The 144179-nt window shown below is 39.6% G+C and overlaps 8 protein-coding genes, 1 long non-coding RNA gene, 1 other non-coding gene and 2 pseudogenes across 11 annotated transcripts; 3 read left to right on the forward strand and 9 right to left on the reverse strand.

The window, feature by feature from the left end:
- Nucleotides 1-13924: 13924 nt before the first annotated feature.
- Nucleotides 13925-27098, reverse strand: LOC102778663 (uncharacterized). Its single transcript, XM_006782460.3, has 11 exons — nucleotides 26955-27098; nucleotides 19853-20001; nucleotides 19479-19667; nucleotides 18664-18725; nucleotides 18391-18444; nucleotides 18171-18269; nucleotides 17883-18018; nucleotides 17485-17603; nucleotides 15703-15798; nucleotides 15400-15510; nucleotides 13925-14428 (listed from the first exon to the last, which is right to left on the reverse strand). Exons 1-11 carry the CDS (start codon nucleotides 26960-26962, stop codon nucleotides 14363-14365), a joined length of 1089 nt encoding a protein of 362 aa, XP_006782523.2. The 5' UTR covers nucleotides 26963-27098; the 3' UTR covers nucleotides 13925-14362.
- A 2114-nt stretch (nucleotides 27099-29212) lies between these two features.
- LOC148102005 (uncharacterized) lies at nucleotides 29213-31662 on the forward strand (annotated as a pseudogene).
- Nucleotides 31663-37536: 5874 nt separating this feature from the next.
- On the reverse strand, nucleotides 37537-40399 carry LOC102778364 (interferon-induced transmembrane protein 5-like). The gene is made up of 2 exons (XM_006782459.3): nucleotides 40118-40399; nucleotides 37537-38550 (listed from the first exon to the last, which is right to left on the reverse strand). The coding sequence occupies exons 1-2, from the start codon at nucleotides 40322-40324 to the stop codon at nucleotides 38329-38331; spliced, it is 429 nt and encodes a 142-aa protein (XP_006782522.1). The 5' UTR covers nucleotides 40325-40399; the 3' UTR covers nucleotides 37537-38328.
- A 3500-nt stretch (nucleotides 40400-43899) lies between these two features.
- Nucleotides 43900-43971, forward strand: trnam-cau (transfer RNA methionine (anticodon CAU)). The gene has a single exon. It is a non-coding gene; the product is annotated as a tRNA-Met (tRNA).
- A 617-nt stretch (nucleotides 43972-44588) lies between these two features.
- On the reverse strand, nucleotides 44589-46894 carry LOC118455822 (mannose-binding protein C-like). The gene is made up of 5 exons (XM_035915762.2): nucleotides 46820-46894; nucleotides 46379-46568; nucleotides 46162-46215; nucleotides 45323-45388; nucleotides 44589-45069 (listed from the first exon to the last, which is right to left on the reverse strand). Exons 2-5 carry the CDS (start codon nucleotides 46551-46553, stop codon nucleotides 44687-44689), a joined length of 678 nt encoding a protein of 225 aa, XP_035771655.2. The 5' UTR covers nucleotides 46554-46568; nucleotides 46820-46894; the 3' UTR covers nucleotides 44589-44686.
- Nucleotides 46895-48308: 1414 nt separating this feature from the next.
- LOC118455952 (mannose-binding protein C-like) lies at nucleotides 48309-50552 on the reverse strand. 2 transcript variants are annotated; one of them, XM_087844389.1, is made up of 5 exons: nucleotides 50420-50552; nucleotides 49972-50170; nucleotides 49806-49862; nucleotides 49539-49604; nucleotides 48309-49086 (listed from the first exon to the last, which is right to left on the reverse strand). In XM_087844389.1, the coding sequence occupies exons 2-5, from the start codon at nucleotides 50153-50155 to the stop codon at nucleotides 48704-48706; spliced, it is 690 nt and encodes a 229-aa protein (XP_087700515.1). In that variant the 5' UTR covers nucleotides 50156-50170; nucleotides 50420-50552; the 3' UTR covers nucleotides 48309-48703. The 2 variants fall into 2 exon arrangements, with proteins under 2 accessions (XP_087700515.1, XP_087700516.1); XM_087844390.1 differs by lacking the exon at nucleotides 50420-50552 and having other exon boundaries at nucleotides 49972-50336.
- A 4319-nt stretch (nucleotides 50553-54871) lies between these two features.
- Nucleotides 54872-61839, reverse strand: LOC102778075 (mannose-binding protein C-like). The gene is made up of 4 exons (XM_006782458.2): nucleotides 61665-61839; nucleotides 59138-59242; nucleotides 56083-56148; nucleotides 54872-55254 (listed from the first exon to the last, which is right to left on the reverse strand). The coding sequence occupies exons 1-4, from the start codon at nucleotides 61828-61830 to the stop codon at nucleotides 54872-54874; spliced, it is 720 nt and encodes a 239-aa protein (XP_006782521.2). The 5' UTR covers nucleotides 61831-61839.
- Nucleotides 61840-68761: 6922 nt separating this feature from the next.
- LOC102777785 (phospholipase A2 inhibitor subunit B-like) lies at nucleotides 68762-71356 on the reverse strand. The gene is made up of 4 exons (XM_087844391.1): nucleotides 71209-71356; nucleotides 70662-70766; nucleotides 69454-69528; nucleotides 68762-69192 (listed from the first exon to the last, which is right to left on the reverse strand). The coding sequence occupies exons 1-4, from the start codon at nucleotides 71354-71356 to the stop codon at nucleotides 68810-68812; spliced, it is 711 nt and encodes a 236-aa protein (XP_087700517.1). The 3' UTR covers nucleotides 68762-68809.
- A 30062-nt stretch (nucleotides 71357-101418) lies between these two features.
- On the reverse strand, nucleotides 101419-104048 carry LOC148102007 (uncharacterized). Its single transcript, XR_015719344.1, has 3 exons — nucleotides 103960-104048; nucleotides 101938-102022; nucleotides 101419-101443 (listed from the first exon to the last, which is right to left on the reverse strand). It is a non-coding gene; the product is annotated as an uncharacterized LOC148102007 (long non-coding RNA).
- A 12662-nt stretch (nucleotides 104049-116710) lies between these two features.
- Nucleotides 116711-117701, forward strand: LOC148102008 (zinc finger BED domain-containing protein 4-like). The gene is made up of 2 exons (XM_087844607.1): nucleotides 116711-117213; nucleotides 117467-117701. Exons 1-2 carry the CDS (start codon nucleotides 116711-116713, stop codon nucleotides 117699-117701), a joined length of 738 nt encoding a protein of 245 aa, XP_087700733.1.
- A 3517-nt stretch (nucleotides 117702-121218) lies between these two features.
- LOC148102009 (uncharacterized) lies at nucleotides 121219-130333 on the reverse strand (annotated as a pseudogene).
- Nucleotides 130334-135674: 5341 nt separating this feature from the next.
- Nucleotides 135675-136417, reverse strand: LOC148102010 (interferon-induced transmembrane protein 1-like). Its single transcript, XM_087844392.1, has 2 exons — nucleotides 136172-136417; nucleotides 135675-135911 (listed from the first exon to the last, which is right to left on the reverse strand). Exons 1-2 carry the CDS (start codon nucleotides 136394-136396, stop codon nucleotides 135729-135731), a joined length of 408 nt encoding a protein of 135 aa, XP_087700518.1. The 5' UTR covers nucleotides 136397-136417; the 3' UTR covers nucleotides 135675-135728.
- Nucleotides 136418-144179: the final 7762 nt, after the last annotated feature.

Consider the following 144179-nt stretch of genomic DNA (forward strand, 5'->3'; position numbering starts at 1 on the left):
GTGTGCAGATTATTTTTGAAAAAAACTGGTTTGCCTAAATTCACATAAAAAAAATATAAATAAATATAAAGTCTTTTTTCTGATCAACAATCCAAAGGTATAATGATTACAGTAACATGTAACCCAGGGGGAAATACTTTGGAGAAGCTAGATATCCTGTTTGACTGCGCCTAATAACTTCATTCAAGTAATCCAGATATACCTCTTTCTGTTACCTCAAGGCAGCTGTGCTCAGTATGACATCAACTTCTCTTTCTGTTTTCACCCCTCTTGAACTGAAGTTTGCTCCTGACCCCTCTATGGACAGATTTTTTGAGGACAAAGGAACTCTGCTTTCTAGTACAGCCACCTCCCTCCTCCTCCTCTTATTCCTCCTACCTACTCGACTTCTGTTCATTTAAACTCCCCAGGATGCCCCGCCCCCAAGTCATAATCAACAACAAAACCTCCACAATGAATGGAGATCCATGCCAGGCACAGTTATTTTTGTATTGTAACATCCTTCAGAATGATGTGAAAATAAGCACTTTTACCCTGCAGTGTTGCACTGGTTATAAAGTGCATGCTCAGTGTTGGATGGATTCCTGATTTTTTTGTTTAACACTTAAACAAAGTGGTAAAACAAAAAGATACACCATAGTCTTCAACACATAGTGCAAATACATACATAAATAAATATAAGTCATTCAGGCATTTAATAAAATCATGAAACAAGGGACTGGAAAAAAGAAGAAAATAGAGGTCATGTCGGACACATATTGAATCGAGTTAATGGAAGAGATGTGAGCAAATGACCAGACACCCAGGGGGTTCTGGACTTAGGACCATGCATGAATTGATCAGAATTTTTTCTTTTGTTTGTTTAAGATCAAACTGTGATCAATAAATTGTCCAAAAATGGCAAATGCAGCAAAAATGTTAAAATATATGCAAATTGTTATTTTAGAAAAATTTGTCAAAAGGTTAAATAAACACTCAAGCTTCATTTATCTCACGGTTCAGGCTTCACAGGGTTAGTGTATATAACAAAATAGGATATTGTTGGTACTGGCAGATAAAGCATCAATTTGAAACAAAGCACTAAGCACAGCATACGTGCTTTATACAAAGTAAAAAAGTCCAGTTACTTTATTAATGCATGTAGTGTTAAAGCCGGTGCAAATGGGCAGGTTCACTTTAATTATGTCACTTAAATGCTGAAAACTCACTTCAGTCTTCACAAACTGAAGCCTGCAAGTTGACAATAAGACAAGCAACCAGGAGCAAAAGTGAATTGAAATGCTTCAGTTTGGCAGTGATGTCACTGGTGTTTTGACTACCCCGTGCTCCATGCAAATACACACACAACCTCATCCTCCTCTTTCTGGCAGCATCAGCCAGCTGTCTCTCCTGCTGCTTTCAGCTGATGAAGAATAGGGGAGCTGGGAGGACATGAAGGAGGAAGGGTGGGGGTGGGTGGGTAACAGCTGAGCAGATGAAGTAGCCCCTACTGGGTTTGCCGAGGACGGGCTCTTTCCCAGCCACCCCGCAGCCGTGCAGCTGCCGAGGCACCAGCTGTCCTGATGATCGCACCAAACAGACCAGAGACTTCCTCGCTGTCAATGGAGTGGAAGTGCTGTAGTGTCGTCTCACTGTATGGACCAGCTGACACTGTCACCCCCCACAGCTACTCACACCTAAACGATCCCAGACAAAACACACATAGAAATGCACAATATATCCCATTTGACTCACACAGCTGTTCAATTAAAGATTTGTGTTAAACCGAACAGTAAATCTGCACCTTTATGTTACATGACTGTAATCACATATATGGAGTAATTACACCTGGAACAATTACTAGTTATTTCCAAATGTAAAAAATGTAGAATTACAAATAAACTAAGGTGTTCAACAAGCTGGTCAAACATGTCTAACATAACTGCACCTGTTTTGTGTGGCGATAGATATGATAACAAACATGACGTTATAGTTTTATGCTCACCATAAACTAGCAGGCAACTGGATATTTGTTGCATTCACATATGCAAATGTGTTGATAGGTTGCTGTTTTTTCAAAAACAGTATTTGCCCCAAAACATTAACATTCTGTGTCCAGCAGTTTTCTGGAGCTATTTCCTAAAATGTGATTCCTCACTTTAACCTCCTAGGACCTGGCATCCACATATGTGGACATCACATTTTTGGTTGTCTACACCAAAATACAAAATTTTGCTCTACAAAAGCCTGATATCCACTTACGAGGACATTATACTGCCTCTCTTTTATCAAAATTTAAAACGAATATCCTCATATGTGGCTCTCATTTTTCTTGGAAACAAAAATCAGGTTAAAAAAAATCTGGTGATTCTTTGTTTTTACATTCATCGGGTCCCAATCAGCCCAAATATCAAAGAGAAATTAAAAATGCATGCCGTGGAAGAGTTCAGGTCTTAGGAGGTTAAAGCTATTTTCACACTATAGCTTTAAACCTTTCTTAACATCACCGAACTGAGCTGTATGTGACAACAGAAGTGTCCTACACACGTTTTTAATCGGCTAGCTCTTGCGAGACGCTACATCTTAAGAAAACACCAGCAAGTAGAAAAGCACTAAAAACGCATGTGAAGAACTGCACTGATGGTTAAAAGAAAGAGTGTATTAATCAGTGTGGTGGGGAAGAGAAAAAAGCAAGGTAATGTGCGGTTTAATCATACGAGTCATACAATACTGTAGCTACATGTTTGCTACTAGCTGTTTACTGTTAGCATGTCACGTCCACACTTTGGTTTTGTTTTGTGAGTTTTGTTAAGGATCTTTGGGGAGGTTTTTTTGTGCATTTTGTCAGCATTTTTCTTTTTGCTCTTGTTTTACTTAAGTTGCAGTGCATTCTGACCTTTCAGGGCCGCTGTAGAAGTAGGTAACAGGTCAGCTCAGCTCTCACGTGAACCCTTTCACCTGAGCCAAATGGAACAGATCCATGAAGAAATGTTTGTAGGACTAAAGGTTCAGATCGACAGAGACAGCTTTTTTTTCCCAGTAGTCAACAGGTACGTTATTAGCAATGTGGAATTACAATAAAGTTCAGTTTCGTTGCAGGATCTCTGTGAGGTTTAGAAGTGAACACTATGACAACTCAAAAATAAGTGAAACTGTTTCTTTAAAAAAAAGGCACAACTGTAACACAAGTTGAGTGGAAAAAAAATAAAGTACATTTTAATCCTGTGAGTTACTACAAAGGCAAAGTAAAGTGTTAAGCAAACAGTAACTGAGAACATCGATGTTTATATCTTAAGCCCAGAAAAGCAGAAAACTCACAGCTGTTACATAAGTTAAGATCAGCGGTAAAAGGCTGCGTCTGAAACAGCTGAATTAATGAGTGGTTAATAATTAAAAAACTAGTCTGCCAGTGCAGACATTATGAGTTTGATCCCACTGGATCACTTTATTATGGTGCTTGTCCTTGGATTTCCTATTTTAGGACATAATAAAACTGAACACTGGCCAGAGAAAGTACATTATGACTCTAAAAGGAGCTACAGTGCTCCTCAGCCGGGCCTTGGCTATGGGCTAATCTACACGTGTTCCACATAATGAGTCTATTAGCACAGCTGGACAAACAAGCCTTAAGGTTCAGTACAAATACATCAGTGTGCAGACACCTGATCCTCATCTTACTGCCTGATTTATTTTCACTTTTATTCAACTCAGAAAGGCTCTCTCAGTGTTTTATAGCAACTTTAAGAAGACATACTCACTCACTTTAAATGTTTATCTGGCAGCTGTTTGTTCAGGCAAGAAAATTCTTTTTGCGTAATTGTTTTGGTATTTAATATATTATTGTGTCTTATCCACATCACATCTACTGATAATATCAGTCACTCATATTAGTTTTCTTTACCTTGTTGAAACAGCTATTGTTGATTGTCTGTTTCATGTGATTGGAAGGAAGGAGGGAGGACTGTGTGTGTGCATGTGTGTAATACAGAGATGAAGGTCAGTGTGGGGGCCCATATGGAGGGTGGATGGGAAACATGTTTATGGGCGTGAGTACCACAACATACCACATATGGGAGACTATTGGGTTAAAGATGGCGTCACGATGGTCAGCCGACCGCAAACTGAATTCAGTTACAAAATTAGTCTCAAATAACAGTTTAACAAGCTAATTCTGTGAGCCTGTTTGGTGACATACAGAAGCTGAAATCATTATGTCAGCTCATCATCACATGTGTAAAACATGCGCATCAATAGAACAGAACAGTAAAATCATACAAAAAGTGATTTCAGTGACTTTGAACGAGTTATGGATGTTGGTGCAGACAGGCTGGTGTGAGTATTTCAGAAAGTGTTGATCTACTGGGATTTTTTGTACCACATTCAGGATTTATATAATTGTCCAAAAACTGCTCAGCATGTTGAATTAGATGGGCTAGAGCACCAGAAGACCATGCTTAGTGCCAGTCATTTCACATTAGAACAGGAAATAGAGACAACAATTCACATGGGCTCACCTGGAAAAGCTGCTGTGATGAGTCTCAACTTCTGCTGCAACATTTGGATGGCAGGGTCAGACTTTGACATAAATAACAACCAATCATAAATTGTATCACTATTTCAGGCTGCTGGTGATGGTGTATTGGTGTTCTTGGCACATTTTAGATCCTTTGCTTTGTACTAAATGAACACCACAGTCTAAGTATCGTTGCTGACCACCTCCATCCCTTTATGGTTTGAAAGGATGGAAGGAAGGACAGAGGCTGTGGCTTGATGCAATTTCTTTAGTTTTTAGTTCTTTTAATATATATATATTTTCTTTTAAATTTAAGAAGTTTGCATTTGTATGTTTGTGTTAGTGAACAACAACATAATTTTTTTGTGAAGCAGTGAGCACTGGCGCACTAATATAGTTTCCTATGTCTTCATATCCACATTGTAACCGTGTTCTGAAGCGTACTTTGTGGATTATGCCCTACTTCACAAAGATGTGATCATTTCAAACTGGTTTCTTGAACATGCCAGTGAGTATTCAAATGGCCTCCACAGACATCAGATCGCCAATAGTGCACCTTTGGTGTAATGGGACATTTGCATCATAGATATGCAGCTGATAAACCTGCAGCAATTGTCTGATGCTATCATGTCAATATAGAGCAAATTCTCTGAGGAAAGTTTCCAGCACCTTGTTGACTCTATGGCATTAAGAATTAAGGCAGCTTTGAAACACAAAGGTATAACGTGACTGGTGAGTGTATATCATCATAAATAACACATTGAGGTAGTGCAGAATAAGAAACCCTCTGTTACAGCTATTTAACACTCACAAGCTGAAATCACATCTCTAATAAAGAGACCACAAACTGTCCAGCAAACTGATACATTTCTCTAATCCTGCTTTTCAGTGAGTGAGCACAATAAAAAGGGAGCTCAGAAAAGGCTTTGGGGTCCTCAGGGTCAGGTCGTTGTTGGATCAGTTTCCCCCAACCATCACCATGTCAGCTGTAGCAATCCATCACACAAGGCCCAAGCACTGGCCTGGGAGCCCCTAAACCAACAGTGACTGGCCACAGAGAAGGGTGAGCTGCTGTCCCAGGCCCTCCCACCATCACCTGTCACCTGTTATTGTCAGCAGCCCTCTGACTCCTTATAGAAAACAGGGCAGCAGCTGGCCTAATGAAGCAGACTGTGTGATGGGTGGCCTTTGCGAGTGTGTTAAAGGTTGCTTTGCAAGTCCTTTTGCTGTGTCCCAAGGCCTCTTTTGCCAAAGAAAAAAAAAAAACATCTTGCACCAGAACACCTTATCTAAGGGGGAATGAGGTTTGCTGGGCACCAAGAAAATAGCTTTCATTTAGTAGGGAGGGGAATGATCAAAAGCCTTTCATGGTTTGAAATTATCTCATTGTTTGTTTATATAACAGCTTGAGAACGGGTGAGTCATTTGTTCTTTGATTTCCTGTAATTGTCTGGAAATATTATAAGCAGCGAGCAGACCTCTTCAGTTACGGGCTGATCAAAACTCAAGGGAGAGAACCAAATCAAACCAAAACTGAACAAACAGATGGCAATATATAGATTTTAAAAAATTACTTCTCTCCATGGATATATTGACCCACTACCAAATCAATCTGTGAAATCTGTGAAAAGTACAGAGCACCAATGGTAGACCTACCAATTCTGTTATTCTATGGCAAATGCCAATCAGGCTACACGTTGCTGGGCAGTGAGAACAGAGCTCACCAGAGGACATTAGCCACACAGGCCATCCTCATGAAGTCTGTTTCTGATTGTTTTATCAGAGATATTGACACTAGTGGCCTGCTGGAGCTCACTTTGTGGCTCTGGTAGTGGTCATCCTGTTCCTGAGATACCCTTCCCGCTGATGGTTTAAGGACCTCTTTGACCCTGTCCAGCTATCCAAGCCTGTCTCCTGGAATCTCCTGTATGCTCCTGATTTGTGTGCTGAGAGAAACACAAGCCTTCTGGGAATAGCACGCACGAAGGTATCATTTTAGAGGAGCTGGACCTGTGTAACCTCTGTAGGATCCAGGTGTCACCTCATGCTACCAGTAGTGACACTGACCCTAGCCAAATGTCTGTGGCCTCCATCTGTAAAACAATTCCTGTTTTGTGGATTGCCTCACTGCCTAGTGCACCTGTTGTTAATTTTATGAAGACCAAAGCAGCTGAAACTGATTAGAACCCCCCCCCCCCCCCCCACCACTTAACTGACAGATCAGTAACTCAGTTTAATTGTCACGATGCAAAAAAGTGTTCCTTTAATTTTTTGAGCAGTATACTGAACATGGAGCCCACTCCAAATATATTCCCCATGCGTCTTTCATGAGAGGCCACCACTTGATATATATATATAAATAAATAAAAATATCACATATTTATATGGCCTCAAAGTAAAATAAAAAATAAAGTCTGTATATCTCTCTCTAGTTGTTGTTTGCAGATTAGTTGAGATTATGTGTGATTTTCTTTACAACAAAGTATTGATTACTATGATTATTAAGCTCAGAGCAAAAACAATAGGTCACCAGCTGGTTAGCAAATGAAGCACTGAGCTCCCACTGGCAGCTCAGTCAAGACTGCTGCTGATGGTGAGAACTACAGTCAGAGAAGTCAGACTGTGACTATTTGTCGACTTGTGTCATACCTGTCACCTCATAAGAGGACACAGCAGGATACTGTTGAAGGTCTTCAGGGACATCAGTGTATGCAGAGTGAAATCTGCCTCTGTTTCAGATGTGCTTTTTGCACTGTGGGGTGGGGTTGAAGCTGGCATTAGCAACACAAAAGTGACAAAATCTTCACTGCTCACAGGAGCTGACTCTGCCAGCTGAGCAATCTAACTATTTTGGCTATATTACACCAGTTTGAGACAGTGTCTGTGAAAGAATTTGATGAGGCCTAACAGATGGGATTGCTTTTAGATCAGTCTGACAATCTAATACTGGTAAACATGTTCATGAAAAAAATCAAATTCTTACCATTTGCAATATGTATTTTCTTGGTTTAGCAGTAATTATACAGAAAGGATGAATGTCAAAATCACACACAGTTCTCAGTTCTCATCGCCTAAGAAATACAAAAAAAACAACAACTAAAAACAGATTATTCTACATTATTTCTTTGCTGTGTTTATTGATTTTTGAGAGAAAGCATCAGTGCAAACAAACCTAAATGAATTCCTTGTGAAAGCTAAATAATGAAGGTGATAACAGGAAATTAAGGGAAAGTGACAGAGTCAGCATTACCTTAAGTGGAAAACACATGGGGACAACTGTTAGACTTCCATTAGGACCTCACACATAGACAAAAGCAGGTCAGCACCTCAGCTGTGTCTTGACATGTGGGTGTAAGAACCTGGCATCAGGGGTGGCCATATCCAAAGGTGTGCAAACCACAAAGTGATTCAAGAAAAGAGATGATGAGAAGTTTTATTTAAGCATCTCTAATCTTAGCTTGATCAAAAGAGAGACATCCTCTTCTGAGCCATATCCCCAAACATTCTCAGTAATGGGTTTGATTACTGGTGCTATTTTTTTCTTGCTGTTATGTAACAATAAGTAGGTGGGGTAATTTGACTCTGTTCATTGATTTATTGTTTTGTCTTTTCTGTTTTCCTACTAGTGTTTGTACTGAAAGTTAGCTGCAAATCAGAAATCGCAAAGACAGTTTGCTCTAATTGTGTAGAAGTGAGGAACTGTGACTAGGGAGCAATAGTGGAGAGTAAAAGAAAAGAAAGTGATTGCTTTAAATATGTGGTTTCACAATGTACGGTATGTAGTATGTTTACTATAGAAAAAAACAAGGGTAACTACAGCTATTTATGCTTATTTATGTATTTTGCGTTTGTCGTTGGTGTTCTGCGTTTTGGTGATGTGGCTGAGGTTGAACAGGCATGAGGCTGGTTGTTTTGTTATTTTATATGAATTTCCTGTGGTTTGTGCAACTTTTTCATGCTAAACAAGAACATCTGCCAGCAGTTTATTTACACTTTATTTGCACCACGCCAAGGGTGTGTTTCAGAAAGACTGTGAAAGCAGGTTTGTGGTGCTCCATTTAAACTCCTCATTCAATTAGTGACTGGCAAGTCTCATATCAGAGCATACTAACTTGTTAAAATTAATGTCTTTACAAACACGGAAGAAGCTTTTAAAATCAGTCTGCCATCAGTAGACACTGTGGCTTTATTATCAGCTCAGAACAAAATGTATACATCTTTCTCACGTTGTGACTTTGTGGTCTGTGAAGCAGCTGTCAGCATTTTGTGAAATATTTGTTGTAGCAATCACTATTTAGGTAAAAGTAACCTGTGTGAGTGTTCAAACATGTGAAACTCTGGTAAATCATTAGTCAGTTATTATATTGCAGTGACTCATATTGATGTTGGAGATAATGTAAATATATGAGTGAAGATGAGTGTGCTAAAATCATTAAGATTCTAAAACTGGAATAAATTGAGCTTAAAGCGACTGTCATTAAATTTATCAGTGGAGCAGACCTCAGGACATCCTGTGATTGGTTTTGCTTGGTGGTAAAATGTAGAAATCTTGTACACCTTTTGCACAGAGTGGCAACTTTCTCATACTCACATACCAGTTATACATCTTGATCTGAGATAGCTGTATGATAATTACAGATAAATCTGCAGAATCACATTTTCCATTATGCAAACTGGCAAATACATCACCTTTTAAAAAGAAACATGATCAAAAAGAGCACTATAGTACAATAGTAGCAGTAGTAGAAGTAGTAGCACCAGAGATACCAGCAAACTCTTGTTGCACTATTCAGTTACCAGTGCAATAAGAGTTTTTTGGGGAAGGAAATGTTGACTTTTATTTAGATTTATTTCAAACTCTGTAGTTTCTCATGAACGTTATCTAATCTCACTTAATATTTGTGTGTGTGTGTGTGTGTGTGAGTGTGTGTGTGTCTGTGTGCATAGTTTCATTGTTGAAGTGAGAATGCTGGGGCTTGCTTTTTGTGTTTTTTGTATCTGTTTTTATGACTTCAACTCAAGAAATAAAGTATTAAAAAATATATTAAAACATATTTATTAACTCATTTGACATTGGGCCACATATAGCCCAGAGAAACTACATGATAATTTTGTGAAATTACAGAAAAAATTCACAAATAATTTTGTGAAATTGTAAATGATAACAAACACATTTTGGACTGGCTGTAAAGAAAACAGTCATTTCTACAGCAGACAGTGAAAAAACAGGAACTTTTCTGTGATTTCATTGTTTATCCATTGAATGGCAGTTGGAGATGGGGGGTTAACAATCTATCTAATCTAGTTTAAAATCTATGCTGTTCTTCATATTTTCCAAACCTGTCTGATGGGCCAGATTGAAGTATTTGCTTTGTGTTTGACACTACTGCTCTAGATGGTGTTTTTAACATTAAGCAGATCGTGCCAGCAGAGGGAGGGAAGGTGCTTGATGGTGTTTTATGCAAATCATTCCAATATTTCAGCCTCGAGTTCAGTATCCAGCATCTTCTTGGCACTTAAGAAAGTCCGTGGCACCAATCAACACCGAGCTCAAATCCGAATAAGAGAGACAACAGATGGAGACGTATTTGCATTCCCGAGCAGTTGGAGTGAACAACACAACAGATGCTTTGCTTTTATTTTTTCCCGTGTTCGCTCGGACATTTGGAGGTATGGTAGGCAGAGAAGGACAAAGAGCCAAGGCCAAATATCTTGGCTCTGCAGGGACAACAGCTGGGAGAACAGACCAGGAAGTCGTTTCACTTCATTAAAGACTCAGCATGAGAGCAGCAGAGCTTTCCTAGCTCACCCCGTTCTCATGAGCACTCTACTCCTCCTCCCGCCTACTGGCCAATACACACTTGTGCATATGCCTTTCCCCACCACTGATGGTTATAAGTCCAATTAAACATGGCACCTATTCCTAAACCTTTCCCATCAGTGCAATAAACTATCCCCCAAGTCTGTTTCTATTTCTAACGTGGTCATTGAGCTTCTAAGCTCCTCACAGCTGATCCTCTTACAAGTGTGAAAGTGCTCTCTCCCTCTCTTCCATAGCGGAGCTGCTGTTTCACAGGTACAACAACCGATCTGCTATGATGACGAAGTGTTTGTGGGAGTAATCTGAGAGTTTATTACCTCTTTATTTATCTTTTTCCATTTTGCCTCATTTGACTAGTTTCCTGTATGTAACCTTGCACCACCACACACTCATCACCAAGCATGTTTTTAGCAGGTACAAATCCACATCTTTTGGCATCATTGACGTCAATGAGTAATAAACAGTTACTTCATGATTTGCTCGTTCAGTGGGTGACGACTCCCTCCCCAATAGCACTACAAAAGAATACACCTGTTAGAATCTGCTTAATCCTAGCCAGCGGCCCTGCTCTCTCTGTGCTTTCTGGGGCCTGGTCTAATCCACACAAGGGCTCCGGGCCAAGGCCAGGGCAGATTAGACCCCCACCATCAATTTATCCATCCATGAACACACACCTCTGAGTCTGGCCCCTATAGCAAGTGTTTGAATTGGCCTCTTAATCCTTGGACTCAGTGGAGCCTTCCACCCGAGCACACAGCCACCTTCCCCCTCTGCCCAGACTTAATATTTATGCATCTTTTCCATACCCACTCACAAATCTGGCCCAGCCCAGCACTCACCACTATGACCCCACCCAACCACTACCCCACTCTGCCCCCACCTCCTTTCCCACTCTGCCGCCACCTCCTTTCCCTCCCCTGGTGGGTCTGAAAGCCCATTGATTTGTTGATTTCTCCTCTTTTGTCTGCAGTCGGCCGAGTGTTAACGGGACATCCAGAGTCCAGAGCGCAGTGACAGGACTTTTGGCATGGGAGATTAAGGTCCTAATCTGGGCATCTGTCAATGTCCAGTACTGCTTTTTCTTTGCTGTTTGGAGAGGGGCCTTTTCTTGAGTTATTTTCAGTGTTAATTAGCTGTTCAAGCTGAAGACCCCCTGAGAAAAAAGAAAACTCCCCGATTCAAATAGACCATAGAGGCAGTTTACAAATAAAGCCACATGTCTGAAAGCAGTTGGGCAATAAATGAAGTTGATTGATTTCTAATGCTGGTGGTGCACTGTGTTAACAAACACATCTGTAATCCTGTGTGGGCAGTTCATTGTACTTATACCACGATGTAGTACAATAACAGTCCCCAAAAGGTTGGCATTAGGATCACATCTGTGTGTATAACTAAGGTTGTAAGTATAAACTGTGGCAGTGTAGTTTGCAAATCAGTCCCTGGGTTATGTCCTTTATAAGTAGGGATGGGTATCGTTTAGGTTTTATCCGATACCAGTACCAAACCGGTACTTTTGAAACCGTGCCGGTGCTTAAACGGTGCTCGAACTGGTGCTCAAACCGGTGCTTAAAGAATGGAGAACACAAACTTTGTCCAAAAACCTCTCATGTTCAGCTGTTTTTTTGTAAAATGATAACAATGTTAGCCTTTTCTGCAGCTATAGGGCGTATATGGTATCACTCTTGGCTGAAAGCAGTGCTAAAACAATGGAAAAAACACAAACTTTGTCCAAAAACCTCTCATGTTTAGCTGTTTTCCACTTTTTCTTTGGTCATTTTAGCCTTTTTGACCAGGGTGAAGGGAGTATCTGCCATCAAACAAGAAGACAGCCGCATGTAACTACGACGCGGTGTTTGCTAGTTCACTTTATATGCATTAATGTAATAACGTGGTTAGCCTACTCAATGTAAATTACACACAAACAACATTAAGCTACTGACCCAGAGAAGAATGGCTGCTGCTGCCATCATCATCCGTCATCATTTCTGCTACACTGGCAGGGCTAGGGGCCAGGACTCTCCTCTTTGGGTTTTTGGGGGATGTTGCTAACTCCGGGTCCGATAACAGGCAACCCACCCGCAGTAGATGTGCCCGGTGTGAGGTCTCACAGCAAGCTATCAAATACGGTGCATTTCTCGGCTTTTAACACAATGCTATATGTCGCCAGGTGTTTCATCAGATTCGAGGTGCTACATTCTTTGCACAGTATCACCTTAAAGCACTTGTTGCAGGCTGCTGAGTTTGCATCTTTTGCTGTGAAATACAGCCAGACTTTTGACCGCTTCGCCTTGGGCATTTTTAATCTGTAGCTTTGCTCTAAAAGAACGTACGTACCTGGACCCGCCTACTATGCTTGCAAAGGTAAAATGATTGGCTGGAATCCAAAGTGTATGACATCTCAGGGGAAAAAAAAGCACCGAAATGTGCGCTGCTTTTCGGTCTGGTTACTGTTTATGTCAGAACCGGTGCCAGATACCGGTACCCATCCCTATTTATAAGTGATGGAAAAATTGTGTAACAAGGAAATTACCACCAAATTATGTGATATTACATTGAAATTATCTAATGTATGGTAAAAAACAAAACAAAACAAAAAAAAAACATTAGAAAACTATAGGCCACCTACTCCTATATGCCTGCTCATAGGGGGTCATCTGATTGTTGGGGTTTTGTCTGTTTTTTCTGTATCATTATTGGGTCTTTACCTCACATTATAAAGCACCTTGAGACATCTGTTGTTGTGATGTGCAGTTTATATAAATTTGCGATTTACATAAATATAACTGAATTGAATTGAACTGACTATATCAGGGGTCCCCAATCCCAGTCCACGAGGGCCGGTGTCCCTGCAGGTTTTAGATATGTCCTTGATCCATCACAGCTGATTTAAATGGATAAATTAACTTCTCAACATGTCTTGAAGTTCCCCAGAGGCCTGGTAATGAACTAATCATGTGATTCAGGTGTGCTGACCCAATGTGAGATCTAAAACCTGCAGGGACACCGGGCCTCGTGGACTAGGATTGGGGACCCCTGGACTATCAAGTGTCAACTGTCAAGTTATAGCATGAGCAAATAGTGACCCAGGACTTAATGAGTCTATGTCTCCATCTAGTGGTGTGATATCAGATTTTCAAGTCAGTAGAGTTGAATTTGATTCGAAAGTTGAGAGATTATTTTACACAACTCATTCTTTGTGTTAGTGTTTAAGGTTTTTACATGAGCAAAAAACTGGTGGAGAATGTAAACCCAAAGCGTTTGACAGTCCTTTCACAAGATCAAACTGAAAGAAGGACATGGCTGAATTTTGCATGGTTCTAGAATGTAGTAGAGTTTAACTGCAACATAAATCATTGATGACATTTTGTAAAGATGAAATTTTAGGCTTTTTGAAGATCAGATATATTTCTGTGCTAGTTCTAGTGCATTTCATGCATTTATAAACTAAAGTTATGGAGAATTATTTGAACTACCTGTTTAGGCTATGAACCCTGACAGATGGGATTGAGTGAGAGAAGCTTACATCCCCATCTATTGGTAGATCAAGAGGTCGCTAAAGTACGTCTATTAAAAACAGGATTGCATTAATGCATAGAAAAACACACATCACATTCCAAATAGTACGGCATTTATTGATCTGGGAATAAAAGAATTATGTTTTTAAGATGTTCTCACACTAAAAATACAATTTTCACATCAGTAGCAAAGAAGCAGAAAATTGTTATTTTCAATTAGAAGTGAGTATAACACTTGCTGACAGTACTGTTGCTGTGCAGCAACAGTACTGTCTTTCATCAGCAACAAGGAATTATATGTTTAATTGTAGATGATAAAGCATTGTGTCTTTACGTGTGATGAAACCTCACAAGCATCTGCAACAACATCTTTTTTTTTTTAGTAAAGTAAAAAAAAAAATAACAGTACATGTCACATGTATAATCATGAATAAAACATTACTGTTAAAATGTATAAGGTGTATTAACGGAATTGTACTTCAAGTTGAGCATTAGTGGCTGATTTCCACAGCTGAGAATCCTGTTTGGATAAACTTAACCCGAGACGATCTTGTCACATGGCAACAGTGGGTTGACACCAATTTTCTTGGCGCATTCATTCTGCAGGAAAAATACAAAATGCTAATGAAGTTACCATCATGCTTAAAGAGGTTTTAAATAAAGTCAGATTGTATTTAGGTAAAAATACTCTCATTTACTTTCTAGTTAAAAACATAAACTGGTGTTAATGTCAAGCTAAAACAGGACCTCTTCCTGTAGTCTGTGTAGGTTCTCAGTCATCCAGGTTATGGTAGTCTTCAAGCATGTGAGTTGAACTGGATTTGAAAATATTTCACCTTTCATCTGAAAGGCTTCTTGAGTTCTAACAACTGATGGGGAGTTCCCAGTATTTAACCTCTACGTTGGTTAGAAATGTTCTCATTTTGGACAGGGAAGATAGACAGGTTGAGAGGAGTAAAAGAGGCTAAATTTCTCTATCTACCTTGAATCAATGAATACAGTAGCCTGTGGCAATAGCTATCAGTTACCTGCAACACAGGCTTGAAATCCCTTCCCAGGCATTTCATCCCTCACTCACACTTTGGGTGTGTGACCTTGATGACCTGATACTGAACCCCAAGTTACTCTCTGATGCATTCATCTGAATTCAAATGTTAGATAGAAAGCACTTGGGTGTGGGAAAAAGTGCTTGTATAAATGAGTGTGAATGAGAGAATAAGGCATGTTGTATAAATTGCTTTGACTGGGTAGAAAAATGCTATATAAGAACCAGTCCATTTACCAATACCATTTAACATAGCTGATGCAACACTAGAGGTTAAATATCTGGGACTCTATCAGCTTTTCTCTAGAGCAAAATCTGTGAGTGTAACTGAAAACAGAGCAGGAGCTATTTAATTAACACTTTTTTTCCTGGCTCCACCAAAGAAGCAGTCTCACTCAAATCAAATGGAGTATTTCCAGTAAAAGCAACAGGTCTGAAGAAAAGCATTTCATGTTGGGAGCTCTATGTGAAAAAGGACAACCTTTTAGCCACTGCAGTTTAGACTAGCATGAGAACCAGCTTTTACCATGTATTTGACGACGTTGATGTGGTAAGGGATCCCACCCATATCCTCACATTTCTTCATGTTCATCCTCTCTGGATCTCCGGCAGCCAAAACAGGAGTGTTTAGGTCAGCCTGAAGCAGATAAGCCACAAAAAAGGAACAAAGAAAAAAAAGAAAGTATAGAGCAAGAAATTCACTTTTAACCTGCAAATGTTTGTCCCTACTTGATTTCATAAAACAAAGAAACTGTAACTACTGGATATCATCTGCATTTTTGATTAATCTTTTTTAGCATTTAATATTCCATCACTGGGATCAACTCACAGGATTCAGGTTCCTATGGATGGACAGCAGATCTGACATCCTGTCACTGAACCCGGGAGCAAAGTTCTCTGGATTGATTGCCACAAAACACTGACCCTGAAAATACAAAACAGATGACACTGTGAGCTCATCAAACATGAACATCAAACAGAGCCTTGACGTCAGATGACCTATATCAGAGTCACTAGCTGGGCCTCTGTTTTAGATAACAGCAGTCAAACACTTCAGACTTGTGTCATGCTGATTTCTCTTCTGCTGGTACATGACGGCTGACAGTGTTGGGGAGTAACAGAATACATGTACCGCCATTACGTATTTAAAATACAAAATATGAGTAACTGTATTCCGTTACAGTTACCGTTTAAAAAGGTGGTATTTAGAATACAGTTACTTTGCTGAAATAAATGGATTACACTACGGTACTTCCCTGGGTAATAGAGCGCCTTTTTGTTGTTGTTGTGCTAAGCTAATAGGCAGAATGCTACAGGTATAGCTCTAAAGAATGTAGCATCATAGGCAGTGTAGTCCCTGCTGCAGGGAGAATGGACTGCCATACCCGTTATGTGTCTGTGAGCGAGGGAGGGGAAAAAAAGGAAAAGTACGAGCTGTCATCGAGCAAAAACGGGAGCTGGGAGCATGTAAATATAATAATAACCACTGCAGCCAAGAAGAGTGCCTGACGAGCCCAGTTGTAAGTAAGCTATTAAGACTCGACTGTACACCGTGTTCATGTTTTCCTCCAAAAACAACAAGTTCAGTTGGAGCAGCCTTCAACGCCTCTCTCTGTCTCTCGCAAGCAAAGTTGACCCAGACAACAAAGTAAAGCTATTTTTCGGCTACGAGCCCGACACGGAACCCGCCGTATTAGCCAGAGGTCCCTTTTGTCATGACCCTGTGCCTTCTCAGCTGACTCTGTATGGCTACAAGTGTTTCTGTTGTGTTGTGTCTCTCTCTCTCGTCCCACACACTGCACTCTACCAGGGCGTAGTCATGACAACTCCAGCCCCTGGCTCAGACACCTGGAAGCAATTATCTCATCATCACGCCCACTTCTTAAGGCGGCTGCCGAGAATGCTTCTTTGCTGGATTATTGTGTAACACTCGTCAGTGTCATTGCAAGTCTGAGTGTTTCCACGAGTTTCTTTCATGCCGCAACTTACCTGTTCTTCCTCCCTGTGCCAGATTTCTCGTCAGCCTGAGGACCGCTGTTTGGTGAGCTAAAGCCGGAGTCTGAGCTAACCTGAGCATCAGCGAAGGATTGTGTATATAGCCCCGTGTGTCCCTCCCCGTGCCTGTGTTTCCCGTACCCCCTCACCTGTATATATCTGCACCTGGTGTCTGTGTGTAAATAAATTGTGAAACTTTAGAGACGGTCTGCCTCCGAGTCTCTCCTGAGCCTGACACCTTTACTACGGTTCGGAACCGCGGACCTTCAGTAACAGTAATAAATCACAGCAATAGTACATTCATGTAGTTGTAAACAGCATGATAATATATTAAGTAATCCAAAGTATTCAGAATACGTTACTGTCATTGAGTAACATAATGGAATACGTTACAGAATACATTTTGGGGCATGTATTCTGTAATTTGGGTTGAATTATTCTTAATAAAAAGGTGATACAACAATTTCAACTTGTTTCTCAGTCTGTTTCATTTCACAGACAAAACAACTAGATTACTTTTAGCACACTGTGTTACCAGTTTTGTCACAAGTTGCAACATGTTGAAATGGAACCAGTGTGTTTTTTGTATTTCACAACGTGGCAAAACAAAATGTACCAGGTTTGCAACACGGTCTGTTACTTTCCAAGTGCGGATGTATTTGCTGTACTGGGCACCAGCCAAGATGCCACAGAACACCTCCACCATCATTCCCAGACCATAGCCTTTGTACCCTCCTGAAGATAAAAACACAGAAAAACATATGGATGGAATAAATGTATTATACTGATCCTAGCCATCAATGGCATGTAATTCCACCAGTTCTGATAACTGGTTTCCAATTAATCTCCTATATGAGTTTTTCAAATCTGTGTATCTTGGTATAGATGAAGCACAAATCAGCCAGCTAGGGTTGTGGTTCAATTATATAGACTTAAAAAAGCAAGCAAGCAAGCAAACACACATTTCACACATGAAGAATGAAAACATTCTTGACAAGATCTGCTGCTTCTGACCTGTGGCTTCACTGCCACCAACAGGCACCAGTCCTCCTCCAGTCAGCACTCTCTTGGGGTCCGTTGTAATTTTTCCCAGAGGGTCACAGCCCCAGCCCTCAGGAATGGGGTCTCCACGCCGCTCATGAAGCTCCACCTATGCACATTTATATACAGTACAAGAGAAGAATGTTTCCACATTCCACATGTTGTTGTTTCAGTGGTCAATCACTGCTCGCTTGCATTTTATTTGTTAGAAGCTTACATGTGCAATAAACAAATATGCAGCAGTAGAGATGTTGATCTTACCTTTCCAAGGGCTACTGCTGAAGTGGCCATGTCTAAAACAAAGCTGTCTCCATCTTTAGCAGGAGCCGCAACACTGATGGGGTTGGTGCCCAAAGTACACTGCAGAGTTCACAGAGTTTGAATAATGAAGATTTTATGATCAAATTCATAAATATCTTAATTAAAGTGTATTATATTGCATTTACTATGGATTATTTTCTAAAATAGTTAATACATATACCTCTTTAGCACGTGTGGGAACCACCAGTGGTGATGTGTTGGTAAATGACATCCCCTGTGGAGATCAGATTTTTTATTAGAAAGTTAAACAAAAAGCAAAAGCAACTGATCATGCTATGATCTCAGTCATTGACATCTATCATCCTGGAAGGAAATACAAAGTTATACTAAAACATACTAAATCTGGGTCTACAATTGAAAAATGTATTCTTTCTGGGGGAAAAAATAAACTGAAAAAGGGGAAAAAAGATCAACAGACAAACATTTCACTCACAATCATGTTTTCCTTCAGTGCCTGCATTGCATAGTATCCAGCAATGCCATAATGGTTGGAGTCTAAAAAGAAAAAGGTCACATATAAATTTAATGGCTGAACAGCAGTGGTAATGCACTGTCATTGTTTTAGTCGTCAGATTTGAGAACTATCTCTCCACTATAAATAAGTGTTGAAATATAATAATTATATTTAAAAAAAAGAGAGAGAGCACTTCTTCCCCTTAAATGAAAGTTTCTTAAACCTCTAAGAGCTAAATCATCATGGGCCCCAATCCTAATCAAACCCTGTGCAATCTAATTATGTAGGTTTCTTTGTTGTTTTTAATTGTTATCTTAAGTTTTTGGCAATCAGGCAACAAGGAAAACAATAATTCTAATTTACACTCTAAAAACTACTTAAACTATTTTTTTCTCCAAAATGGAAGTTAAGGGTAGGGTTATTATTACCAATAGTGACTTATGACTTCAGAGGGTTAATAAAGTCTAACTGAGTCTTATCACCTCACTGAGTGTTAAACAAACTAAACGGTCAACTAGTTGCTGAACAGGAATCATGCACTTATAAAGGCAGGATTTTGTATAATCAAATACTTTAGTAAATATCTCTGTAAAATGAACAGGTTTCTAAACAGGGCAACAAATGACAGACATATATTGCTTGTTTAGTATAAGACCAGTTGTGTCTAACATAGTGCACTATATTTTGGTTCTTACTGGAAGTAAAATGCAAACAGTTCAATAATAAATGATCTGGAAACCTGTTTAACTGTGTCGCCACTATAACATTTCCTTTAGGGTTCAAATGGGACTCACTGTGTGCCACCACCCAGCCAATGCCGACGTCGCTGGCCTTTTTTATGGCCAGATTCATACAAAAGTTTCCCACCACTGGGCCTAAGAGATTCCTCCCATCCACCAGTGCTGTCGCTTCACTCTCCTTTTCTATCACTGGCTCACCGTCCTTGGCACAGATGCCAGTTTGAATGTCCTTCACATACATGTCTGTTAAAAATATAGTGAGTACACATAAACGACACACAGACTTAAATGTAAAATTACTGCTGATGTCTCCAGCATCAGTGAGGAAAGATGCTTAGTTTTTGTGCAAATAAGACACAATGATATGTATAGTGAGGATCAAACAATGAAGCAACAATGATGAAAACACAGTTTTGAAGGAGGCTGACCCATCCTGTTGAGTCCATGGCTGTAGTGGCCCCTGTGGTCTCCTTCCACCAACACTTCAGCTAGACTGCGAGCATGATGCTGCTTGGTACCCACTGCTGTCATGCACCTCTCAATGAAGTCTGTGACCTCCACCTTGCTGATCAAACATCTGCATGGGCAACGCGATATTTAATAAGCAACATTTGAAAAAGTAGAGTAAAGATGATGATGTGATCATACTGCTTGTTTGGATATTGCATGTACTAAAAACACATTGCACATATTACTTTTTTATCAGTCATATCAAATTCAACGGTCGAAAGTCCAGTTATTTACTCTAACATGAATTGCTGATTTTCCTTTAATTGCAGTTGATCTTACCTAAAAATTTGAATTATATCATATAATTATATGAAATGTATTGCTTTTATTTTGTAAGGTTAAATAACCATCACCATCTTGGTTTTTTGACCTGAGTATATTTGGATGAAAGGGGTGGCTAGCTAATTTTATTAGAATGGTGCAGTGGTACTTCATTTATATAAGTGTATTAAATGCCGTGTCACTTTTGTGCAGTGAAAGACAGACATTTAGAAAGCCACAAAAAGTTCACGCACCACACTCTGCAACTCTTATCAATACTTAACCATAAAAACATTTATTTATTATTTATTTTCACAAGGCTTGGGTGTATCATATTTTTGTACCTGGTTTCTCCATGCACCACCTCCAGTGGCTCATCACCACACTGGAGCATCTGAAAGTGGTTGGGCTTGCCCTGCTGCCTGTTTAATTACAACTAAATGCCAAATAGGACAACATAAAACACACCTAACATCTATTATTGTGTGTATTTTTTACTACAGGTTCATTCATTTTCATTTTATTAGCACCAGAAGTTGTTTATTTGGAAAGCATAGCTAGCATATCTGCTTTGTTCTTTCACTTTTGACATGTGGATATGAATGTGTAACACACATGACTAGGCTGTCAGCATGTGTAGTTGTATTACAATTGTCTCCTTAATGAGCTTAATTAAATGTTTATGTGTAACACATCTGAATCTGTTGAGTTCATTCTGTGTGAGCTGAGCTGATTACATCACACATATTTTGTGTTCACCTTTGAGCCCTGCGTAAATAATTGTTTTGGCTCACTGCATCTAATTAAAAATCAGTGCACATGACCATGACAGTCAGTTAAACTACCACAGGAGTTTTCTGCCTGATGGTCTAGCTCTCATTCAAAGACTGGAATCAAGAACAGGACATAAATAAAGTAAACTGCAAAGCACCCCCATACTCTACACAACAGTTCCATCATGGGGATTTGTTTCCTGCCCTGTGCTAATTCAAATTTCAAAGTCCATTTTTGAAGTGATTGCAAAACCTGTAACCACACTGATGATAGACTTGTGGTAGAGGACTGCCTTCAAGAGAACACCTGAGGAGTATATTGTGAACTTCAACATGGCCTGGCTTTCTTACATTAACTGGCTTGACAAAACCTAAAAGCCCAGTCAGTTGTGATGTGTATCATGATTAGTTGTTATCAGTTGATTATCAAACCTTTCTATGTTTCCTTCCTGTAATAAAACAAGTTTGAACAACTAATGATAAGTTCTGAGTGTTTAATGCTGAAAATGTAATGCTTTTCATCCTGTCGTCATTCTCATCCTCCTTTTTGCTTCTTTCACAATCAATAAAAATAGACATAGAAATAATTTACCCTGAGACTATTTGTGATAAAAAAAAAACAAAAAAACAATTTTGTAAAATTAATTTCCAGCAAGACATTTTCACATTCCAAGAATTACCCAAAAGCAAAAATAAACAATAAAAGTAAGATAAGTTAATGAAAGTTTAAGATAATTGTGTATAATTTCATTATTGTTATTTAATGCATTATTATTATTTTGATGTAAGGAGCAATTTACCATTCTTTATTTTTGGCCAGATTTTGGGCATTGCACTCAAAACTAGAGGCGCATGGACAATTCAAATATTGATAGTATTGATACCAATGCTGGCAAGGGCGTAGATTTGGTTTTGGCATTGACTTTCACTTCTTGTCTGGAAAACCAGACCCACACCCTGCAAGAAACTGTTCCTCTTTTTGCAGAGACAGCAAGAAACTATTCCTCTTTAACAGAGACAATTTTGCAGTTGCCAGCAAACATGATAAATGAGTCTATCTACTGTGTGAGTGTGTGTGTGTCTCGACCTCACGCGAACTTTGTCTTATGAGAAGAGAGGCCAATTCTCATGTGCATAATAACCTACCTGAAACTATATCTGTAATATGTTGAATAAATGTTTTAAATGAATGCCCCTACTAAAAGCTTAATAAAAAGGATATAAATGACTAAAAGATAACAATGAATCATCTGGAATAAAAGGTTAATATGATAACAGTATGCATAAACATTTTAAAGCCATCTTAAAGCTTTCTGTTACATTGTTAAGGCAATGATTATACTGCAGATTATATTGTACTGATAAAATACTTTTGTTCAACCCCACAGTGGGGATGGATGATTCAACCACCGAACCCTGCCCTGTTTCTTTTTTTTCCTTTTCGTCTTTGCTTCTTGATAAATAAAAAAAAGGGAGAAATATACTTGCCTACATATGCTATTCTACATGCTTTTAAACCATTTAAAATTACAATTCATAGTTTTATATGTGAATTATATAATGTTAAGTTAATGTTAAGTTACAATAATCTCGCATGTATAGTATTAACAACATAAAAATAAAAAATTCCTGGAATGATTAGTACATCTATGAGTGACATACATTGAAAGTGTGTGATCATGTATAAGTTGTATAGTTTTAATGTTTTATTTGGGAACAGAATGGTGTTTATGTGTACGTTTGGTGATGGAGTCTTTATTATGAATGAATGATGAATTTTTATGAATTATTATGTCTATTTTTTTATGTTTAAGGACAACAGATGGAAATTAGCCCTTGGCTATAATCTGGTATGTTTACATTCATGTAATTTTTTTTACATTTATGTTCATTAACATGCACTGTCCTAAACAAATACATTAAATTAAATACTGAAGGAAAAACATAAACCAGCTTATTTTATGTTGTTGGTTGCATATAAATGAATACAAAGTTGTTCTAGCTGATCAGCTTTGTCCTGACGACACATTTTTATCCTCATGGGAATGATGGGTTTCAGGATTCCCCCCTCCATGGAGCATGTGGGCTGAATGAGGAAGAAAATTAAGTTAATTGTGTCCTATGACCTTTACCATCACCTAAGGGATAAGGGATTTGGTATTGACATGTTATGCCATGTGAAGTGAAGTGCACAGACCTGCTCTGATTGTTCTAGTGACACTTTTTCTTCTTAGTTTGCCATCTTTGTTTTTATGAAATAGCTGAACTCAAACATTTGGAGCACTTGGTGATCTGTTCTGTTAGGTAGGGTTCACAATAAATGGTTTCATGTCACTAACAGTCCTATTCGTGTTTAAAATGAAACCCAAGAAGGCAAAATAACTTATTTGCATGGCTGTGCCTGGCTTCAAACGTATGAAGCCAGGCACAGCCATGCACAGGCATGCACAGGCACAGCCATGCAATTATGAGGTCTGGGTGTTTTGGAGATGCTTCTCTGTCGAAGCTGAGCTGAAGTCGTGTGTTTTGCCTGCTTGTGTTAAAACCCCGTTGAACATGATGACCATCACAGTCACTCTTCTGAGTAAGACTTTAAAAATAGCACTCAGGTAGAGTTTCTGTCCGCTCCATCACATTGGTTGTTATGATAATGATTATAAGAAAAAGTGGATTTTTTTTGTGGTGATTAAAAAAACAGATTCTGACAATGTCACGGCCAGGGGATCAGCAGGCCGCTGACTAGTAGTTCTCTCGCTCTCTCTCTCTCTCTCTCTCTTGCTCTCTCTCTCGCTCTCTCGCCAGGGCGGAACTCATGGTGGGTTCACGCCCTCGGCCCACGCCCCTCTGAAGAGGAAACACCTGGGCCTCATTAGCGCAGCCAGCATTTAAGCCAGGGAGTGGCTTCTACTCATTGGTGGATCGTTGTGTGTGACTCACGTCAGTGCAGCCCGGCTCTGAGCAAGTTCTCTTTTTCCCTACGCAAAACCTCTGACGTGTATTTCTTTCTGTACATAGATCCCCTGGACCCGACCCTGCATTCCCCGAGCGGATTCCTTTGTGTGAGTGTCTGGAGAGAGTCAGAAGAAGAGCGAGTGTCTTTTCCCTCCCTGGATTTCCCCGGAGCCTTTTTCCCTGTCACTGCTTTGTATATAGCACTACCCCCTCTGCACTGTTTGTAAATACACCTGGTGGAATTGTAATAAATACTGTGCCTCTGAGTCCTGCGTGTGAGTCCTCCAGCGAACCGTGACAGACAAAAATTGAAAGTTACATAAGGACAACCCTACTGCACATGTGCTACTTTTAATCAGCACGAGGATCTGTTTTAGCTTGTATAACAGTCTGACTAATAAAAGAACAATCTCGCATGTATAGTGTTCCTGCCAAGGGCGTAGATTTGGTTTTGGCATTGGTGGGGACGGATGATTCAACCCTGCCATGTTTCTTTTTTTCCCCTTTTTGTCTTTGCTTCTTGATAAACAAGGAGAAATATACTTGCCTACATATGCTATTCTACATGCTTTTAAACCATTTAAAATTACAATTCATAGTTTTACATTTGAATTATATAATGTTAAATTACTATTAAACAAATGACTAAGTATTTTAGAGTTTAGTTTATTTCAGTCATATTTCATATAAATCAGGTATCATACAAACATAAAAATAGCTTCAAATACAGTCATGACAATAAAAGAATATGACTTTAAGGACTTAACAACATTACTTCAGTTATAGTACACCGACATCTATTATATTTTGGCACTAATGGAACACTGAATGACCTGGTGGGTTTTGTCCATAAAACTACTCATCTAAGATTACCACAAAGTAAAAGATCTCTCAGCAAAATTATGCAACAGTTTAGGCACACTGTTGCCCCGATCAAATCAGTGAGCTGGGATTTTTTTTATTCCAAACATGAACTACTGTTACAGCAACAGACATGGACTACTGGTGCCCCACACAACAACTCAATGTCCACTATGTGAAGGAGCCAAACACATGCCTTCTCCTCTCGTTAACTGAGATAAACTGCTGGCATATTGGTTTTACATCTATACTGTCCAGTCTCTCCTGGTGGACATGGCATACAGCAGCATTGTTTAATCTCATTCGAGTCACTGTTAACCTTACCCATCTTTTTAGTCTTCTGAGAGCACTGAAGCTTCTTTTAGCCTCAGTACATGCGTTTTATCCTCAGATTACAATTATTATTATTCTGTGCTTGATGTGCCTCACCTTTGGCCCTGGCTCTTCCCCTCTGACTGCACTAGGACATATTGCCAACTGATAAAATAACACATTGATTCGTGCCATATAAAAAGTGAGACATGTCAATTCAGATTCTTTGTCAAATATACACTAATGAATCAATTTACATCAGCAGCCTAACAATTGTCATGATAATAAATACTAGTTAATCTATAGCACCAAATTATCAGTCAGTCACCTGTGACCTCGCCTCTTCACCTCTGTCTGAGCTACAACATGGCAGAGCTGCCTCTGTCACCTGATAAATAACAGTGAGACATTCCAAATACATGCAGTCACACATGTGCTTCAAATACAGTAATGAACCAACAAGTCATCATCCAATTCTACCTGTGATCTTGTATCACCATTGTTGGTTGGAATATTTGCAAAATCATGACTACCTCATGATATTTTGTCTCAAAAATTAAACCTATGAGTATGTCAGTACCATTAGGATGAAATTATTGTGTCACCAACATTTAACGTTAGACATATAATTTTAACAGCCTCTGTAAACTAATATCCGGGCTTACTCGAGGCTGCTGTTTTCTCTGACAGTTTCAATCAAAATTAGAAATGCTACTGTGGGAGACTGAGATAACTAATAGTGCTGCCTGCTGTGCAGTTCGTTTCCAAAACACGTTATTAATGGGTACATACAATTTTAGACTGATGTAGGCCAAAGCCTAGCATAGCCTGTAACGTTATTATGACGGACACATTTTATGAGTGAACTTGGCTTTAAGTGACTTACAGGTTTCTTTGAAAATTACTTTCTTATATCCAGGTTCTTCCTTTTTGCTGCCATCCTCCTCTCCTCCTCGCAGCGCAGGTTTGCCGCTGCTAAAACTAAACAGAGCTAACACAAACTAAACTCTTTCTGCACCGCTGGGTGAACGAGACACTGACAGATCTTTTTTTTTCTTTCTATCGGGTTAGTTTTTCTTTACTCGAAGAGATCAAATTATTGGTGGGGACATGTCCCTTCCGTCCATGCCAAATCTACGCCCTTGAATGCTGGTATTGGTATTGCTTAGATACTAGCACAATAGTATCAATACAGTGTTTCCATGTTGCCCGCCTGTTAAATAATTATGATATTATCATTATTATTATTAGTAGTAGTAGTATTGGAAATGAAAAATGCCTTTCAGCTTTTCAGTTTCAAAAAACATGAAATGTTCAAAGGCGTGTTTTGTTGTATTAACTAATTATTGTGGAAAGTAAAACTCACAGTAATTTAGGGGTCATTAAAGTGTGTTCAGAATTCGCACATTATTTATGATTCATCAAATGAAGTCGTAGCACACTGCTCTTCCCTACATTAGCTTTATAGGTTAAAAGTATCGGTATTACCAGTAATGGACAAATGCTAATGATTTGGTGGCTCGACACCACAAAATGTAGGATGGCACAGCACTGCTGTAAGCTGACGTTTACGGTTTTTTCTCTAAAATCTAGCAATTACGGAATGTAGTGAGATGGTAGAATATTAATAAAGATGGAGACGATAGAAATACTAAAACACGGTACAGGTAAACGTCTGTACACATAATAAATAATAAGCTACTGCATCACAAAAGCATTTTTTGTCGCAAGTCTAGGGATTATGTTAATCACAATGAAAAAACTCTTGGATGAGTTGCTAACGTGTCTTGGCGCACAGGTTATTAATTCATTGACTGAATCTACAGGTGTCCTTTGACCACACTTCTAACCACGCTCCTACCTGTTCATGCTGACTTTGCTGTCCTTTCACTATGATGGTCTGATGATCCTGGATCAGATGTGTTGGGTTGTTGTGTTGGATGACTTGTCAACTTTCCTCTTCAAGTGCCTCAGTGTTAGGAAACGCCCCATATCGTGTCAACTGGCAATAAAATTTATTTTTCAAGAGAGATCTGGCCAAAGAGGGCAGCAGAGTGGAAACACTTTTTGGCACATCTGGCGCTTTCCGTTTTCCTGCTGTTTTAATCGCGCTCTGCTTTCTGATTTCTGTCTCAAAGACCACCTTGTAAACCTCGCACTTTGCGTCCCTAATACAGAGCTTATACAGACATGTAGGTATACACATAATTTTTCTGCTTGAAAACACCATTGCTGGTAATACACAGGTAAGAATGGACAAGAAAAGCCCTTAAGAGCTGCATCATTTTACCTCAGCAACTCCTTTTACATTTGCGGGAAGACTGAGAAATTTCTCTCTGATGCATTTTTCATAATCTTAATCGAGAGCGGCGGATCACAACTTTGACTACACTGCACCCACCAGGTACCGCTGAAAACTGCTGTCCTGCACCAGTATATGCAACTCCCCAATCACGGGCTTAAAGAAAAAATGTAATCTTTATACAACTTATTTAATAATAAAACAACATATATTACTATTTAACAGGAAATATTGGACATTTCGTTATTTTAAGCAATGCTTTCATACACAGGGTGCTTTTCAAGAGCAAAAGTGCAAAAAAAAAAAATCATTACCTTTTAAATAAATGCATCTTAATGCTGATGGTACATGCAGAAAAAGCATGGAATGAAAATGTTTACTTAAAACCCGTGAATAAAGCTTTATTTATAGTCACGTCCTTTTTATTCAGCCACACAGTTTCTTAGAAAAATGCGATCAGCCTTAGGCCAAGGTGTGATCAGGTCCAGGAAGAGCCCTTATTGGGTGCCAGATATTGCAAAATATTGTCTTTACTTCGCAAGAACAGATGATGTCGGAATCACTTTGACTAATAAGCAGGTTTTGAGAGGTTTTCCCAAACAACAGTGGCTGAAATGGAGCCCCAATATGACAGAGCCTCCACCCTGTCCAGATGGCTGTAGACACTCACTGTTGTACCTCTCCCCTGACTTCCTCCAAACATATCAATGGCAATTTGAACTGAGATGAATTGAACTGAAATTAGCTTCTTTTTTTTCTTTTTTTTTTCTTTGAAGGATATGACTTTTAATCTGCTTTAAATAGTTTTGGATTGTCACATGTTCTTTTGTCCTCCACTTTGTAACAGTTGCTATTGTAATGCAGTGTATCACCACATGGCGGCGCCTCCTGTCTCATGACTGGTGTGTCACCCCCTTTTTGTTCTTCTTCGCACTCCTCCTGTAATGGATGCTCCCGTGTGTACGCGGACTAGTGTGCTCTTTAGTAATGTGTGGTAGAGGTAGCACTTTTATTTTTGATATTGTAAATAAATGAGTACTTTTTGGAAAGTCAGAAGCTGTTGCTCATTCGCTATCCACCTGCACACCTCCGCGGCTGGCTTCATCTCCACCGCACGTTACAACTGGCGCCCGAACTTTTTCCCCTTGGACTTCAGACGATTTTTGTATCCCGCCGAGGATTCTTCTCTTCTAGCACGTGAACTGTCTCGGAAATCCCCCCACTTTTGCGGACGCTCGGACGTTTCCCCCAGCCATGGCCGCAGCCTCAGCTCAGGTGGGACCCGACTAATTTCTGGATACCGCGGTGTGTCGCTGCTCCGTTTGGGAGAAAGAAAAAGAGAGAAGCTGACTCCGCGACGCGAATGGACTCTGTGGATCTGTTATTTGGACGTGCTGTTGGTCTCGTCTTCTAAGGATTAATTCTTCTGTGGAGAGCCTGGACATGAACATTTCTGCTGGCTTTTCATTCCCTTTTCCCTCTGCTGAGACTAGACTGACTGTAGCACATGTAAGTGATAACTTGGCCGACTACAACCGTTGGTGCTGGTCTTCGGCTCAGTATAACGAAACGATTTAAAACTAATCTTGCATTGAGCTCTAGTGTTGCAGACATGCTATTGTAATAACATGGTTCTGATCACTCCAGCCTAATTTCAGTTGTTGGGCGAAATTTTATTTGTGGTTTTTCTAAATTTAATCTTGAATGGCATTTTTGCAGTTTTGTCTTTCTAGTCTGACCTAGCTGACTCTTTTACTGCTATATCAATAACTGCGCTGTGCCCTGGAGCGGCTTATTTTTTTTTTTGAAATCGCAATGGCACACTACCCAGACGACTCTGACTAAGACATGGAACTTACCTCGTTACCTATGTGCCAGATAGTTGAAAATGTGACTCCTAGCCTTAGCCAACAAGTGGTGGAGTTAAGAACTGAGGTGAATAAGCTTAGTTATTGTTTACGTGACTCACTGAACATACAGCAGAGTTTACTAAAGCAGTGGGATCAACTCGCAACAGGGAACTCTCCCCCTCCTGCAGTCCCACAGTCTCCTGTTTTCCCAATGGCCACATCAACACCTCATGTTCCTGCGAGGGACAAAACTGAACCCACCAACAGTACCAATCCGTTCCTGCCCAGCAACCCATTTCAACCTACAAATCCTTTCCTCCCATCTCACTCACTCGAGCTCAGCAGCACTTCCAGAGTGATTGCGGCAGCTTTACATCACGCCAAACTGGAGCCTCCTGTGTATGCTGGGGACGGCAAAGTGCGACCTGAGGACTGGTTAAATGCAGTTGGCACATACAAAGCCTCATTGAACCTAACCAATGGGCAATTGCTAAACGAACTGCCACACTTTCTTGCAAAAGAGCCCAGGAAATGGTTCAAGGCATGGAGCTCCCACATCACATCATGGGCTCAACTCTGTCAACTGTTTAAGACAGTTTTTCTGCCCTCCGACAACCAAGAACGCATCCTGAGAGGAATTTTGGATCGTGTTCAGGCTCAGGACGAACCGCTCCCAACCTTTGTTGCTCACATGTTGAGTGAGTTTGACAGACTGAAGAGTCCTCCACCTGAAAAAGACAGAATCGACCTGATTATTAAACATGCTCTTGAAAAATACAGAGTTGCCCTGTATGGCGCTAATGTCACTTCTGTAATGGACCTGCTGCTACATGCTCATGAGCTTCACTCAGTCCTTGGACCACAAAGACCACAGCCTGCTTTATGTGGCAAAGACAACTATAAGCCTGAACCTTACTGCTTCAAATGCTCTCATCCAGGGTTCACTACACGCACCTGCCCAAACTGTAACACCCAACCTCATTTGCCACAACGAGCCTCAAACGCCGCTATGGTTGGCCCAGTCCAGCCATTGCCGGCACCTGGCCCCTCTGACCCTGGCCATGAAAAGGTGGAATTAAGCAGCACCACATCCCAGCCACAATACAGGCAGTCGGGAAACTACAGGGGGGGGAGGACATTTCACAGAGGCCAACCTTCCCCCAGTTACTAACGGAGCCTCACACGCCCGATTCACTACAGGGTGGACACAGTCTTGGACACTTGGAAGACAATTTTTCACAAGTCCACTGGAATACCCCACTAAGAACGAAAGTGAACTTCAATGCTTCAGCTGTGGATGCTACCCTCGACGCGGGTGCTTCCCTCTCGGCTGTACGAACAGATCTCATTCAAGTAAATGACTCTTACCCTAGAAACACAAGTGAGTGGAATGGTCCTGCAGTTAACCTCGCCAATAATGCTCCCTGTATCCCTGAGGGTGTTATTTGGCTCAATATTGGATTCATGAACAAGAACTTTTACCAGTGTTTTGCAATAATACCAGATTTGTCCTCTCCTTTCATTCTGGGAATGGATTTTATGGCAAGAGCTTCTGTTTCTATTCACATTCCCACTAGAACAGTCTACATTGAGGACATCCCCTGCCTGCTCGCAGACGATGAAGAGGACCTTCAAAATGATTACTCACATTCACCTGGAACACTCATGTCTTTGTACTTGATTCGCTCAGACTTAACAGCCAAACTGTCTGAAGCAAGTCTCTCAGAGAACAACAAGGATGCTTTACTCAATCTGCTCAGCAAGTTTAGCTCCTTGTTTGATGGTCAACTTGGTCGAACGGCTCTCACTGAGCACGCCATAGAGACTGGCAATGCAACACCCGTCAATCTCCCACCCTACCGCACGTCACCTGCTAAGAAACATGTGATTGAAGAACAAGTGCAACAAATGTTGAAGGACAACATCATTGAACCTTCCACAAGCCCTTGGGCAGCTCCTGTAGTCATTGTAAATAGAGCGGCCGCAGAACCAAGGTTTTGTGTGGACTTTCGAGGGCTCAACCAAGTTACCCAAAAAGACTCTTATCCCCTGCCTCGTGTAGATGAGTCTTTGGACTTTCTGGCACGGGGAAAGTTTGTCTCGACATTGGACTTAGCGCGAGGCTATTGGCAGGTTGCTGTAGCAGAGGACTCGAAGCCTAAAACTGCCTTCATCTCTCACTGCGGCCTCTTCCAGTTTCGGGTGCTGCCCTTTGGGCTCTGCAACGCACCTGCAACTTTTCAGAGACTCATGAACTCTGTGCTTGCTGGCCTCATTTACAAAACGTGCGCAGTCTACCTGGATGACATTGTTATCGCCTCACATACCTTTGAACAGCACTTGGTGGATCTTGAGGAGGTGCTGGGCAGACTCCAAGCTGCTGGCTTGTCATCGAAGCTCAAAAAGTGCTAATTCTGCCTCAGTGAATTCACCTTTCTCGGGTACTGCATCACATCATCAGGTGTTAAGCCTGATCCAGACAAAGTAAAGGTGGTTAAGGAGTTTGATACCCCAACCTCGGTCAAACACGTCCGTCAGTTCCTTGGCTTGACTGGCTATTATCGGCGTTTCATTCAGAATTATGCCCGCCATGCCGAACCTCTTCACGCCATCACCAGAAAGGACAATGCTTTCCGCTGGGACGACAGCTGTCAAAGTGCCATGGACACTTTGAAAGACCATGTCACATCAGCCCCGGTCCTGTCATTTCCGGACTTCAACCTTCCCTTTTCCATTCACGCAGATGCGTGTGACATTGGTCTCGGGGCAGCGTTGATGCAAAAGGATGACAAGGGTCGTGAGTATGTTGTGGCTTTTGCTAGTCGCTCCCTTCACAAAGCTGAACTCCCCTACTGCACTTCAGAGAAGGAGTGCCTTGCTGTGATATGGGCTCTGGAACACTTCCGCCCATATGTTGAAGGTGTTCATGTTACCATCTTCACTGACCACAACAGTGTCAGGTGGCTCATGTCTCGTCAAAACCCAACAGGCCGACTCGCCCGCTGGTCACTTCGTTTGCAGGACTTTGATTTCACAATAGTGCACAAACCTAGTGCACAAACCTGGTGCACAAAACAAAGTTCCCGATGCACTGTCATGCAACCCTTTGCCTCTGACCTGTGACAGGCCGACTGATCTTTTACCAGATCATGCTGTCATGGGCAGCCTGGACATTCGTACTCTGCCCCCCGTCATTCTGGCTGACCGTTCACAATTGAGACAGCTGTGGTTAGACGATCATGTCACAGGTCCACTCCTCAGCGACATTGAAGCAGACTCTCTGAACAGCTCGGACAATGCCACCTTGTTACAGTATGTTGTGTATGACTCTCTTTTGTATTACAGAGACCCCAAATCCACTTGTCCTTTGCACCCTTTGAAAGCGCTGAAACTGTTTGCCCCTACTTCCATGAGAGGCACCTTGCTGGACTATTACCACGACCACCCCACAGCAGGTCACTTGGGTGTTTCTAAGACATTGGCTAGACTGCGTTTTAGGTTTTTCTGGCCCAAAATGGCAGCTGATGTGAAACGCTATGTGATTTCATGCTCAGTGTGCCAACTCACCAAGCCAAGTCAGAAAAAAGCAGCCGGTCTTATGGTTCCCATTGTCCCCCAGAAACCCTGGGAGTATGTGGGTGTGGATTTTGTTGGGCCACTTCCCCGCACCCCCACTGGTAATGCTTATTTGATCGTGTTTGTTGACTATTTGACTAAATGGGTTGAAGCCAGCGCTGTCAAAGAAGCTACATCTCAGGTAGCAGCTGGTAAATTCGTCACTGACATTTTTGCTAGACATGGTACACCCACTTACCTGATTTCTGACAGAGGGTCTCCTTTTGTGAGTGAGCTTTTTGAACATGTTGTTTCTGCCTTAGGCTCGGTGCACAGACTCACTACGGTATATCACCCTCAGACAAATGCTACTGAACGCGTCAACCGGACTCTGAAAACTGCAATCCGCGCTTATGTAGGTGATAAGCACACATCATGGGACAGGTTTCTCCCTCAGATTTGCCTTGCTCTGCGTACCGCCCCCCATGACAGTACAGGTATGACTCCTGCCATGATGCTTTATGGTCGTGAGTTAGACACCCCGCTTGACCTTATCACTCAGCCTTCTACAGCAGGTGTTGATGAACCGGGTGTGCCTTACCCTGAGACTCTGAGAGCCTCCCTGCAGGAAGCTGACGACCACGCCAAAGCAGCTCTGGACTATAGCCATGACAGACAAAAACATTACTATGACTTGAGACATTGACATGCCACGTTTCGTGTTGGTGACCTTGTGAGAGTTAAGACGCACCCCAGGTCAGACGCTCAGTCTAACTTTACTGCTAAACTTGCACCACTGTTTGAGGGACCATTGTGTGTATCTCAGAGACTCGGTGATGTTAATTACAGGCTCACTTGGGTGGACTCCGGTGTGGATGCAGGTGTTTATCATGTTGTGAACATGCAACCGTTCCATACCTGGGACTCTCTCACTTCCAAAGAACATTCTGTTTCATCGCCTGCTGGGAGAGAGACCGCAGAGGATCTGAACTCTGACTCTCAGGCCCTCACTGGCCCTCCTGCAGACACTGACATTGACTCTGAGCCACTCCCCTTTGATTTACCGGACATTGACTCTTCTTCTGGTGTGGGAGCTGTTTCAGACAGTCTTTCACCCAGAGCTGTCCAGCACCCAGCTGCTGGTGGACATTACAATCTCAGGCCCAGACGTTGCCCCAGAGTTACGTCTGGCTGGAGCAACAAAAGATGGACTAATGATCTTCACACAACCAGGCTTGATCTGAAGTGAAATGTTTTGGTTAAACCTGTTTGATGCTGCCTTGTTGCATTGCTATTTTGAGTCATGATATGTAGATGTTTCTGTTTGCTCTACTTAATCCAGTTTTATGGCTCTTTAATGCGTTAAGGTTCATTCTTGGCATTTACTTAAAAAAAAAAAAAAAGTGAAAAACTAAGAAAACTGATTTTCCACTGTACATATTCGTCTTATTTTCACCAATTTCATTTTTAAATGGTCTTTTGCCCTGTGTGTGTGCACCAATGTTAGCTGTAACCTCTATGTATAGGGTACTGTTAGGTGTGGTGTGTGCTTTTTCAGCTGTGTACGGCTGAGGACAGCCTTTTTCTCACCAGGGGGGACTATGTAACAGTTGCTATTGTAATGCAGTGTATCACCACATGGCGGCGCCTCCTGTCTCATGACTGGTGTGTCACCCCCTTTTTGTTCTTCTTCGCACTCCTGTAATGGATGCTCCCGTGTGTACGCGGACTAGTGTGCTCTTTAGTAATGTGTGGTAGAGGTAGCACTTTTATTTTTGATATTGTAAATAAATGAGTACTTTTTGGAAAGTCAGAAGCTGTTGCTCATTCGCTATCCACCTGCACACCTCCGCGGCTGGCTTCATCTCCACCGCACGTTACAACTTGTTTAGTTTCCTTAAAACTTTAGATACACTACAATGCAAAGATATGTTACATTTTTGGGATAGTAACTCTTTTCGAATACTATCTTATGCCTGTGAAATTGTGATATTGCTCATATTTTTTCATAAATTCACAAGAAAAGGGAACAAATTATGTGTTTTTCTGACAGGTCGCTGGTAACAAAAGTGCCGGGTATGAGGTCTAGACTGAGAATGAGTGAACCAGCTGAAGTTGAAACAGAATTACAAAACAGAGACAAGAAGAAATGAACTGGGAATCAGTTTGACTTCTGTGTAAATGATGAATTGTAATGACCAGTACTGGACTTTTGAGGATCGTACCGTAGCAACCGTACCGTATTGTAGGAAAATTTTGAAGTCATCGTACTCCAGCGATGGATTCCATAAACCACTCCTGATTGCTGTGACGTTGATACATGTCCTACAGACAATGCTGACATCATTGAAACTATGTGACCCTTTATGAATGACTTGAAGCACATTTTTCTCCACAGTGTCATGTGCAGAAATCATATTCATAATCATATACATCTTGGAGCACATTGTAGAACACCAATTTTGGTTAGACTCAAATAAATGATAAGCCAGAGTGAGACTAAATACGACACAAAAGCACAGCATCTTCATAATTTCTACACCTGGTTAGTACCCTTGTAGCCCGGATGTTGAACCAGAAAATGTTTGCTTCAGGTGGCAATGTAATAATGTATCTTAATGTATGAAAAAGAATAATAATTTTAAGACTATGTGTCAGTTTTTCTCCGTGACAGAAAAAGCTGCTGTTGCAAAGAAATATGTCTGTGTCCTAAATAAAAATATAAATGTGTAAAATTATAGCAAAAAGTTGATAGTAGATATAAACTCTCAACTATTTGATAGTTAATTGGCCAAGACTGTCCGGTAATGATGGGGTTTTTATTAATTCATAGAAAATGTCTTGAAAAAGTGTTTAGTTGTTTATCTTGTTGTAATTTGCGTAAAAGTACTTTTGTTACAGTGCCATAAACCGGTAGCTTTATGGTTTGGTTTTGACATAAAACGCTAACAAACCAATATTGGAAAACTAATGATTCAGTTTAGGTTAGTGTAAATGTTAGAGATTCAAGAAGTTTATTGTCATATACACCACAAAATACATTGGTTACACTGAGCAATGAAATTCGTACTGTGCGAGTTACCTTCACACAACTATAAAAAACAACAACAACTGAAGTTCATTGCTAAGAAGTGTTTCCGTCTCCTGACTGACTTGATAGCACGAGTTTATGCAGTCCTCCTGCACGTCTTTACTCCCACAGGCCTCAGCTGCGACTCGAGAAAGAGTATGGAGAAGTTAGCGCCACCTCCCTATGCAGTGCCGCCTCCTACCCTGTAATTCTCCATGGGTCAGACATCTGTAAGCATTTCTCTCAGACCACAAGAGGAAAATAGAAAGTTGGAAGCTACAGGCTGTGATTTGGGTGTGTATAAATAAAGTTGCTAGCAAAGGAAAAGCTGCTAATATGATGGGAGTCCAGAAGGTGGGAGGTTAGTAGGAGCAGGACACCCAAATCATCAAAGAGTGGAAATGAGTTGCAGGAGGGCAAACAGAGCCTCTGAAGAATTATATGAAAGGGTAGTTTCTGATTTGCTCATGAGGTATTCGTGGGTGTATATTTTACATATGTAAGTACAAGTTTGATTCATTGCATGTGTGGCTAAAAAAAAAACATACATGAAGCACATGAACATGAAAACACTTGGAAGGGTAAGTCATTTTTGGAGGGCTGTTGCAAACATATGTCCTTATAGTCAGGGCTTGATCAGGTGATCCTTAGTTACTGTGCAATAGGCCTAGGCTGCTGAGGGGTGTGTTTAATGTGCTTATACACCACAATCACACAATCATTAGTTGTTATTAATCTCTGGTTCTCTGCCACAGTGTGTCTTTTATCCTGTCTCTTTCCCCTAACCCCCAGCTGGTCAATGCAGATGGCTGCCCCTCCCTGAGCCAGCGTCTGCTGGAGGTTTCTTCCTATTAAAAGGTATTTTTCTTTCCCACTGTCGTCAAGTGCTTGGTCATAGGTCATTTGATTCTTGGGGAGTTATCTTTGTTTTTCTATGGTCTTTACCTAATAATATAAGGCATCCTAAGGTAACCAATGTTGTGATTTGATTCTATGTAAATAAAATGTAATTGAACCATATGGTATACTGCTCTATCTGTATCTACAATCTTCACTCCTTAAAATATAAGCAACGCTAGAACAAATTAAAGAATGTTGTCAGATATATTACCAATTATTGGAACAAGTAATAATTTGTTTAAAACTGGTGTTTTAAGGCTGTTCTAATAAGTCCATCTGCAGTAGAAGAGTAAACTAACAAAAACATGTTGACTCTGAAGTCTCAGAGTGCTAAACAGGGAGCAACACCCATTCAGTCTGTAATAATGCCTGAGCAAAGAGCAGATTGAGTGGAAATGAGCCATGTTGCCCCTTCACTGCAGGCCTCCACATTGGTGCTGACTCCTCTGTAGTGGTCGGCACTGCCTCAAAACTGCAGGGCACATTTGTGCAGCTTCCAGAAATAGGATGTGCTGTATATAATTGGCAAAATAGCAGGCTCACAGCTGCTATGAAAACAACCCTGCTTTTCCCGTTGCCTTAGAACCACCCTACAGGCTTACATATGAGGCCCAAAATGATACCTTTAAAGTTGGGTGTAGGTGCAAAACCGCAATTTAATGGAGCGCCTCTTTGCCTCTATGTTCCTGAAAGACCTGAGATGCATTTGTAGATCTTTAATGAATTGAGCAAAAGTTTTTTTTAAACAAAAGAATAAAAGTTTTGTGCTAACAGTGTTAACAGTAACTGGTTTATTTAACTCATTTATAAGACAGCAAGAGAAATTCAAAATACTTATAAAATCACAGGAATAGTGATAAAAAATAAATGTGTGTCGTGACTAATAACATTTAAAGCCTGGTGAGAGATAAAATATATTTGACTGTCAATGCAAGAAGAATGTTGATTGTCCTTTTGTGAAGTGGTTTCTCATCCTCGTGGTATTCAGACATCAGCTCCACAGCCCCCTGTTCTCTCTGCTATTCCTCTCTCTCCCTCTCTCCCTCTTTCTCTCCCTGACAAAAGATCATTCAAATTCACTCATAAATACAATAAATAACAAAAACGATGCAGAGTAGCTGCTTGCTCAGTCTCTCAACTTGATTCAGCTCCCAGTCTCAATACAATACTAATACTTATTCAGTCTTTGGTCAGCTTCACATCTCTACTGACCAATCCTAGTAAGGCTGACATTAAAATGGGGACATTTTAATATTAGTTTTTCAGATCCCATATGTGAAATTTCTGTTATGGTTTTTCTTAATGTGTTTGTTCTTAATTTTTATTTTTTGTAAGTTTAAGTTTACTTTTCCACATTTTTGAGACCATCTCAAAATGCACTGACATGATTTCCTTTGAGTTAAAATGGTATTTTAACGCTGATTAGGGGGCAGAGAGGTCAGCCCAAGTCCAGACTCCCATTTAGGTTAGGAGTGTAATAAATTCTCATGTCAGCCTTCATATTCTTGATTTAAATCAAATGCCTTCTTCACATATCACTCTTATCTCTTGCCTTCATCTACCAGCTGAAAAGTTTCAGGAAGTTTTGGAGTCCATCTTCTCCAAGGAAGTCGAAAGAGCCCTGAGACGAGCCCAAGTGGACGAGCAGGAGGACAAGCAGGACGATGGCCAGGAGCGGAATGAGAAGGTTCCAGCCGGCTGCCAGGATGTTGTACCATTTGGCCTTGTCCGAACACTCCTGAGCCAGCTGCAGGTTGCCCTGAGTCTTTTGGTCCCTGGCCTGCAAAGATGCAGGAAGACAAATTCATATTAAGACATCTGGTGTAGTCAGTTTTAACTGGTAATTTAAATATGAAGACTCCTCAGCATCAACGTAACTTTGTGCTGAAAATCTGGGTAAATTCCCAGATGATTAAACATGCAACTATTTTGCTGGTAATAACTGAAATGAGTAAAGAAACTGAACAGCCTATTTATATATTGGGTCTGATTATTGGGGGGGGGGGGGGTAATTTCCTAACCCCCCCTGGAAATTACGCCCCTGCTCCTCAGTCTCATAAGACTTGTGGGACATCTAGAGACATTAAAGCTTCATCTGCACTACATAAAAAAGATAATATGAGTTCACTGTAAATAAAGAAGGTAAAACACAGATAATCTTTTTTGTTTATAGACAGCTTGCCCCACAGATCTGGTTCAGTGCTGACCCTGGGCAGACTGAATAGCTTCTAAGTGTATCCATTTATTGTGGAAAGAACCCAGCCAGGGCCTTCCATACAACTCTCTAATTTCCCATGAGTACTTGCCCATTAGAAAGATACCAATTATGCCATTTTTAACTCCCCAGACAAGGAACCAGTGACTGTCTTTAATCTGAGTGCTGAGCCAGTGGCCCTGTGATTCTGAGCTGCACCGTGTGCATGCAGAAAAAAAATTAAATAAAGGGTATACACACCCTTTTGTGGTGAGATTTTCGGGAACTTTTATTTCCAGGTAGTCAAGTTCCAGGTTTCCAAACAAGATTTGAAAATGCAATTTTCCAGGACTTCTTAACTTTTTAAAATGTGTTAAGTTTTTTGTTTTGTTTTATGTTTCTCTGCAGCTCCATTCCTGTGGTAAAGGGCGCTCCTGCTTTCTACTGTGTGAGACATTCGACCAGAGACAATAACAAGTCTGTGTTTAATCAAACTCAAAGATTTTGCAACAGAACTTTTACACAGAGGAAAAGCTAGAAGTTGTTCTGCTTTTTACACATAAAAAAATCTGTAAAAAATAAAGTATAATGTACAGTTTTTAAATGAAGAATGCTTCCATATTCATTTTATAAGAATTTTTTTAACAACACCTTAAAAATGATAGGGTATGCAGGGTTTTTTCCACTCCTTTTACGGTTTATACCCTCACTTACACATGGTTAAAAGAAAACAATTTTCTCCTTTTCCCCATTGGCAAGTATCCTTGCCAACTTTGCACAACTTTTGCTTTTGCTGCCAAGTTTCATTCCAGAAGGCGGAGGCAATTATAGTAACACAATGTTCTTGTTAGCATTAAGCTGTTCAAGACTGACAAAAGTCTTGTGTTACACTGCGTAGAAATTGTTCCCTTTTTTTCATCAAGTGTATCCAAGAGTTCCTGCCTTTGTTGTTTTCAAAATGTTTTAATAAAGAGTTTAAATAACTGGAGACAACAATGAAGGCTACTTTATGTAAAAAAAACCACACATTAATAGAAAGATTTGTTTTAATTGGGACTGAGTTAACAATGTAGACCCTTTTTTGTTCGATGTCTGTAAATTGATTGTAAAACATTTTCAAAAGGAAAGAAAGAAAAAGAGTACAAGGCCTCACCTTGATGGAGTAGATGAGCGCCATGAAACCCAGGCAGCAGAAGTTAACATACAAGGTGTTGCACAGCGACCAGACTAGATAGTCTCGAGGAGGATTCTTGCCAGTGTTCCCCATGTTCACTACGGTGGATCCAACAGGCTTGCGGGCAGATTTACAGTTGGTAAGAGGGGTGCAGTCGGAAGGGAAGTTGTAGGAATGGTTGTCCATTGTTAGCGTTCAGAGAGGGGAATCCTAGCTGTAAGTGGATAGACAACTTTATGAGCTTGTTATCCTTCCAGATGCTTGGTCCTCGTCTTGAGAGTAGTCCCCCGCTCTATGCGAGAGGCTTAAAAAGGCCCATAAAGAGGGAGGTGGCAGGGAGAGCATGCATGGGCCTTTAATGTCCTTTAATGCACTGCAGGTCTGTCATTATGTGGTCAAGCCTGTGAGACTGAAATAGAGATAGAGAGAAGAAGACAGGGAAACAGTTCTCTGAGAGAAAGACCAAATATATAAACTGTAGCTGAGAAAAGTATCCAAACGATAATTTTCCTAGAGATTTGAAGGTGGTGCGTGGTGATTTGGGTGAAGTTAAAGGCCATTTGAATGATGCTGAAAAGCCTTGATATGTCTGATGAAGAGTCTGCCAGAGGTCTCGAGGCAGGCATCTGTATCTTGGTGGGAACAGAGTGGGTTAACAAAACCAACAGGACACATTTCTAAAACATATAAGAACTATTAGTTAAGTTCATTTCATTTGGTTTTCATGTGAACGGTCACCGTTTCTTACATAAAATAAAATAAGTCAATTACCCAACCTGAACATTATTTTTTAAGCTGAAGCCAAACAAATTGTAATATTTGTAACAAATTGTAACAGTTGCATACATTGAAGATCCCACAGTCTACTGTAGCTGGCCGCTGACCAATTTATGCTGGACAATAGGGTTAACCAGGATACGCTTTAGAATCAAGTGCTTGTCCTTTTCATTGTTTTCTTCTTTTTTTTTTGAAAATCATTTTGATATAAACACAAGGATTATATACATTTGAAAGGGAATTAAACAGACTCAACAAACTATGTTTTAAAAGACCAATGAGCCAAGTTTCTTCCTGCCTAACAAATGGGAAAGGACACACAGCAAAGCTGGAAACTGCACATATCAAATAAGTGATATGTGCAGCTCCGGGCGTGCTTGGACACGAACAATATTGCTGAGAAATTTCAATCTGCTTTTAAGCCATTGCATAGCACTGAAACGGCATTGGTTAGAGTTCTTAATGATATTCTTGTAATCACTGATACTGGACGCTCTATGGTCCTAGTTTTACTGGACCTCTCTTCGGCCTTTGATATGGTGGACCATAACATCTTATTATTAAGACTTGAGCACACTGTGGGTATTAGAGGCACTGCCCTCGACTGGTTTAAATCATATCTCGCTGATAGATCCTTATCAGTTAACTTAGGCACCTTCTCCTCTTCCTCCGCTCCGGTCTGTTGTGGTGTGCCTCAAGGATCAGTTTTAGGCCCTATTCTCCTCTCATTGTATTTGCTCCCTCTAGGCGCAATCTTTGAAAAATACAATATCGCCTTCCACTGTTACGCCGATGACATACAGATCTATTTTGAACTTAGTGACGACCTTGCTGTGTCCCTACACTACTTTCAAGAATGCATGCGGGAGGGATTTTATTAGTAGTTGTATCAGTATTTTTTTTAAAAATAGCTCCCTGTTTTGTCGCTCTATATAAGCCAAAGGATAGTGATAGATTCTTGTTGGTAAGAATGCGAGCATGAGGATTGCCATAAAGCAAACTTACCACTGAAATAAATTTCTTGCCCAATTTAAATCTTTCCAATATTTTGAACAAATAGGGCCATTCAGTCTGGTCAAATGCCTTCTCAGCGTCGAGTGCCAAAACTGCCAACTCTTCTTTAGGTCTGGCAGTGGAGTAAATAATGTTGAATAGTCACCTGAGATTAAAAAAAAGAATTTCTCTGGGGTATAAATCCAGTTTTATCAGGGTGTAACTGTGTTAAAAGGGGCTTAATCTACTGGCAAATTTAGACAATAGTTTCCCATCCAGATTTAGCAAGGTGATGGGACGATAAGAACCAACATTCTCAGCATTCCTACCTTTTTTATAAATAACAGTTATAATTGCCTCTGTAAGGGTGGGAGGGAGGACTTTATCTGCTAGAGCTTGAGTGAATGTTTTATGCAGGTATGGGCACAAAATCTCACTAAATTTCTTATAAAATTCGCTGGGGATGCCATCTGGTCCAAGCGCCTTATTAGTTTTACTTGAGGCAATTGCCCTCTTGATCCCCTCTATTGTTATTTCTGAGTTTAAGCATCTGAGTTCATCCTCCCCTAGATTTGGAAAAGTGCAGCTATCCAAGAACTTTTTCATAGAGTCACAATCTATATTTTGTTTAGCATATAAACTTTGATAAAATTGGAAATAGTGATTGTTAATGTCTCTGGGGTCCATTAAAGCCTCAACTGCATTATTTTTAATTTTATGAATTGTACTGTCTTGTCCTTGTTTCCTAAGTTTTCTTACTAGTATTTTATGCGATTTGTCACCAAGCTCAGTATTTCTGCTTGGTGCACAAAAAGGCTTTACTGATTTTTGCTGAGAGTAGATTATTATATTCATATTTTAAAGACAGTATTTTCTTATGTAGCATTGTGGATGGCGTTTGGGCATTCTCTTTATCCAGATCTTTAATTTGTTTGTCCAAGTCAAGGAGCTTAGCCCGGTTTCTCTTCCTTCTGGCTGATTTAAAATAGATAATAGTACCCCTTAAATACTCCCAAAGTGTAGTAGGCTTAGTTTCTGAGTTTTCATTTACCACAAAATAGAGAGATCAGTGTTTCCAAATATTCATGAAAACCCTTCTCACCTAACAGTAGAGGGTTGCTGCGGTCTAGTTGCATTTTGGATGTTTAAGGTTAATGTGACAGGGGAGTGATCAGAGATGACAATATTGTGATATTTTGTGTCAATTTTGTGTCAATGACATGTGGCATTAATTCAAATCAAATGTTGCCATTAAATATGTATAATCAAAATATTACAGTACACACAGGTTATTTAATTTATAAATTATTTCCAATTTTTCAAAAAATTGATTTCAGCAAAACAATAACTGTCATTGTATTGTAGAGCTTATGAAAAAACATTGTTAGAGGCACAATTTCTTCGTTTGATTTCCGAACACCAGTGAAATGATTCTGATGCTATTTAAACATGATAAAAATGAGTCAACTTTGAGCCAATGACACAATGAAAACCGACTTTGATGATAAACACGATGATGCTCTAAGTAGAGAAATGAGTACTGTGAAATGTGAGATGTTATGACCACTATAGTGAGCTGTAAGTTCAAAAGTATTGCTGAATAAAAAAACAAATATAACTTAATGAATTGAATCATCTAGATTTTTAAACGTGTCTCTTTGCTTTTGAATGCTGTTGTTTCAAATGTTGAGACAAAAATGAGCAACAACGCCCTCTGCCGCCTATAACTGTGCTTTACAACAAAGGCGGGAACAACCAAAAAAAGTCCCTCGTGATGTTTTATCTATGTGACCGTGGAGCAGGTAGCAGTTGTTCTCATAGTCTGTTGCAGTAGTGTGATAGGTAGGTTTAAACTGCGTATTATCTACGAAGTATTTCGTTTCAAAATGAGGTGTAAAATGCGTTATCGTCGTCGCTTCAGCGAAAGACAACAGTGGGAGGGGCGTATTCAGAGCTCCAATTAATAGTGTCCTGTGCTACCAATGCAGCGCAGCAGAGTGGCGCAGCGGAAGCGTGCTGGGCCCATAACCCAGAGGTCGATGGATCGAAACCATCCTCTGCTATGTATGTTTTTTCTTTTCTTTTTTTTAAAATTACCTAATCTTACAAGATATGTAACATAATGTTACATTAAATCGTGTAATTACATTCATTTGGAATAAATGTTTATTTTAGTATTAACATCTAATCAAACCACAGTAACTTTAGGCCTATATACAGTTTATATCTACAACACTATCTTTGTTCTGAAATTCTCACTCTCTTTGTTATGTAATTACTTTCTAAAATGTTTAGAGACAAACAAAATTACTATCTGCGTTTAATAAAAAGAGCAGAAAACTATATGGTGCCTTATTAATATCAGTTTACAAAGTCAAACCAATTAATGAAAACAGCAATTAAAGTTGCCTTTTTTCACTTTAGTAAAAGGTAAAAATTAAAAAGTAAAAGTAAAATTGCACACTTCTGCAGTGTTGTTTTTATTGTATAATTTTTATATTTAAAGCATGTACACATTAAGAATACCATCTGGCATTTATATAAAAGAGAGATGAAAAAATATGTTTTGTTAGCAGTAGTAATTTTTTAAAAATCAGATATTATAATACAGGTAAAAGAAAAATAATAAACTGTTAAAAAAAACCCACGCAGGGTAGAATGTAATTTATCATTGTTTAAGAAAGTTATGTGTTAATTCACTTCATGAAAAGTTGAGATAAACATGACATGGGGAAAGAAAATCCCCCAAAGCGAGATTTGCAAGGAACTGTGAACTTTCTATAACTGACAAGTGATGTAAGCGTTCATGGAACATTCTGGTGTAACTTGCCAGATGCCGTTTTCTGACAGCATGGTGCAGCCAGTATCTTGGATGGATTTGTCTGGTTGACCTTCTCCCCACTTGGTAAATGTCAGACGTTGGTTTTTCATATCCACCTCAAAATTTGCCTCTGCCTTTTTGTTGTTGACACTGATCCAAGCTGCCTTGTAAACATCGCCAAACACTTGAGTCAATGCCTTGTTCTCCTCCTCGTTCTGGGGCAAAGCCAACTCTAAGTGTTGTTGGGAGCAGAATTCGACAGCCCTGGAGAAAGAGCCTCTCTCCTTGTTGGACACAAAGTATTTCTGACCAACTCTCCGGACAAAATGATAGTTAATGGCTAGAGAACAGAAAAATGTAATAAAGCAAACTGTTACTCTTAGGCTTTTTTATTTAAAATCAATCTAATGTTGTAGACACATGGAAAACTGTCACACAGAAATATGATGATGAATATGATGACTTATCAATCATGTCTGAAAATTAGACTTAAAGTTGTATTTTTCAGATGTCCTGTGTATTTGACAAAAACAGTTCTTTGTAACTGAGTTGTGTTTGAATTTGAATTAAAAACACATGATTGTGACACTTACCGAGCTCTAGCTTGGCAAGTCTGTCCTTCAAGGCTCTGAGGTCTGGGCAGCTCGTCTCAGTAGCAGCTGGATCAAACAGATCAAGTTAGTGAACTTTACACAGAGGCCACACTTACAGCTGTGCTGTACCTATAAATGGTCATTTAAAGTTTCTTCGTTTTATGCCTCACTTTTAACTACTGATAGATTTTCTTTTCCAAACTTTTATTTATTTATGACATGGAAGGAATTGTTGTTGTTCTTCTGATTTCTGAAATGATTAGATAATCACTCTGTTAAGCTTACTGTATGGGCTCTTTAAACTGTTTCAGGACGTTTTGTTCAGTCATGAGAGTAATATGGAAAAAACAAGTGGTTACCATTTGTAAACTGTTTTTCTAGCTCATCCATCATCGTTGACATGCTGCTAATCAGCATCTAAATTTAGACAGTGATCAAATTACCCCCATGTGAATTATGCTGTGGGCACTTATGATCAACAAATCAGGAGATAACATGAGAAAATACAAAATGCGTGCAGGCATAAATTGTTTTACATACTCCAGCTTTGAGTAAACGTAACCAACCAAAACAACCGAGGCCTTGTGAGAAATTTGTGTGACTACAAATGTTACAGAGAGAACGACAGTCTACAATCAAGCTTCAGTAACTTTACGGACTATAAATACAGTAGACTTATTTCTAATCCTGCGCCTGCCTAATTGTGTCACCATATGCATAGATTTCAAGGCACATCAGGGGACACATAGCCTTTATCTTTAAAAAACATACCAGATAACTAAGGTGTACATGATCTAAAGCAATCATTGCAAAAAAAAGTGTTTAAGTGTAAACTTTACAGCATGTTCCATGAATGCCAGGAAGTCCAGGTAGCCCAGGAAATCCTCGCTCCCCTGCAGAATAGATAAACAGGTAGTGAGCCAGCTAAAGGTGCTTGTGGCTTCAAAATCAAATATATTTGTCTGTCCAAATAAAAAATAAATGACCTAAATTTAGTTCGAAATTACATCCTTTAAAATACTGCTGGAATGAAGTAATAACATCGGTTATTTTGACCTTTATTCCCCGGAAATCCAGGAAAACCATCTTTTCCAGGTGGTCCTATTATCCCAGCAAACCCAGGATATCCTGGATCTCCTTTTTCACCTTTTTGACCAGGAGGACCAGGAGGCTGACTGAAGCTGACAGTGGCCATCAAGCAGATGACGGAGAATAAGAGAAGCAGTCTCATCTTCGTAGTTCAGAACTGAAATTTTGGTTAAATATAGTCTTAAGTTTTCCATATAAAAGCCATGTAGCCCTAACCCTCAAATGGAAGAATGATAAATATTCCAATTATAGACATTCTTTATGCAGAAATTGCTGAATTCAATTAATTTTTTCTAGCTAGCGTGTTGTACTTCTTTATCTTTGTTGTTTTAAAGTGTTTTCAAGAGTTAAAACCATTTGGTAGCACAAAATTTAGTACAATACAGAGATAAACAGGAGAGAACTCACCCCACCAACGAGAAGTGATGTGCTGGGCGTACTGCTTCTTTGCTGCTTCTTTGCTGCAGAAAAAGAACTGAGATATTTGCTAGAAGTAATGTGGGAGGGATTCAGTCCACAGTAAGCAGCTGGAACGTCTCATTAGGGATTGTCCATTAACCTCCCTCCTTTCAAACCAAAAAATGGCCACTGTGTTGTGATACCTTAAAGACTCTATGAATCTAAACATGAGAATACGGATTTGACGTAGTTATGGGTGAATGCAGAAATGATAACATTTGACTTTATGAGGCACAAACAGTTTCTGCCACTTAACATAAAAGGCAACTCCCTGTACAAATCTCAATTTCAAAAAGAGTTGTGCTCATTTTGACCACACAATCATCACTATAAGATTAAAACATGAGTGCATTATTGTTTTAAAGCTCTCTTAAAATTGACAGACTTAAAAAGACAAAGTTCAACATTTAAGATTAATAAATCAGTTGACGCTGAATTGTTTGAAACACATATTTAAAGGAAATTTAACAGCAGTTTAATGTTTAAAATAGTACACTGAGATGTTGCAGAGGTTGTGTGCAATCTAAATATTTCATTATGTTCACTTCTTAGTGAAAAACTACAAACACTGTGAATCAGACTTTTGCAGAATCACCTTTAGCAGCAATAATTTGAACAAAGCATCCTCTGTATGATTTCATCTGGCTCTCTCATAATTATAGAGGAATTTTGGTACATTTGATTAGCAGCATATGGCTGCTACTTGTCCTCTCAACTCCCATGGAAGCATTAGGGATGTGCTTAAAAGACTCTAGGGAAGAAGTCAAAATACAAATAAGCATTGCTATGTTGGGTGTACCTCCTTTTTGCTCATTCCACAGAAAAATAGCTGAGATATTAGGCAGACCTCCATGTAAACAACAGCTGCATACTCTCATATGGGAACTGGGAGTTGGATTAGTATTATAAGTAATATAACAGCACATACCTTTATTTATATAAAGATTTTACAACCTATTTTTTGATCTCTGATATTATTAAGTTATGATGACACCTCAATTTTATTCCTAAGTATGTTAATATTTCTTTCCAGTTTTTCAACCACAAGTACAGTATTGTGTTCGCAAAAAGCAAACACCAATCACCTGAAAAGGCTTTTATGTAGAAATGCACAATATATGATGTTTTTATAGGAAAACACTACATAAGTATTCAAAGCACCCTTTGGAAAAAATTAAACAATATCTTCAAATGGCATTGTCTGGGACTGCATTATAACCATGTGAATAATACTTTAATACCTACTTTCACTAGTTCATGATTAGAATGCCACACTGACAAAATTTGTTTTTATTGCAGTTTAATGTTTAATTCTTTATACATTTATTATTATATTTATAGAATTATGAAGATGGAGACAGAAAAAGGCTTTTGTCTAACATAAAGACACTGACATATAGCAGAAAGCACAATAGTGATGCAAAAGCATTTATTTGAAACCATGAAGAGTTAGCTTAGATGATTTATTGACAATACATCAGTCAAGCATCAGAATAACTGACTTAAACTTAGGTTTGTTAGATAATAGTTATTCCTATTACAATGCATTCATGAACTCATTGCCATTGGGAGTTTCACTTCAGTTGGTCAACTGAGAATCGTTGGTCACATTTTTAATAGTACAAAGTTTTCTTTCTTCTACAAAATGCAGCCCCGATGCTTTACCCATAATTCATAAACAACTGCAAGCTTAGATTTTTTCTTCCATTGGGGTAAATGAGAACATTTCTCTACATGTAATATAAGAAATAAAAATGCAATAAAAATGTTGAGATAAACATGATAGTGGGGGGAAATTGCTAAAAGCAAGATTCGCAAGGAACTGGGATTTTTCTATAACTGACAAGTGATGTAAGCGTTCATGGAACATTCTGGTGTAACTCGCCAGATGCCGTTTTCTGACAGCATGGTGCAGCCAGTATCTTGGATGGATTTGTCTGGTTGACCTTCTCCCCACTTGGTAAAGATGAGACGTTGATTTTTCATATCCACCTCAAATTTCCCCTCTGCCTTTTTGTTGTTGACACTGATCCAAGCTGCCTTGTAATCGTCGCCAAACACTTGAGTCAATGCATTGTTCTCCTCTTCATTCTGGGGCAAAGCCAACTCTATGTGTTGTTGGGAGCAGAATTCGACAGCCCTGGAGAAAGAGCCTCTCTCCTTGTTGGACACAAAGTATTTCTGACCAACTTTCCGGACAAAGTGATAGTTAATGGCTAGAGAACACAAAAATGTCAGGGAACAAACTGTGACTCAGAAATCATTATCAACAAAGGTAAATAAGCAATTAGGAAACAATAAAAAAAGCTTCATCTACATGGTGCATTTGTCATAGTTATATACAAGAAAGGCAAGTAAAATCAAATTTTAAAAACACAGAGCTTGTAGGAACACGATCACACACCATACCCAAAATCTCTGGAGGCTTCTAAATGAATATGCCAATTCATCAGTCATCTTCAAATGTTTTTAGCTTTGATGTTCTGATCAGCTGTTTTTTTTATTGCTGCTAACTGTTAATCAACTAACTTTTTTAATGTTGATCAAGTTGTAACATCAGGCAAAAACACTGGACTTGTTGTAAATTGCAACAACAAATTATTAACGGATGGTCTTTGATAAAGTTTTAAATAAACATAATTAATAATGCCTTGATGATGATACTTACCCAGTTCTAACTCAGCAAGTCTGCTTTTTAAGGTTTCAACATCTGGGCAACTGGATTCAACTGTAGCTGAAATTAAATTGTGAGCGTACAACAGGAATGAAAGGAGCTGATGAGTTTGTGTGGTCTATTTTTGTTTTAAATTACAGAGCATCAACTAATTCACTGTGCAATCTGTCATCAAACTGATCTTGTGCTGTCTGACACAGATTGAGACTAATATCAGTATGCTACATGGGATCTTCTCATCTTATTGTATCTTCTCTTTACCTTCAGTGCACACTGTTTCTCCAGGGTGCCCAGGAAGCCCATCTATTCCTACTCCCCCTGAAAGCAAAGAAACAGACATTAAGCCTTCTCAAGTCAAATTGCATAAATATGTGTCAAAATCAAACGATGATAAGAAGTCATTTAGTGAACTCATAATATTTTTGACCTATTTCACCAGGACGTCCAGGCAGTCCAGGAATTCCAGTTCGCCCACGTGGTCCAGGCACTCCTTGTGTCCCAGAAACTCCTCGATCTCCTTTCTCACCTTTAAGACCAGGTGGACCTGGAAACTGAGTGTAGGTGATGCGGGCCAACAGGCACAAGATACACAAAAAAAGAAGTGGGCTCATCTTCTCAGTGAAGAACTGAAATGATAATTAAAAATATATGTAATGTACGTTTTTCCCAGATTTACCTTGGTTTGACTGATTCAATGTGTAACAAAAATGAAATCTGATCACTCAAAAGAGAGATTGTATTAAATATTCTGATTGTAGCTCCGGGGGATTTTCTAGGTATATGTTTAGAATGTCAAGCAATACTTCAAACAATATGTAACACTCATGATAACATTAAATTTAGTAGAATAAAGCAATAAGCAGGAAAGTACTTACAATATAAATGAAGAGCAGTCTGTTGGGTGTACTGCCTCACTGCTAATGTCCCAACAAAATAACTGAGATATTAGGTAGAACTAATGTAAGAGGGATCGTTCTCTCCAAAGTAAACAACAGCTACAAAATCCCATTTGGGATAGAAAAGAATGTCAGAATGTAGAAGCCTCCCTCTTGTGCTGAAGCACAACCTACTTTCCAGATTAATATTTTTTCAGCACTCTTTATTTCCCCACCACAAATAAAGCATGGTTTAAGACAAAAAACAGTCTTTCTTCAGGTATTTGTGCAGACAAACTTCAGTGTGAAACAAAGTATGGTGACACAGAGCATAGTTTTCATGCAATAAAAATACCACACTCACAAAATGTATGTTTCTGAAACATATAAATACTTGGCTTGGGTCTGTTTTGAACATTTAAAACTTCAAACATGTTGAACTTAGTGTAGCAAAGACATTGACATAGACATATGGGGCCAAGTTGATGATAAAGATTACTAAATGAGCTTCAGATTTCCAGTTTTGGAAACAATGCAACAGTCGTCAACTTGTTGCAAACAATTAACTTAACTGGTTGTTAAGCCTATAGGCTTGTTGTGTTTTAATTGCTCATTTGTTTCATAATTTCTTTATCAGTGCATGAAAAATGTCTACGATAATATGTTTCTAAAGTGAATTGCATCTCCAAGGTGGTCCCTGAGAATTGTTGCACAGACAGCAAATCCAAATCCATGTATAGTAATTATACACAGGGAGACATTATGAATCCAGATAAACAGTAAAATCTTTACTTGTGTCAAAATTTGTGACAGGCACAAGAGGCAGAAAAAAGCAGCTCTTAATGCATCCATTTAACTGTTAGTAATAATTACTGCTTTAATGTAGTTTTGAAAATATCTTTGGTTAAGTAATTGTTTTTGAGACCCCATTAGAGTCAAAATTTTGTTGCTTCTGGAGTCCAAAGGTCTTCTACTTATAGCCTTTTTATGTGTGACCAGACTATTCTTTGACATTCTTTAAAATTACACTTTTGTCTCATTGCATGTTTGCAACACCTTTTAAATTACTGCTAACTTATGGTCACAGCTGGCTATTCTCTTGGGAAGCAGGGTTGCTTCTGATTCCATTGGAATATGTTAATAATGACTTGAGTACGGAATTATATATTGGTTAAAAGTGGCATATGAGAGAAAACATCATCACTAAAATTTAATTTCACTGGCACAGGCATTCATTCCCACTTGCGCAATTAAATTCTTTGAATGTGTCCAACAGTGCTCCAGCTGATTCATGCTGTCACAGTTAGTTCTGATCTCAAAGCTGAATTCTGCTCGCCAAAATCAATCTGATCTAACTACTTGCTAAACAGACCTGTTGAGTCAGGATAAAAATGGCAAAAGGGTGATTTACACAAGCACTCCTATGTGTGGTCTTGTCACTTGGTGTCCGTGCTCTCTGCGGTAGAGTATCACTTCCTAGGGATGGCCAAATTAAGCTTTCTTAAGCATTGAAGTACTGCAAAACGGTTCATTACTCAAAGCTTTTCAACACAGTTATCTTTGGTGACATCTGGTGGCCAAAAGAGCAGCTTGAATCTACAATTTATAATGAACTGCTTCATTATGATTGACCACTTTACAGCTGAACTGACAGCTTCTGTTTGATCATGTGATAGTTCTGTGATAGTTCTGTCTGATAACGGGATTATATGGTGCTTCGGACATGTATTTTTTTTTTATGTTATGTCTATTTTAATAATAAATGTGTATTTAAATCCTCTGTTTACCTCCGTCCGTTGTCATGATCGCCCTCATTCCCCACCATGTGTTCCACACACTTGCTTATGTCACACATTTCTCAGTTTGGTTTTTGTATTGTTTAGTTTAGTTCAGCTGCCTTTTTTGACTTCCTTTTCACCCAAATGAGTCTCCATTTGGGTCTATCCCTGCCTGCTTCACATGGCTATTCACAAGAGTATTTGGTTCCAAATATGTTAGGGTTTAGAATTTCAACTTCAGACATTGTACCTCACAGAATGTTTGACATTATTATGTGACTAAATGTCAATCTGTGAACAACTATTAACATCATCTCCAAGATCCAACTTTAGGAGACATTTTTTCTATCAGTGTGACAAATTACAACAGGACAAATGGGTGATTATTGATTAGTGTGCTGAAAAGTCTGACTGACTGACAGTCTGACAACTTAATTTCCAGTTAGAAAAATGGAGGCTATAGATTTTATTCTGAGTGGATTATAAATCTCCATTGTAATCAGTATCTCCATCTTTATATATTGATGACTGAATGATTAAGTGTTTGTGTTAAAAACAAAAAATAACGAACTAATGGGATTTCAGTATTTGTAAAACTATAAACATCTGCTAATTAGTTTTTTATGAAAGAGGAAATCAATTGGTGTCTCACAGTTAGCTTTCCTGCAATAACAAAAATAATAATATCTCTGCTATAACTGACAAATGCACTCAAGGAAGCATTTCAGTGTAACTTGCCAGGTGCTATTTTCTGACAGCATGGTGCAGCCTGTATCTCCCCATTTGGCAAAGGTCAGAGGTTGGTTTTTCATGTTAACCTCAAAATTCCCCTCTGTCATGTTATTTCTGACATTGATCTAAGCTGCTGTGCAAACATCCCCCACACCCTTTGGTCAATGCGCTGTTCTCCTCCTCACTCTGGGACACAGCCAGCTCAAGTGTTGATGCATGCAGAGTTCTTATTTCTGGACTACAAGGTGAAGGAAACTCTATCCTTGCAAGAGTATTTCTGACCAATTCTTTGGACAAACTTGTAGCTTGTAGCTGAAGAAAAAAGAAATCAAACAATGAACCAAATTTAAGAACAATTTATTAAGCAAATTTATCATTTCTGCGCATTTGTCATTTTTTTTAGACTCACACACACGAACAGACACTTTTTTGTTTCTCGTGTTGATCCAGGCCTTTTTGTAAATATATCCAAAAACTTGATTTAGTATGATGTTCTCTTCCTCATTCTTGTGCAAAGTCAGCTCTGTGACGTGTTTGTAAAAACTGCTTTATTTAATCTTTTTCAGCCCTAACAGTGGACAAAACATATTGTGCGGAAGAAAAGTCACATGACACCTGAAATTACCCTTTTATGTGTCCAAGGGAGCAGCCACATTCACTTATGTTCACATTCACTTACCATTCTTAAAGCTGGGCCACCCTTTGCAGCTATAACAGCCTCAACTATTCCGAGAAGGCTTTCCACTAAATCTTGGAGTGTGTTTACGGAAATTTCTGACCAAGCACATTTGTGAGGTCAGACACTGATTATAGGACAAGAAGGCCTGGCTTGCAGTCTCTGCTCTAATTCGTCACTGAGGTGTTCTCTCAAGCTGAGGTCTAGTTCTTCCACACCGTACCTGCTCATCCATGTCTTTATGGGTCTTGCTTGCACCAAAATGTCTTGGTATAGCGAAACATTTAGAGTTCCTCTCACTGAAACTAAGGGTCCGAGTACATCTCCTAAAAAACGACCTTGCACTGTAATCCCTCCTCCACCAAATTTACACTTTGCACAATGCAGTCAGACAAATGCCATTGTCTTGGCATCTGCCAAACCCAGACTCTCCCACCCATCAGATGGAGAAGCATGATTTGTCACTCTAGAGAAAATGTCTCCACTGCTCTACAGTCCAGTAGCAGCAAGCTTTACACAACAGCATCCGACACTTTGCATTGTGCTTGGTGATGTAAGGATGCGCTGCTCAGCCATGGAAACCCATTCCATGAAGCTCTCTACATACTGATGTTGAGCTAATCTGAAGGCCACATGAAGTTTGGAGGTTTGTAGCAATTGACTCTGAGTTGCTGTCATTGCAAATACTTCTTCTTTGTTACAATACCATTAACAGTTGACTGTGGAATATTTAGTTAGGTAATATTCTATCACAATACCACACTGGAAGTCACTGAGCTCCTGAGAGCAACCCATTCTTTCATAATTGTTTGTATAAGCAGTCTACAGCCTAGGTGTCTGACTTTATACACTCGTTGCCATGGAAGTGATTGATCCAGTGATTTGGATGGGTGAGGAAATACTTTTAGCAATGTAGTGTATTTATGAATATGCTTAGGCAAAAGTAAATATTTTGTAAAACAAAAGCTGAAAAAGTAGTTTTTCTAATGTAAAGACACCCTGCATTAACAGATGATTTAGATGAACTGATGTAAATTAAACATAAAAGGTATCATGTCTGAATAAGGAACATAAGGATCATTTTGATCTTATTTCATTGCTTTGTCACTTTTGGCATTACATAATCGTTAGTTGCCATCACACACAAGAAGGCTGAAACAGAGTTAGATTAAGCATGCAAAGCTGAAAATACACATATACATATAAATGTGGGATTTGTGTTTGTTTGTTTTGGGAGTTTTTTGCAGTTCTTCTCATGAGACATTTCTATAACTGACAAACGATGTGGACATTGAGAGAACATTCATGTGTCACTTGCCAGGAACCGTTTTCTGACAGCATTGTGCAGCCTGTATCCTCAATGGATTTGTCTGGCTGCCCTTCTCCCCAATTTTTAAAGGTCAGAGGTCGATTTTTCATGTCAGTTTTAAACTCCCCCTCAGCTTTTTTATTGTTCACATTGATCCAGGCTTTGGCTCTGAATTTGCCATGAACTTGAGTCAGTGCGTTGTTCTCCTCCGCGTTCTGTGGCAACGCCAGCTCTAAACCACGTTGGTTGCAAAACACTACAGCCTCTGAGAAACTGCCTCTGTGCTTGTTGGAGACAAAGTATTTTTGATCAACTATTTGGACAAAATCATAGTTTACAGCTGAAAAAAAGCACAGAAAAGTAAAATTAGAAAAAAGACATTTACTTGTAGGCAATCTTAAGGATATATTTTCTGGCAAAATAATTGTTGCCTTTTCTAAAGCTTATCTAAAGATTCTTATTTGGTTAAATTTTATTTTACTAATATACCATGAATTGTCTCAAAAAAGAAATTTGGATTTTGAAGTAAAACCTCTAAATATGAGAATTTTATTAATGTTAATCAATAATATGTTCTTTACAGCTACTGCAGTGCCATTGGAAAATTATTTTGTTACTGTTTATCAATATAGTTTTTACAGTGTTGACTTCAGGTTATTGTTGTTGCAAACTGGTGGTATTTTAATAAAATAAAACTAAAAACCAACTATGTAGTCTTTTCTTTATCAACTTAAAGAATGCTGTTTATTATACTATTATTGATTACAATAGTGATGTGACCTCTTAGCTTCATTCAGTGACAGCAAATCTTTGCATTAATCTGAACAAAATAATACAAATAGGCATTAATTTGAGTCCTGACTACAGCTGCTGGTCATCTGCAAGCTACTTTGCAACCCACTACCACACCAGTCCCTTCTGTGGCTGACAACAACATCTTGACTATTGCTACTTATGTCTGGTTTGCCTTAAATTGTAGGTGTAGGGGTGGTCTTAATACTGTTTTCTCCATTGAAGAGTCCTGTGTATGTAATAGTGAGGCCAAACTCCCCAGAACATAGATATACCATCAAATTTAAAATACAGCAGAAAGAAATAACAGCTGTCTGTTATGCTATAAAATATCAGTTATGTATTTGAAACAAATGAATATGGATAAGATACTTACCAAGTTTAAACTTGGCAATTCGCTTCATTAGCTTTTCAGTGTCGCTTTGAAAAGAGCCAATAGGATCTGGACAAAACACATTAGAGTTAACAAAGTGTGTATTTATTCATTTGCATATTTAGTTATCTGTCTTTTTCCACGTCTCTCAAAACTGTAAAATAATTATGAAAACATAAGGGACATCTCACAATACAATGCATCTGGTGGTTATTATTATTATTATTATTATTATTATAATTATTATAATTATTTGTGATGTTCTAGGTTTGGGATGATTTGTGTTCTGGGATTCTGGGTTGGTGCTCCCTCTGTTGGTCCCTGGTGTTAGTGTTTCCTCTGTCTCATCAGGTTAATCAGGTCCAGCTGTGTCTCCCACCTGTGTGTGTGTGATTTCCCAGTGTCCCTCTGTGTGTTTTTATGTTGTGAAAACTTATGTGCTCATGACTGGTCCGTCTGTGTTCGTCTCCCGGAAAACTGTCTGTGAATCCACTGTGTCCTCTCCCTGCTGTCCCCCTTCGTGTTCAGGATTGCCGTTAAATAGTTACGTTTCTCCCAGTTTAGATTACCCTTAGTTCTGTTTTTGTAATGCCCTCTTTGTTTTTGCCTTTTGCAATAAACCTCCCTCACAACTCAGTAAGTGCCTGCATTTGAGTCCTCTTTGTGGGATGTGTGGGAGCTGCAGCCCTGACAGGTTTACCAGACATACTTTGTATTAGATGGGAGCAGGCACGTGCAGAGGGGGGGCTGGAGGGGTTTGAGCACCCGCTCCTTTCCTGATGGGTGCCCAAAGTGCCCTTTTGTTGAGGCAACTTTTAAAAAATTTTATTTATTTATTTATTTATTTTTTTACGTGTGTGGGCGTGCGGAGTCCTGTCTGTGCCCCTCAACAATATTATATACTATTAATCACGGTTTTGCTAAATAAAAGGATCTGGCTTGCATCAGTCACATGATCACATTTAACCAATGATCGCCCTTGACAGCAGAACGCGCTGGTTATGAGCCGGGAACGAGCTCACAAAGAGCATGCACATTTTTTGCAGTCCGGAGCTGTAGGAGAAACACAAATTAACTCAGAGACACAGACTTACTATATTTCTTCCATACAGACTGATGCAACAAAACCAGTAAGTAGGTGTACAGCGTACAGTGTAGTGTATAGCACCCAGGAGTATTAGCTTATTACGTACACGTTGGTAAGTTGTCTTGTGGCAACTGACGAACTGAAACAAATGAGCGTGCTGTGTTTGCAACAGCACGAAGAACATTACCTGTCCTTTTATTAACTGCACAAGTAGTGCTGGTCATAGCTGCTAGCTCACTGTGTAAGGCTGTCATGGGTCTGTAGCTCTGTCACCGTTTTAGGGAACATATTTAGTTTTAAAGTAAGTTACAGGGCTTTTCCTGCATTTCTGGGGGGATTATATTTCACTAAAAAACGATCTAATATGCATGTCCACATAATTATGCATTATTATAATATTTTAAAAAACACACGCTGTATTTTAAAGAACATACATTAAGAAGCAGATTATATTCGATTTAGATTTTAAATAAGACAAAATATGGATTTTACAGAGGTAAAATTATTGTATCTCTACAGTTTAAAAATGTAATAAGCTTTCCCCTGCACAGAGTGGATAGTAAAAGAAATTGAATCATCATAATGACATTATTTCATATTTATTACTTCCCCCTCCTCATTGCTTTATTATTGTAGCTCTAGTAATAAATAATAATGTAAGGATTCTGGATCAGCACAGTGATGCCCATAGTATACACAATATTCTGAAGAAGGTCTAAAATGTCACTGTGTGTGCGTGCATGTGTGTGTTTTATGTATATGGATTTTTTTAAATTATTACTCATGATATAACATTGTCCAGACATGGCTCGTAAGGACATGAGGAGGAAACAGTAGGAGCTGTGTGAGGCTACTAAAGGCAGTGCTATAACATTTTTCTGTCATCATTTTATTATAGATTAAGTGCAACAGTTGTTAGGTGTGGATAATTAGATTATAGTTTATTGCAATAGCAAGTTGTGCCTTGTTCTCAGATAGACAGCAAGTGGAGAGTGATGGAAGGAAGAAGAGAAGCAAAGAGTGATTCACAGGCAGAGCCTAATTTATTTCTCACAGTTTTTGTTGCCTTATGGTTCCAAGCGCTGTTACCAATCTTTGCATTTTGTTATTATCTCATGACACTTGTTTAATCAGCTACCATCTCTCCTATGGACTTTTTAATGTCTACAGTCTCAGATCAACACAGCCCTGCCCTCCAGCACTATCAGCAGCAGGAGCAGCAGCAACCCCTCAACAGCAACATTGTACCCATCAGGTAAAACATCGGCTACGTTTGCTTTGCCTTGTCGCCACCTCACAACAGTGATATAGTATGATGCGATCCCATATTAGATTCTTGATGAATGTGTGTTGTTGTCATTCAGCCTGGTTCAATGTGCCCTTTTTTAACTTTGAGCACCCGCCCCTTTAAAACATCTCTGCACGGCCCTGGATGGGAGTTTGACTTCCCTAATAAGCTAAACCATAGTGAATTGTGATTCAACTCCCAAAACCATTATCCTTTCAGAAACCTAACCAATTAAGTTTAGAGACTAAACCTAGAGAAAAACTGAGAAAGTAAAATTAAAACTAAAACAAAAGAAAGATCAAATATAAGGAGAAAAAATGGTCTCACAATGGAGTCAAGACAAACACCACCAACCTTCTTTGTTTTTAAGATTTTTGGTTTTCACTAGAAACTTAAAAGAGCATATTTTATGGGAATGTAGTTTTCATATGTTGTATATTTAGGGTTAAACTGCTATTAGTTGTTCCCTTATTCACAAGTTGTCAAGACAGTAGGTAGCCCTGCATGTTTTTGCCTTAGATGCCCTCCCTGACACAACCCCAAAGGGTTTTAAGTTTCACAGGATTGAATTCAGATATGACTTGTTAGGTAAATGTATAAACCACAACACCATAGAGCCACTATTAAAGTGTGTGTCTGTGAAGTTCCCTCTGGGATCAATAAAGTTATTCTTATGATCTAACCTCGTCCACACATTATAATAGTTCCAGGTGGGCCAGGCACTCCAGGTGTTCCGGTTGGTCCATAAGGTCCTGAAATTCCACGTAGTCCTCTAGGCCCTCGAGCCCCTAAAGTGAAGATATAAACACATCAAATAAGATGTGAAGTTCATACCAATGTTTCCAGTTTCTGGTTTTCCAGAGAAATTTTTTTACCCTGTTGTTGTTTATAAATGCCGTCCATATAAGGTGGGGAAAATGATCATGTACACAACACAACAATGTGAAAAAATCCATGTTGGAGTCAAATTGTTAAATGTTGCCAATATTGTACTTAAATTTGTAAGTCTTGGTTCAAACTATGTGATCAAAGACATTCCTTTGTTTCTGACCCCCTCCCCAGCCTGTTGAATGGTCGGGGAGGCTATAGATTTTTATTATAGGCACATCCTATGTGAAGGTTCAGCTTTCTTGTTTAGTAAACTTCCTGCCTTTATGACCCTTTTGTGAGCAGGAGGTCACACAAACGCACCCCCAAACACAAACACACATACTCATGCGCACATGAATACACATATACAAGGATTTTTTTCCCCTTAATAATAAACCCCTTTATTAAGAAATTGCATTTTGTATTTACTTGTTTTATCTTTGTCTAATATTCAAATTTGTTTGATGATCGAGAACATTTAAGTGTGACAAACATACAAAAGAAATATGAAATCAGGAACGCAGCAAACACTTTTTCAAACCAGGGCTTACTTTTTCCCAAATATATTGTAGATATATTGATCCAGAAGGGGGGCCAAATTCAAATCCCAACACATCACCACTTACTGTCACGGTCCTGGCTCGGTGACCCAGTGTTTTGTGTTGTTTATTATTAGAAGTCTTTTCTTTTGTCTTATTTAGAGTCTCTAGTCTTTGGTTTCAATGTTATTTAGAGTTCTTAGTCTTTTGCTTTCTGTCTCTGTATTCAATGTTTGCTCTGTCTCCCCTGTCAGCCGTATCCCCTTGTCAAGTTTGCATCTATGCGTTACATGTGTTCCTGCTTTACTTTGACAGTCTGTGTCCTATGTCAGTGTATTCTGTTTTGCTTCCTCCCTGTTTGGTCTGATTAGTTACAGCTGTGTTCGCCTCCTGTTTGCCATTTCCTCATTACCCTCTGTATATAGTGTGTGTTCTCCTTTGCTCCTTACCAGATCCTCTGTTCATTGTCTTGTGTGAATCCCCCCCCACCCAACACTTCTAGGTTTCAGGTTTTTTGTAATGTTTTTGAGGCTTCCCATATTATTATATTTAGCTTCACCCAGTTTAGGTTTTTGTAGCATTTTTATTTCTTCCATTCATTAGTTGTTTTGCAGTCTTTTGTAGAGCCTCTAATAAAGGCTGGCTTTCAGTTTAAAAGTTCTCATGCATCTGTGTCTGTGTTTGGGTCCACATTATCTTATCTCCACGTGGATTGCCTTCCAAACCGTGACACTTAGGGCACTGTCACGATGCTGCTGTTTGGTAGGCTGGGATTGGACCCAAATGCAAGACTCCAGAGACCAAACTCAAAAAGGCAGTTTTACTACTCTACTTTAGTAGTACAAAATACCAAACTAAAGAAATTAAGAAAATCTGACTACAAGGAAACACGGAACAAGAAAGCACCCAATATGACGGGAGGATTGACGATGATGTGACAAAGAACAGAGGCACATTCAGATAATATACACAGGAGGAAATCAGGGCAGTTCGAACACACCTGGGGCACACATGTCAACAGAATCTAACTGAAAGAAACCTACATACATAACATACACAACACAAGTGACTATAGCAATAAACTAGGAAACCAACACTGACATGGAGACTGAGACACACAAACCTGACATAGACAAGGGAAAATTACATGGAGACATCACTGACAGGGTAAACAAGGCAAACTACAGAGACAGGGCACAGAGGGACCAAAGAGACACAGGGACTCAACTGTGGAGAAAGAAGGTGAATAAACATGGAAGCAAGACCGAAAACATACACGGGTCACTAGGGAAGACACACAGATGCTAGACTAAGAAAACCTGGGCTTGAAAACGAACAAAGAACTAAACACATAAATAATTAAAATAGGAAGCACTGGGAAATACTAGACACAAAAGACTAAACAATGTAGAACTATAAAGAAATCACATAAACCTCAAAACAACATTCAACAGTCCAAAATCAAAAAAACACTGGGTCAAATACCCAGAACCATGTGAGGCACAAATATGTTAGACCATGAAGTAATTTCCAGGAAAATCTGTTTGTTTTTTAATTGAAGTATTTGTTGAAGTACTGCTTACCGCAACTTACTGCATTTGGATTTAAAAAAAACAAAAAACAGATTATTGCTTGAAAATGTATTGTGCAGTTTATTTAGGTTTTTTGGTGGAAAAGAATCACACTGATAATGTAAAATTTTTAAAAACCTATAAAAAGTCGTGTACAATACACTTGGCATTATGGGGTTAAAAATAACCCTGCCTGAGAGTGTATTTGGGGGGATGTTTATCACACTCACCAGGTTCTCCTTTCAAGCCTTTCTGTCCTTGTTTTCCAGGTTCTCCATGTGCCCCGGGTTCTCCAGGTGACCCAGGTGGGCCTTCAGGACCAGGAGGACCAAAAAGCTGACTGTAGCCCACAGGAGCCATGAGGCAGAAGGTTATGACAAAAACAAATGGCTTCATCTTCTTTATGCAACTCTGAAATGTGACATGTTGGAAATTATTTTCTAATGAAAATCGTCTTCAATTTTTATGATAATTTAAATAAATGAAATCATAGAAAAATAACAGTTTGTTTGGTTGCAGGTTTTCAGCTGAATAGAAAAAACTGTACTTTTTAGAGACAAATACTCACAGTTTAAATGACGAATGATATGGATGTGATCCTTCTTTGCAGCTTCCAAACAGAAGTGGCAAAGAAAAAAGTCAAAGTCAGATATATAAGACATCCAGCCCAGCTATAATGAGAAACAGGTGAAGAAAACCAGAGTCTGCCTCTGGTGTCATAATCGAGAGTTCACTTACAACCAATGCCTTTTAAAAGCTTTTCCTTCCACTCACAAAAGACAAACCACTGTGATCAGTCAAACGTGAATAATCAAAAGGCCTGCATTCCTAGATCTGAAATATAGCAGGGTTTAGATGAAAGATAAATAGAATCTGATCAGTAATGTTGGTTCAGTATTGGTGAAAGATTTTCTTATTTACAGTTTATGTTAGTGTTCTGATCATAATTCCAATTGACATTTAGTAAATAGGATCAAGCAGTAATTTCACAGTTAGTAGAAAGGATAGCCAGATGCAGATGATGTAATTTTTCTAAACTGAATTTTTATAAATGTAAATTGCAAAGTTATTCAGTTATGTTAGTGTCAAATAGTATTAAAATGAAAATAAAATAGAAACTCACCATTATACGTAAGTAGTTATCGACTAGTTGTGCTGCTTCATGTACAGCTTTAAAACAATTTCAGAACCCAAAGTCAAAAATATCTGACACTCTTTAGAGAGGAAATAAAAACCAGGTGAGTATTTTGTTGGACACAGAAAAGAGGGGGGTGGGGGGTATGAGGCCCAAAGCCTGCCTCTTTTTAGCTAAAACACTCTGAGAAAGACAAATATGTGTATCATAAAACAAATTGTAGTTCAAACTTTACTATTTTATTATATTAAACCACAAAGAACACAGACTTATCTTTGATGAAACATGTATTTTACATAACTGTATAGGTCCAGGTCATGGTAATCTGAGGAGCTTGGAAAGAAAAACCAGAGGACTGTTTTAAATTTCTTGAAGACATTTTGTCTCTCATCCAAGAAGCTTCATTAAGTCTGAGACCAAATGGTGGAGACTCCCAGGATTTTAAGCGCTAGTGGGAGTTTTCCTTCAAGAAGGTTGTTGAGCCATTATTGATCATGTTACTCATCACGTGTGGCAAGGTTTGAAAAAGAGTGTGGGTGATTATTATCAGAGCTTTCAGGTGAAACCACTGTGAGACCTTGCCTCACCCTATCATGTGACTTACTGAGATCAACTGACACAAGATGTGAGTGGGCATTAAGGCACCTGAGAAGGGATCTCAAAACTGGATTATAGGTGATAGACAGTTGGTGTCTGTGATACAAAGGACCCAGAAGTACACACTGTTAACAGGTTGGTTACATTTTATTTGCCACTTTTTAAATAATTCTGATCAGCTTTCAGCTGGCATGTTCATGGTGCAGCCTTTTTCTCTCCTGTCGCAGCTGGTAACTGAAATAGCAGGACTGATCACACCAACCAGTCCCAGCTGGTCTGCCAGCCTTCTGGCACTGCCCACCGGACACACTGCCCTACCAGTCCTCTGCAGCAGAGCTGCAGACCACACCCCTGCCACATACCTCCAGCACCCAACTAAGGCCAGAGAGCCATCCGGGCGACCCTACCACCCACAAGAGGGAGAGGAAATCAGCCATGACCACCTTGAAATGAAAAGACTGGAGAGCGAGATACCACTGGGTGATTCAGTAGATCCCAGTGGGGATTCAAGATGGCGTCTGTGTGTGTGGCTTGCCATCAGCTGTTACCCGTTTTGATTCTACTAACCCTGCTTATATCTGTTTTTCTCAACAATGTCTCTACTCTTTTGGTGTATGATTTCCAATCGCTATTAACCATCCGAGCCACTGTTGATGGGCAGTATCATATGGCCCCAGGAGGTGAGGATTACTGAGTCCCCCCTGTGGTAGAAACCGTACCACTGTTTCTCCGCCGTTATCCACCTAGCCTTCCCCTCAGGAAGAAATCCTGCAGAAGGCGAGGGAAACGGGGTGGAATACTGGTAAAACTCAGAAACTGCATCGCTACTTACACGGCAGCCTCGGACATCAAGTTGTTCATCTCCTGGAATCGGCACCCGTTCCTGATTCCAGGGAGCATTCCAGAGAAGATATCCAGCATTCCAGGGAAAATATCCAGCTTCCACGGTATCCTTCCCCACGTCTTCGCAGGAGTGAAGTGGATTACCAGAATCTTCGCCCTCTGGATCGATCATTCGAGCCCACGGTGAATACTACATTAGCTAAACTGGCCCTGGTTAACGCCAGGTCGTTGGCTAAAAAGTCATCCTGAAATGACTTTTTCACCACTCGCAATTTGGACTTTCTCCTGATGACTGAAACGTGGCTCACCTTGGGTGACTTAAGCTCGTTTTCTGAACTTTCTGCTACTACCTCAATTCACCCCGAACCACAGGCCGGGGCGGCGGATTAGCCACTGTTTATAAAAACTGTTTCAACTGTCGTCAGTTACCAGCAGACGCCTACAGCAGCTTTAAACTGCAGTTATTTGAAATTTGTTTGTCTACTCTTGTGCCATGGGCGCTAGTGTATCGACCTCCGAAATATAATAAGGACTTCATACAAGACTTTTCTGAATTCTTGACAAGAATTTTACCAAGTTATGACAGTATTTTAATTGTGGGGGATTTTAACATTCACATTTGCTGCCCAAACACTCCACTGGCCAATGACTTTTTTAATCTGATAGATTCTTTTAATCTTGTTCAGTCAGTTAACGGCCCAACATGTGAACGTGGTCATACTTTGGATTTGGTCCTATCTTGTGGCCTGTCACGTCTTGACATTGAAATCTGTGACTTAATTTTTTCTGACCACATACCTTTAGTATTTGAGTTTCCTCTCTTAGGTCAGCCCATCAAATCAGATGTGCCTAAATACAGATTTCATATGATTAACTCAAATACTTCAGATCGCTTCTCTTGTTTGTATAAAAATTTAAATCTTGCATTACTTGCAAATAGGCCCACCCATTTAACTATTGACAACCTACTCTCGCTCAATCACTTCTTCTATCTCCCGGTGGGACACATCGTGCAGCATCCTGTCCTTCCATTGTAGTTTCTGTTCTTGCTCCTCTTCTTTCTTGGGTTTCTGCTGCCTGAGGTGCTCACTAAGCACATGATCATCTCTGGTTGCATTTGCAGCTTTCCTAATGGCTCCTCCATGGTTCCTGTTCGCATGTGGGATTCCAAGGTACTCATAGTGATCCTCAGTGTCTAGTGTTGCTTTTGGGTACTGCATTCGTCTCATTTCTGACTCTCTTTCTTCTATTTGTTACCATTCAACTATACTTTTCCAGTCTGAATGACATTCCAATGTCATTACTGTAGATCCTGGTGTTATGGATCAGTAATTATGTCATCCCTTTAAAGGAGGTGAATAATACTTGCTCCATTCAGTCTTGTTAATGATCTGGCTGCAGGGTTCAGGCCTATGAAGAGCGGCAGTGAGGACAGAGCATCTCATTGGTAAATCCTACAGTTTATGGTCATTTGCGCAGTTGGCTTGACATTTGCCTCTAGTGTTGTTTTCACGTCCCCATTGAATTCATTTGGGTCATGTGGATCTTGTACAGTTCTAACCATTCCAGGATGCATGTATAAGGCATTGTGTCATAGACTTTCTTGTATTCGCTTTCATGTCATGCTGAGGCAGGTCATTTGTTGGTTGTTCCATGGGACTGGTCCTTTCTGGGGACATTTTGACTTTTGGTGAGCCATTCTGGATGCATCTCATCTATTAGCTAGTTCATTTGTGCTGTCAGGTGCTCAAGGAGAGCAGTTGTTTACATTCTCACATTACTTAATGTTTACCTGCACTGTCAAGTTGAGAAATCATTGTTGGGAAATCACGGACCTCCTAAACACATCACTGAGCTCAGCTGTGGTACCTGCATGCCTCAAAACCACAAAAATCATCCCAGTGCCAAAGAAGTCCACTGTGTCCTGCCTCAATGACTACCAGCCGGTGGCACTTAAGCCCATCATCACTAAGTGCTTTGAGAGGCTGGTATTGAGGCACATGAAAACTCAGCTTCCACTGAATCTGGACCAAATACAGTTTGCTTATCGCCAACATAACATAACATCATCCACAGATGATGCCATCTCATCTGCTCTTCACCTTTCTCTCTCCCATCTCGACAAAAAGTTGTTTATTATTAAGTTGTTTATTGACTTCAGCTCAGCATTCAACACAGTCATTCCCCAGGAGCTGGTAAAGAAGTTGGATTCACTAGGAATAAACACCTCCCTCTGCAATTGGATCTTGGACTTCCTAACTGACAGGCCCCAGTCTGTCTTCATAGGAAATAAAATCTCCAAAGTCATCAGACTGAGCACAGGATTGCCGTAGGGGTGTGTGCTTAGCCCACTGCTGTTCACCCTGCTAACACATGACTGTACTGCACAGTACAGCTCAAACCACATCATCAAGTTTGCAGATGACACAACAGTGGTGGGTCTTAGCACCAACAACGATGAGTCTGAATACAGAGAGGAGGTACAACACCTGGTAGACTGGTGTCAGAATAACAACCTGTCTCTAAATGTTCAGAAGACTAAAGAGATGGTTGTTAACTTCAGGAAGAGCTCAACGGCCCACACCCCACTGCACATCAACGGATCTGCTGTTGAGACGGTCAACAGTGTGAAGTGTGATCTCCCAACTCTATGACAGACACATCATTCGACGTGCAAACAGCATAGTGAAGGACACTTTCATCCCCTCACATGCACTGTTCTCCCTCCTTCCATCTGGCAGATGGTTTCGCAGCATTAAAACCATAACGACCAGACACTGCAAGAGCTTCTTCCCCCAAGCAGTCAGAGCCCTCAACTCACTACCACAAAAAGGACTGATGTAAACATACACCTCTACAAACACATTACAATAATCATCAAAAGACTCAAAAACAACAAAAACTACCACAAATCCACTACAAACTGGACCTGGGAACAATATGCTTATTTGCACACTCAGTCACATAGTTCTGATCACACACCTACATTATATTATATTTGCACATTTTGTATTTTGCACGTCTTTGTCATGTCTCGTCAATAATATCCTGACAATAACTTGAAACTGGTATTCAATACCTACTGCACATTCCACTTTGTATTGTCCCTGTCCTGTCTTTGTTTATCTTTGTTTATCGTACAGTTAATATTGTATAGTTACCATTATAGTATTGTATAGAATTATATAGTTAGTAATTAGTAACTTTTTTCCCCTTAATTTTTATCAAAACTTAATAATCCATCCATCCATTCGCTTCCGCTTATCCTTTTCAGGGTCGCGGGGGGCGCTGGAGCCTATCCCAGCTGTCACAGGGCGAGAGGCGGGGTACACCCTGGACAGGTCGCCAGTCTGTCGCAGGGCCAACACACAGGGACAGACAACCATTCGCACTCACATTCACACCTAGTGGCAATTTGGATTATCCAATTAACCTATCCCCACAAGCTGCATGTCTTTGGACAGTGGGAGGAAGCCGGAGTACCCGGAGGGAACCCACGCAAACACGGGGAGAACATGCAAACTCCACACAGAAAGACCCCGGCCTGATGGTGGAATTGAACTCAGGACCTTCTTGCTGTGCGGCAACAGTGCTAACCACCGTGACACCATGCTGCCTAAAATAACTTATATCACTTAGATATGCTTTCTTTTAAGGATGTAATGGTTTGATGGTCCTGGTCCATGGAACCAATGAGATCTGGATCAAACAGACACACACATATATACAGATAGATAGAGAGATACACACACACTCATTAACACATGAGCTAGTGGCATAGACCTGACATGCATAAGGTTTTGCAGTTTTAGGAAGGTCACCTAACAATCCTAAATACAATTAACAAAGAACACACAACTCCTTCAAAATAAAACAGGAAACATGAGACAGACATGATAATACAGACTTGATAACATAAGACATGCAGCATGAAACACAAAGGGTGAGGGAAACTTAAATACAGGGAAAGAAAACACAAGGAGTCTAATAACCAAATGAACTTCGCTAATCTAATGAACTTAAACATAAACAACATCCAAAACTAAAACTTAAAACACTGGGTCAACAGACCCAGGAACATGACAGAGTTATTTGAAAGTAAAATGTTACTTACCTTAAAATTTCTTTAACATCTGCCTGCAAATCCATCATCCACATTTAAACATTTTACATGTCTGAGTATTTCTCTCATGATAAAACTGTGGTTATAAAGCATTTATCTAGTGAAACATATGTATGATTTTAATCTTAGTAAGTGCAATGTACAAATTGATACAATCATGCTCAGGTAATGAAGGTGAAATGATTTCATCAAAATGATAATGTACTGCTGCTGCATTCCAGGTTACAAGCTGCTTATTCATTTGGAAGCTGAAAAAATCAATACATTTAAATCTGAAAACAAGCCACAGACTGGCCTCAGACTTTGAGCTGCTAATTCTCATTCCAGCCATGTCACACTCACTAACAAATTTGTTGTTTGATCAAGTCATGCAAATAAAGCAGAGTTGAGATCCTGGGGCCACCGAACCAGAACACCCTCCACGACTTCTCACTCTGCTGGATGAATATAAATATGGCTACTGTATGGTGAATGATTACTAAATACTGCAGGTCTCGAAAGAACTTTTCATTTTACCTAAAAATGTAATAAAAGATTTGAAAGAATGTTTTGACCTGTTTTATAGGAATAGGAAAATTGCGCCAGATAGATGTGTGATTACATATTTGTACTCCATTTGATTTCCCCACACCAGAATCCAAAGAGTTATACTTTACTTCATGTCATCAAAGGTATTTCTATAACTGACAAACAATGTAAGCATTCATAGAGCATTCACTTGTCACTCTCCAAACACCATCTTCTGACAGCGTGGTGCAGCCTGGATCCTGGATGGATTTGTCTGGCTGCCCTTCTGCCCAGCTGGTAAAGGTCAGAGGTCGGTTTTTCATATCAGCTCCAAAGTTTCCCTCTGCTCTTCTATTGCTGACATTAATCCAGACTGTTTTAGGACTGTTTTCAAACACTTCAGTGAGTAAGCTATTCTCTTTATCACTCTGGGGCAAAGCCAGCTCTAATCCTCTCCGGGAGCAGAACTCAACAGCTTGGAAGAAAGAGCCTCTTTCCTTGTTGGACACAAAATATTTTCCATCAACTCCTCGGGCAAAATCGTAGTTTATAACTGAAAAAGAAAGCAGCATAGAAAGAGAAATTGGAATGAATTACTTTTATTTTAAAGAAACCAGCAGAAAAAAGGTTTCGTCTAGTCATTACACACCATGTATCCTCCCATTTAGCTTTATTGCTCAAAATTCAAATTATTATGTTAAATAATAATCTGAAAGATAATTGAAATTTTAAAAGCAAACAAGGAAACCCCCCAGAGTTATTAATGATGGAGTTACTGTAAAACCTATGTCCTGTTGCTGCTGATGACACTTACCCAGCTCTAACTTGGTTATTGTTTCCTTTAGGGCTCTAATGGTTTGAAGGTCCTGGTCTATGTAACCAAAGAGCTCTAGATCAAACAGATAAAATTATCAGTGTTGTAGTCATTTGGGACCAACATTTCTTTGTGTATGTTTAAAATTGCAAACTGTTATTAAATAAGAGCTAGTTTTTCTCTTTTGAGCTTCAAATCTCTAATCATGCACGGCGTCAACACGTTAGCGCGGTTAGCTCATTAGCGCAGTTAGCTCGTTAACGCGTTAGTGCCATCAGCCCCTCACACGGGGCAATCTGCGTTAACTCACTAACAGAGATTTGTCAAGTTAATGCGGTTATGGCGTGAACGCCATTTTACGAGATTAACGCTGACAGCACTAGTAATCAATTAAAATTATAGCTAAGATGCACTTTTTCTCAAATACCACATTTCTGTGTCTTTCACATTCCAAAACACATTACACTAAATATCGTCCTAAACCAAGGATCAGGTACCCCAGCATAAACAGAGTAATATAGTGTATGCAGTGAAGTGCCAAGAGGACTGCTGTGAGTAGTGACACTATATAAAACAAAAATTTGATATTAATAAACCCTACTGATTAAAATGGTAAAAGTAATTTGTATAAATTACATTTAAAATTCTGCATCAAATTTAACAGAGGTTGTTTTTACTTTTGCTCCTGCCAGTCCATTCAATCGTCAGAGTCAGTTACTATCACTGCCATTGATATGCCTAGTGCAAGTCCTACTACACTCATGCTTGCCTCAATAGATTTTTATTTGGCATAGTCCTTGATTTCAGTACTTGTGTTGGTTTTCCCTCAAGTCCAACACCCAGAGACTCTATACTCAAGTGGAAGCAAGGAAATCAAGGACTAGTGAGAACCACTGTCCAGGAGAAGACAAAGATCCATGAGTACATCAAAAACATGGCCACAACCAATTATGTGCTTAGTGAATATCTCAGGCAGAAGAGGAGCAAGAAGAGGAAACATCATGGGAGTACAGCCCCCTGCACGGCATTTACAACAAATAGATACAACGAGTGGTTGGACTGAAAGAAAGAAAGTTACAATGGTTAAGGATACTGAATGCTTCTATGGGAATGTTTCATAGCAAAGAAAGTGGTTGGTGCTGCCCTTGTGTGCAAAAATGAAAAATAAAACTTAATAACTAATGAAACTAATAAAAAATTATTTTCACCTGTTCTGCAGTCAGAATCTTTTCCAGATTTTCCAGGAAATCCAGGTGGTCCACGAGGTCCATGTAATCCAGGATATCCATGTGGTCCATCAACTCCAGTATCTCCTTTAAAGCAGGTATGGAAGTATCAGGTGTAGCCCCATATGTTCAGATATTCACTCATAGCCCAAAGAGGAAAAATTCTCTCACAACGTTAGGAAACTGGTTATACGGAGCTAAAAAGCAGTTAAATACCTTATTATTAATTAATCACTACTCAAATGGGAATTTTAGCTTTACGTCAGCACCAAAAAAAGACCATATTTAATACACTTAACCATATATCTAAGTATAAAGTGTATATAGAAGTATAAATATATTGAGCCTCCACTCTCTGATGTCATAAAATGCTCATTCAGTGTCACTGCCATTCATACTTTGTAGCATAAGCCTCTGTTGATACATCATGAAAACTTATTTGGCTATACAAAAGAATTGTAACAAGCTTTAGATAAAATATAAATAGTATCTGGTCAGTAGTCTTGTGGTTTGTAGGATTATTGCTCACCTTTTTGACCTACTGGTCCTGCTACTCCAGGTGGACCAGCTGGTCCAGGAAGTCCGCTGTCTCCTTTGGGACCACGAGGACCTGGATTCTGACTGTACCCAATTGGAGCCACCAGGAAAAGGATACAAAATTGGAGCCATGCCATCATTGTTTAAATGCAGAGCTTAAAGATAAACAAGAAGGTGTTAAAGGTTTTCAAAGTTATTCAGAGATGTTAATTTGTTAAATGGTATTAACATTAAAATATAATAAAAACTCACCAGTATACAAGCAGTTATCCACTAGCTGGGCTGCTTTGTGTGCTGCTTTCAAACAATTACAGCTCAGAACTCAAAGTCAAAAATATATGAGCCACTCGTTGAAGAGGAAATAAAAACCAGGTGAGTATTTTATTGGAAACAAGGCAGAAAAGAGAAAAAAAACTATGAGGCCCAAAGCCTCCCTCTTTGTAACAAAAAAGGTCTGAGAAAGACTAAAGTGTGTATAGACAAACATCCATTCAAGCAACATCATTTGATAACACTTTATAATAATTACACACTATAAACTAAGTGTTAGTAAGTGCTTTATTTATTACTTATAAAGTATTGCTCCTCCTTATTATGTAATTTATAAAGTTATATTCAGCTCCAAAGTGTCTTGTAATTTGTTTATTTAAGCTGACTTTACATGTGTGAAAGAACAACATCACTCTTATTATTTTGACTAATTCAGGAGCATTTTGGACCTGAACCTGAGTGGGTGCTGAGTTATCTTACTAAAGCTCAGTAACAGACTACAGACCTGAGGAAAGTTGAACTTTAGGAATACACTAAAGTAATTAAAAACATCCCAGAGACATTTTCCTGCTTATTGGCTTAATATAATGGGCATTTTGTTTATAGTGTTTACAACTGTTCGTGAGGGTCTGTGAAACATTTACTTTTGTGATAATCTCATTCATATTTTATTTTAAATGAAGAAGCTTCAGTATTTTAAAGGTAAGATATCCTGTAGCTCCAACTTCTCTTTCTCTCTTAAACCCCTCTTACCATCTTAGACGCTGTTCCAACTTACGTTGCAATCTTCTGCAAATCTCTGGGGGTTGACAGTTACACCTGGCAATAAATATTGGTATGTTTTGTATCTCTTTTTGATTTTTCTGTTGTGAAGATAACCAAGACTTTGTGAGCTTAATTGATTTTCATTAATAAATGCTTTATAAGGTAAACATAATAATCAATTTAGATGAAGTCACACAAAAAGGTTAAATGACTATCAGTAATTGCCTGAATTAACTATGAATTTAAAAAAAAGTACATGAAATAATAATCAAATAAGTTTTTATAAAATTCTCTATTAATAAATTCACAAAAAATGAGCTCATACCTTAATCTTAATAGTGCATGTAAACTTAATAGTATACATGTAAATACTTTGATCACAGTTATATATTATATATGCATGATACATGAACCTATTAATCAAGAATAAACATTTATATCAGTTTTTTATAAAGGAGGAGTAATGCTTTATAATGTTTTATGAATGATGACTGAAACACTTACTAATACCTTACTAATGCTTAATGGTGAGTCTTTATTATATAAGTTATATATTTTAATAATGTATATACTCTTATGGTTTTCTGCACTGATGGCTTTGATAGGATTGAATCACTAAGATTGTGCACTTTCAGATGTCAGATGATCAAAATGTTTTTTTTTTTCAATTAAGCTATTAAACTGTTGCTACTGCCTCAGATTCTATTCAGTTACAATTCATTTGTTGTTTTTTATCAATTCATTGTGCATGTTTTCAGATGTGATCAAATTTTAAAGCGAAACAATGAATAGACATTACTTTTTTGAAACCAGGTCATTTATATTTCTTTGAAATGTATCATGTTCGGATGGTGAGCAGTGGAGCCATAAAGTTGTGCACCGTCCAGACCTCTAGCCACGTTCCTGTCTCTGGCCTGGAAAGATAGAAACATACAAGTATCCACTTTTTTTCTTTTTCTTTTAGCATGTCCTGTTTGGTTCAAAAAGAAAGCAATACAATAAACGCAACACCATTGCAATAACCTATAACGTGTAATGATAATGGATTGGATTTATATAGCGCTTTTCAAGGCACCCAAAGCGCTTTACAATGCCACTATTCATTCACTCTCACATTCACTGACTGACAGAAACGAGGCTGCCATATCGCGCCATCGGCCCCTCGGGCCAACACCAGTTGGAATGTTGTTGCGCAGCACACAAGACCAACAGCACACAATGTGTTTTGAGGAAGCAGCCAAGAAAGATATAGCTTGTGTCTGTGAGCACCCATGTGTACACCTGTGTGGATGAGCGCGCTTGTATTCAAAAGGTTTCACCATCGAGGATGTGGGGGTCCATAGCCCCGTCTCCCAGGGCATGAAGCAGGCATAGAGGAGACCCAAGCCCCAGACATCCAGAGGTCCGCAAAGCGCGAGAGCCCAAGGAGGACCATGAGAGGGGCAGCTTCCTGTCGGAGAGCAGCAGGTGTCAGCACGGCCCCTCCCGAGAACCCTCAATGTCTACATGCATTTAAAATTGAGAGGTGGGTGCCAGCGCCAGAGGTGAGGTTGAATACACAGACCGTCCTCTGGACGCCGTATAGCATGTCCATGGAAACTCAAAACATCAGATGTCAAGCAAAATCCTCTCATAGTCCCCTGAAAATAAGATTCTTGTCTGTTTTCTTTAAATTGCGTAGCTTATATGTACGGTCTCAGTAAAGCTACTTTTGTGCACTGTCCATAACACTCTCTTACACTCAGCCACTTTAATGTCATCTGACAATTTCTGTGTTCCTTTCACTGCAGTTAGTTACACATATTTTCTGGAAATATTAACAAACAACACACTTAAATTGTTGTTTTAAGAACAACAATGCTTCAGATTTATAAAGCCCTTAAGAGAATGATAGTCAGTGAGGTGAGGGACTTGCATGGGTGGCCATTCAAAGACTGGACTCAAAATGAGCTTCTAGGTAAAGAACTCCTTTCAGGGAACCTCACCTACGTTTCTTTTTTGCTATTAGAAGCAGTTTAAAATACAGAAAAAAGAAAACAAACAGGTGTAATTGTGAAACTAAAAAAGTTGTTAAACAAAACTGCAGATCTTGTGATTTCCCTGAGCTTTACAAACTAAAAATTCTGTTAAAATTTCAAACAATGAGCAACATAATTTCCATCCAGGGAATTATTTGATCAGTTTATCAGTGTAGCTTTAAAAATGGCAACATATTACCCACAAAATGCTCATTGCAGCAGCGATACAAAGAGCAGAGACTGAGGTTAGAGCTTATCGCTCTAACAAAAACAAATATCACGAGCTAAAGGAAAAGTGGAAATTTATAGATTTTTAGTCACACTGAAGTGTTTTACTTTGACTTTTTTTTGTAAAATAGTCTTTTAGCTTCTAGTTAGCTTCTGATAGTTTACCAAAATATGATGTATGGAGAAAACACTTACAGTTCTGCTTTTAAAATGACTCATAAGCAACAACAAAAAAAGAAGGTTAGTTCAAAGACTGCTTAAAAGACTTGCACAAGATTATTTGCCGTTAGCAGGTTGTTAATGCTATCCATCAAGTCTAACAGTCTGCAGTCTATGAACTAACCTCGGCTAACGCCAGCTAGCAATATTAGCTTGGTGGCAAGTAGCCTTCAGTAATAGTAACAAACACAGCAATAGTACATCGAAGATACTGAAGTGGCATATAACCCAGGTAGCTGCCACAACTAAAACAAGGTAGATGCAGTAGGCTAACATTAGTTTTTTAAAAATAACTAACTTCCAGATGTTTCTTTAGGTTAGAGGTGGAATCTTTTGACACTGAGAGCAGCTTAGTTGCTGGCAAACAGAGTTTGCATTGCATGGTCAGATTTTGCCCATCCCTTTATTCTTTAAATGTGAAGTGCTGTCGGAATTTCCACGTAAGAAATGCATTCCTGCCCATGCACTGCTGGCTCTGTTGTGCTGGCTCTGGGTCCATTGTGTAACTGACGCTACCAAAATTAACAGGACGCTTACATTAGACCCTCTTATTATGTGTTTTGTTTGGGTTTCCAGCAATACGTTAAATTACCAAAATTAGAGAGAGGGGATAGCCTAACATATGAAACAGGAAATGACCACCATGTAATCAATTTATTTCAACAAAGTAACTGTATTCTAATTATCACCTTTTTAAACTTTTTAAACACTGGACACTATGAGACAAGGTGGAAGCAATACTGAATACAATGAACACAGGACAAGGGACTGTCAAAATAAAACAGGAAAGACACAAATATGGAGATGCAAGCTGAACATTGAGTCTGGGGAAGAAACTGTCATTCTGACTGGGGAGACAGAGAGGGAACATAGAACACGGACACAAGAGTAACTAGATGTGGAACACCGGGAAACCATAGTGACAGAAAACTAAAGACTAGAAACTATAAATATAACGTAAGCAGAAAACAGCTAAGAACCAGAACCATGAATGACACTAAATCAAAGAATATTAATCACACCAGAAAACACATAAACACTGAGTCACAGACCCAGTGTCATGACACAATCTGGGCCCAGGATTCTTAATGTCAAGAGTTTCTATTACATTAGAGCTACAATAGCATCCAAATTCTTATAACAAGCAACATCTGGACACACCTTGAACTTGGGTCTATGGGGTAGTGAAGCTATTAAACTTAACTTGGAGCGCCACCTAGTTTCCTAACAGGCGAAGCACTATTGAGATGAGGACAATAAAATACTGTTAAAACATGACTATAAAAAAACTAACAAATTTTTATGAAAACAATTATGATGTACTTGATTAATTAGTAAACACGTCTGTCACTGTACAGTTTGTTAACAGTTTTTAACATACTGTAAGGGAGGTTGAATTGCAAAAGGTGGAGGTGGAGACAGCTGTCAAGTTGCGACAGTTGGAACTCCAGCCGGCTTCCCTTCCTGCGACTGCCTCCATTCGGCAGGGAGACACACCGTTTGATGTGGGGAAAAACAGTCGTCTGGTTCCGGTGTTCCGTGACAATGAGGTTGACATCTACTTCGAGTCATTTGAGTGAAAAGCCACAGCCTTGCACTGGCCACGGGACTCATGGGCCATTTTGCTACAATGTAAGCTGGCAGGTAAGGCTCAGGAAGTTTGTTCCTCGTTGTCAGCTGAAGACAGCCTGGACTATGACAAGCTAAAAAGTGCTATCCTGCTGGCTTATGAGCTGGTCCCAGAGGCTTATAGGCAGCGTTTCCGGGGATTGAAAAGGGGACAGGGTCAGTCCTATCTTGATTTTGCCAGGGAAAAATGTGTCCTTTTCGATTGGTGGTGTGCGGCCTGCAAAGCTGCTGACCGGGCTTCGATCTGTGAACGAATGCGGACAGAGGAATTTAAGAACTGCATTGCTGAGCGCATAGCAGTATATATTAATGAACAAAAGGTTTCCTCGCTACAGCAGGCTGCGACACTGACTGATGAGTTTGCACTCGTCCATAAAACCAGTGTCAGTAGGTATGACCGACGCGACGCCCCAGTGAAGGCGAACGAGGTGCCAGCTGCACAGTACCCGAAGAGTGAGGTACTTGTGTCTCGTCCCAAGGCAGACCGAAAGTGTTTTTTTCTGTTTTAAGTCTGGCCACTTGATCGCAGATTGTGATGCTTGTAAACAGAAACAGTCAGTCTCAACTTCACGTAAACCAAAAGGGGTGGGGCTGAATAAAACCATGCCTCCTGTCAGTAGGCCCCCCTCACCTGAGACCCCAGATGAATGTTTTAAGCCTTTCATTTTTAAGGGGACAGTTTCGCTGTCTGGTAAGCCCAAGGACAAGTGTGAAGTGACCATTCTGCGTGATACTGGTGGCTCACAGTCCCTCATACTAGCTAGTGTGCTTGAATAGTGACGCTAGCATCATCGTAAGAGGTGTTGGGATGAGTTTTGTGCCAGCTCCCCTCCATCGTATTTGGGTACAGAGTAAGCTGGTGAGTGGTTTCTTTTCAGTGGCTGTGTGGCCTTCTTTCCCGATTAATGGGGTGGATTTTATAATGGGAAATGACATAGTGGGTGGGAAAGTTTATCCTACCCCTGAGGTGACCAACAATCCTGTTGTAGAGCCTGTTTTAGATGCCCTGAGCCAGCATGACCTGACCACTTCATGCAATATACAGTAATGGCCTTTGGCATGAAAAATGCCCCAGCTACCTTTCAACGTTTAATGCAGTTGGTGTTGGAAGATGTGCCCCAGTGCAATGTGTATCTAGATGATGTAGTGCTATACAGACACATGGGCAGATCATATGTCCCTCCTGAGGACAGTGTTTCAGCGGCTATCCAAGGCCTCGTTGACCCTCAATCTGTGTGGGTGGGGTGTTTGCCTGCTCTCTCTGCCTCCTCCTCTCTTGCCACTCCTACCCCCTCTGTCTCTCTCACTCTCCTCTCTCCCCAGGACACAGCTGCTTTTGATTAGCCTCGTTTGCCACCTGGATCCAGTCAGCAATCACCTCTGAGGCTATGTAAGCAGGGGATGAACTGTGAGCGAGGTGTTTTTTTTCCCCTTTGTGGCTCTACACGTTTTTCTGCTAGGTTTTGGACAGGCAGCCTCCTTCGAGTAGTGAGTAGACGGGCTTGTGGGTCCTGAGATTGTCTCCCTGTGGTGAGGAGTAAAGTAAGAAGTGTGGGAAGTGCCTCCCTTATTTGTTTGGTAGTTTTTTTTCTTTTGTTGCTGTTGCTGTGAGTTTTTTTTCTTTGTTTCTTTGGCATTATTGGTAAAACGGCGTTGCCGGCTCTTTAAGATGGGGTTATTTGTAATAAAACCATATTGTTTGTAATAAAACTATATTATTATAGAACAACTCTGTCTGTTTTCCTTTTCATTCTATTTCCGGACCTATTTGTTACTGGTCCCCTTCCTCACACGCCTAGACATGCCCTTTGAAAAGTAGTTGAATCTAGCTCCTGGGGACTTTATAGGATTTGGCAAAACATCCAGAGCACAAAATATGTTTGCATCAAGTAACAGATGGTATACATATTCTTCCAAAAACTGTCAAGAGATTCCACAATGCTTTTTGCACACAAAGGATAAAATAGCAAATCAGTGGCTATGAAGAATATTTGTATAACCACAAACAATATGTTTTTTGTTTTTTTTAGTTCAAATATAATTGACTATTTTTATAAGACCATATTGACTCCTGTGCTCCTGTCATACTGAACGAAACTGTCTTACATGACAGTAATACTGAAAAAGACTATGGTGCTTTCTAAAACCTTTTGTGTGTGCGTGTGTGTGTAATAAACAGATTTGCGTTGTTTTGAAAAACAAACAAACAAACCATCAGCTGAAAACTGGAACTGATGTTACAGACTGTGAGTGAAAAATACTTCGAGAGCATTTTAAATCCTCAGTATTTCATCTTATAAAATTGAATTAAATCTGCTATTAATAAATAATGACGCATTGTGGAGGTAAGCATCAACGACACAGAGCTCTCAGTTCTCACTCCTTCTTTATTCGTCTCCAACATCAACTGAACATATCGCGCCACAAAACACAGGAACACACTTCCTCAACAGTGGGTGTGAGTGGAGCCCTCTAGTGGTCCGCCACACATGCCCCCCCCCCGAACACCCAGCAGAACTAGTCCAGGACCCGGCGCTTAAGTAAACGGCCGGAACGGCTGAACCGGGGGGGTGGGGAACTGACAGAGGGCAACCCAGCCCGGGAGCGAGGCTGGCACTGGCGGTCAGAAAAAGCTGCAGACGACTCGGACTCCGTTGATTTTGGGTCGCTCCTGGGGGAAAAAACAGAATCCATCAGCCCGGTGGCAGGTGGGCGGCCGCGGCGAGGGGCCTGGGCCGGGACCACCTGATCCTCCTGCATAACATGTGCAGGCTTAAGTCTGTCAACAGAGACAACCTCCTGCCGACCGCCAAAGTCCAAAATGAAATGTTTGTTGCCTGGTTTAAGAACCCTGTATGGCCCGTCATATGGTGGACGCAGCGGAGTCCTATGAGCATCGTGCCTGACGAAAACAAAACGAGCAGAGTCCAACGAACTCGGAACAAAAGTGTCAGGCAGGCAGTGGTGCAAAGGACCAGGAACAGGAAATGAGTCTCTTGGGGGGCGAAAAGGCAACAAAGAGTAATCGAAACATGGGGGAGGGCTCTCAGGTAAGAATTCCCCGGGGACCCGGAGAGGCTGGCCGAGGACCAGTTCAGCCGGGGAAACCCCGCTACGCAATCCCAGCAAAACCCACGGAAGACGGTCGACCCAGTCGCCACCTGTTAATGAAGCCCGGAGCGCGGCCTTAAGTGACCGGTGAAACCGTTCGCACATCCCGTTAGCTTGCGGGTGGTATGCTGTGGTGCGGTGGACCTTGACCCCCAGGCCGTCAGCCATAGCAGACCAAAGCTCGGAAACAAACTGGGGGCCCCTGTCCGAGGTAATGTCAGCCGGGGGACAGAAACGTGAAACCCACGTTGACAAAAATGCCCTGGCCACCGTCACCGCTGTCGTGGACGCCAGGGGTACCGCCTCCGGCCACCTGGTCGTGTGGTCCACCACAGTCAAAAGGTGCGTGAAACCCTGTGACTGCGGTAAGGGACCAACCAGGTCCACATGAACGTGATCGAAACGCCTACCCGGGACACGGAAAGGTTCGAGGGGTGCCTGTGTGTGCCGGTGGATTTTCGAGCATTGGCATGGGATACAAACCGCCGCCCATTCTTTCACCGTCTTGCGAAGGCCCGGCCAAACGAACCTGGCGCTGACCAGCTTGACCGAGGCCCGGACGCCGGGATGAGAGAGGGCATGCACCGAGTCAAAAACACGACGACGCCACGAAAGGGGAACCACCGGGCGGGGGCGGCCGGTGGAAACGTCGCAAAGAAGGTGCGGACCGCCGTTCCACACCGGGGTGTCCTCCAGCACGAGGCCCGTTTTTGCTGACTGAAGGGCAAGGACGTCCGGGTCAGCACGTTGCTCGGCGGCCATGGCAGCGTAGTCGACGCCGACATACACCGGAGAAACCAGCACACGTGAGAGACAGTCAGCGACGTGGTTGGACTTACCAGCCACATGCTGAATGTCTGTGGTAAATTCTGAAATGGCCGCCAACTGGCGCTGCTGGCGTGCGCTCCATTACCTTGGACATCGCAAATGTCAAAGGTTTGTGGTCAACGTACGCAGTAAAGTTGCGACCCTTGAGGAAAAAACGAAAATGTCGTGTCGCGAGGTGCAGGGCCAGCAACTCCCTGTCAAAAACACTGTACTTGCGTTCAGCATCCCGGAGCGTACGACTGAAAAAGGCGAGTGGTTGCCAGAGACCAGAAACCCGCTGTTCCAACACCCCACCCACTGCCACGTTGGACGCATCGGTGGTCAACGCGATCTCCGCCGACGGAAATGGGTGGGCCAGCAGGGCGGCGTGGGCCAGCAGGGCGGCGTCAGCCAGCGCAGACTTGGCTGCGGAAAATGCATGGACGCGTTCCGGCAGCCAGTCAACCGGATCTTTGGCTGTTTTACCTTTTAAGGCAGCATAGAGTGGCTGTAGCAGGTGGGCAGCTCTGGGGAGAAAGCGGTTGTAAAAATTTATCATCCCCAAGAACTCCTGCAACGCTTTAACCGACGTGGGACGCGGAAAAGCCGAAACAGCCTGGACTCTGTCGGGCAACGGAACCACACCTTCAGCGGAAATGCGGTGCCCGAGGAAATCCAGAACAGGCAACCCAAACTGGCACTTGGAAGGGTTGATAATCAGGCCGTGCGCTGCCAAATGTTGGAAAACCTGGCGCAGATGGGACTCGTGCTGGCTCGCTGAGCAGCTGGCCACCAATATATCGTCCAGATAAACAAAAACGAACGGCAGCCCACGCAAAACGGAGTCCATCAGCGGCTGAAAGGTCTGGGCGGCACCTTTCAGGCCAAACAGCATGCGCAAAAACTCGAACAAGCCGAAGGGGGTTATGACAGCGGTTTTAGGAACGTCTTCGGCGCGCACGGGAACTTGGTGATACCCCCGCACCAAGTCAATTTTAGAAAAAATCGACGTTCCGGCGAGATTGGCAGAAAAATCCTGAATGTGGGGGATGGGGTAACGGTCATTCTCCGTGGCATTATTTAAACGGTGGAAATCTCCGCATGGCCGCCACCGACCATCCGATTTGGGCACCATGTGAAGCGGAGAGGCCCATGCACTGTTCGAACGCTGTACAATGCCAAGCCGCTCCATGGCTGCAAACTCTTCCCGAGCGACGGACAGTTTCGCGGGGTCGAGGCGGCGTGCGCGCGCGAACACCGGGGGCCCGACCGTGGGAATATAATGCTCAACCCCATGCTTCGTTACCGTGCTAGAGAAATTAGGGACAGACAGCGATGGAAACTCTAAAAGCAAACGCTGAAAAGCATCCCCGGAGGTCACTACATTAGCCCGAATCAGGGGCTCGGCGGCCCGAGTAAAACAGGGTAGCGAAGAAAACGAGAGAGCATCAATTAAACGTCTGTTAGCAACATCGACAAGCAGTCCATGAGCACACAGAAAATCAGCACCTAAAATAGGTACAGAGCTAGCGGCAACAACAAAGTTCCACTGGAAATCCCGGCCATGAAAACAAACAGTCACCAACCTTTCCCCAAACGTTTTGATGGGAGAGCCATTAGCTGCGATGAGCTGCGGCCCACAGTTCGCTGCTAGTCCGTCGGCAGCGGTAGGGGGAAGGAGGCTCTTCTGGGAGCTGGAGTCCACGAGAAAACGTCTCCCGGAGCGCGAGTCCTCTATGAAGAGCAGCCTTTCTGTATTGCCAGCGGTCGCGGCTGCTACGGCGCGCTGGCGGGTCCGTTTCCCTGGGCCGTGAAAGCGCAAGGCGGCAGGCAGCGACGCGCTCTGTCGCCAAAACGCTGACGGTAGAAACAGATGCTCTTTCCGCGGTGCCGGCGTGTAGCAACCCCTGCCGTCAGCAAGGGGGCGGATGCTCCGGGGGAGGCAGGTGGAGGCGTGGAAGGTGCCGCCGGCGAGTCCGTAGCCAGGGCGTGAACGTCGAAAGTGCGGCTAGCCAGGAGAATGCGATCCGCTTCTTCAGCCAGGGAGCGATAATCCTTTGCAGGCAGAAGCGGGGAGTTTGCGAGGACAGCTCTCACGGCGGCCGGTAGTTGGCGGAGGAAGAGGTGGGCGAAGAGGAATCCACCGTCATCCGGCCCGAGCAACGATAGCATGTTCTCCATGAGCTCGAGCGCGGTACCGCCACCCAAGCCTGACAGGTTGAGGAGCTTTTCGGCTCGTTCAGCATCGGAGAGGGCATAGCGCCGAAGAAGCCGCTCTTTGAGGGCGGCGTATTTCCCTTGGGCGGGTGGGTCCCGGAGGAGTGTCATCACGCGACGGGTGGCCAGCGGGTCGAGCGAGGCCACCACATGGTGATACTTTGTGTCGTCAGCGGAGATGCCGCGAAGGGCGAACTGAGCCTCCACGTGTACGAACCATGACGGGGGGTCATGGAGCCAAAAGTCCGGCAGTTTCAGCGCCACAGCGAACGTAGCTGCAACAGGAGGTGGAGGTCCGGCGGCCGCTGATGCATCCATAGCGGAGTCTGCGTTATCTGCGGCCCGTTGCATGCTCGAGTCAGGGGTCACCAATGTGGAGGTAAGCATCAACGACACAGAGCTCTCAGTTCTCACTCCTTCTTTATTCGTCTCCAACATCAACTAAACATATCGCGCCACAAAACACAGGAACACACTTCCTCAACAGTGGGTGTGAGTGGAGCCCTCTAGTGGTCCGCCACAGCATCATTGAAGTGCAAGCTTTTTTTTTTATTTGATGTTTCTGTTCTTGCAGATGTGGAGAGAGACAAAAGGATGCTCCTGTATGTTCATGTTTAATAAATAGGTCAGCATAGGAGGCCAAGAAGAGTCCAGTCTATTGCTCTTATGGTCTAACATTCATAATAAAAGTAACAGTCACTGAACAACCCAGTGACTTTTCTCAGTGTCTCATATAAACCATTTCAGTGTCTCATCTTCAACTGCAGTTCTAAACATTCTTCTGTTCTGTCAGAGCACCAGAGCAAATATCTGAACCAGAGCATTGACTCCAATGACAAATTAACCCTGGCTAAAGACTAGTTTCTTTAGTTCTTTAAATATCTGAACCAGAGCACCGATGTTAATGAACAAACTGATTTCTTTAGTCGCAGTAAAATCATTCATGTGCAAGGATTAGCTACCAAACGTGACTTTCCCCAGCAGGTGACAACTCACCTTAGCTAGCTAACAAGGATGTTAGCTACAGAATAGCTTAAAAACACATTTAACTTACCAAAAAAGTGCAGCGGGGCCTCAGGTCCTTCTGTTGGTTTGTCAGTTTTACAGCTAAAAACCACAGTTTGTGTGGTTTTCAAAAATAAACACTGGACTTCCTCTCAGCTTTGCCATTCTGTTTGCGATTCTTGAACAGAGATGTTTGTCAGTGACTACAGCTGCAAGTCAAAGCTGTTACAATGATGTTGCACTACAATTTTACAGCATTATGGTCATAATTAGAATCAAACTTATGACAAAGGATACGGAAACACCCCTTGCCTAATTGCAACTACAGCAAGAAATTAGCTTCTAGTTATTCCTTCTAACTACACATCAGGCTTTCAGCTAGGTCTGAGTTAGGCCTGTCTCTAAAATAATTATTTTATTTTATTACTTTTATTCTTATGTGTCATTTAAGCTCAAACATCTTTATATTTACCGATTATGTTCCGATCAGTATTGAGCATACTGTGATCAAGAAAATCACATATCAATCATAATTCTGTGTTTAACCCGTACAACATTTAACACTATTTTTCTTGCTCAAAAGTATGATGATGGGTCGGCAAAAACACAGTTCTTATCTTCTCAAACTCAGACACAAATAGAAAGGTCAATAATGGATCACGTCTACTGTCATGTGTTCTTTTTCTCTAGGATAAAGAGAGCTCAGGTTCAGTTCAGTTCAGTGTAACAGATTTATTGTATCAAGCAGTTCAAAGAATAATTCATGTACACGGATCTCATTCTGGTTAGAAAACCACAGTCTACAGCAAACTGCTGTAGCCAACCACCAGAAGAGAGATGCTCCTAACTTAGCGGTGTACACATATTTATAAAAGAGAATGTGCTTCTACCTGATTGGTCGAAAAAGCGTTGCGAAGGGGCCGTGGTTTATACTTTAGCCCCCCTTATTGATGGTCTTCTTCTCTTCCCTCAGTTGCAGCTTTACCTGGGAATGGACACACACACACACATGCACACACTTATCCCTGACCTGTTACCCAGTTTCATGCATCTAAAGTAGCATCTATCTTTGAGAGCTACTGTCTCTTGACCTCGCTTGGGTTACTCCCACATTCTTTTCACTAAGTCTGCACAAACAATCCCCAGTCATGTGAATCTATAACTTTTCTGTTTATTTTATTCTGAGTGCTCAGTAGTAAAATTACCTATTAAAGTGATCTAAAATTAATTACAGTCCTAATACCATTTGCCAGCACAGGTCTTGTAAACCAAACTTTTCTAGTCCTCACACTATGCACACAAAAACTAGAATAGCCTGAATAGAAAATTTCAGTACTCACAGTACATCTCTCTGCTAACATATTCATCAGAATTATATCTAATCCTTACTAGCAGATAGGGAACAGCTCTGTTTTAGCACTCTGTCCATTTTCAACACTTTGTTAACACATAAGGCTGGGTGTCAAGTCCTTTTATTCCCTCAGCTGTGATGCCAAAGGGGAAGGGGAATCAACATACAGATGTGATTCAGGCTTTTCACACATGAACTTAATAAAAACTAAAATTATATTCTATCAGTGTGAAGCTGTAATCATTATATTTGTCTGTATGTACTGTAATGGGTTCCTGCAGTGATAACTTTGATGTGATTGAATCATTAATGTTATGCACGTTCAGATGTCCGATATGAGCAAAATGTTTTCCTTTCTATCACCACAAGTTGTGGCTTTTAAAAAAACAAACAATTTCACTACTTCAGATTTTGTTCATTTACTACACATTTGTATTTTTGATCCATTTTAAAGGTGAAACAATAAGTAAATATTACTCTTTTTCAATAGAGTTTATTTTTATTGGTTTGAAGTTTTGTCTGTCCTAGGGACATTTCTTGGTTTGAGAATCCGATCCAATTAAATTTAGAACTGCTGTAGGATTTTCTGTAGCTGCACACGTGACACATTTTCAATTTATACATTTTCTAATCTGAAAATAAAACTTGTCAATAAAGAAATAGAGAAGATTTCCATTTAAGACTGTTGGAAAATGATTTTTATTTCCAGACAATGTGGTTTAAAAGTTAAAAAGCTGCAAAATATATTTTAAGTAAAAATGCAAATGTGAACTAATCACAGCAGAAGGCAACTCTAAAATGCTTCTAATGTACATATTATCTAAATCTGTCATAGAGCAAAAATATAACTGTCACAAACACAAGGACAGCTAATACTGTGGCGGCAATGTTGAAAGTTTGAGCAGTGGAGCCATAACGTCGTGCACCATCCACATCTCCAGCCATCTTCCTGTCTCTGGCCTGGAAGGATGAAAGCATTTTATACACTTTAAAACTGTAAACCAACACATGCTCAATGCTTGCTGTAAGACACTTATGTCATTTTGTATTTTATGATTTCCTTTGACTATTGTTAGTAAGCCATTTGTTTGGATTGTAGTTTTGCTTGGAGCTGATTGATTTTATGAAAATTATTTTCATTTTGTTAGTTGGTTTACTGGCATTTGATATATATTTTTATCTTGTTATCACTTTATTTATGAGTTTATCTACCTGAGCTTTATGATGTACTATATCACTTAACATAATGTTCTGTTAAATATTTTGATTTTTTTACATATTTACCTCAGTTAATATTGGTATACTCCTATTTCATTTAATTGCACACCTCATTTTTATAGTTTTCACCTTTTATCATATTTTACATCAACATTATATCTCTAGATAGATAGATATTCTTTTGTTATAGGTTGTCTTAATATTCTGGCTTCTGTAACACAGGAATTTCACAAAATGTAAGTTCTAAAAAATTAAAATGTTTCACAATAAACTCACCTTGATGGAATAAATGAGAGCTGCAAGCCCAAAGCAAAAAGGATTTGTGTAGACAAAGGAAAAGAGCGACCAGATGATATAGTCGTTGGGGGGCTCTGTGATGACTGGTTGCCCTCTGGTGATGTTCACAGCAGTGTGCTGGACCACTCCAGGCTGACCAGGGAGTCCGCCATAACCCATGCCCTGCAATGGCACGGCTTCAGTCGGGTAAACTTGAGGATGCATCGTTCAAACTGTTCTCAGCTCAGCTGCAATGTGGAGAGGATAAAAGTGTGAACAAGAACAAGAGAGTCACCACAAGTTGTGGCTTTTAAAGGGGGGACAGGAAGCCCAGGAAAACCTTTATAGTGTGATTCATCACTACAAAAGAAGTGAGATACTAAGAATGCATGAAACTCTCAAATCTAAATATGAACCTGCAAAGACACCACTGCCAGTAATAAAGCCTTTTAAATTAATAGCACTGCCAGTAATAGTTTAAGAAATAACCTTTATTGACTGAATTTGATTTTGTGACTTTTTGGCATTGTGTTTATGAGATGATGAAGCCATCTTTGCTTAATATTAAAACTTGAAGGGGATAAATAAGTTTTCACAGTACTGTACTTGCACTTTCTTTCCCACTGTTACAAATTTTGCTTGAATCATCAGCTTTGTGTAACAGATGGAAGACATGAGGAAATATGTGCATTCAAGCCAAAATAAGAATTGGTGTAATTCTCTACATACTTTCTTTAGCACTTGAAATTAGCAAGAAATTAGATAATGCCATTTCATAATCCAAAGAAAACAACTGAATCAGAATGTTCAAGAAAATAAATGACACTAAGAATGCTGCAAATTGTCACATTTCTAAATGTAAAGCTGCAAAGAAAGCACTGCCAGTTACTAAACCTCTTCTAAAAGCATTGCCAGTCAGAGTTTGAGAAATAACCTTTATGTACTGGATTTAAATGTTATTTTGACATTGTGTTCCTGAGATAATGAAACATAATGAATTTAGTAATCGCCGAATCATTGCTGTATTTTTCTTTTTCTTTTCTTTTTTTTAATGCTGAAACATCTTCATTTTTCCAGGTGGAGAGACTAAAAATTTGATGTGTTCAGGGTCAGTTCCAATATATTTTGTCATGACTCTGATAAAAGTTCTATATTACTAATTGTCTTTAGAGAACTTTTGCTTGAAAATGAAATGACTATATTTTTAAATTGCTAGATTTTATAAAGAGTTAAGCCAAAATTATTCAGAAATATCAATAATGTGCATCTACACACAAAAAACAATTAACAGTTAGTACAAATATATACAGTGGGGCAAAAAAGTATTTAGTCAGCCACCGATTGTGCAAGTTCCCCCACTTAAAATGATGACAGAGGTCAGTAATTTGCACCAGAGGTACACTTCAACTGTGAGAGACAGAATGTGAAAAAAAAATCCATGAATTCACATGGTAGGATTTGTAAAGAATTTATTCGTAAATCAGGGTGGAAAATAAGTATTTGGTCACCTCAAACAAGGAAAATCCCTGGCTCTCACAGACCTGTAACGTCTTCTGTAAGAAGCTTTTCTGTCCCCCACTTGTTACCTGTATGAATGGCACCTGTTTGACCTCATCATCTGTATAAAAGACACCTGTCCACAGCCTCAACCAGTCAGACTCCAAACTCCGCCATGGCCAAGACCAAAGAGCTTTCGAAGGACACCAGGAAAAGAATTGTAGACCTGCACCAGACTGGGAAGAGTGAATCTACAATAGGCAAGCAGCTTGGTGTGAAAAAATCAACTGTGGGAGCAATCATCAGAAAATGGAAGACATACAAGACCACTGATAATCTCCCTCGATCTGGGGCTCCACGCAAGATCTCATCCCGTGGGGTCAAAATGATCATGAGAACGGTGAGCAAAGATCCCAGAACCACACGGGGGGACCTGGTGAATGACCTGCAGAGAGCTGGGACCAAAGTAACAAAGGTCACCATCAGTAACACACTACAACGGCAGGGAATCAAATCCCGCAGTGCCAGACGTGTTCCGCTGCTGAAGCCAGTGCATGTCCAGGCCCGTCTGAAGTTTGCCAGAGAGCACATGGATGATACAGCAGAGGATTGGGAGAATGTCATGTGGTCAGATGAAACCAAAGTAGAACTTTTTGGTATAAACTCAACTCGTCGTGTTTGGAGGAAGAAGAATACTGAGTTGCATCCCAAGAACACCATACCTACTGTGAAGCATGGGGGTGGAAACATCATGCTATGGGGCTGTTTTTCTGCCAAGGGGACAGGACGACTGATCCGTGTTAAGGACAGAATGAATGGGGCCAAGTATCGTGAGATTTTGAGCCAAAACCTCCTTCCATCAGTGAGAACTTTGAAGATGAAACGAGGCTGGGTCTTCCAACATGACAATGATCCAAAACACACCGCCCGGGCAACAAAGGAGTGGCTCCGTAAGAAGCATTTGAAAGTCCTGGAGTGGCCTAGCCAGTCTCCAGACCTCAACCCCATAGAAAATCTGTGGCGGGAGTTGAAAGTCCGTGTTGCTCGGCGACAGCCCCAAAACATCACTGCTCTTGAGAAGATCTGCATGGAGGAATGGGCCAAAATACCAGCTACTGTGTGTGCAAACCTGGTAAAGACCTATAGTAAACGTTTGACCTCTGTTATTGCCAACAAAGGTTATGTTACAAAGTATTGAGTTGTATTTTTGTTATTGACCAAATACTTATTTTCCACCCTGATTTACGAATAAATTCTTTACAAATCCTACCATGTGAATTCATGGATTTTTTTTTCACATTCTGTCTCTCACAGTTGAAGTGTACCTCTGGTGCAAATTACTGACCTCTGTCATCATTTTAAGTGGGGGAACTTGCACAATCGGTGGCTGACTAAATACTTTTTTGCCCCACTGTAGATTTCATCTTTTATATTATTATTTTTGCCTATATATTGTAAATTTGAGAGAATACAATATTAATATCATCAAAACATATGTACCAAATAATATCAATACTGAAAAAAGTCACTGATGAATCTGGAGTTATTCACAAGTTTTGCTGTGTGTTTCATGGGTGCTTTACTCTAAAGACATCCTACAAACGTTTCTTGTAAATAAACAAAGATAATGTGCATTCATCCAAAAGTCATTGTGTGGGTTACGTAACCTACCTGACGAAGTGAAATAGGCTAAAAGATCTCAAAAAGCAACACACCATGGCATAATATAAAGAAAAAACAGAGAAACAATGTCATTGATATCTGTCATTCTGGAAAAGGTTACAAAGCCATTTCTAAGGCTTTGGGCACAATAAAAGCAATTATCCACAAATGGAGAAATCTTGAAATACAGGTGAATCTTCCCAGGAGTGGCTGGCCAAACAAATGAACTCCAAGAGTGTATCAAGGAATCATCCAGATCAACAAAAGAACCTGGAACAACATGTAAAGGACTGCCGGCCTCACTTGTCTCAGTAATTCAAGATTCAACAAACGGAAAGAGACTGGGTAAAAACAGCACCCATGGGAGAGTTCAAGGAGAAAACCACTGCTGACCAAAAAGAACACAAAGGCTCATCTCATGTTTGCCAAGAACATCTTTCTGATCCCCCAAAACATTTGGAAAATACTTTGTGAACTGAAAAGTTGACAGTTTTGTAAATTTTGCATCCTGCTACATCTGGCATAAAGGGAACATCATACCAACAGTCAAACATGGTGGTGGTTGTGTGATGGTCTATGGCTGTTTTGCTGCTTCAGGGCCTGGATGACTTGCTGTTTTTGATGGAACCATGAATTGTTCTTTCTACCAAAAATCTGGAAGAAAAAGACTCAGTCAGCCTCACTTAATGATCTAAAACACACCTGCAAGTTCATCTCTGAATGGCTCAAAAAAGAAAGAAAGAAATAACAAAATGAAGGTTCTTGCTGCCAACGGAGGCACAACAAGTTACTGTATAAAGATTAGGGATTACTTAGTCACAGGGGGAGGGTCTGTTTTCCCTTGATAAATGAAACCATCCTTTAAAAACTGCATCATAAGGAACAGCCAGCCTGAGACTCACACATGCAGGTACAAGGGCTTGAGGGAGACAAAAGGAAGGAGAGAGCGAGGGGAATGAGAGAAAGAAAAAAGGATGGCAGATACAAGCAGTTATTCTCACAGATCAAGAAGAATAAGGGATCAGATGAGAAACCAACCTTAATGTGAGGATTTATTGATTATTTCTCAGATGTTATTGTGACTCAAATAGTTGACATGCAGAAATTTCATGACATGTAAAAACTGAAATGAAACACAACAGACGGGTGAAAAGTGACTGCAGAGTATCAAGTGTGTGTGTGTGTGTTCATATATGTGTGTTAAACAGGTAAACCAGTGGTAAAGGGCACAAATGTAAAAGAAAACAGCTCCAACAATGCAAACATGTCAATAGCCTAATAGTATTATCACAGTATGGCAAGTAAATAATGAATGAATAAATCGTGAGTTAGCATAGAACAGAATAGGTGATTTAGGCCTCAGTCACACGAAAGTATAAATAGGACGACCACCAACTGGTCGCCCGCAAGCTGAGTCTGGTGGGTGGCAACCTGTCTCTGTCAGACTCAGAATGAAAACAACCACTCTTAAACAAGGTCTGCAATTAATTGCCACATGATTTATAAATGCAAATGAATTGCTGACTCTTGCAATCACTTGAATCAGTCTGCCCCATTGTGTGCCAAATTGTGACAGACACAAATTGAAGACACTAAGCTTTTTGGCAGTAAAATTTAATGAATATATATGAGTCATACAAATACACGCACACAAAAAAGAAATGCAATGCAATGGTTGGGAAGGACAGTTAAATTCTCACCACAAACCACACAACAGCTGCAAATGCTTCCTGGAACATTAGGTTCCAAAAGCAACATCCTGTGGTATTATCATATGAATAACATGTTAACAATGCATAGCTTTTCTGGCAATATTAAAATAAATATTTAATATTTAATACTGAACTGTAAATTTAGTCTTTTTCAAGGAAGCAATTTTATATTCAGTGTTTTCTTAAAAGTCTTGTTTTATGCATTTACTACTACTAGGCAGAACAAACACGAGGTTTAAGGCCTGGACAAGTTTAAAACTTTTGTCCTCCACAATTAAAAATGTTGAAAATAGAAACAGGCGTCACTTTAGCCAGCTCCTAATTGGATCAATTCTGTACTCAGCTTTGCAGTCTTCAGTATCATTGAAAAGCAGCCAGATGCTGCTTATTTCACGTTTTCACTCGTCTCTTTCTTTTTGCCGACACGCTTGCATTGAAATCCAGCTCCTCCCTCTCTCTGTGTACCTTGCATGTACCACTACACTTGCTATTTTCAGAGCTAATGCCCCCCTTCCTTCTTTCACATAATGGTATGATCCCAGTCTGCTGTTTCATGTGATTGGCCGCATGGTCTTCTCAGGAGACTGAAAAGATTTGGCACGAGCCCCTGCATCCTCAGGACCTTCTATCGCTGTGCCATTGAGAGCATCCTCACTGGATGCATCCCCACCTGGTATGGCAACAGCACCGCTTACAACTGCAAAGCTCTCCAGAGAGTAGTGCGGTGTTCTGAAAGGATAATTGGAGGTGAGCTTCCCTCCCTCCAGGACATCTACAGGAAGCGGTGCCTGAGGAAAGCGGGGAGGATCATCAAGGACTCCAGTCACCCCAGCCATAAACTGTTCAGAATACTTCCATCGGGAAGGAGGTTCTGCAGCATCCGGTCCCGTACCAGCAGACTGAGAGACAGCTTTTTCCATCAGGCCATCAGACTGCTGAACACTTCATAGACACCTCACCTCCACTACTGGAACTACAACATTATGCACTACATACTGTACATTAATGCCACTTGTTTTGCACATGTCTCAACCAACTCTGTATATTTTTATATATTTTATTTTATTGTTTACTCTATTTAATTTGTAAAATATGTATACACACACACATGTAGAAAAACATATTTAGCATACACATCCAGTAATGCATATACTATTATATATTGTACAAATATTTATTAGTCTCAGATTTAGCCATTCTTATATTTTGCTTGTTTTACGTTATTGTATTTTTGCACAACTCTGTTGCTTGTGAAGCTCGCACACAAGAATTTCACTCGCATGTACTGTACCAGTGTACCTGCACATGTGATGTGACAATAAAAGTGATTTGATTTAATTTGGTGTGACCATCAAAATAGAATCCATCCCTTGCCTGCATGGATTCTCAGCAGGGCTGAGATATTGGGGCCAGATATAATTGTATTTATATGTCTGCAAAGTGTGGTGCAGTAACATTACAACACCTCTTCAGCCAAATCCTTGTAACAAGCAATATATGGAGACACCTTGAACTTGAGCTAAGTCACTTGGTAACTCAACACCAATTAGTTCACACTTCTGTATGTTCTCAGTACAATTACAATGAAAGATGTCTAAGAACTCTGTTTAAATTCAGCTGCCTGAACTGCAATAGTACATTTCGCCATGGTAGCTGGCCACATGAGCCCTAAAGGGGCACTTAATAGTTTTCCCACAGCTTATGATGGTTCTCTGTCTTGATCCAAGACAGAGAACAAGGAAGATACAGATTTCTTCTGTTGTGGAAGCATGCAGTACTTTAAGAAGATTGAAATGGTTGAACTAGAAATGTACCAGCCTGCTCAAAGGTTGGTACATTTACCAATAAAATTTATAAATTTTAAAATTTATTTACCAACATTTACCACCTGGATGTAAAACGGCTCATTCATAAGCTACTGCACAAACAGATTCTCCTCTTAGGACAATACACAAGTAAAATTTTGGATAAAGATTACTCCATCAGCATATTTCATTGGCAAATTAAGCGTGCCACACCTTCACTAAGTTCTTATTTATAAATAACTGTGACTTTATGATCCCCTTTAAAAATGCACTCATAAAGTAATATGTGTGTTTATGTAATATATGATACATCTAGTTCTTTCATGCATAATAGTCACTACAGAGGGCAGCTATTGAAAAACGGTTCTCCTGTATATGCATGTGTTTTGTTGTTATAGTTGCATATCAGCTAACACAGTGTTGCTTGTGCATCTTCCATACACTGCTTCCTATTGGTCAGTCATGGAAAGTGCAGTTTATTTCACTCAAACCAAGATGGTGGCAGGAAGTCAGAAATGCTGAACATCTATGGAGTCTTGTAAATTGTAAATTATTTTATAGGATTTTCTTGCAGGTAGAAAAAATACGCTAGCATAAAGTAAAATCTGAGGATTCATATTATTGTAAAAATGACAAAATATTTATTTTGTGTTGGGTGAAATTTGCAATTAATCACATGTCCACTAAATTAATGGCTATAATTTAACTGAAATTCATATCATTACCGTAACCTTGTTGTTCTTGATAAACTTGATCTGCAGGACTTCTTTTTTTAATGTAAAACAAATTGATATTTGTTAATATTTTTTTTTGAAAGCAAGACTAATTTTTTGCATATTATCTTCGTGAGTTACTGTCTTAATATTTTGTATAGTTGAAGTTCAGAAATAAAGGAATAGGAATAAGATAGGAAAGCCTACAGGATACTGGAGGATATACCATCTGAGTCAACTGAGGATTCCAGGCTGATGAATGACTGCTAGAAAAACAAAAAGAAAGGATTATTCATGATTATTCAGTGATAGCAGCAGTGATTGTGGAGTAGCTGTGGGTGGAGAGGTGGACGGTAATGCTGAGGAAGAGGAGGATGTACCACAAGGCAAGAAAGAAACATTTGTACACCCAAAGACAATATATTAGTTTATTTCTATTTTTTCTTTTGTTTAATTCTGTTTAGTTTTTTTAGTTTTGTTATTTATTTATTTATTTATGTTAAGTAATTATTAAATTGGTTCAAAAGTCAGCTGAGTGGACATGTTTATAATACCATGGAAAATGGGCTTATAAACAAACCACTACAGAGCTGCGTGATATTTGAACAAAGAGTTGCACTTGTTGAGATGGAATTATTTGAAGTGCCTCAATTCTATGCTTTATATTAACTAAAGTGCCATATAACCATATAGTGCAATGTGCCCTCTAATGTTTCATGTGTCTGAGCGAACACACAAACTCCCTGAGCAGTCCCTTGGACCACTGTGAGCAACAGCAGACATGTGCACTGTGGTCACGCCAGCATCGAATCCATCCAACTTACATGGTTTATTAAAATTATCAAATTACAGCATTTACATTTATGCTAGACTACTTTTAGTTAACTGCTTTATACCACTTACAATGAACATTTAAAAAAAACTTGACCTCAAATCATGACCTGTGTAGTAAAAATAACTGGAACTCCAATTTTGAAAACACAACTTTCTTTCTTTTTCTTTTTTTTTTTATAAAGCTTGACTTGTATTATGAGTCTGTGGTCTTGGAGAGAGTCCTGTAACTCTCTGTCTGCAAAATACAGTATATAATGACCAATGTTGGGCAATTAATTATATTACTTCTTCAAAAAAGTAACTGTTATGCAAACAACAAAGTTTTTTGCAGCTGTTTACCTAAATAATAAATAAATAAACATTTCAAAATATTTACAGAACAATCAGGTGTTCTGCATAAAATCTGATGCCACACAAATTATTTGTGCCACTCCAAAAAATAATTTCTGTCCACTATGAGATAAAGGAGAACAACAGCCTGATACCTGCAGGCCTGACAATAGGAGATGTATCACTCCTGTAACACCTGTAACATTCAGCAGTCGCCTCATTTTTCTGACACACACAACAAAACTATTGACTACACACTACACACTAACTACACAAGATTTGCGCTAAACGTCACAAATCTCTCACATCTCAAAACACTGCCGTCACTCCTAAAACTTCCCCCCTTCCTAAACATCTAAATGCCACGTTGCCATATCATTTTTTGATTGGTTGACATGGTACATTTTTTGACCAGTAGGAAAGGGTGGGTTGTTTTTGGTTTTGGTTTTGCTCAGGCGGAGAGTGCTTTCAAGCGTTTTCCTTATAAAACGCAGTTTTTACCATTTTTTCCGCAGTAAACATAAACAACAATAGTATTCAGGAAGAAAACCAAACATTGCATATATTTTTATCATAACTCTGGTTTTACGTGGCCTATCAACACAATTTAAAAACTGGTATAAAGTCCACACTTTTTCTCGTCAATTGTTCCGTCTATCCTGCTCACATCTCCAATGGTTGTACACGTTTTCATTAACTTGGCTTCACTCCACATCAAACACGCCGCTTTGCTAGCTAAAACACTGGTGTCGGCACATGAGAACGCCGTTATATATGTTAATGTATCACATATATGTGTAAAAAGAAAATGTATGACCATGTCATAACTGCTTTAAGTCATACAGAATAGATATCAGAGCCTTAAACAGGCTGACTTCTGCTAAATGGGTAAAACTGGGCAGAAAGTATCCAAACACATAACATCCTTATAGAATATGATGTAACACTATAGATCAACTTACCTCAGAATACATAAAGCATATAAACAATTACAGCAATATGATGCAACAAACACAGCACTGCTACTAATCCAAAATACTCACAGCTTCATAGAACTGAAACAAACATTTATTTTTAGGTCCATTCTGCTGCTGATACATACTTTAGGTTTCTGAATATTAAACTTGTTGCTGCCTTTCATAGTGTGTAACTTGAAGGCCCTGAGTACTTTCTCCCACACTGCAAACACTGGAATGATAAAAATATTTGAACATTACCTAATAAGACTGATTCAGGACAGATAATTAGTTATGTTCAACTTTCCTAGCAGTCCTTCACAAACAGGGAACAGTCTGTCTATTCTCTCCATCTGTCAGCTGCTGCTGGCTCTTCCTCCTCCTCTTCCTCACACACTGCTGAGTTTGCCCTGTTGGATCATCAGGGGTGCAAAGCCTCACAGATGATGTGCAGCAGTGGGTCCCTCAGTCTGTCCTCACTCTGGACACTTGCAGTTGTCACACATGGAAATCGAATGTGTGATAAGCTGCAGGATTCAAACACAAGTGTAACTTATAAATACATGTTAATACTTTTATTCCACAATCAGAGAGAAAGAAACAGAGAGAGAGTGCAGGACAGACACACAGGTGACAGTCTCAGGTGTATACACTGCTACAAAACAGCACAAGAGAAGGAGGATTTAGTGTTTGTGTTACTACGAGTGCTAAACAAGAAGAGTTCCCAGATGGTACAGTGGACACATGTGTGACTCCTGTGATGTCTTGATAAATCGAGCAGATATTTGAAGTTTACATTAGTTACATTAGTTTACATAGCACCATTCTCACATGAAAATATCTTAAAAGTTTATTTTGTGACCCAGAAAGAGTAATATTTCAAACTCCCCCACTCTGTGTTACTCCGCCACTGCCTCCTTTGAGTTTTGGACAAATGGATTCTGGGATATTGCATTTCGTCATTTTGAGCTGATTGTAGGGGTGGGCGATATAAACGATATACGATAGAAACGATATAAATTTCGATATTACGTATCGGTATCAGTCCGATACTGACCTAAATTACTGGATCGGATATCCGCAAGAAATAAAAAATGTAATCCGATCCATTAAATATCAAAAAAGCACCTCACAAAACTTGTGACACTGCATAACTCGGCTCATAACCGTAGCACGTTGGAGCAGTATGCGTCACGTGTTAGAGCGGCTGTGTGTATTTGTAGCCTCGCTACCAAACCGGCATTTCATCTCCGAGGAAGTGATCCCAGAGAGAAGTAAAGCAAGTGTGTAAGTTCATCTCTGAATGTTTGTAAAGCATTCCCGCGTTAAGCTTAGTAACCGATATATGGAGTGACTGCCTCTCTCTCTCTCTCTCCTGCTGCTACTTCAATCGTGAAACTGCTTAATGATCAGCTGATCGGCTTTTCTGTCGTGAGTCCGTCTCTCTTGTTTGTTTTTGGCCCACTTTGCACCAGAAAGAGGAAACCAGCGGCTGAACAACAGCAGCACGTTTAACCTTGATAATCTGTTGTTAGAATTTATTTAATATTACTTTCTACACCAGGATCTTTTTCTACGTAGCTGACGGCTGTAACTGTGCAGGGGCGGATCTAGCAAAGTTTAGCCAGGGGGGCCGATAGGGCATGAACAGGGAAAAGGGGGGCACAAAGACATACTTTTCTGTCTTATTCTCATTTAAAATGTCTAGCTTTTAATAAATAATTATCTGAATCTTACACCCAAAGTTTTAATCTGATGTAAAATGTATAGAAGCCCATTACTGTATATAGTAACTGTTAAGTCTAATAAACCCTAGTAAGCTATAGTACTTTTTCCTTTGGGAAGGTACCATCTGTGAATTCTGCAATTCTGTTGAAGAAAGATGTTGAATCTATTTAATTATTCTTAAAATATAATTTACTTCTGTGCATTTTTTTTCACACTGCATCAAATTAAAGTTGATTACATCGATTAAGCATCATGAGGAAGAGGGTGGAGGGTGGTTCCCTATTTTCTTTTGCTGGGAGTTTGCAACCCTATTAGTTAGGTTCCTTAATATTTCTGCTAAGTACTCTTTAAAATGCCAGAATAGGGAGGATGGAGTAGGTTTAAGTTTATTAGATTGATCAGTTTTGCTGAACTATGAAATATTTTGGGTGCAGTGTGTTTTTTTTTACATACAGGTATAACAGAATAGCTTTAGTGTTGTTGTTTATTTAAACTTGAGTATGAACTTATACAAAATGCAGCAAGATATTAAAAAAAACAGTTTTATTGATTAATAAACACTGTATCGGATTCATATCGGTATCTGCAGATATCCAAATTTATGATATCGGTATCGGACATAAAAAAGTGGTATCGTGCCATCTCTAGTAATAATATTCAACATTGCTATCAATACATTTTTCAAAAAATTCTTCTCTGTGCAAAATACACTCTGCCATGACACCAGTCAGTCAGAAGTGCCAGCTTGATGCCAGATTGGGGCCAGGCCTGTTTTCTACGAGCCTGGGCCACATAAACCAAACATCAATCGAGGCATGCCATCACATAGACAGTGCCATCTATGCCAGGCCTGGCCAATATCTGGATGACATATGTCTTATCATGCCAGAAATCAGCCAGCAGTGCCGGCTTGATACCAGATCAGGGCCAGGCCTGCTTGCTATGTGGGATTATGCTAGCGGTGTCTAAGCGAACCTTAAGCAAACAGTATTATTAAACCTCTTCATGACTGAGCCAAGTGTCCTCTTTTCTGGAAATCAAAATATGGTCACCCTACTATAATTAGAGTCAAACTTATGGCAAAGGTGTCATGATGGGCTGTGCGGTGGGCAGGCAGGGAAGGTGGACCCAAGAACAGGACTCAAACAGGGAGATTAAACTGAAAGCGCAGCTTTATTGCTGGAAGAAATTTCTCAAAATAAAACTCAGAAAAAAAAACTGAACAAAAACTCTGAACAGAGGAGCTGGAACACTAAAACACTAGAACATGACAAACACACAGCATGTACAGGGTACGACGCAACAGAGAGCAAAAGAAAACACAATTCATAATTCTGTGTTTAACCTTTACAACATTTAACACTATTTTTCTTGCCCAAAAGTAGGATGACAGGTTGGCAACACAGTTCTTCTCTTCTCAGACTCAGACATGAATTAAAAAGTCAATGGTGGATCATGTCTACACAGGAAAACTAGAATAGACTGAATAGACATTTTCACTACTCAGATCTCTCTGCTAACATATTTATCAGACATATACCTAATCCTTACTAGCAGATAGGGATAAGCTGTGTTTTATCACTCTGACCATTTTCAACACATTTTTAAAACATGAGATTGATTTTCAAGTCTTTTTTTCCCTCAGCTGTGATGGCAAGAGGCAGTCAGGGGGACTTCAGTCTCTCTTTGCTCCACATTACACAACAGTCCATATAAAGGTTGCACTCTTCAGTGTTTTTATGATCTTAAAGAGGAGATCACAATATTCCTGCTCAACAGCAGGCAAAAAACCCCCAAAAAACAAATACAGCTCCACAGTCAATGTCTACTTTCTGAGCGATATATTCAAACATTTGAAAAAAGAGTGTTTGTGGTTAACGAGATGGACTTGCACAGCCAATGAAGGTGAGGGAGAAAAAGTTCACAACTGATATGATTCAGTGTTATGGATGTTTTGCACTGTGTTTTTGTCTGCCACACCAGAGGGTGGCATAGTTTGTGTCCTGTGTTGTTGATGTTATGTGAGTTCCAGGTGGAGGCTGACCATTGGTGGAGGACTGGGAGAGGCCGTCTATAAATGAGGATCCTTCTGAACCGGCACGCCCCCCCCGCCTACTTCCTGTTCCCAACGAACTGTGCATGTGACTGCGTATGAATCTGTGTTCTGGAATGAGAAGCTTTTGCTGTGTTGTAAATAATTTTGTTGTAAATAGTTGTTAAATAGTTGTAAATACTTTTACTCGGTAGCTGTAGTATTTTCTGGAGCTGCACACAACTGAAACATTGTCAGTTTATACATTTTCAGAGAAGGAAAACTCACCACTCTGCCCTTTTACCCACTCGTGGTATAAAAAAATCTGTCACCAGTTGATGACATCCAGTTCCTCCAATTATAATTAGTCAAAAATATGTAAAGCACAATAAAATAGAGACCTTTATTGAAATGTGAGGCTTTTTAATTCTTAATTATTTGCTGACAGGATTTCTAAATCAAGTAACAAAGTCTCAAAATACAACTTTTCAGTAAAGAAATAGGGAAGACTTCCATTTAAGACTTTTGTAAAATGAATTTTTTTCCCCTCAGATCATGCTATTAAAAGTTCTAGAAGGTTGCAAAATTTATTTTAACCAGAGAAACACAAATGGGACCTAATCACAACAGGAGGAAATGCTTAAATGTGATTAATATCGATAGTTGTAACTGTAATGGGAAGCTGCTTGAGCCATAATTGCACTGATTGTAATAATGAAAATGAGGAACCCAATGGCAGCTATGATTGTGGCTGCAATGTTGAGACTGCGAGCAGTGGAGCCATAATGCCGTGCACCGTCCACATCTCCAGCCACCTTCCTGTCTCTGGCCTGCAAGGATGAAAATATACTTTTCTCAACTTTGAAAAATGGATTCAAGCACATTTTCGCAACTCAAAACATCAGATGTCATGTATAATCCTCTAATAGTCCCCGCAAATAACAAGATTCTGGTTTGTGAGCACTGATTTTTTTTCAATTTGCAAAATGTAGCTTATATTGTTTGAAGTTACCATAAATCATCTGTTTTGTGTTTATAGTTTATTTAGTCCTTTACTGTCTCAGTCTGATATTTTCTGTATTGCTTTCACTACTTTTAGTAAGCCTTTAATTTTAGTAACATTTCAGTAAAAGTTGAATTTCAGTTTTTCTTTATTTAAGTTGAGCTGGTTAATTTTTTGAAGCCAGAATATTACACTCCTTTTGCTGTTATTGCATTTTATTAAAATTTTTCTATCTCAATTGCACTTCATTCATTTTATCTTCCTGTGTTATGTCCTGTATCATTTTCAATGTTTTACATAATGTTCTATTAAATTTCATTTCAATTTTTTTGTTTTACATTATGCATACAAAATAAAAATGTTTCTTTTCTGTAGTTTTAAACTTTTTAATCATATTGCATGTTATTTTATTGAAAAATTGTATTTTTGTTTTTGTTTATATATTCTTTTATTCTTGGTTGTCTTTAATTTTCTGGCTTCTGTATCAAATCCATTTCCCAAAATGTTGGATAACTTTATCTTCTCTTATTACATAGAGCAAGCACATAAAAGTGTTATTTCTAAGAAATGAAAATGTGTCACAATAAACTCACCTTGATGGAATAAATGAGAGCTGCAAGTCCAAGGCAAAAAGGATTTGAGTAGAGAAAGCAGAGCAGCGACCAGATGATATGGTCTTTGGGGGGCTCTGTGATGACTGGTTGCCCTCTGGTGATGTTCACAGCAGTGTGCTGGACCACCCCAGGCTGACCAGGGAGTCCGCCATAACCCACGCCCTGCAACTGCACGGCGTCAGTCGCGTAACCTTGAGGATGCATCGCTCAAACTGTTCTCAGCTCAGCTGCAATGTGGAGAGGATAAAAGTGTGAACAAGAACAACAGAGCCACTACCAGTTGTGGTTTTTAAAGCTTTTTTGGGGGCGGGAGGGGGGGGGGAAAGGAAGCCCATGAAAACCTGACCCACAATAGTTTGATTCATCACTACAAAATAAAGTAAGACACTAAGAATACATCAAACTGTCACCCATCTAAATATCAACGTGTAAAGAAAGCACTGCCAGTCACTAAACCTCTTCTACTAACTAGAGATGGACCAATCCGATATTAGTATTGGTATCAGTCCAATACTGACCTAAATTACTGGATCGGATATCGGAGAGCAGGGCCGTGCAGAGATGTTTAAAGGGGCGGGTGCTCAAAGTTAAAAAGGGGCACATTGAACCAGGCTGAATAACAACAACACACATTCATCAAGAATCTAATATGGGATCGCATCATACTATATCACTGTTGTGAGGTGGCGACAAGGCAAAGCAAACGTAGCCTATGTTTTACCTGATGGGTACAATGTTGCTGTTGAGGGGTTGCTGCTGCTCCTGCTGCTGATAGTGCTGGAGGGCAGGGCTGTGTTGATCTGAGACTGTAGACATTAAAAAGTCCATAGGAGAGATGGTAGCTGATTAAACAAGTGTCATGAGATAATAACAAAATGCAAAGATTGGTGACAGCGCTTGGAACCATAAGGCAACAAAAACTGTGAGAAATAAACTCGGCTCTGCCTGTGAATCACTCTTTGCTTCTCTTCTTCCTTCCATCCCATCATTTCATATATCACTCTCCACTTGCTGTCTATCTGAGAACAAGGCACAACTTGCTATTGCAATAAACTATAATCTAATTATCCACACCTAACAACTGTTGCACTTAATCTATAATAAAATGATGACAGAAAAATGTTATAGCACTGCCTTTAGTAGCCTCACACAGCTCCTACTGTTTCCTCCTCATGTCCTTACGAGCCATGTCTGGACAATGTTATATCATGAGTAATAATTTAAAAAAATCCATATACATGGTTTGGTTTGATATGTTTATTGATTAGCATTCAAATATCTCAGTGAAGACAGAACAAAGATTTACCACAAAGCAAAAAAGCATGAGACAAGGCTAATCAAAAGGTATTGGCTGAAGCATTTGCTTATTACGCCAACCCTTTTAACAAAAGATCTTTTTAGCATGCAGCTCCTGTACACAGGGCTCGAAGCAAATAATAAAATTCAATTCAATTCAATTTCATTTATATAGCGCCAAATCACAACAAATGTCGCCTCAAGGCGCTTCATAGATACAGAGAGAAAAGCCCAACAATCATATGACCATATGACCCCCTATGAGCAAGCACTTTGGCGACAGTGGGAAGGAAAAACTCCCTTTTAACAGGAAGAAACCTCCGGCAGAACCCGGCTCAGGGAGGGGCAGCCATCTGCTGCGACCGGTTGGGGTGAGAGAAGGCAAACAAAGCAAAAACAAAACAAACAAACAAACAAACAAACAAGAAAAAACACCACCACCTTAGTAAGTAACTACATCAAAGCAAAAGAATCAAGAGGTTTTCTGTTTTTTGTTTTTGTTTTTTTTTTTTTGCTCTTTTCATTCTTGAGATATATATATTTTTCTAATACTCTATTTTTAAACATATTTTTAAACAAGGAAAATGAACTACACCTTTTTAAATCACTGTCATAACTATTCCACAGGTTAACTCCTCTAACAGAAACACATCTCTGCTTTATATTTGTCCTTATCTTGTTTTTTTTAAAGAAATCTGTTCCCCTTAAGTCATATTGACTCATACATAAATATACATAAAACACACACATGCACGCACACACAGTGACATTTTAGACCTTCTTCAGAATATTGTATATACTATGGGCATCACTGTGCTGATCCAGAATCCTTACATTATTATTTATTACTAGAGCTACAATAATAAAGCAATGAGGAGGGGGAAGTAATAAATATGAAATAATGTCATTATGATGATTCCATTTCTTTCACTATCCACTCTGTGCAGGGGAAAGCTTATTACATTTTTAAACTGTAGAGATACAATAATTTTACCTCTGTAAAATCCAAATTTTGTCTTATTTAAAATCTAAATCGAATATAATCTGCTTCTTAATGTATGTTCTTTAAAATACAGCATGTGTTTTTTAAAATATTATAATAATGCATAATTATGTGGACATGCATATTAGATCGTTTTTTAGTGAAATATAATCCCCCCAGAAAGGCAGGAAAAGCCCTGTAACTTACTTTAAAACTAAATATGTTCCCTAAAACGGTGACAGAGCTACAGACCCATAACAGCCTTACCCAGTGAGCTAGCAGCTATGACCAGCACTACTTGTGCAGTTAATAAAAGGACAGGTAATGTTCGTCGCGCTGTTGCAAACACAGGACGCTCATTTGTTTCAGTTCGTCAGTTGCCACAAGACAACTTACCAACGTGTACGTAATAAGCCAATACTCCTGGGTGCTATACACTACAGTGTACGCTGTACACCTACTTACTGGTTTTGTCGCATCAGTCTGTATGGAAGAAATATAGTAAGCCTGTGTCTCTGAGTTAATTTGTGTTTCTCCTACAGCTTCGGACTGCAAAAAATGCGCATGCTCTTTGTGAGCTCGTTCCCGGCTCATAACCAGCGCGTTCTGCAGTCAAGGGCGATCATTGGTTAAATGTGATCATGTGACTGATGCAAGCCAGATCCTTTTATTTAGCAAAACCGTGATTAATAGTATATAATATTGTTGAGGGGCACAGACAGGACTCCGCACGCCCACACACATAAAAAAATAAATAAATAAATAAATAAAAATTTTTAAAAGTTGCCTCAACAAAAGGGCACTTTGGGCACCCATCAGGAAAGGGGCGGGTGCTCAAGCCCCTCCAGCCCCCCCCCCCCCTGCACGTGCCTGTCGGAGAGAAATTTAAAAAAAAAAAAAAACAAAACTTGCGACATGGCGTAACTCGGCTAATAACCGTAGCATGTTGGAGCAGTGTGCATCGCGTGATAGAGCGGCTGTGTGTATTTGTAGCCTCGCTACCAAACCGGCATTTAATCTCCGAGGAAGTTATCCCAGAGAGAAGTAAAGCAAGTGTGTAAGTTCATCTCTGAATGTTTGTAAAGCATTCCCACGTTAAGCTTAACAACCAATATATGGAGCGACTGTCTCTCTCTCCCTCCCTCTCCTGCTGCTCATGAATCATGAAACTGCTTAATGATCAGCTGATCGGCTTTTCTGTCGCGAGTCCGTCTCTCTTCTTTGCACCAGAAAGAGGAAACCAGCGGCTGAACAACAGCAGCACGTTTAACCTTGATAATCTGTTGTTAGAATTTATTTAATATTACTTTGTACACCAGGATCTTTTTCTAAGTAGCTGACGGCTGGTAACTGTGCAGGGGCGGATCTAGCAAAGTTTAGCCAGGGGGGCCGATAGGGCATGAACAGGGAAAAGGGGGGGCACAAAGACATACTTTTCTGTCTTATTCTCATTTAAAATGTCTAGCTTTTAATAAATAATTAACTGAATTTTACACCCAAAGTCTTAATCTGATGTAAACTAACTAATAGGGTTTGCAACCCTATTAGTTAGGTTGCTTAATATTTCTGCTAAGTACTCTTTAAAATGCCAGAATAGGGAGGATGGAGTAGGTTTAAATTTATTAGATTGATCAGTATTGCTGAACTATGAAATATTTTGGGTGCAGTGTATTTTTTTACATACAGGTATAACAGAATAGCTTTAGTGTTGTTGTTTATGTTTATTTAAACTTCAGTATGAACTTATACAAAATGCAGCAAGATTAAAAAAAAAACAGTTTTATTGATTAAAAAACACACTATATTGGATTCATATCGGTATCAGCAGATATCCATATTTATGATATCGGTATCGGACATAAAAAAGTGGTATCGTGCCATCTCTACTACTAACAGCCATGCCAGTTACAATTTGAGAAATAACTTTTATTGTCATTTTGACTTTGTGTTCCTGAGATAGTGAAACATAATGACTTTAGTAATCACCTAATTGTTGCTCAATATATTCTGAACTGCTGAAATGTCTCCATTTCTCCTTGGTGGATAAGTTAAAAATCTGAAAGGGTTCACGGTCAGTTCCAATAAACTCAGTCATGACTTTGATGAAAGTTTAATATAATTGATTTTCATTGGACAACTTTTGACTGGAAAATAGATGACTATGTTTGTAAATTGCTCTATTTTATACAGAGTCAAGCCAAAATCATTCAAAAATATCAAGAATGTGCAAACATTTCTTGTAAATAAACAAAGATAATGTGCATTCATCAACAAGCCATCGTATGGGGTAGTTAACCTGTCTGACAAAGTGAAGTGGGCTAAAAGATTTCAAAATGATGAAAGCCACTATCCACAAGTGGAGAAATCTTGGAACAGCAGTGAATCTTCCCAGGAGTGGCTGGCCCAACAAAATGAATTCAAGAGCACATCAACAACTGATCCAAAAAAAAAAAAAAAGAATAGTTTTTGGTAACTATTGTCTTTGATGTAAATATGTAAAAAAAAATGTGTTTGTTTCTGTTCTGTGTCCTGTGCCCTGTTTGTTTGTATATGTGTTTTTCTTGCTGCTGTTACAACCAAATTCTGCCAGAGGTTTTTTCCAGTTAAAAGGGAGTTTTTCCTTCCCACTGTCGCCAAAGCAGCTGATAGGGGGTCATATGATTGTTGGGTTTTTCTCTGTATCTATGAAGTGCCTTGAGGCGACTTTTGTTGTGATTTGGCGCTATATAAATAAAATTGAATTGAATTGAAACAGATTAGTGAAAGTCTGCAATTAACCCTGTAAGACCCAACCCACCAAAAAATAAATGGTAAAATAGTAAATGGCCTGTATTTGTATAGCGCTTTACTTAGTCCCTAAGGACCACAAAGCACTTTACACTACATTCAGTCATTCACCCATTCACACACACATTCACACACTGGTGATGGTAAGCTACATTGTAGCCACAGCTGCCCTGGGGCGCACTGACAGAGGCGAGGCTGCCGGACACTGGCGCCACCGGGCCCTCTGACCAAGCCATAAAATCTATTGGAACTGAGATGTCAGAACAACCCTTAGAACAAATTCCGCTTTTTTTTAAAAAATTATGGCAAGTATTGAAAATGTTGATGAGATAGAGGTCTCAGAAACTCATGTGGCAAATATGATACAAATGGCATTATAGAGTTAACTGCCATCTAAAATATAAATGCAAATAGACTGAATCAGTCTGCCTCACAAGTTATCTGCACCATCCAATTGTGAAATTAGAAATTTGAGTCACTAAGGTTTGTGGCAGGGAATTTACTGCTCTAAATTTAACACTGAAATGCAACAGATATGTGAGTAAGAGGCAATTAAAGTTATTATTTATTTGGAAGCAGAAATGGAGATACAGGGGTGTTTTAGATATCACCCTGGGTCAACACACCTGAATCAAATGATTAGTTCATTACCAGGCCCCTGGAGAACTTCAAGAAATGTTGAGGAGGTAATTTGGCCATTTGAATCACCTGGGATGGATCAAGAAGCCATCTAAAATCTTCAGGACAGCGGCCCTCAAGGCCTGGAGTTTGACACCTGTGTGTTAACAGAACAAGTGTGTTATGGAAATAAAAGATGAATTTAATATTGTCTGTCTCCAGCATACTGAAATATTCAGTGTTGTGTGTATATAACCACTAGAGATGTGCAAAGCAGCCGGTATTTGTATTTGTTGAGAGGGGACAAGTATTTGTATTTGTATTCGAGTAAAATTCAAAATAGGCGTAAAAATACAGTTTCTTTGCATTACACTTCTAATTAATGTTATAGTGTAAGTATTCTTTAATTATATCCATTATAGTAATTATGGATATGCAATATTAGTTGATGTTCTTGCATAAATCCAGCAATGAACATGTAACAAGGAACGTCATTGAAAAGAAAATAACAACAGCCATTGCCTCATCCATGGTTAAACCAACAACTGATAAAATACCATTGTGAACATCATGAACCCCCCCACCACCCATCCTTGTTGGAGGACGCTGAACAGACAGCGAAACTGACTTGTAGGGGCAGAACAAGGCTATGATGATGAATTGCTGCTTGTTGGGGGGTTGGCAGACAGTACCAGGAGAGGATGCTTTAAGTGCATGTGAATATGCATAACAGATGTTGACAGATGTTTGATATCGTTGCCTCTGCTGATTTAACTTTTGCACACATTACATATCAGTTTGGTTTCATCTGCAGCACTGAATGTTAAATGCTTCCACACAGAACTTGATCAAGTTGTTTTGGCTGGTGGAGGACCAAGAGATGGCTCAGCAGCAGCAACACTCTTTTGTGTTTGGTTGACCAAATCCATGTGGGGAGTTTCAGCTAAGTTAATGAGTGACGGAAACTCTACTAAGGTTAACTAGTCTTTAACCTATGTCTTGCTGTCTGCAAAACACAGAGTAACTTAAATGTACCATATAACTCGCACAACTGCATACAATTCGACACAACTACACAACTGTTGTTTTATCCTTTTAAAGGTACAAAAAAATCTAATCAACAATAATAGTGATGCAGTTCAGCCTTTTTTCGCTCAGCCGTGCTGTCTCTGTTGCTGTGTGGAGCAGCCCCTGTCAGTCACCTCTTTCACACGTCACTCACTCATCCAGTCATGCACTGCGGTCTCATAAGGAAACTCAGCTTTTTGATATAAAGTTTTTCTTGTTCCCGAATACAAATATTTTTTAAAGTATTTGTTCAAAATAAGTATTCGTAAAAAACACAATATTCGTGCCTTTCCGAATACTGTATTCGGGTTTGGCTCCACCCCTAATAACCACATAACCAGTGCAGAAGCTTCCTAGAATAATATTGTGGCAGGGTGTGGTTTGTGGCTCAGCTGCAGGGGAGGGGTGGAGCAGTGGGTTCATGGGATAGTGCCAGCAAAGGCTGGCTGGCACAGCTGATATCCATCACACTAACCGCGCCTTCCGTGTTTCAGTAGCTGCTGGGGCCCAGATGAAGAAAACAGGGCAGAGCTGTGTATGTGCAGAGCTGGAGTGTGGCAGCTGAAAAGCTGCTGAGAACATTTGAAACATAAACTCATTCACAATGAATCCTTCAGCAATTTGTTTTAAACAAACAACTTTCATTTCAAACAACTATTTGTAACTTTTGTCACTAGACTGCTTCATTAGTCTGCACGACTTCTTCAAAAAAGCAACAAGTTAAACAGAATGTGAACATTGCCAAACATGGAAAAATAAAGTTCAGTCTTAGGCAAGACTGAACTTTATACTGAACACACTGCAGGTCTTAATGCTCAAGTCAGATTTTTTGGTCAAATTCGATTTTTTTTTTTTGTCTGCTTGTTCAGACTACAATTAAAATGTGACAGCAAACGCGCTCTAGTGTGAACTGTTCACGGCCCTCAAAACAACCCACATTCGCAAAAGAAGATGTCACACACAACGCGCTCTGTTTAGACCCAGACCAAACAGTATTGTTTGACTGATGGCCCTTAATATAAAGACTTGTTTTGGACTTTACGTTTCCCAATTTTGCTTCAAGTTGTAAAGTTATTTTGTTATTTACATAAGGCCTTATAATGATCCTTATTGCTGTTTTAGAGAGGAGCGGTGCTTCAAAGGATAGTTGGAAATGTCTGTCAGAAACTACAGATTATACAGCACAAATAAAATGTTTACATTTCTCCAACGTTGTCTTCCCAACAGTTTCACGAACATCTACACTGGATGGACAGGAAGCGTTCACGGTGTCTTCTCCAGCGCTGATAATTGGCATCTGTCTTGTGTCAGTGACGTAAAAGATGGATTTAATGTGACATGACCGTTCAAACAGCAGTCGCTTTCTAAAACATCAGATATGTGTCGGACTCAGTACCACATACAAAAGTGACCTGAGTCGGATTTGAAAATATCGGATTTGAGCTGTTCAAACTGTCATACCATGATTGGATATGGGTCGCATAGGGTCAAAAATGTCGGATTTGATGCGCTTTCGCCTGCAGTGTGAACGTTTTCTTATAGTAAAAAAAAAGAAATCCAGAAACTTGTGAACAAAGATGAAAAATATATAATTTAGTGAGAGTTTAACACTATTCACTCTTAGTGGCTGCAGTTTTTGAATGCAGAGCTGTGGGGTGTGGTCTGCGGCACAGTTGCAGGGGAGGCAAAGGCACAGGAGCGGCATCCCCAATCACACCCTGCCACCTTAAAACAGAATGAACTATGTTGTTGTATGTTGTTGTTGATGATCTGTGTAGGCTGTAGCCGAAAATTGCAGCCGCGGAGGAGAAGCCTTTAAAGTGCCCCAGCAACAAAACATACACAACCGGTCAAAAGTTTTAGAACACCCCAGTTTTATTTTATTGAAAATTATGCAGTTCAATGTCTCATTGTACTTAAAATACAAATAAGCAATTGGAGTTTAAAAAAAGAAAACACGGAATTAATTTATAGATGTATTGTAAACTTTTGACTCATCAAAGTAGCCACCTTTGTCAGATATAACACCCGACCACACCTGTGGCATTTTTTCTACAAAAGAAATCAAATAAAGTTGTTCCCATATCTGTTACAGAAGTGCCCATAAATGTGTGGCACTTGTAGATTGCTTTGCTTTCACTCTTCTGTCCAGATCATCCCAAACCAGCTCGATGAGGTTTAAGTGTGGAGACTGTGCTGACCACTCCATGTTTTCAAGCCCACCATTTTTTTATTTTTTTTTTCCTAAGGTACATCTGGCATAGCTTGGACTTATGTTTTGCGTCATTATCTTGCTGGAGGATGAACCCCTGTCCAACTACGCACATATCAGATGGTATTGCATGGCGCTGCAGGATGCTGTGGCAGCTGTTTTGATTCAGAATGCCAATCACTCACCCTGGATCCAGGGTCGCCAACAATGGATCCAGCATCCAGCATGGATCCAACACCCCAGACCATCACACTTCCTCCTCCATGTTTGACAGTTGATGCCACACACTGTGGAGCCATCCAGCGTACAAAGATTCTGCACGATGGACCAAAGATTCAAAATTTTCATTCATCAGTCCATAATACCATCTTCCAGTCTTTAGTAGTCCAATGGCGGTGTTTCATGGCCCAGCAAGCCATCTTATTCTGACGTCTTAACAATGATGAGAAACTTTCCTGATGCAACTCTTCTTGTCAAACCCGCAGGTCGAAGTCTTCTCTTCACAGTTGAAACTGAGACTTGCTTGCTACAACCACTATTAAGCTGTGCTTGAAGCTGTTTCTCAGAAACTTGTCCTCTAATTCAGTTGTGGCTTTGGGTCTGCCAGACCTCTTTCTGTCAGAGTTTGCCCCAGTTTCTGAGAGCCCTTTGTTGGTGAAAGAAACTGTACTCAATGACACCCTGACTTTGCAATTTTTCTGTAGGAGAGAACTACATTTTTAAGTGTTATGATGATCTGTCTCTCTTCCATTGTTAAGTGTGTTTTTCTCGCCATTTTTCTTACAACACACTACTTTCTGCAGTACAATTCTGTTCAACTGATGCTTACGAGGGTATGGTACCACAGTGTGCTCCAACACTGCTTTTATGCAAACACAGGGGGTTGTAAGTAAAAAAAAGCAGAAATGTTGGAACACCTGTAGGAATTAGTAGTACCAGCTTTCATGGCTTAATCAACCTCCATTGCTGCGGAACGGCTTTAAACTGTTAACCTGTTTTGTGTTGCCTAAAAAAGGCCTTTTTGTTTAATTCTGAAATGTATATTATTTTTCAGTTTTAGGTAACCTTAATCTTTTTAACCTCTATAAGTTCACCACTTACCTTTGTATCATTTTAAGCTATTCATTGGACTTGAATTGAATTGCAGTAAATAACTGGTAAAATTGTGGTGTTGTAAAACTTTTGGCCAGTAGTGTGTCTACCCAACTTTTCTTCTTATTTTCCTCATTTTTCTCCTTCTCCTCCTTATGCTAAATTGACACATGGAAAGGAACATGTGTCTAAAGAAGGGATAGAACAAGAAATACAGCCACACAAGAAAAGAGATTCCAAATTTACTCTAAAAATATTATTCCATTCTTTTATGATTTGTGTAACTTACAATCCATGTAAGGCCACAAAATGCACTGTCCCAAAACCTGCTCTGAAAATATTATATTGTAATATAACAACAAAAATATTTTAGGTCTCCTGTCAATAGAACTATTTGTGGTACTGAACCCTTTATTTTGGCTGCGGAGTGTTTTGCTTAACCATTGTGTGATGGAACCCAACGTATTAGCCAGAGGTCCCTTTACGGTTTTACGCCTTTACGGTTTGGAGCCGGTTTGCAGCCTTACCTAATGTCCACCCTACTGTTGCTCATTTTATATTAAGATTTAAAAATCTAGTTGGTATTGGTATGGCAAATAACCTTCAGTAAAAGTAATAAATCACACAGCAATAGTACATTCATGTAGTTGTAAAAAGCAAGATAATATATTAACTAATCCAAAGAATTCAGAATACATTACTCTCATTGAGTAACGTAACAGAATACGTTACAAAATACATTTTGGGGCATGTATTCTGTAATCTGTAGTGCAATACATTTTAAAAGTAACCTTCCCAACACTGAAGGGTGCAGCCACTCATCAAGCAAAAACAGGAACAACAACAGGGGCATTTGTTTGGCTGCTCTTTGCTGACTTTAGCTCTGCTTTTAATACGACACTCTCGGACAGACCGATAGCAAAACTGCAGGTGTGAAGAAATGCTTTAAACAAAGAATGCTTTCAGAAATATAAATGATTGTTTATTGGTCCCAAATGTTTTCTGTTGCAGGAAAACGACCCCAAACATACAACCAAAGTCATTAAGAACTATCATCAGCTTAAAGAAGAACAAGAAGTACTAGAAGTGATGATATGGACCCCACGGAGCCCTGATCTCAGCATCATCCAGTGTGTCTGGGATAACATGAAGAGACAGAAGGATGTGAGGAAGCCTGCATCCACATAAGATCTGTGGTTAGTTCTCCAAGATGTTTGGAACAACCAAAGCTGAGTTCCATTAAAAACTGTGTGCAAGTGTACCTAGAAGAACCAATGCTGTTTTGAAGGCAAATGGTGGTCACACCAAATATTGATTTGATTTAAATTTCTCTTTTGTTCATTCACTGCATTTTGTTGATTGCTGAAAATAATGCACACTGTAGATGTTCCCTTAGCTACAACCTCTTATTTGTGGAGTTTCTCACGGGCCATACTTATTTTCCTATATAATATCTCTTTACACTGCTTTGCTGATGAGATTGAAATCTATCTATGTCGATTTAGATCATCCCTTTATTACTTGCAGCATGTAATGCTGCAAGTGCTTCTGCTCATTTGTTAACAGGAACTGGAAAATGGGAACATATAACACTAGTTCCTGTTTGTTACACAATTGATTTCAAAATTTTGCTACTGGTTTTTAACTGTCTTAATGGTCTTTCCCCATCACATTTAAAGGAACTTCTAAAACACCATGAACAACAGTACTAGAGTCAAACAACCAGCTGCTCCTAAATGTTCCGAGGTCAAATCAGAAAAGTAGAGATGATCGTGCCTTCTCTGTTGCAGCCACAAAACTGTGGAATAATCTACCAAACCATATAAGAGCTGCTTGTAACCTTGAGACTTTTAAGGTGCTTTTAAACACCCACCTCTAAGCTTTGATTTTGAATTAAATAGAGCTTGATATCTTATCCATCTATTTATTCATCCATCCATTCGCTTCCGCTTATCCTTTTCAGGGTCGCGGGGGGTGCTGGAGCTGTCATAGGGCGAGAGGCGGGGTACACCCTGGACAGGTTGCCAGTCTAACACATAGAGACAGACAACCATTCAGACTCACATTCACACCTGTGGGCAATTTTGGATTAATCAATTAACCTATCCCCACAAGCTACGGTGGGAAGAAGGCGGAGTACCCAGAGGCAACCCACGCAAACATCAGGAGAACATGCAAACTCCACACAGCAAGGCCCCAGCCTGATGGTGGAATTGAACTCAAATAATTAAAAATAATGAGCAAGGTAAACAGTAATTGTGACAGCAGCTAAAAGCCTTTAAAAAATAATTTTTGTAGAGATGACCAAAATCCATAAGCTTGAAGACAGGCCTGGTCTAAACAAAAAGTGAGCTGTTTATTTAGGCTGGTTAACAAGCAAGCAAGAAATAATGCCAACTAACCTGGAAAAAACACGAATTATATATGTGTATATATACATATATATATATATATATATATATATGAATGAGGGAGTAGGGATCAAGGAAGTGGCAGCAGCAGCTGGGAACACAGGAGGAACAAATCAGGAGTAATGAGACAGGAAACAAAGCTGAACATGATGCGCTCGAGATGAGGGACTGTCAAAAAAACACCAAAAACAAACAGAGGTCAGGTTAAAATTCCCATGTGAGTGTCCCCAATAGGGTCATGGGTCCCCTATTTAACTGGGATGAATGAATTCCCTCATCTGATGCCTGATCTTGTTAGTGATATCCACTCATATCGGAAGTTTGGCCTATTCTGGTTTTGTCGTCTCCTCATCTCTGTCTCTTCTTTGCACAGGAATTCTGGTTGTGTCGAAGTAATCTACTGAGGCCGAGTTTCCCTTATGAGGATTTTTTTTTCTGTGGACTGTTGGGGCCTTGAACACACTGACACAATAGATGTGCCAAGAAAATATCCTCCATATCATCACACCACAGCCCAAACCATTTTTAAAAGGCAGGATAGATAAAATTCTGATGCAGCCACATGAATTTTGCTGCAGATTGATCAGACCAAGAAATGTTTTTCTGATCTCCTTTTGTCCAGCTTTGGCGAGTCTGTGCAAACTGTAGCCTCACTTTCCTGACAGGAATAGCATATGATGTGATCTTCAAACCATCTGCGTCAAGGTTCGATATTTTGTGTATTCAGAGATGCTCTTCTGCATACTTTTCTTGTAGCAAGTGGGGTTTTTTTTTAAGTTATATTTGCCTTCGTATCAGCTCAATCAGACTGGCCATTCTCCTGTGAACTGCTTCTCAATGGATAGTTTCTCTTTTTCAGACCATTCCAGGTAAACTCAGCAGATGGTAGTGGGAAACTCAGCAGTTTTTGAAATACTCAGACCAGGCCATCTGGCACCAGCAACCGTGCCATGCTGAAAGTCACTTTCATCTTGAACATGTCTACATCTCTAAATCCTTTAAGCAGCTGACATGTGATTGGATGATTACATAGTTACACTCACAATCAGTTGAACAGGTAGGTGGCCTCGGTGTTTATAAGGCCACAGTCAGGGGCGGATCTAGAGAAAGTTTTTTGGGGTGGCATGGAGATCAGATAGGGTCAAAGCAATTTCTTTACACATTTGCAGGTGCTACATTTTCTAATACATGCCATATATAGTTAAAATACATCAATTTGCAGTAAATTGCATGTTTAATATAACATAGTCTAACATTCTCTTTGGCATTAGCCCAAATAACTAAATATTTCAGTTACATTAAAAAATATTTTGGATTTTATATACTGTATAGCCTATGCAACAAATAAGCATATATCCCAATAAGTACAAAATCCAGAAACCTACACAACACAAGGTGGATTAGGTTGGACTTGTATTTTTAATTAAGTTTCATACTCTTTTTATGTTGGAAATATGTTCAAAAGTGTATTACATTCTAACATTTACACCAAAAAGTCAGAAATCTGCATTTTACAAAAAACACTGAACAAAATAACATGAAAAAAAATTTTTTTTCAATATCAGGGTTCACTAGTCAAGTACTTTATTTTTCATTACATTAGGCCATGTTGAACAATATCGTGTCTACAACAACTGAATGCACTGATTTCCATGTTGGTGAGCAAACCGTCTGACAAACTCATCCAAATCCAATGCTTTTGTGCTTTTGGACTCAATACCGAGTGTAGACAGATTGGACAGTCTTTCCTCTGTTGACCCTAAATAGTTTTTAATTATCCTCAAAGCAGAAAAGCTCCTTTCACAAGATGCACTGTCTGCTGCATCCTTATGTCTTAGGAAAACTCAGATGTGGCTGTGTTGGGTTGTCACTTCTGGCTTTGGATGTGTCTAAACTCACATACAAAAAACAAAATATTGCATGAGCTTCAACTGTGTTTTGAAAAACCTATTTGCTCAAATAACCTGGTATGCACAAATTAATTAATTAGATTTTGTATTGCAGCACAATGCTAATGCATATTTAATGTGATTAAACCATTACTGTAATTTAGTTTTAGATGTTAGTTATATATCTATAATTCAGATAGACATCTTAGGGTATCACTTTGAATAATCACAGAGAACTCAGGCTGTCTCTTCTTCCCTCTGCTGTCTGACCCCATCACCTCCTCTGCGTTCGACCATATGTCCATTTCTTCTTCCTCTGCTGCTGCTTGCCCTTGTTCAGGTTCTTGCCCTGGCTTAGCTTCATGCCCTTTGTCTCCCTGATCTCTCCTCTTTGTGTGGAAGAAACTAGTGATGTCACCCTTTCTCTTTATACCTCTCAGTAGTTTCTGAAATTATGAAATGCAGATTTAATATGAAGGCCCTTTCACAAAATCAGTGCGAATATTTCATTCATTAAATATTTTTCAGACTCGCGTTCACCCCGACTGTGTTATTTCACTGGACGAACTTGCGCATATATTTCAAACCGATTTTTCAGATGTTCTGGAGCCAAATAAACAAATCAGACCAATCATATCACTGCATTTGGCAACAATGCATTTGGCAACAATTGCGGTCATAGCTCAAATCGCGTCATAGCTCAAATCGCGCACCTATACTGATATATTAGGGATGCACCGATACCGGTATCGGGTATCGGCCTCGATACCACATTTTCTAAAGTACTCATACTCGTTAAAAGTCCGCCGATACCGAGGACCGATACCACGGTCTGAGACCTGTCTATGTTTGAGCGGCATGTAAGGGGTTAATCACAGGTGCTGAGTGCCCGCCCCCAGGCCCCGAGTGCCCGCCCCCAGGCCCCGGCTGCATCTCAGAGCTGGGAGAAGGCGAGGCGAGACAAGTCAGCCGTGTGGAACTATTTCAAAGTGAACAAGGCGTGAAAACAAAGGCGGACTGCAAATTGTGCTCAGCGAAATTGTCCAGAGGAGGCTCAAAAGGTAGCGCATAATTTAATCAAGCACCTAAAATCCCAACACGACAACGAGTACAAAGAGTTTACCCACGCTTATTTACCCATGCTTATAGCTGATGCTATAGCAGTGGGACGGAAAATAGTTGGGCATTTTAAACATTCCGCCTTAGCCTACTCCCGCCTCGAGGACATTCAGGGACAGCTCAACCAGCCAATAAAGAGACTGCAGCAGGACGTACAGACGCGCTGGAACAGCACGTATTACATGCTCCAGTCCCTCATTGAGCAAAAGCGAGTGCTGGGCGTGTATGTGTCCAAGCACGAACTCCCTGACTATCTCACCGCTCACCAATGGGCTCTTATGGAGACGACTGTTGCCATTCTCGCCCCCTTTGAGGAACTAACTAAAAAAGTGAGCAGCTACGACGCACTAGCCTCTGATGTCATCCCAGCTGTGACTGTGCTAGTGAGACTTCTAAACAGAGAAACAGACGAGGACCACGGCGTCAAGACAATGAAAGCAACCTTACTGGCAGCTGTCAAGAAGCGCTTCAGTGACGTCGAGACCAACCCACTGTACTTCATCTCCACCATACTCGACCCAAGGTAAAGTCTGTGTGCTATAGGTATTCAATGAGTATAGCTACAGTACTAAATGTAAGATTATTTTCCATCTGAAATATTATATATTTGTAACTAAAATACACAAATACAAATGTATGCAATATATATAATATGAAATACATTTCCCTTATTACTACCAGAAAGTCATATGGCTGGCATTTGTCACAGTGGTTTAGGGGAAACTAAAATCAGTCCTATTTTTCCACATATTAATACATTTATGAATTTTGTGCAGGTATAAAGATTGCTTCTTCTCCAACACCACTGCTCCAGAGGCCAAGCTGCACCTGAAGCAGGAGCTGCAGATGATGTCCAGAGCTGAGGCAGAGGGGAGTCGGGCAGAAGCTGTAGAACCTTCTGCTAAACTGTTCCTCAAGGCCCAGGCCAGCACTAGCAGCAGTCTGGACACTGTATTTGACGAAATCGCTAAGGAGCTCGACACATACCTCGGAGAGGCCCCAAGCCCTTGAGAAGACAGTCCTCTGAAGTACTGGGGTGTCAACAAAATCAGGTTCCCCACTTTGGCTAAAATAGCCCGTAAATACCTCTCAGCCCCATGTAGCAGTGTGGAAAGTGAAAGGCTTTTTAGCTCAGTGTCACACATTATAGATGAAAACAGAAACAGTCTGACTGCTGATAATGCATTACTTTTCTTGACAGCTTCATTTTATTTATTCAGAAGATCTTCTGAATATATAGAATGAAACTTGAATATATAGAATGAAACTTGAATATATAGAATGTATGAACCTCATTTTTAGAGATGATGTGTTTCTGAATTCTCTGCCTTTACAAAATGGCATCAGCTGAACTATTTCAGTACTTTTTAGAGCTTGACAACTGTTTTGCGATAGCTGTTCAAACTGCAAATGGTAGAAATAATTTGGAATTTATACTACGTCACCTTGAAGAACACGTTTTTATTATTGCAACATTCCTAGTGCTCATGAATAATGTTCAACAAAACGTTTCTGGGAGAAGATTATGCACACTTCTTGAGGGAATTTATCAATCACTGATGGAGATGTCAACTGAGCTAACACTTCGAGCAGAAGCTGAAGCACATGTTATGGGCTCATTATATCATTCTACATCTCAAAGAGGAAGGCCAAGGTAAGTGATAAAAATGGAAAAAAAATTATTCATAATGTCTATGGAACTTGAGAGAGTCAAGAGATGGCAAACAAGATAATGAATGCAAGAAATAAGAAAGAAGTTAACATATTTCTTATTTTGTTTCTAACTCTTTTAGGTACAACATACCAGCTACTCAGCTGACTGACATGCGAGACTTGGGGTTTAGTTGGATGGCCATATCTCAAATGTTGTCAGTAAATGTTCGAACACTGTACAACCACAGGATACAACTAGGTTTAGTGGACTATGGAACTTTTAATAATATTTCAAATGTGGATCTTGATCATCTCATTACTGAGATTCTTACACATACCCCTGGCTCAGGAGAATCGTACATTAGTGGTAGTTTGAGAGGAAGAGGAATCAGAGTTCAGCGGTGGCGAGTGCGAGAATGTTTAAGAATAGTTGATCCAGTGGGAAGAGCTTTGAGAGGACGGAGAGCAATTCAGCGGAGGGTCTACAATGTCACTGTCCCAAATCAAGTGTGGTATGCCTTTTTTCACGTTTTAAACTTGATTAATGTTAATTATTACTTCCTGCATTGTAGTAATATAATATTTTGTTTGTGTTTTAATAAACAATGTTGTATAATGTCTGGGTTTAAAATATTGTTTATCTCCAGAAATAGGTTACATGACAGAAGTACAATGTCAAAGTCATAGACCTTTATTTTAATGTACATCTAGTGTCATAATAATAATATATTTCTTCTTATTCCAGGCATATTGACACAAACCATAAGTTAAATCCTTGGGGGTTTGTGTTTCATGGAGGAGTTGACGGCTACAGTCGCTGCATTACCTACATGAGATGCTGCACAGATAACAGAGCATCAACTGCTGTGCAACTTTTCCAGAGTGCCGTTGATCTCTTTGGCCTCCCACAACGTGTCAGGGGTGATGCTGGCAGTGAGAATATTGATATTGCACGGTTTATGATTGAACATCGAGGGCCAAACAGAGGAAGCTTTATAGTTGGACGAAGTGTGCATAATCAAAGAATTGAAAGATTGTGGGGTGAACTAAACAGAGTTGTGTCAGCATACTTTAAAGACCTTTTCCTCTTTATGGAATATGTTGGGATTTTAGATAGCACTGAACCATTTCATATTAGGGCTCTTCACCATGTATATCTTCCAAGAATTAACAGATCTGTGGATGAATTTGTAAATCAGTGGAACCATCACAGCTTAAGGACAATGGAAAATAACTTCCCGCTGCAGCTGTGGACTGTTGGAATGTTGCAACTTCCTCAGCATCACAGACCGCTCAGTCAAGTGCACTCCAGACATCGTTCTTACCATCACCAGCAGTTGACGGCTGACTTGAGGCAGATCGACCCCTTGAGTGACGATGGAAATCATGGGATAGAAGTTTTTTTGACAGCATGCCACATGCTTCAGTTAAGTTATTAGTAAATTTGTTTGTGTTAATTAAAAAATGTATGTGAGTGCCAGACACTAAAAATTGTGAAATATCATGATACTGAAAAGGGTCCAAGACTATAATTTAGGCAAAAGTAAGGTAAGGTAAAAAGACTCTGTCTCAAAAGACAGATTCACTTGTGCCATTTAAATCATAAAAGTAGACAAATAAAGTGTTTAGACCACACTTGTCTTTCATGACAAACCATACTTGTCACAGTACAAAATGTTACAGTATATGTTACATATGATTGTATAATGTACTAATGTATCTGTTAATAAACAGGAATTATGATTCATTAAATAAATAAAATATGTTATACATTTTAAACTCTTTAAACTCTTTTTTAAAGACACAAATTACATAAAAAGTAGGAACACAGAACACTTTATTTGTGTATTTCCAGTACCCAGAAGAAGGAAATAATATTCTGCAGTAATAGGGCTGGTCATAAAAAAACACAAATGAAAGAGGAAAAAAAAACCCAAACAATCTACAATGAGCCTGTGTTGTCAAGTAGTATAGTAAAATATGCAAACAAAATCCTTAAAACACTCCCTGAAAACCAGGTTATGTTTATTATTGTTATTATTATTATTATTATTATTATTATTGTTTATAATACTTTGATAACATATAATAATTTGATAAGATTGCAATGTCATATAGTGTGATATAATGTTCACATTTCAACCTGTAACATAACCGGGTTTGACCAAACCAATGTCTGTCACATTTATAGACAACTTTGCTGCCAGTGTTGGAGATACTGTCTTTCTACCTTTTAGTATGTAGGGTTACTGTAATACTTTTCAAAACTTTACCAAAACCTAACAAAAACATTTTTTTAAACTGTGAGTTAAGCTAAAAGTTAAATGATATTAATACAAAGTTCTGTGTAAAGCATAAATGTTCAAATGGGACACTGAAATAAATCTTAACTCATCTCATTTGAAAATTCACATTATGTGGAATAGTTGAACACAGGAAGCATTTGAGAAAACTTCAATCTATATAACAATGAGATTGTGGCATATTATTTTGCTCACTGCAGCGGTGATAAATAATGTAATGTTACTATGGGTCATATCAGAGACAAAACATGCCATATAAGCAGGAAAACAAATTAACTACAATCAAAAAACAAAAAAATGCCACACACGTATAAACTGAAACAAAATTATTCCATCCATTCTCTTCGGCTTATCAAATCCATGTCTGATTTGAAAGTAGTGTACACTGCATGAACTGGTATTTAAGCTGTAATTTGAAAGACACACATGAAGCTTATTTAGGCTATACAGTCCTACTGCTGTGTACTCTGATGCGGGGTTAACAACATTAACAAAAAACAAGAAAATAAAAAATGCATATGCATAATGCAAACCCAAATCCTCATCATGTCAACAATCCTTAAGAAAACACATCATGCTCTTCCAAATCCTGGTGAATTCCGTATTGCAAAATCTATGTCTGATTTGAAAGTAGTGTACACTGCATGAACTGGTATACGAAGGATATTTTCACAAGTATTGGCCACTGGAAATCTGCAGTTAGTGATGAACTCAAGGCTTGGCTTTGGAGAAAAACCCAGGGCTGGTATGCTGTCACATCCAGTGCAGAAAACAAGAATATCTTCCAAAGAGACATCATTTTCAACTATAAGATGAAAATGACAAAATACAAAATGATAATGAGATTCTGACTAAGACTATTGATGTACAGATACATTAAATTACCAAAAGATTAAATCAAAAGTGAAACATGTATATTTTTTAAAGTTAAGCTGTAATTTGAAAGACACACATGAAGCTTATTTAGGCTATACAGTGAAACCACAATGTCAAAAAAAGAAGTTAGTGGAGACACCAGTAAACTCACATTCTGCCTCCTGAAGATAGTCTTGCCAGAAAGCCAGGGTCCGGCACTCATCTTGAAATGCATTACTCCCTCGTTCGGAGTGAATGATCTGGAATAGATTCTCCATATCAGTTGCTCTCAGAGCCATTCCAGCTTTCACGAAAAGGCACTTCATCTGAAGAGGGTATGTCTGTAGAGCATCTAGGACACCTAGAGACCTCAAGCCATCTCTGAACCTAGCCAAAATAAAACAAAATCAAATTGTATTTTATATTACTATTATTATATTTGTATTTGATGGGATTTGGAACCTGTATCATAACAAGAGGTTTTGAGGTTTTATTAAGAGACATTTTTGAACTAATTACATTTTACTTTCCTGTGGACTGCTGTATCAGAGGTGAAGAACATTTTTTCCCCTTACAGGGCCAGACTGTCTTAGATACAGATAAAGAATGCCTATACATGGAACAACTGAGCTGAAATATGATACACAGGGACCTGTCATGAATTGGAGTAAAAGTGACAAATTGCTTTCAAATACATCTGGTCTCTTGTTCCATTGGCATAACTTTTCTATCAGTCTACAGTCAACCCAAATGCTACTCAATTTGAATCTATTTTTATTTACATATTTAAACACATGCCTACATTGGTACAGATACAACGTTTTATGTGAATTTTAATTTCATGAATGAAAGATATCTGTTTTGTTATGAACTGTACTAGAATGGAGCGCTACAGACCTGTACCACCCAAATAGGGTAATACCATTGTTTCACAACACAATGACTTTAGTTTGACAGGCTTAATTTTTTACCATTACAGTATGTGTTTAGACATACCTTTCAAAAGGTGCACGGGTCCGTTGAAGGACATACCAGTGAGCCAGATCCAAAGCAGTTTCTTGTTTGTTTTGAAGTGTTATGCAAACATTGTGACCAGCAAGACTGATCAAGCTGGCTGCCTGTGCAACTGCATCTTGCAGCTGTAGATCATTCTCGGCCTGTATGATCTAAAAACAATATGAGGAAATTAAAAAATGAATTATTTGACTCTACTATTTAGTAGAACATACAAAACTAATAGCTTCAGTGTTTAATTAGTACATTAACCCTATGAAACCCCATAACCGATCAGGAGGCTGAGGTATAAGTTATTAAGCTGCAAAACAAGTCCAATCATTAAATTCTGAAAACGGAAACTTGGAGTTTCTTGGGCAGTAACCAACAGAACCATAACCTGCCACACACATTTTTAGTTCTTCCTTCTTGTAGCCATTAAAATGTTTGATCTTTTACTAGAAAGGTGCAGGACTCGGGCAAGAAAAATTAGGAAAGTGTTAGTAAAAATGTTGGACAAGCAAAAAAAGACCTACGATGAAATTGAAAGAACCAAAGGAAAATATGCTCACCGACTTCACTTGTGACCTTGTTTCCTCATCAGTAATATGATCAGTGCTGACTTTTACATTGTCTGGACCCTTTTGAAGACACTCATACAAGAGTTCAGACAGGAAACATGGACTCTGTCCCCCGTGGGCAATTGACATTGCCATGATCTGGCCAGCATAGTAGTATCCATTATCTTTCATTGCTGTTAACAAATAAAATAAAACATCATCTCAAAAGCTTGCATCATTATTTTTGTTATTGTGGCATTTTTTATAGTACAAGTTACCAAATGTTATTTCTGAAAAAAATATTGCCCATACAGTTGCACCCATAAGAGTTTGGATAATGACAAAATCATCTTAATTTTGTTGTGCACCACCACCTTGGATTTTAAGCTGGAATGGCTCTCAGAGCAACTGATATGGAGAATCTATTCCAGATCATTCACTCCGAACGAGGGAGTAATGCCTTTCAAGATGAGTGCCGGACCCTGGCTTTCTGGCAAGACTATCTTCAGGAGGCAGAATGTGAGTTTACTGGTGTCTCCACTAACTTCTTTTTTTGACATTGTGGTTTCACTGTATCAATCAAGATGATACTGAAGTGCAATTCCTTCAAGGTATTTTATTAAAAAATGGCACCAGCTGATTAGGAATTACAGTCAATTTTATACATTATCCACCATCTTTAAAGATGGTCGCTTTAGACAAGTGATTGAAAGCTAACACCATTTTATGTATTATTTTTAATACAAGGATTAAAATTCTTTACAATTCTTTACAGCCTTACAGTCAGATCAGGTAACTGAGCTGGCTTGTTATGCGTTGAGTTATTATCAATTTACACTGTCCAATCAATTTAGCATTTGCATTTGGCTGAATCTGAACAGATTGCCCTTTACACTTCACAAATCTCCCGTGATATCATTGACAACAGTAGTGGCTTGGTTCTATAGCAGCTACTCATGCCCGTGTCATAACGCTGCTTCCACTATGTGTGACTTGAGCTATTCTTTTCTTTACTATACTTTTCTCCTTCCATCATTTTGGTTAATCTTGGTATCATCTGTCCATATCTTCATAGTAGTATAGCATAGTTCTTTTAGATGTTTTAGAAGTCCTTCCAGTTATTTACTATTGCACCTTGTTGTAAAACATCTGTGTTTCCATTCATAAGTGCATCTCTTGATTGTTGAATTACACCATATCAGTCATTTGAATAATTATTTTTGAGAAACGAGACAGCATGTATAAAAATGGCCATAATTTCTAAATATGCAGTACTGTTTCAAACCTTTCAACTAAAACAGAGAATCTGCCCTTCAGTCAATCTAGGTTTAATTTTTTAAAATCCTCTGTGGTGGTACAAAAATTCTGTCATTGCCAAAAAAATGTGTTTAGTTAACTGTATGAGATACTAAACTCATACATGTAATCACAAACCAATTGATGTATAATGTATTGATGTAAAATAAATCAAATGGCAACAATTAATTAAATCATAAGTACCTTTAGAATTGCACGTAAGAACTTTAGCATTGGGTGGACCTTCAAAGATGCCAAGTTTGTCCTTGACTTCACAGAGGCAAAGTCGAAAGAACTCCCGAGTAGGTCCTCCATTGTCAACAGCACCCTCAGATATTCCATAGTCATCAGTAAACTTCACATCTATTTTTTTCTCTGGTGAAAAATTGGATCTGCCCATGGCTCTGGATGCTCCATCCCACACATTTCACCTTATGATGTTGAAGCGTACAGTGCTGTCATTATTTACTCTAGTAACAATCTGCTCCAAGATTCTCTCGAAGCTCTGGACGTCACTGAAACATACACACACACACACAAAAAAAAACAGTAAAGAAATATACTAGTCTCAATGGCAATAACCCACCAACAGAATAATGATGTACCATCCTTAAGACTGTAATTGATATTTAACAAAAAAGAGATACAAATCAAGAATGTTTGTGATAATGGAAAAAAATTACGTTTAAGTTAAATTAAGTTTAAATTTATATCTTGTCATAAATACACTAGTATTTATAAATAGTATAAATACACTATATAAATACAAGCAGAACAAGAAAAACAACAAGATCCAACACTGACAACCAACCTCCATTCAAAAAAGTAAAAATAAACCAAAACATATATCAAGTAAAATATAATTAATCTGATAGCCTTGGTAATCTTCAAATGACAACAGAAATCGCAGGTTGCAGTTTGTAGTTTGCTTATTCAAACTGATCCAAAACTAGACAGCAGGTGGCTCCTTTTCCGCAACAAACATAAAATAATGGTTAATATGTTGACCTTTCAACATGACAAGTAAAAGTTTGTGTTGTACTGACCTTTCACTTGCACTTGAGTCTAAAGACCTTGAAATGGCTTCTTGGAGGTCGGGGTCATCTGACAGGTATTCTTCGTCAAACAGGCCAAGATATGTACTGCAAAGCCAGAATGTTTTGTAAATTATTTAGTTAAATTACATATAAATGATGTTGACATAATTATATTATCACAATACATAGATTGGCCTCAGCATTATTAAAGTTGTGTGGGATCATCTTGACAGAGAACAGAACAAAAAGCCTGGAAAACTATTCCTGAACCATGCTTAAAGAAATTCAATAAAAAGAAGACATCGCCATCAAGAAAGCTTGGTTAAGAGAGTTCAAGCTATGTTGAAGACTAAAGTAGCTCATATCACATTTTGAATTTTAAGCTCATTAAAATTCTACAAGTTTTGTTCTACTCTAATATACTGCGCTTTCATATCTGTTTGTAGACAGAATTTTGTAGACTTCAGTAAATCACTGCGCTTATTTCCTATTTTTCCAGCAAAATACAAAGAAAGCAGGGGTGGCTCATGACTTTTGCACAATATAGGTCAAAAGATTAAAAGATACAAGCATGTACAAAACACAAACCTGTAGGATGTGCTGGATAAACTTGGCTGGGTAGGTCCATTGGACACACTGGAGGTGTTACTAGAGAAGACACGTGTGTCACCAGTAACACTGGCAGAAGTGTTAAGGTAAGGCACTGATAAGGCAGGTGTGTTGTAACTGACAGAGGCAGATGTTCCACTGGAGTAAGGCTCATCCTCATCAGTAGCAACGACAGCAGGATTGGTGGACATTGTGAGGGTGTCAGCAGAGATGGAAGATTCAACAGTACAAACATCTTGGGTAGCAACGCACCAGATGACCTCATCATCAACAGACATGGACTGTGTGTTAACAATGGGAATGGCTGAGGGAACTTCTTTACAAATTTCAACTGTGAGAACACAAAGAACAGGAGTTTAACTTTTGAATAACATCTAATCACATATATAGCTTTTGCTTTTCATGTATTTAGGGGTACATTTCTTCCTGCTCAAAATATTAAACTAAATACTTAACACTTAACTAAAGACACAATGCCTAAGATGACTAAGTAACAGACACTGAACCAACTTAATTTCCAGTTTATTTGGAGCGACTTTTAGATAGGAATATTTACCGCATTTGTCAGAATTCAACGTTTCTGTGAAATCCTGCCTGCTTGTATGGCTACTCTCTCCATCAGAATATATCTGTAAATTAAAACAGATAATACATTTCATTATACTGACAACAAAATGTCATAATAAATATTAGTAATATGTTTATGTATTATGTATTAAAACATAATACAAGTGACAATGTTTAAGGGAGTTTAAAATCCATCTTTGCCTTTTTCACTCTCATTTTATGAACATACATACATTTGCTGAAATGCTCAGGATTACTTACTGATTCATTGTCCTCACATAAGATGATCTTGTCAGGTCTGACATAAATTGACTTCTGATGAAACAGTTTTTTCACAAGGTCTCCATTCAAAGTCTGTTTGGAAGTGAGTGATGGCTCAACTAGTTTGGTGTGGCATGCCAGCAAAATCTGTAGCCTAGGGGAGGAAGAAAACATAGTGTATATGAAATTTTTGTTAAGGCTAACAGACTACAATACAATAAAATACATTAAAAGGCTTAATTTTTATTAAGTCTAAAATATATCAATCCAGTCATGTGATCGGTGCTCCCAGATCCTTTTTGGAAATACCCAAAGTTGACTTTTAATAGTATAATAATCTAAGTAACAAAAAAAAATTTTTTTATATAAAAAAGGATCTAATGCTTACCTGCATCCTTCAACAACTGGCTGGAAGGCAGTCCTTATTGCCTGCATTACTTTGTCTGAGTCCCAGTCACAGCTAAACTCCAGTGCAGATTTTATATATCCATTTTCAAAAAGCCAAGCTTTTTTGTTACGCCTTGGCACATGTGTAGTTAGATGGTCTGGCAAGAGAATCACTTCTTTGGTGAAAGACTGAGCCACAGAATGTGACCTGCTTAGCTGTGCTGGAAACCTAATGGAGGATAAAGGCAAAGTAAACATTTCTGCATGTAATATACTCACACTTGTCTGATCAATGAAGTACATTTAATTGAAAAAATACACCATGCTGTACACATGTCTAATCTGCATTAATAAACACCCTCTAGCTCCATGGTAGCTAGGATAGACTCTTGGAATCCTGAATTTATAAGGATAAGTGGAAGAGAATGGATCGATGAATGGATGGATAGATGATGGAAGATAGTGGGATGGGTGGGCGGAGAAACTTAACAATCACATAAAAACATTTCTTAAATTCACGGAGTACTTTTTGTTGCTTTAAAAAAAGTTTAATTAAATTACATACTGCCAAAAACTATGTAACAACTGATGTGCTTTGCTTTTATACAATGTTTGCAGATTAAGCTTACGGGACGTGAAATATTATAGAAATCGCATGTTTCCACAATTAAACAAATTAACTGTTGTGTACAGTTTAGTCTCCACGTCCACACGCTGTCAGTCTATCGCACAGTTTTTTTGTTTTTTTGTGATATTTTTGTTTACTTAGCTTCGTCGAGCAATTGAAACCTACGGGCTATTACTAACCTTCCACTAGTAATTTCACTGTATTTAGTTCTGTTCTTACCTTTTCTGCCTTGGGCCCTTTCGAGTGAAAGGTCTAAGATTGTAGATGGGACCTGTTGTGGGGCACTCCTGTGATGTGGAAGGCACGTTCTCCATAACGTTAGCTGGATAACCAGGGGTTATCTGACCGGAGAGGTTCACTGCATTTGGTCTTCCACGATGAAAAAGTGAATAAATTTCTTCATCAGTAGTACGATGCGGTACACTAGTACAAATATTAGGTTGGCCAGAACATGCATTTGCCAGGGTGTTAATTAGCTCCTCATTACTTAGAATTTGAGCCACAAGATTCCGTGCGGACTGGCTCATAGTGCCATTCTTCGCAGGTACAAACAAGGAAAACACTAGATGGCGCAAGCGCCTCCGTGACGTCAAGTTTCATTCTATATATTCAGAAGATCATTCTATATATTCAAGTTTCATTCTATATATTCAAGTTTCCTTCTATATATTCAGAAGATCATTTTATATATTCAAGTTTCATTCTATATATTCAGACTTTGATTGTAATATATATATAATATTTTCCTAAACGGCATTCCATAATATATATATATATATATATATATATATATATATATATATATATATATATATATATATATATATATATAAGAAGCCACCAAACGCCTTCATGTTGTATCTAAAGGAGCAGAGGTCAAAGGTAAAGTCTGAGGTGAAGATCACTGGAAATGAAGCCGGAAATGCAGTCAAGGGAGAGAGGCTAAGTGTATAACACTGGATATATTTATGCATCTGTTCACGTTTAATGCTTGTGTTTGTGTACATGTACAAGCTGTCCTGTAGTAATGTGTAGTAGCAGTGTAGATGTGTACATGCTGACAGTGTGTTCTTATGATCTTCTGTCCACAGTGTCAAATGGAAATGGAAAGCCACCGTCATGAAAAAGAGAATCCAGTTTAGTCCACCAAAGACAATTACATATGTCCAAAGTGCCAACATGCAGTTCATACATGTGTGCATCTCTGCACTGAATGATGAAACAGTCACTGCAGAAAGTTTTTTCAGCTCATGAAAATTCTCATGTATTTATTTTTAGGGCAAAAAAAGAAAGAAAAGAATACGACATTGCACCTCAAGCACAGGTGAGAGAAGATTTCTGAGAATCACAGCGTTTCTTTCATTTGAAATGTGATGAAAATGGGACAAAAATCTTTGTTTGTGTTGCAGCGTCTGCATCTGAATCTGAACATGACAAATCTTGAACTGCACTTTTTTTAACAGTACACTTCACAAACTCAGTCTATAAAAATCTTCACATACAAGGGCTTGAATCAGGCTCCATTTTATCTTATAGACCTCATAAGACGTGACAGGACGGACCGACTAGACAATGGACCCAGCGGCAATCGCTCTGTCGGAGGAGCTCCAGGAGGACATTGTTTACTTGATGGATAAACTGTGTGATTAGTGCCTGAAATATTCCAGAAGGGAGTATCATCCTGCTGTAGCTAGCCGGCCACAGCAATTGGTTTCCGGCCTCCTCAGGCTACCGAGTTAAATTCACCTGCTTATACAGGACTTTCTTCTTCACACCCTTTTCACAACTGCACCCGTTTACCTGTCTGCTCCTTCAGAGCATTTGCTGCCCGGCCCACCGAGGGATTTTCTGCCTAGCTCATCGTTTTTGCTGTCGAGGAGGAAGCGCGCCCACTCCGTCGACACGCTTCGCCACAGCTGGATTCTGGGACTTTTGAACAGCCGGCTGTGGTGAGTAATAATGACATTTTTCTCTCACCTACAAAGACCTTAACTTTTTGCTCTATCTGAGCCCAGAGTGTTAAACCCAGAGTCAGTTAACTCCGTGTTCGTCCCCTCAGAGTCATTTATACACAGTATGTCAGTCCACAGCATGTGCATTGTTAATCCAAGTCAGGCCACAGAGAAACAGAAACTCACTCCAGGGCTTCCCCAGAGGCTGAACTCGTGGGCTCAGTCACCTCGGAGCCCTGGATGATATTAAACCTGCACAGCTCTACTCAGCTGAGTGGAGGGGGGCTAGGGCCCAGTTGATCCCCACTCCAGTTTTCAGGTTGGCTGAAGCTCTGCTATTCCCTGCACTCCTTGGGTGGGGACAGCAGCAGCACCAGCCGTTGCCTGTACCTGTTCCCTGGGCAAGGTTGGCTGTGAACCAGTCCACTCCTGCACCCTCATCTACTCCTCAGGCAGGAAGTTACTGGTGTCTGGTCTGCCCCGGCGCCCATGCTGGTCCCCGAGGTGAGGCCCGCCAGGACACAGCCGACCTCCCCACCCATACCTACTCCTCAAGTGGGAGCAGCTAGTGTCCAGCAGCTGCCTGCACCTGTGCCTGTCCTTGCTGGCGGTTCAAGTGAATGAATGAGAATGAGGCCATTTTCACAATGACTGTAGAAAACTCAGGGAACGTGCCAGCTTCGGTGCATAAAGAGGGAAACACATCATCATGTAGCAATTTCAAATATCCAGTGGCCTTGAGGTTTCCATTGATGAAGAATGGACCCACTATCGTTGTACTCCATATACCACACCAAACCATCACTTTTGTTGTTCCAACAGTCTCAGAGGGATCCATCCAATGTGGGTTAGTGTCAGACCAATAGCGGTGGTTTTGTTTGTTAACTTCGCCATTCACATAAAAGTTTGCCTCATCACTAAACAAAATCTTCTGCGTGAACTGAGGGTCCTGTTCCAATTTTTGTTTTGTCCATTCTGCAAATTCTGTGCGCTGATCTGGGTCATCCTCGTTGAGATGCTGCAGTAGCTGGAGGTTGTAAGGGTGCCATTTGTGAGTATCTAATATCCGCTGAAGGGATGTTCGACTAATGCCACTCTCCAGTGACATGTGGCGAGTGCTACGCTGTGGGCTCTTGCTGAATGAAGCCGCTGATGTTTCTTCATTAGTGACAGTTTTCTTGCGTCCACATTTTGGCAAATCCAACACTGAACCAGTTTCACGAAACTTAGCAAGCAGTTTGCTAACTGTAGCATGGGAGATGGGTGGTCTCGTAGGGTGTCTTGCATTGAAATCTGCTGCAATGACCCGGGTTACTGCGTTCACCAGATATCAACACAATTTCGATCTGCTCCTCACGTGTTAACCTCTTCGACATGTCAATGGCTGTGAACAAAGAGAAACTTGTAAATAACTCATGAAAGAATAAAGTTACATTGAAACCAAGCACACCATTGTTTTGTGACATTACCAATAAGTTTGATGTGTCACATGGCGCTTTTGCTATAACGATTTTTCTAATATAATTAACTATGGAATAATTAATCCTGCCTTTTACACATAGCCAAACCAGCCTTGTGTTCATTTATTTAACACTATTTAACACTAAATTAATAATAATAATAATAATAATTATAATAATAATACATTTTATTTATAGGCGCCTTTCAGACCCTCAAGGTCACCTTACAAAAACACATGAGCAATAGCAGCAAAAAATATATTAAACATGGTAAAATAAAATTTAGACATAGACAGTCATAAAAGTATAAAAGCAAATATAAAAACTGAGCAAGGTAAAAATGGACTAAGACAGATCAGGTGTATGCAATTCTAAATAGAAATTGGCAGTTTAGAACTAAACAAGCGGCTTCCTTTTGAGCCATTTGCAACTTATACAAATTTCTTTCAGTTGCATTTGACCAAAGCACTGAACAGTAATCTAAATATGGCAAAACTAATGATTGAACAAGTGTTTTCATAACACATACTAAAACATTTTTTGACAGATTTTTGAGCGCCGTGTACCACATAAAATCAGTTCGATGTCAGTAAGCACAACCGGGAATTAGGGATGGGTATCGTTTAGATTTTATCCGATACCAGTGCCAAACCGGTACTTTTGAAACAGTGCCGGTGCTTAAACGGTGCTCAAACCAGTGCTTAAAGAATGGAGAACACAAACTTTGTCCAAAAACCTCTTATGTTTTTATTTTTAGCAGTCTTTTTTTTAATGGTGACTCCACCATTGAAAATCTGTGGATTTGGAGATCTTTGGCTATAAATTTTGTCACTGCCCAATGAATTTCGTCCACTTTTTCTTTGGTCATTTTAGCCTTTTTGGCCAGGGTGAAGGGAGTATCTGCCATCAAACAAGAAGACAGCCACATTTAACTACGATGATGTTTGATAGTTCACCTTACATGCATTAATTTAATAACGTGGTTAACCTACTCAACGTAAATTACACACAAACAACATTAAGCTACTCACCCAGAGAAGAACGGCTGCTGCTGCCATCATCATCCGTCATCATTTCTGCTACACTGGCAGGGTCAGGGGCCAGGACTCTACTCTTCGGGTTTTTGGGGGATGTTGCTAACTCCAGGTCTGATAACAGGCAACACACCCGCAGTAGATGTGCTCGATGTGAGGTCTTGCAGCAAGTTATCAAATATGGTGCATTTCTCGGCTTTTAAAAAAAAGTGTCGCCAGGTGCTTCATCAGATTCGAGGTGTTACCTCCTTTGCACAGTATCACCTTAAAGCACTTGTTACCGAAATGTGCGCTGCTTTTCGGTCTGGTTACTAACGTTTATGTCAGAACCATACCGGTACCCATCCCTACCGGAAATTCATACATAATGCGCCCCAAATTATAAGGCGCACTATCGATTTTTGAGAAAATTAAAGGATTTAAAGTGCGCCTTCTAGTGCAGAAAATAGTATTTCAACAGCGTTGTGCTGGGAAACTTGGGTCCTTGGTTTTATGTGGAAGTTATTTTGACATGGACTACCTACTCAAACACTGAGCACACTCCCGCATAGTAACATGTCAAATTCCTATGAGCCTCCATGCTCCAAGATCAAAATCCAATCAAGAATCCATGGAACACACTTGACCAAGCCTGATCCACTGAGGACCCACTCCTCATCACCATCAGCCATCAGCTGTGATAGTAACAAACTGAGATATCAGCTGGAAACTGGAACTGATGTTGCAGTGTGTGAGTGAAGAATACTTATTCAATCCACAGTAGTTCACCTTCTGCTAAAACTGCATTAAGTCTGCCATTAATGATTAATGAGACATTATTGAAGTGGAAGCTTCTTTTTTAATTTGGTGTGTCTCTCTACTTGCAGATGTGGAGAGAGACAAAAGCATGCTGCTGTATGTACATATTTAATAGGAGGAGGTTAGAGTCCAACCTATTGCTCTTATGGTCCAACATTCATAATAAATGCAAAGTAACAGTAATGCTAGTTAGTGTCTGAAAAACCCAGTGACTTTTCTCAGTTTCTGATATAAACCATTTCAGTGCCTCATGTTCAGCTGCAGGTCTGAACATTTTTCTGTTCTGTCAGAACAGCAGAGCAAATATCTGAACTAGAGCACTGACTTCAGTGAACAATTTACCCTGACTAAAGACTAATCATAATAGTCATAATTAGAGTCAAACTTATGGCAAAGGAGACCCATTGGGTGCAAATCATGAGCACTGCTAATAATGACAGAAAGCATTTTAGGGAAAACTTTAACGGATTACGTTTATGAGCTATAGGCAGCCAGACAAGAGGGGGTAATACAGATGCTTTAGCTTCATTTTTGGGGAGCTTTCAGGTCATCCATGTTTTCTACAGTCATTAGTTCAGATGGACAGGTCCCAGTGGGTTTACCATACACTTGCTGTAAGTACACATTTTTTCAGTAGTAGTCAAAAACATAAACATTTTTTAAATATTTATTCTTATTTGTTACTGTTATGATGTAACAGGGGGTGTACAGGGTTTTGTCCACCAGGGGGCAACAGTTTTTGGAGACCAGTGTCGGTTTTTGTTGTGCATGCCCCAGTGGTGTAAATAAAGGAGTGACTGTGAGGTCGACATAGTCTCCATGATTTCCTATTGCACATGATATCACAATTATTTTAGCCAAACTCAAATATCTTTCTATTTACTGATTATGTTCTGATCAGTATGAGCATAATTAACTATCAGCAAAAATATCATATGAATCATAATTCTGTGTTTAACTCTTACAACATTTAACACTATTTTTCCTGCTCAAAAGCACAATCATGGGTTGGCAACACAGTTCGTATCTTCTCAAACTCAGACATGACTAAACAGGTCAATAGTGGATCATGTCTACACACAAAAACTAGAATAGACTGCACAGAAATTTTCACTACTCAGATCTCTCTGCTAACATATAATCAGACTTATATCTAATCCTTACTAGCAGATTGGGAAAAGCTCTGTTTTCACACGCTGACCACTTTCAACACATTATTAACACAAGGCTGCTTTTCAAGTCCTTTTATTCCCTCAGCTGTGATGGCAAGGGGCAGTCAGGGGTACTTCAGTCTCTCTTCGCTCCACATTTCACAACAGTCCACATAAAGGTTGCATGCTTGAGTGTTTTTGTGATTTTAAAGAGGAGATCACAATGCTCCTGCTCAACAGCAGGCAACCCCCCCCCCCCCCCAAAAAAAAACAAAAAAAAACAAAAAAAACAAATACAGCTCCACAGTCAGTGTCTACTTTCTGAGTGATCTATTCAAACATCTGAAAAGAGAATGCTTGTGGTCAATGAGTTGGACTTGCTCTGCCCATGAAGGTGAAGGAGACGACATTCACAACCTACTCAAACTTGCTGACATAGGACTGAGGTTAACATACAACATTCCCCTTATCAAAGTTGCAGTCATGCTCAGTGTGTTTGGATCAACGTAAAAATGTGATTCAGGTTTTTCACACACTCAATAAAAAATCAGCTCCCATTCAATGCACAGAACAAAAAATGGATAAATAACTTCTCCCACTAATGTCAACTGAGTAACATATCAACATATATGTAGGCTACAACAAATAAAATTGAATATTACTGGATGAGTAACAAGCCATGCCTGACTTAAAATTAAAATTATGTTCCATCAGGGTGACGATGTAATTGTTATATTTGTGTGTATAATGTAATGAGTTTCTGCAGCGATGGCTTTGATATGATTTAATCATTAATGTTGTGCACATTCAGATGTCCGATATGGGCAAAATTTATTGGTTTTTAAATTAAAAAAAAAAACTATTACTACTTCAGATTCTGTTCGTTTACAATTCATTTGTTATTTAAATGCATGCATTCTTGTGCATACTTTCAGATGTGATCAACTTTAAAAGCAAAACAATGAATAAATAATACTTCTTTCATTAATTCCTTTATATTGGTTGGAAGTTTATTGTTACCTGTTACTTACAAGCTGCCTCAAATGCATGGCCCAGGGACATTTCTTGGTTTGAAAATCTGATCCAACTAAATTTATAACTGCTGTAGTATTTTCTGGAAATGCACATGAGTGAAACATAGTCACTTTATCTATTTTCAGAGAAGGAAAACATCACTCTGCCCTTTTCCCCACTCATGGTATTAAACTATGTCACCGTTTGGGGGAAAAAAGAAAGTTAAAAAAAAAGAAAAGAAAATTATAATTAGTCAAAAATGTGTAAAGCACAGTAAAATACAGAGACATTTATTGAAATGTGAAGCTTTTTATTTCTTAATGATTTGCGAACAGGATTTATGCATTAACTAACAAAGTCTGAAAACAAAACTTGTCAGTAAAGAAATAGAGAAGACTTCCATTTAAGATTTTTGTAAAATGGCTTTTTTTTCCCCCAGATGATGCATTTAAAAAGTTATAAAAGGTTGCAAAATTTATTTTAATAAGGAAACCCATAATGTTGTCTGTGTGAAAATATAGTAGTAGTGAGAACAGTAATCACAATTATTAAAGCCAGGAACACAGTGGCAACTATGATTGTGGAGATAATGTTGAGACAGCGAGCAGTGGAGCCATAACGTCGTGCACCATCCACATCTCCAACCACCTTCCTGTCTCTGGCCTGGAAGGATGAAAACATTTTATACACTTTAAAAACTTTAATATCTGGCATTTCCTGTGTTGCTATTGCTACTTCTGGTCAGCCATTTGTTCGATTATTTTAAACTTATTCTCACTTTTTAGGTTTTATTTTACTGAGCTCTGTCCTGTACCATTTTATTTTGACCCACCACCCCCCCCCCCCCCCCCCCCCCACACACACACACACACACACACACACACACACTTCTAAGAAATTTAAATTTGTTACCATAAACTCACTTTGATGGAATAAATGAGAGCTGCAAGTCCAAGGCAACAAGGATTTGAGTAGGCAAAGCAGCAGATTGACCAGATGATATGGTCTTGCGGGTATTCAATGATGACTGGTTCATCTGTGTTGATGTTCACAGCAGTCTGCTGGACCACTGCAGGCTGAATAGGGAGTCCACCATAATTCACGCCCTGCAATGGCACGTCTTCAGTCGGGTAATCTTGAGGATGCATCACTCAAACTGTTCTCAGCTCAGCTGCAATGTGGAGAGGAGAAAGTTGTGCAAGAACAAGAGAGTCACCACAAGTTGTGGCTTTTGAAGCTTTTGGGGGTTGGAACAGGAAGCCCATGAAAACCAGATCTACAATTGTGCGATTCATCACTACAAAATACAATAACACACTAAGAATGCATCAAACTGTCACATTACTAAATATGAACCTGCAAAAAAATGTATTCATAGCAATGTCAGGTATAGTTTATTAGCTGGATTTAAATGTAATACTGATGTTGTGCTCCTCAGATAATGAAACTACAGTGGGCCAAAAAAGTATTTAGTCAGCCACCAATTGTGCAAGTCGTCCCACTTAAAAAGAATCATATTGTCTGATTTTTAAAGAATTTATTTGCAAATTATGGTGGAATATAAATATCTGGTCAACTACAAACAAGCAAGATTTCTGGCTTTCACAAACCTTTGATCCCCTGTCCTCCACTCGTTGTCTGTATTAATGGCACCTGTTTGAACTCATTATCAGTATAAAAGACACCTGTCTACAACCTCAAACAGTCACACTCCAAAATCCACTATGGCCAAGACCAAAGAGCTTTCAAAGGACACCATAAACACAAATTGTAGCCCTGCATCAGGCTGGGAACACTGAATCTGCAATAGGTAACCAGCTTGGTCTGGGAGCAAATATTCAAAAATGGAAGACCTACAAGACTACTGATAGTCTCCCTCGATCTGGGGCATTTGGATGATTCAGAAGAAGATTGGGAGAATTTCATATCATCGGATTAAACCAAAATAGAACTTTTTGGTAAAAACTCGTCATGTTTGGAGGAGAAAGAATGCTGAGTTGCATCCAAAGAACATCATACATCATGTGAAGCACAGGGATGGAAACATCATGCTTTGGGGCTGTCCTTTCTGCAAAGGGACCAGGACGACTGATCCATGTAAAGGAAAGAATAAATGGAGCCATGTATTGTGAGGTTTTGAGTGAAAACCTCCCATCAGCAAGGGCATTGAAGATGAAATGTGTCCGGGTCTTTCAGCATGACAATGATCCCAAACATACCGCCCGGGTAACGAAGAAGTGGCTTCGTAAGAAGCATTTCAAAGTCCTGGAGTGGCCTAACCAGTTTCCAAATCTCAACCCCATAAAAAAAAACTTTGGAGGGAGTTGAAAGTCCATGTTGCCCAGCAACAGCCCCAAAATACCACTGCTCTAGAGAAGATCTGCATGGAGGAATGAGCCAAAATACCAGCAACAGTGTGTGAAAACCTTGTTAAGACTTACAGAAAATGTTTGACCTCTGTCATTGCCAACAAGGTATTAAGGTGAACTTTTGTTGTTGACCAAATACTTATTTTCCACCATAATTTGGAAATTAAAAAAAAAAGCTTTAAAAATCAGACAATGTGATTTTTCTGGATGATGATGCCCCCCCCCCCCTCCATTTTGTCTTTCATAGTTGAGGTATACTGATTTAAATTACAGGCTTCTCATCTTTTTAAGTGGGAGAACTTACACAATTAGTGGCTGACTAAATACTTTGCCCCACTGTATCTTTGCTTAATACTGAAATTTGAAGGGGTAAATAAGTTCTCACAGCACTGTCCTTGCACTTAACCTCTTACAAATTTTGCTTGAAAAGTCAGCTTTGCATAGCAGATTGAAGACTTGAGGAAATACACACTGTTCAAGAAAACAAATGATCAGCATAACTCCAAAGTGGCAAAGCTCAACCCACTGATGAACTGGGTTTTTTTTTTGTTTGTTTTGTTTTTTTGTTTTTTTGTTTGTTTTTTTTTGGGGGGGGTTAATGCTTTCAGCCGCATTCACATGATGGGAGTGAATTCTGTTTGCATTAGGTATGTCCTGAGTGATGCTGGATTACTTTAAGATTATCATTAATCAAAAGTACATGTAGGAACGAGTGTGAATGACGTATGTTGAATAAAGTGATGCGCACATTGTGGGCTGACTGGAGGCCTGGTCTCAAAACATCAAAAGAAAAAGCCTGCCTGAGATTCACAGATGCAGGTACAAGAGCTTGAGGAAAAAAGCAAGAAGGTGAGATCAAGGGGAAAAAAATAACAGGACACACAGGAAGTGCAACTGCACTTTATCTATTTGAGTATGTGTGTGAGAATCTGTATATGTGGTGATGTGGCAAAGAAAAGCAGCAGTTCTCCCTCCCGCTGGTGACAATGCGTATCTGGGTAACAAAAGACTTGACCTTAGATAAAGAACATGGAAATACAGATCTCTCAAAAAATCATAACACAGTGTTTTCAGCACCACGTTATTGTCAGAGAGTGGTTCATAACTGCAGGTCATTATGCTCAATTTGCCACTGAGCATAATACATGGAGCGTACTCTCTAGAAAGTTTCATTGCTTTTCACAAAAGTCTATGGTCATGCGTCCAATAAACTAATTTGGCTATACAAAAAAGGTTGGGGAAACCTGTAGCTGAGACTGAAAAAAGTCACTTGGATGAGTGATGAAATGTTTCTCCCACTGAAAACACTATGTCCAAATGATGTCCAACTTATGGGGTACCTAGCATTGCAATAAAAGATTAAAGATAAAAAAAAAACAAAACAAAAAAAACAAAGAATTAATTAACCTGCCTAATTTTAATGAAAGTGAACAGAATGTTTCAGAGGGTTAAATATGACTCACATCCACTGCTGTGTAAATAAGAGTAACTGTTTCCTGTTTCTGAAGAACTGGTGGAGCATGTATTTACCCCCACCCACCACCACCACCACCACAGACACACACACACACACACACAAAACAAACACTACATGTAACAGCAAATGTGTCTGAGGGAGCTGATAAGCAGTTTGAGGGGGGAAAAGTACAGAGAGACAGGAAAATGTGAATAAACAGTGTGTATTTGACAAAAATAAGTGTGCAGCCAGGGTAACCGTCACCAATGTTCCCTCTAAGCTGCGTAATTGCGCACTGCTGGCACGGTCTCTGCGCACAGAAAATCTGTGTTGCCCACAAAAAAATCTAACCTGAATTGAAATTAAAATAAATACGTTAACAATTCTGTTTTGCAGTGTTAGTCAGTAAGTGACTGGCTGCTCCAGTATGGGATTAGAACAATGCCACCTTATCCCATAGTCCAGCCAATGATGCGATTCACATTCGTATATATGCAGCTAATCAACGTCGACAGGCTATGATAGCGTCCTTATGCGCCGACACCGGTGTTTTAGCTAGCAAAGTGGCGTGGCTGATGTGGAGTGAAGCCACGTTAATGACAACGAGTACAACCACTGGAGATGTGAGCAGGACAGACGGAATAACTTATGGAAAAAGACACACTCAGACACATGAAAAATTAGAGGGAACACTGACTGCCACTGAACAAAACTGTTTTATAGACTACATGACAGCATTCCACTAGCTCCTATATATCTTTCTGATCTTTTGGTATACTCCGACGAGATCTTTGAGGTCTGCAGACCAAATGCTTCTAGTTGTCCCTAGGTCTAGATTAAAACACAGAAGAGATAGGGCTTTTGCTGTGACTGCTCTGAAACTGTGGAATAAACTGCCTTTTAATATCAGGACCTCTCCAACACTGGATACTTTTAAAACTCATTTAAAGACCCATTTTTACTCTTTGGCTTTTAATTCTGTATGAGTCTGTCATTATTTTATTCTTATTATTTTCTTATCTTTTATTTTACTTTCCTTTAAAATGTTATCTGATTATTTTATTGTAGAGTACTTTAGTCAACAGTTGTTGTTTTTAAAAGTGCTATATAAATAAAATTGATTGATTGATGTTTTTCTTTTGCAAGCTGCATAAAATTATTGGGTCTATTGCTAAAATGAGTGCAACAGTAAAAACACTAGGAAGAAACTGACATTCTATGGTTAAAACATGTTTCTGAACTGTGCAGCTGCACTCACTTCTGTAAATCCAGGATGTTCAACCATGTTAGTTGTAGGAGCCATATGAGTTGCCCTATTTTTTGACTAAGTGGGTTGGTTTAAATGGACTAGCTGTATTGGTGCACGGGTGTGGGGCGTGTCTCATGGGTGTGGTAGATGATAAATGTGGTTGCACTCACCTGTTCACCGCACCTGATGTTGATGAGCAGAAAGGTAGGATGAGCATGAGGCAAAACTTTCTGTTGACTGCAGCTTGAGTGCAGCTTGAATGATTTTGATGTATTTTGACTGTAACTTGATGGTTTTTGTATATTTATGCACTAATTGATGCCATAGGCCAAGTTGTAATTTGGCATAGTAATTGGTGCAGTTCTTTGTGAGTTGCAGTTATTTGTTTGTGCGGTCTGTGCATTTGTTTAATAGTTAATCCCAGGCGCTGATTTGTATATTGGACAGTTGCATGTGGAATAAAAGGAGCAAATGGTACAGAAGTGTATTTTATGTGTTTATTGTTGCGCGTCATCTGTGTCCTCATGTTTAGCCTGCCACGGCCGTTGGTTGTTTGAGCCGCAACATTAGTTGACCCCAGACTCCCTTTCAGGCCAAAGAAAGATAAAAAGGAAATCTGCAAGAAATGAATTAAAAGAAAAGTGTGTCATTCAATGCAGACTAAAAAATGTTATTACTTTTGACGAGACAAAGCAAAAATCAGGGAGAGAAAGTGTTAACAGACAGGGATAAAAAATGATATTAAATGTCTCAGTGGGTCAGTAGCAGGTAAAACTGGAACTGGATCAATCTCCTCCACAAGCAAAATGACAGACCAACACCATCAACATCATTAGAACTATACCCTGGGCGAGCTAAATATTCCACAGTAGGGCTGGGCATCGTCACTGATTTCGAGAATTGATTCGATTCCGATTCACAAGGTCCCCATTCAATTCAATCCACGATTCGATTCAATTCGATTTGAATCAGGGAAATTTTGCATCAGACAGTCAGAAATATAATTCTGATCATTTATCAGTACATATCCATATTTTTATATCTATAAAAAGAAAGCTGACACTTGTGAGACGTCATCATTGGTGTGAGCATCACAGCAGATGCCTTTGAGTCAAAGTAACTGAGGATAAAACACAGAAAAACACAAAGGAGATTTTCCTGGCCTGGCTATAATCACCTTAAAAATATTCTGCAGTAGAACAAAAACAGAAAACAACCATGAATCAACATATAAACATTACCTGATGCTGCTAAAGTGAAGCAGAGCAGAGGTTTAATTAATTAGAGACTAAGTTTAAATTTCTTCAGTATTGAACAGCAGAAATGAAAAAATGAGACTTTCTTGTCGGAAGTCAGTTAAAAAAACAAAAAAACAGCGGCCAACAACGGTAGACTTCTGCGTAATAAGAAAGCAAATAGTGCAGAAAACAGATTTTTAGATGGGAAACTGTTCTTGAAGTACACAGAGAGAGAGAGAGAGCTGTGCAGTAAGTGTGAGTAAATCATGGTAGAAACAAAACAGCAAAAGTAAGAGGGAATTCATGACAATGTTTATGTGAAGCAAAATCTGAAGTGTAGTTTGGATCTTCTTTTGCTGCTGATTCAGTCAATTTTGGTAGGAGAGAGGCAAATCCTACAGCTTCAGAATCTAGCGCAAAAAAGACATAAACACAATGCGCGGACTCGCGGACGCATCAGAATCTGTGAGCTGTTGGCTGAAAGCCGCACTTTGTGTTTACGTCTTTGTGCAGAATCCGTGCACCTGCTCTCGTTTACGTTTTTAGCTGTTTGGTGGTTGTCGAAATTTTGTGGGGTTTAACCTGAGATTCTGGCATTTTGGAAAAATAAATTTATATGTAAAAATCCATTCAGGATTTTAATGAATCAATATTGCGTTATTCAAGCTAGAATAGATTTTAATCAGAAAATCGATAATCAAAACCCACCCCTATTCCACCTCTGACCCTGAAAAACAAGCTTCAACAACTACCAACCTCCATCTGATGACACAATATACTTCTAGACCAACTGCATTGAGCTCAGGAGACCAGTAGCATATACAAACACCATCATGGATGAAGAGATCCCTTCCAAATCACAACCTGGGAAGTTCACCTTCGATATCAATGTTTTGTGAATGGACTTGGAAAGATTGTCTGAGTTTAATATTTGCCACACATGCGCTGTGTCCCTATTCAGGGTCTGCACGCTTGAAGTACGCGTACTACGTACGGCGCATACTATAAGTACGAGAAGTGCGGAAGTGAGAGGCTTGTGAAATGGGACGGTCTAGCCCTTCGTTGCGCTGTTCAGGTTGCCTAGCAACCATGATACTAACCGCAAGAAACGTTACATACAGCTTTGTTTGACAGAAATGAAGGAGAAAAATGTTTTGTCATGACATCACTTTGATTAGTTGAGTATCTGAGGCTGAGGCCACGGGACTGTAAAACATGATTGTTGGGCTTCATTTCTGTACTGAACAGTCATTTAAGATTAGTTAGTAAATAACAATTAGCTCATGATGTTCATGAGACTAAAATAATCTCACTGTGGTAATGTAAATATAATATGGCCAATATTATATTATTGTTGTAATGTCCTTCGTTATTAAACATTCGCACATAATTAAGTGACGTCATGTTCAGTACTTACTTTTGACAGTTCACTCTTCGGCCGCTCCCTTCTGCCTTATTTTGCGGCAAAATTATCCACACCCACCGCCGTGCTATGAATTGTGGGATATATGAGACCACGAAGCGTGCACCGGACCACGCTTGATATTTGGGGAAATCGACGGCGCATTTGGAGTATGCATTTGAAGTACACTTTGAATTGGGACAGCCATCGTCGCGTGGCGGTGACGTAACCGCACTTAAAATGCGTACTTCAAGCGTGCAGACCCTGAATTGGGACACAGCAATGGAGTTATAACGGCAATGGAGGAGACTGAGAAAAAAATAAGACAATGAACACCATGAACTACAGTAGATTGTGGCAGAGGCAGCCAGAGGTGGAGAGGTGAAGGGAGAAGAAAACGTGGAACAATTAAGGCTGTTTTTAGTGTGGTCACACATTAACATTGGGTTAAGGATTGTCCTAAAAAGCAGGAATCTCAGGCTGACTGACTCGGGGTGGAGTTTGAGAAAGGGAAGGGTCCTCAGCATCGCAACAAAAGGTTAAAGATAAAAATAAGACACGCACACAGATAATTGCATTAGCCCACCTACTGGCACACAAAGCCAATGAAAGCCACTCATAAACATGGCAATTTCTCTCATTACTGTTAAAAATTAACACACACACTTGCTACCAAATGCTGAGTTCATCAGCTGCTGACAGAGACCTGCCACAGTTTACTCTCCAGATTGCAGGACATCAGCTTGAGAATTTAGTAGACTCAGGTGCTACTGTAAGGACACATGAATGTAGATTGTCGTAGCTGACATATAGTGCCTCAAGTGGCCTGTCTGAGTAAGGCAAGAGAAAACAAAAAGGACGGAACCCACGCACGCTCTTTGGGGTGTGTGTATTTGTGAAGAAGAGGAGAGAAGTAGCTGTCTCCCGCATGTTGTCAGGGCCAGCCACATTAAGAAAGCCTCACAGTTCGACTGAGCCCAAAAGGGGTATCAGAGAGGTCAGTGAAACAGAAGTCTCGATTGCAGGAAGTTTAGACAGAGTTTTGCTCCATGCGCGAAGCTTGGCTTTGTGTAGCCGCGAGCCACAACGGGTGGCGCTGCGGACCATCATCAAAGTAGATAGCGTGGGGACAGGGCATTGGAGTGAGAGCAAACTTTAGCTGCACTTTTCTTTTAGGCCCACCACCGTTTCCAGTTGGATTAGGCTGAGTTTGGCCA

This window comes from Neolamprologus brichardi, chromosome 7, assembly GCF_056152115.1.
Source record: "Neolamprologus brichardi isolate AB-2024 chromosome 7, ASM5615211v1, whole genome shotgun sequence".
NCBI classification, from domain to species: Eukaryota; Metazoa; Chordata; class Actinopteri; order Cichliformes; family Cichlidae; genus Neolamprologus; species Neolamprologus brichardi.

What these genes read in the sequence shown, in the direction of transcription:
- LOC102778663 (XM_006782460.3), bottom strand. An exon ending in CAGACCGTGTTGCAAACCTG is followed by an intron (nt 15,799 to 17,484) that starts GTACATTTTGTT and finishes TTGTATTTTCAG; the next exon opens with GGTCAGTGTTTTGTGGCAAT. An exon ending in TCCATAGGAACCTGAATCCT is followed by an intron (nt 15,511 to 15,702) that starts GTGAGTTGATCC and finishes TATCTGCTTCAG; the next exon opens with GCTGACCTAAACACTCCTGT.
- LOC102778364 (XM_006782459.3), bottom strand. Translation starts at nt 40,324, where the DNA reads ATGGACAACCATTCCTACAACTTCCCTTCCGACTGCACCCCTCTTACC. An exon ending in CGCTCATCTACTCCATCAAG is followed by an intron (nt 38,551 to 40,117) that starts GTGAGGCCTTGT and finishes GCATCTTTGCAG; the next exon opens with GCCAGGGACCAAAAGACTCA.
- LOC118455822 (XM_035915762.2), bottom strand. Translation starts at nt 46,553, where the DNA reads ATGAGACTGCTTCTCTTATTCTCCGTCATCTGCTTGATGGCCACTGTC. An exon ending in TGGCATTCATGGAACATGCT is followed by an intron (nt 45,389 to 46,161) that starts GTAAAGTTTACA and finishes TGTTTGATCCAG; the next exon opens with CTGCTACTGAGACGAGCTGC. An exon ending in ACTTGCCAAGCTAGAGCTCG is followed by an intron (nt 45,070 to 45,322) that starts GTAAGTGTCACA and finishes TCTGTTCTCTAG; the next exon opens with CCATTAACTATCATTTTGTC.
- LOC118455952 (XM_087844389.1), bottom strand. Translation starts at nt 50,155, where the DNA reads ATGAGCCCACTTCTTTTTTTGTGTATCTTGTGCCTGTTGGCCCGCATC. An exon ending in AGAAACAGTGTGCACTGAAG is followed by an intron (nt 49,605 to 49,805) that starts GTAAAGAGAAGA and finishes ATTTAATTTCAG; the next exon opens with CTACAGTTGAATCCAGTTGC. An exon ending in ACTTGCTGAGTTAGAACTGG is followed by an intron (nt 49,087 to 49,538) that starts GTAAGTATCATC and finishes TGTGTTCTCTAG; the next exon opens with CCATTAACTATCACTTTGTC.
- LOC102778075 (XM_006782458.2), bottom strand. Translation starts at nt 61,830, where the DNA reads ATGAAGCCATTTGTTTTTGTCATAACCTTCTGCCTCATGGCTCCTGTG. An exon ending in AGGCTTGAAAGGAGAACCTG is followed by an intron (nt 59,243 to 61,664) that starts GTGAGTGTGATA and finishes TCTTCACTTTAG; the next exon opens with GGGCTCGAGGGCCTAGAGGA. An exon ending in TATTATAATGTGTGGACGAG is followed by an intron (nt 56,149 to 59,137) that starts GTTAGATCATAA and finishes TGTTTTGTCCAG; the next exon opens with ATCCTATTGGCTCTTTTCAA.
- LOC102777785 (XM_087844391.1), bottom strand. Translation starts at nt 71,356, where the DNA reads ATGATGGCATGGCTCCAATTTTGTATCCTTTTCCTGGTGGCTCCAATT. An exon ending in AGGACCAGTAGGTCAAAAAG is followed by an intron (nt 70,767 to 71,208) that starts GTGAGCAATAAT and finishes CCTGCTTTAAAG; the next exon opens with GAGATACTGGAGTTGATGGA. An exon ending in AGATTCTGACTGCAGAACAG is followed by an intron (nt 69,529 to 70,661) that starts GTGAAAATAATT and finishes TGTTTGATCTAG; the next exon opens with AGCTCTTTGGTTACATAGAC.
- LOC148102008 (XM_087844607.1), top strand. Translation starts at nt 116,711, where the DNA reads ATGCTTATAGCTGATGCTATAGCAGTGGGACGGAAAATAGTTGGGCAT. An exon ending in TCCACCATACTCGACCCAAG is followed by an intron (nt 117,214 to 117,466) that starts GTAAAGTCTGTG and finishes AATTTTGTGCAG; the next exon opens with GTATAAAGATTGCTTCTTCT.
- LOC148102010 (XM_087844392.1), bottom strand. Translation starts at nt 136,396, where the DNA reads ATGCATCCTCAAGATTACCCGACTGAAGACGTGCCATTGCAGGGCGTG. An exon ending in CTCTCATTTATTCCATCAAA is followed by an intron (nt 135,912 to 136,171) that starts GTGAGTTTATGG and finishes TCATCCTTCCAG; the next exon opens with GCCAGAGACAGGAAGGTGGT.